Raw genomic sequence first — 138591 nt, forward strand, 5'->3', positions numbered from 1 at the left:
TTGCATAGCTGTAAATGACTTCATAATGACTGACTAGATGTTGTACTTGCAACTGAAAATTATAAAATTATAGTCATTGCCTGGAAAAGAACATTTGTTCTTCAAATCAATCTTCTTTGCTATTTTTCCCTTTAATGTACTGCTCCAAAAATACTTGGGCAAACCTGACAAGCAATTTAATGCAATTTCACAGTTCAATCTTTTCAGTTATGATTTCTTTGTATATAAAATGACCAAGTATATAAAAAATGATCGGATCAACTTTAAAACATTACTTTAATTGGAAACAAAACTTAAATGTTTGCCTTAAAGGAAACATTTTCCCTTTTTTTTACTTAAACGTAAACATTGAAAAATCTTAATTGTTTAAGTTTTACCATTGAAATAATTTTTAAGTTAATCGAACTTTATAATTTTTACAGTGTAAGACTCGGACGAGCTTATCTTGAAAATTTCTAAGACAAGAAATAAGATTGTTAAAAGTATAAATAGCCTACTTTGTTTTTTGTGAATTTTGACAATCTGACATAAACATTGTTAAATGCATACAGATGAACCCATTCTCATGAGTATTATTGTCAGCAGTAGATTGGATGAGGTTTCATTTACTGAGAAGATGTTTGAATTATAACATGGTTGAGTTGTTTTGGTGGGAAACCCAAAACTGATGTTTGTTGTTGTTTTAAGACAAAGGGTAACTCGGCAATGGTTCAAGATTTGAATGAATCTTGTTTTAAGAATATATTTAAATTTTTATAGAAATGATGAAGAAAACTTTTGCTGTATTAGCAAGATTGAGGTCCCAATAAAAAAAACAAGATACAAGTTCAATACAAGTTCATGAAATGACTTTATACTGCATTGAGCAAGTAAACGTTGAACACACAACTGAGCTTTAATAATAGCCCATCAAATGATGCTCAGACCATCCTCCCCCTCACTTTCACCTGCATAGCTTATGAAAGAACGTCTCTCTGTTTGCATGACCTGAACCGGGTGAAGATGCGAGGAAAGGCCGGACAGGGAGCAGCTGCTGCCACAGACCGATCTGCGGAAGGTTCGTTCTGCTCTTCTGAATCAATTACCACAGCCATTTAGCAGCAGAGACCGAGTATAGGCTGAGCTAAAACTCAATGACGTCAAACCAGTGTCCCATAAGGCTCTGCAGGCGGAGGTGTGATAGCAGCAGGCATGTGAAAGTGAGGCAGGCTAGGGGGTTGACTGCTCAAATCAAAGCCTCTTGAAAGCCCTGAAAGCTGTTTTCCCCCTAAAATCTGTTTATACTACCATTTCAAAGTATGACAGATAGACGCATTGTCGTCATGAGCCCTATGAGTGTTTATAGAGGTCACATGGAAGCTGCTGATGGGTGTTGTTTTGCAAAGACTCTGCCCCAAATTTCTTTGAATTGAATACACACAAGGGAATGCTTCCTTAAACGACTTTTATGAAATAAGCAAAGCAGAGAAGAGCGGTACCTCTGGGTGCAATTTAAAAGCCTCTTTTGGTTTTAGGTCTTTCACAGTTTCTTTATTACTCGTGCTTAGGAAAACATCTTTTATTTGCTCAGTTAGAGTTACAAAATGATAGCTAAATTAAACTAATTCAAAATGTCTGTGTACACTATACTATACACCAGTGGTTCTCAAACTTTTTCAGCGTGCAGCCCCCTTTATGTACGTTGCATTCCTTTGCGGCCCCCCAAAGAAAATTTATGACAAAAAAACAGTTCTAAAACTTCACATTTTAATTAAACAAAACATTAAATTATACAGAGTAGTGCTGCCTTATTCAAAGAATTCATGATAAATTAATGTATTTATAAAAATGTCATAAAACTGGGGCCCCGCTGGCATCATCTCGCGGCACCCCTGGGGGCCCCGGACCCCAGTTTGAGAACCAGTGCTATACACTACACACTCTGCCATCTCATGTATGAGTGCAAGGGTATTGCCATCATGCATCAAGCTAAAAAATTTTATATTTACAAACATTGCAAAAAAAATCCTTTTTGTACTTAAAATGTTACTTATGCGCTACAGTATAATCTACACTATAATTCATATTTTTAAAGAACTGGGCAGGCCTTAATTTAAAGAGTCATCTACCTATATACTTTGGAATAAATTTAGTTTCTATAAAAGAAAATTGTGGTTTTAATCAACTTGAACTTACAATTTATTTCTTGACTAAAAAGTTGCTTTAAGTTATAAAAATAAAGTTATATTAGCTTCTGTTATTTCAACTTAATTTTTAATGCATTTGTTATTAACACATTTACCCCTTTTACAATAATCAAAGCTATAACTGATGTGCTCCTGTTACTTTTAAAATGAATTATTTTTTAAACATTCTGTATTGATGACAACAAACTATTTTTAACATTGATTTCCATCTTTGACATGACCTTACTCAGTCAAGGTTATATTTTCACAGTATGTTCTTTACATTATGTTGGATGATTTTACAAAACAGTAAATCACAAAAAAGACGACTTTAGTTGTGACTGGGTCACATATATAAGAATTAAAGCATTAAATGATTGTCATGGAGTAACATTTCATGTGTTTGGTACTCAAGATGTATTTCTCCATGATTTTTTAAAGATGAACCCTTTCTCTTTGTTCTAGTTAGTGTTTAAAACATAACCAGTTTTTGAAAACTGTTTAAATGAAAATCAACCTTGCTTTTGTAAAAATACAGCACAGCTTTTGCTGTCGTCAAGAACCCAAATCTTTTACGTCAGGTTGCCATAGCAACAGCAGCATATTGACCCATGATTCACTTGGTGGCTAATTGAAATGAAAGGTATAGGAAGGTCAGTCTGGATGCTGATTTTAAGAGCAATGGGGAAACAGTGCCTGTTCAGAGATGTCTGCTAACCTTGAAAGATGCTCAATGGAGGACACATTAGTGATCTCTAAACAAAATCTTGCATTAAACCAAACCAAAGTGTTTTTGGTTTCACCTTGAAAACCGTTATGCTGTTCCTGCTGTGCACTATTCTGTAATTCTGCAGCACTACTAATATTAAGATGCATAAATGACATTTGCTAAATCAAACTCTGATTCTTCTAATCTCATAATCAGATTATGAGACTTTAATGGAATTCACAGACAGGGAATAAGTAACAAATGCTTGCAATTGTTTTCTGTTGGAGTAAGAAAGTGAAAGTGAAACAAAATGCAGGACTGACCACATAGCAGATACAATAACTGACTCATAATGAAACATTCTAATGTGAAACTTCATATATTCAGTAGCAGAATTAGGGATTTAACACACTTCCTCTATTACGCCCATTGTGGTGTTCTTCGGGATGATTTTTTTTATGGTAATGATGTTTACCAACCGTCTCCAAAAACAAACCTAGCAGGGTTTTTTATGAAAATGTACAGAATTAGATACCTTGCTCAAATTAAAGCATGAATTTAAATTAGATGGCTGATTTTAAGTATTAGTAAATATCAGATCCCCAGTAAATCAATGAGCTATGGCATAAAGACAATCCCTGTATGACCTGAAAAGTTAATATTATCAAAAAAGTTTACATTTCTGTTAAACCCTATAATGTATATGTATAGCATAGCATAGCATAGCTCTGTACGCAGTTACAACATGACGTAAATCTGATGTCCCCTGTGAGCAGAACTCAATAAAGAAGGATTATTGGATTGACCTGCATGACTAAGACAGATCTGACATCACTCACTTGACCAAGGAAAATGCCCAGTGTGGGCAGGTTGGCCAGATTCAAAATCTTTTGAAGCCCTTTCCTGAAAAACAAACTGAAAATTTATGTTATTACTAATCTGCCCCTTCAGTTATTACAAGTTGTAATAAGAAAATGTAAGAACTCTCAGTTTTTTTATTTGTGAATAATTTAGACCAGCTTTGCGAGAAAGGTATCAGAAGGCCTGGAATATAGCAAACACACCATAGACTGGGGAAATAATACCCTTAAATAATGTCTTAATATGTACTATTTACGCACACATTTATGTATGTTTGCTACCAATATGTACATTTGAGTGACTAATATGCATTGTTTATGTGTAAAGGTGTCCTCTATTAAAAGAATACCACCCCAGATACAGATTTTGTTCTGAGTGCATGCCATGTGTGCTACGGTAAGCTTGAAAGCTCCAGTTCTCATTCAACTGTCTATATTTACAAGCAAACACAGCCAGGTGCACTTTTTGGGACATTTTGGGTGCACTTTTCCTTTAAAAGGTAGATGTTCTTCCTTCAGAGCAAAAGTCATCGTCTATAAAGCTCTTCCTCAACTGTCAAGACTTTTATGAGCAAACGCAAGTTCAAACATTTGGATTTGTGACATTATAACCGTGAAAGCTACAAAGATCACAGCATTTGACAGATGAGCCTCAGCAAAACAAGATCCGTACGGTCTGTTCTTCTCGAGCCGCGTGTTAATGACTTTTATTGAAGGCACAGAACAGTTCAATCAGGGCTGATGAAAACTGGCCACATTTAATTTGACTCAATTATGAAGCTTGACAGCTTGAAAGCGTTTGATAATTTTCAGAGTTGTTTGGAGTCCCTGTGCCAGGGTGTTAGGAAAGGCCAGTATTCATTACCAAAGTGACACAATGTTCTTTACGCTGACTGCTTCGCGTTTACATGATGGACAATGAGCAGTCATCACACACGGTTTACAATGCAAAAAAAATTAAATAATAATGTGAAAATTAAACACTTTACGATAAGGTTGAATTTGTTAACATTTAGTATGAACTAACAATGAAAAATAGTTTTCAATACAGCATTTATTATCTTAGTTTATTTCAGCATTTATTGTTATATTGACCATTATCTATGGATGCCAGGAAGAGAAGATAACGTTAACTGTATGTGTTTACCTGCAGACGTACAAAACATTTGATTTAAAAACAATAGAAACAGTCTGACCTTTCTGAGGTTGTCATCTCATAGTGCAATAGTGCCACCTCCTGGATAATCGCCATAAAATATATATCACAATGCCATGAAAAACAGTGCACCTAAAAATGTTTCAACTCACCCTTGTGTCTTTTGAAAATCCTTACAAAAGTAGACATTAATAGCTGAATGTTCAAGCTGCTCTTTCTTCACACAATTTAAGTGAATTAAATAGTGACCTGCCAATCAATAACCAAAACCATTGTGCTTTTTTTGTTATATTTGGGCAGTCCAACTCCAATAACATTCACTGGAAAACAACAGCTTGTATATTCCTCAAAATGTTTCTTTTTTTCAAGATTAAAATCAAATCAATTGGGTATGAAATGATCACAGCAATGGGTGCACTATTCCTCAATACACTCACAAAAGCTATTTGGCAAATATACAACAAATACTCATCTAGAAAGTTCAAGTATGAAAGTATAATCAAATATGTCTGATGTTTTTATATACCTGAGCCTTAAAGTCATATAAAGATAAGAAATGTTCAATCTTACAAAATATTTCCAAAGATATCTAAAAGATTTAAAAAACCGCTTTGTTGGCAAATAAGTTTTTGCTGGGTAAGGTAATTGATAAATATAAATGAACTGATGTCAATAAAGCAATTGAAAATGTTTCTACAGTATCTGGTGTCAGTGTAGCAGCTCATCCATCTGAGCTCTCCTCTGATCTCTCATCTTTTCCCGCTCTCCAGTTCTTTCGTTTTTTCCTTTGAGGCTCAGTAAAAGTGTCTGATTCAAGGCTGTCTCTTTTCCTGTGTGTTTTTGTTCTCGAACGGCTGTCCTCTGAGCTGCTGTCCTCTTCTGTTGTTCCTTTACTTTTGTGCTCCTTTTTCTTACGTTTGTTTTTTCCTGCCTTCCTCCTCTGCTTCCTTCTCCTGCTGTCCTCTGCATCGCTGCAGGACTCAGAGACCGATCCCGCAGTTCTCCTTCTCTTCTTCTCTTTCTTCCTTTTCTTCTTCTTGGATGACTTCTTGGAGTTTTTCTCTATGTCAGCTTCTGACATCTTGTGTTTTTTCCGTTTGCGTTTACCATCACCGCTGTCTTTTTCACTGGGATAAAAAAAGATTAAAGCAAAATTAAATTCTAGAATATTTTGTAAATGATCAAATGAAAAAATGCACACATACCTATTAGGGTTAGAAAAGTAAACTTACTGTTGACATAAATATCATTGCTTTATGGCACTGTTAAAAATTCGACAAGAAACCTGGTTGTTTGTAGTCATCAAATTTGATTTGTGAAATTGGTTTTCATCCTGAACAATCAAATTTAAGAGTATATTTTCAATGTTATTCATGATAGAAAATGTAATAATGGACATAAAAATTGTAAAGTTTCTTCTTTCTCATTACATGTATGCATTTGGCAGACAATTTAATTCAAAGCGATTTACAGTGCATGCAGGATATGCATTTGGCATCAATATGTGTGTGGGAATCAAAACCGACAACAACCCTTGCATTGCTTACACAATGCTTTTCAGTTGCTTATGTCTTTTCTATAGATAAGAATACAAATATACCAGATACTGGCTAAACAAACACATTACATATTCAAACAAATGCAAAACAACATTTCAGACAGACAACTCCCAAGGATCCTATTTGAAAAACAAATCAGTGCACAACATGCTGAATATCCAAGAATAACCGCATCTTACCCATCAGACTTAAATTCTTCTGGATAAAGCTCCTTAAAACCACTGTGACCCCACCTGAGAAACCAAAACATTGCTTAAGGCCTCATGAGAAACAAACATACGAAATGATTATACAATGAATATGTCAGATAATACCTGTCAGGATCATTAGCTTCAAACTCGTACAGTTTTCTTGTCCAGTATTTGGCCTCCTTCTCGTCTCTCTCAGACAACCTGTCCCCAATCCTGCCCTGCATGGACCCCTTTGAATCATCCAAATAGCGGTCACAGTGCATTTGGCCGCTAAGTTAGAAATTTGGATGAAATTAAACAGATTAAGATATTAAGTAACAACAGACTAATGCTTTCTTATCTCAGCTGTATAAGTCACCTTTGCTTTGAGAAATTGGTTGATGTGGTTTGTTTCTCAAGATCCCTTAATTTCCACATTTCTGACTCCTCCTGAATCTGTAGTTAGAAGAGAATATACATTTTGTATTTTGCGAAGAAGAAAAAAACAATACACATACATCAATCATAAAAAAGGTCAATAAATATAAACATGCCTTGTTGTGGGCATCTGTATGTCTGATGACATTTCGGAGAAGAACTTTACCCATAGGGACCCGCGACATGATGTCAAACCTTTAAATGCAACACAGTGTTAAATATCGCAAATTAATAATGCATTTGTTCAAATAAAGTTACCTAAACACGAACTTAAAATAGATATAAGATTATGGTAGCACTGAAACTATTTCCCTGTGTACATTTTCCACTACTACCTTGCACAAATATTCGGTTCAAATAAACGTCTGCCAATTTAAACCAGAGTCCCATAAATGAAAATAAAAGCAAACCATATCCCGACCTTTTATTTGTTTTAAATAAATTTAAAGTGTAGAGAACGACTTGAACGTGGCATCAACAGAACGTTTGGTGTCTCCATTCAACTTCCTGTAGTACTCACATTTCAAAATAAAAGTCATGAACTAGCGCTTTTTTCCATAAAATAAAAAGCGCATATTATAATCATTTGTACTCGTATATATGAAACAAAACAGGTTGTTTTTTCAAAATAATACCCAGCTAAACCCCAGAACTACCAGATAGACTATTATGACAGACTCAAAATTTTATTTTTGCCACTAGAATACACTGTGCTAGTATTTTTGAATATTATAATGCAAAGATCTGACATATTGTGCCCTTAGAACACAAGAATACTGGACAGTAGCATCTGGTCAACAAAAAAAAGAAAAAAAAGAAAAGCTATTCGTCCCCAACAGAGAATAGGTCTGTAAGCCTAGCACCGTGACAACATAGCTATACACATTTTTTTGTGTCCAAAAACTGACAGATCAACAAAATTTCATAAAGTAGCCTACATAATCTCGGCCTAATGTCAAGCTATTAGTCAGGTTGACATCAAAAATCAACTTCACATTTTTACAAAACTTATTAAAAGTTTAAAGTGCTTCGCCTGGCAGAATAAATAACAAAATCTAAAAATACAGTAAAAATTTTACACCCCAATAAAAATAACCATACACAATAAAACAGGTAAAGAATTAGTACAGAGATATACAAAGAAAAAATCTCTATATTAGGCTTGACATTCGCTCTAGTTCTAGGAGGTATTGCAAGCTGTTACATCAGGTTGACGTCAAAACCCAACGTCGGCCTGATGTCCAGATGTAATGTCTGTCATGCGTTCCGTTTTGGTTGGAAATAAAAATCGGACTGAAGTCAAGCTCCTCTAACATAAGTTTTATTTATTTATAAAAATTACAAATAGCTGTTTAAAGAACAAAGACAGCTGAAAGAAATGAAACTAAATCTTAAAATACCTATTTAGCCATGAACTCTAAACACTTATTAAGTGTTTTGTCTGATTTATGTCTTTGTCTTCATTCTAAAATCATTTATTACTTTGTTTTATACTGCGCAGAGATATTATATATTGTCTTTTTTGTATCAATAAAGTTAAATGTAGTTATTATTGCCTTTAAGATTAATTAATTTGTTGTTTATCATCAGTGTTGGGGAAGGTTACTTTTAAAAGTAATGCATTTCAATATTAAGTTACTCCCAAAAATGTCGAGCTTTTGGCCTGCCCTCTCAGTTTCTGACTCAAACTGTTCCCACACAGCCGTGTATGCATAGAGTGCATGTGTGACTTCTTTTAGATTAATTCAGTACATATTTTTTATCAAATTAATTAAACTAAAAAAGTAACTTGCATTACTTTTTAAAAAAAATAACTCAAATATTAATGTGTACATTTAAAAAGTAATGCGTTACTTTACTTGTTACTTCAGAAAAGTTATATTATTACGTAATGCACATTACTTGTAATGCGTTACCACCAACATTGATAATAGGTTGAGTGTCTGCTATTTGAATTAATATTTTAAGGGTTTTGACAAAATATTTAAACTTTTTTGCATTTCTTCATGACAAAATAAAATCCAGCAGCCATATCACCCTGTAGCCCAAGACAGCTTGCCCACTGAAGCTAAGCAGGGCTGAGCTTGGTCAGTACTTGGATGGGAGACCACCTGGGAAAACCAGGTTGCTGCTGGTAGAGGTGTTAGTGAGACCAGCAGGGGGAGCTCACCCTGTGGTCAGTGTGGGTCCTAACACCCCAGTGTAGTGATGGGGACACTATACTGTCAAAATGCACTGTCCTTCGGATGAGACGTTAAACCGAGGTCCTGACTCTCTGTGGTCATTAAAAATCCCAGGATGTCCTTTGAAAAATAGTAGGGGTGTGCCCTGGCATCCTGGCCAAACTTGCCCATTGGCCTACTAATCATCCCTCATACTAATTGGCTATATCACTCTGTCTCCTCTCTACTAATAAGCTGGTGTGTGGTGGGCGTTCTGATGCAATACACTCTAAAAACAAACAGTGCTATATAGCACCAATCATAGAAGCTCGTAATCATAGAAGAACCGTTTTTAGTGCCATATAGCACCAGTGAAGCACCTGTGTAGAACCATATGGGGTCCATATAGCACCACTATAGCACCAAATATGGTTCTACATGGCACTATGTGGTTCTACACAGGTGCTTCACTGGTGCTATGGCACTAAAAACGGTTCTTCTATGCTTACGAGCAAAGAACCACTTTTGGTGCTATATAGCACCATTTTTTTTAGAGTGTATGGCTGCCGTCGCATCATCCAGGTGGATGCTGCACATTGGTGGTGGTTGAGGAGATTCCCCCATTCAAAAAAAATAGCAGTGTCAACATTTTTCTCTGTAGCCACTTAAAACTGAAGCAATTTCTTAAGATTTAACTTCACTATTAACTATTGAATTATTAATATTTAGTTGCATAACCATTGTTGTTGATAACTGCTGCACAACTGTGTCAACCAACTTCTGGCACCCTGAAACAGGCATTTTAACGCAGGATCCACAGTTCCAGTCAATTTTTAGGTTTTGTGTCAGAAAAAAATGTCACCCCACAAGTTTTCAATAGGGTAGAGATCAGGGGATTGAGCTGGCCACTCTATAACCTCAATCCTTTTTTTTTGTCTATGAAAAACATCCCAATACCATGATTTTTTCACCACCATGTTTAACTGTCTTTACAATAATGTGGCTTGAATTCAGTACCCGGGAGTCGCCTGAGTTTCTGTTGATAACCACTTGACCCTTTTACTCTCATCAGGCCACAAAATGTTACGCCATTTTTCTTTGGGCCAGTTTATGTGTTGATGTGATTCTGCTCATGCCTTTTTATCAACAATGGTGCTTTACAGGGGCTTCTTGCAAACAGGTTAGCTTCAAACAGAAGTCTTGACTGTCATACTTACAGATCATTTTAGATCCTCTTTGATCTTTCCAGAGGTGATGAAAGGCTGAATCTTTTCATTCTTGACTATTCTTCAATCTGTATTAACCATAGTTGCTGGTTTTCTTCCATGTGCTTTGTTTTTTTTTTTTTGCCATTTTAAAGCATTTGAGATCATTTAAGCTGAGCGTCATAAACTTTGCTGCATTTCTTTATACGTTTTCCCCTCTCAAATCAACTTTTTAATCAAATTGCATTGTTCCTCTGAGCAATGATGGAACAGTCCATTTTACTTAGAAATTCAGCAGCAGATATATTTTATAAAAACGGGAGAAACTTTTGCTTCCACTCTTTCCTAATAAAGGACAAAAATTAGATGTTTGTTTTTCACAGAATGAACTTTCACAGAATTTTCTTTTCCGCTAATACTGGCAAAGATATGTATGCTTATTTTCGCGTGACATGGTGTGTGTGTGTGTGTGTGGGGGGGGGGGGTGATGAGCACCATTGACCAGAATCTGTGATGCTGACAGAAATACTGTGCTGGAGCTGACAAGTGCGCCAGGCTCCTCGTGCACGCAAACATGCAAAACAACAAATGCTCAACGTATCACCTGTGAAATATGAAACATGTGCGTTACATTTCAGATTTCAAGCAGTTTATTTATCACAGTAATAAATCATTGTATGGTACAATTATTCGGTTGAGATATCTTTGAACTCTGTACCATAATATGCTATTACTACATTATTGGAGGGCATCCTCGTGAATTATGAATCACGAACTGCACTGTTTCGGTTTCAATACCCTAAGCTATAAAAGAAACACTCAGATCACAGTGAGTTAAAGCATCAAGATCTCTGGTAAGTGATCAGCATCTTATTTGCCTATTTATTGACAGTATGGATTGGTATAACTTTTCAGTTAGCTAAAAAAGAAAAACAAGTAGGCTTAAATTTCAAACACATAGCCTAATTTTTTACAAAGAAAAGGCACCACTAGGCATACTATTTAGAAATGATTGATTTTGGCGAATATTGGGTATGTTAATGAAAACTAAGGCTCACTAATCTAATTTGTTCAGTATGGTTGAATCTTGAGTCTGTGTGGGAAAATATTTCTTGCTGAATAAAAGGAGACCACATGATTCACCACGAGAGAGACATTATAGCTAAAATAAAGGCAGGTTTAAGTCCTTTCCTTTTGACAAATCAGATAGGCCTACATGTAAGAATTGTAAGCTCCTATAATATATCTCAATTGATAGCCTTTTCATTATGAAGGTAAGCATCATTCGTTTGAGACATCTTTCATGATATTTATTAATTTGTGAAGGTTCTAGCCTAAACCAGAACATTTTATTTCAGAAAAATACAATGACATTCATATAACATGTATCATATCAAATAATTTCTGTTTGTTTATCTTTATTGTATATATTCACGCACGTACTCATCTTTTCCTCTAGGTTTCGGTTTCCTCTGTGCGCAAGAGAAACTGCACGAGACGCTCCGGCTTTTGGCGCGCTCGATTTAAAATGCTTAAAAACTTCACAATGTGTAAATACTGTAAGTGATAAAGTGACATGTCTTTTTTTTATTTTTCTAAATGTCTTGTCTGAATCAGCCTAAGACATAAACATCAGACACTCAGAGAAAGATGTTTCCTATTCATAAGAAAGTAAACCGAAAGTACCGTCATGTGAGGAGAATGTTCCTGTAAATGGGAAAATCCTTTTCTTCAAAAAAGAAAAAGAAAAACTAGCTCGTAAAAGAAGCATCTTTTGCTGCTATGTTGTTTCTTTATTTCCCGACTTCAGACTTCTTACAATTTATGTGAAATTATACTATTGTTCATTTATCCTTGAGTAAGTCCAAACTAATGATACATTGTATAAGAATTGTATAAGGAAAAACACCAAACAAAACTCAGAAATCTCTGAGGCTACTCTGCCATTGACTCTCATAATTTATAACTGCTTTAAAACTCTATTCTGTTGTTTTCTACAGTACCTGCAGTGATGACCCTGATATTGTTTTTTACATACCATGTCAGTGGAAATTCACTTGATCCCCTTATCAAATGTCTACAAGACATTGATTATGATGAACTTCTAAGGATAACGGAGGAAGGTTTGCATCCAACCAAATCTCCTAAACATGTGATTATTGTTGGAGGAGGAGCTGCTGGACTTACTGCTGCTAAGTTTCTAGAGGATGCGGGACACAAGGTTTCAGAAATCACCTGTCAATCATCCACTTAACATAACTGTTTCATCTTCTTGTCAATGTTCTCATTCTGTATTTAATAATTCTGCACAGACTTCATGGATATGAATCCCTAACTTTTTCCTAACCACTTCCACATAAGAGTTATTTTTTCTGCACACTGTAAAATATTCTTTGCTGCCTTAAATTTTTTTGTTTAATTAACTCAGATTTACAATTCATTTCAACATACTATTATTTATATTGACAAGAGATAAAACTTATAAAATAAAGTTGACTTATTTCAGCTCTATTTATAACTCATCTCTTGTCAAGATAATTAATAGTACATTGAAATGACTTGAAAATCTGAGTTGTTTTAAAGGAAAACACCACAGTTTTTCAATATTTTACTATGTTCTTATCTCAACTTAGATGTATTAATACATATCTATCTTTTTTAATGCGTGCACTTTTAATCTTTGTACAGCGCTTCTTGAATGTGTTAGCATTTAGCCTAGCCCATTCATTCCTATGGCTCCAAACAAAAGTTTTATTTTGTGCCACCATACTTACTCGTGTAACTACTCATGTAACAGTCTTTAAATAGGAAAAGCATGGAAGTGTTTGGTGGCTTCTAAGTTCATCCCTGTTTGGAACTATAGGAATGAATGGGGCTTGGCTAAATGCTAACACATTCACGAGGCGCTGTACAAAGATTAAAAGTGCACGCATTGGAAAAAGATAGGTATGTATTAATTTGTCTAAGTTGAGATAAGAACATAGTAAAATATTGAAAAACGGTGTGTTTTCCTTTAACAAAAAAAAGTAAGGCAGCAAAAAATATTTTACAGCGCACATAAATGTAAAGGTTATCAAAGAGATATTGTAACTTATACTTTATGCTAGTGCCAAATGACAACTTCCCAAATCTTGACATGGAAAAATGTTCCTGTATGTGTAAATTTATGGCTATTGTTGGTTATTTTTACTTTGCACTATTGCTAATAGCCTACTTCTTACTTTGCTGTAACAGGTGACAATTATTGAGGCGAGTAATCGAATAGGTGGAAGAATTCTGACACACAGGGATAAAAGAGAGGGCTGGTATGCAGAGCTTGGTGCCATGAGGATCCCAAGTTTTCACAAGTAAATGTTTTGTATATCAGTCCATGAGAGTCAAATATTTGTATTATATACTTATGAGGGCAACTGTATGATATACAGCTTCATGCACATGGCAGCCTCACACAAATGCAAAGATTTATTGATACAGAACAAAAATGAATAAAACTAGAATCCAGATGTCAATCACATTCATAAAGAAAATATAAAAGAATAAATTTAGAATCAGGAATATTATGCTCATATTTAGTTGAACCATTAAATAAAAAGAAAATACAGCAGGATCTTAAATTAGAGAGAAAATTGTGAATTGCTCAAAACAAAAAGGCTGACTGATTTCAATCATCTTTTCTTTGAAGGATTCTTTTGAAATTTGCAGAAAAGTTGGGCTTGAAGAAAGGAAAGTTTGTACAAGAAGACAATAACACTTACTATTTTCTTAATGGCTTGCGTCACAAAGCCTACGCTGTATGGCAGAACCCAGATATTCTCAACTACTCTGTAAGTGAACGGGAGAAGGGGAAAAGTGCCAGTCAACTGTTTAACATGACATTGAACAAGGTGAGTTTAGATGAAAAAGATTATGAAGCTGTATTCTCTATTTCCACTTTTGTTTGACATTTGTGTGTTTTTGGGGCCTGTATTAGTTAAGAGAAGATCTGAAGATAATGGACTGTGAGAAAATGCTGTATACCTATGATTCATATTCTCTTAAGGTAGGCTGCAACATCACTTGTCATCAGATTTACTTAAATGTAAAAGTTTGCTCAAGTATCATTACTGATGTTGTCATCTCTTTTCTAAAGGAGTATTTAGTAAATGTAGGAAATTTGAGTGGAGAAGCTTTACGAATGATTGGAGATATCCTGAATGAAGACAGCTTATTCTATTCAGCCTTCACCGAAATACTCTACATTTATAATGACATAAATGACAAGAACATGTAAGCTAATACAGTTACTAACTTAAAATATTTTCCTCAAAATTTTGCTTGAAATATTTACTTAGCTGAATGTACAAGCACAATTAATTCATGTTTATTTTTTCAGATATTACGAATTCAAAGGTGGCTTTGATTCATTCCCAAATGCATTTTACACTGTGCTAAATGCCACAATCCTTCTAAAATCAAAAGTCCAGGCCATCAGCCAAACAAAGAAAGATGTGACAGTTTTATATCAAGACTGGCGTAACCCCTCGGCTCTGACCAACATTACTGGTGATTATGTCTTAATGACAGCCACAGCCAAAGCAACACTCTTGATGGATTTCAAACCTCCTCTGACCACCAAGAAGATGACGGCGTTTCGATCTTTGCACTACGCCACCTCAACAAAAGTGGTGCTAAGTTTCAGCAAAAGGTTCTGGGAGGATGACGGCATTAAGGGTGGGAAAAGCATCACAGATCTGCCATCACGGTTCATATACTACCCCAGCCACAGCTTTGGGGTACAAGGTGGGGCTTTATTAGCATCATATACTTGTTCTGATGAGGCTGCGCTGCTCCAAACTTTACCAGATGATGAACTGAAAGCCCGGGTGTTGAATGACTTGGCGAAGATCCATGGAGAACACATCCGCCATCTCTGCACAGGGGGCGTAGTGAAAAAATGGGGATTGGATCCTTACAGCCACGGTGCCTTTGCTATCTTCACTCCATTTCAGATGAGAGATTATGAACGTTTTTTAGTTCAACCTGAAGGCAGGATTTACTTTGCAGGAGAGCACACAGGCAGACCTCATGGCTGGATTGAGACTGCCATGAAATCTGCACTGAGAGCTGCAAGAGATATAAATGACAATAAAACGTAGAAAACAAATAATGTTAAATCAACAATTTACTTGAATTCTAATAATAATATTGTTAAATGTCATATACATTATCATGCAACAATGTGTCTGATCACATTTTTTAAAAATATGTTTTATTAACTTTTACATTCTGAAAAGTGATTTCAGATCATTGCAAAAAAGCCTTATTGAAATATGACAGCATTAAATTAGTATTAGCACAGATTTTAGTGTTATGTTTTTGGAATAGTGTTTACGTCATTTTATGACATAAGTTGACTGAATATGGAATATGTAAATGTTAAAGATGTGTTTTTACATTAAGATGCTGTAAAAATTGACATTTGGATACATTTTTATATGTTGTGGAATAAATTATTTAAAGATTAAAATTCATGTTATTTTGTATTGTATATTTTAATTTATGTTTTTGTAAAGTGTGTCTATATCTTTTGCCCATGCATAAGAGTTTATATTTGCATTTATACAGCACAAGCTTTTTTCAAAAAATGAGAGAGCATTTAACATTTTGATCACGTCTCTCACTGCCTGGCATCACTAGTGATGGGAGAAACCAAACTTTTCGAAGCTTTATATCGGTTGAACCATATGCTTTGAGAGAGTTTTTAACATTTTCATCAGCTTGATCCTAAAAAACAAGATAAACCACAACACCAAAATCCCTGTGTAAGAGGAGCTACAGTATAGTCAACATGAAGATCAAATCTGCCTGCAGTGTACCATGACAAAAAACATGCAAACATAACATAACAAATTTCTTTCATTCTATTAGATTATTTAATGCGTTTATTTCTTTTTAACGGTATGCTTATGTGTAAATAATGTTACCAAGGTTCAGCAATGTAAAGCCACTTTTATAATACATGCAATAAAGCTAAGAAAACACGCTCAGACCTGGCTGGCATGTCTGGAATAACAATTTTTTTTTTATATAAAAATTGTATTTGTGTCCTCTGGTAACATAAAGCCACTATTTACAATGCATACAGCTTTTGAATCTTATTAAGACTACTTTTTGGAAAACAGATATAGATTTGGAGACAGGTTGTCATACCTGTCAGAACTAGTATTCATTATTGCTGCAATACACCTACAAAATGTAAAGATTAGAGACCATTAATGTAATTATGTTGGCTTGAGAAAGCCAACATACTGTTGTTGCACTTAAACTTATTATGTTGGCTTGAGAAAGCCAACATACTGTTGTTGCACTTAAACTTATTATTATTATTATTATTATTATGTTGGCTTTGAAAAAGCCAATATATTGTTATTGCTATTAAACTTATTTTTATTATTATTATTCCGCTTTCTTCTGAGACTAAATTTCCGACACTAACTCGTCCTAGGGCTTTCAAGCTACATGCACCAAATTTTCCACAGACCTTCAGACTGCTCTGACTTAGTGTGCTATATCTTTTCTAACTGATGGGACCTTCCGAATTCCTAAACGGGGGGCTCGAACACCCCAAAATTTCCATTGACTTAACATTGAGACAAACTTTGACGGGTCATAGCTGTGAGTAAGAAACTTGTAGAAACTTGTGGCTTACCACATTTAAGGAGGCTGACAGGCTCTGTAAGAACATACATCACAATGGGGTGTAAGCTATACCCCTGGGGTGTAAGAGGCCCCCAAAATTTCCCATTGACTTATAATGGGGCAGGGAACATGCCCATATAAGGGAATAAAAGCGTCCCAGATGGAATATCTTTACTTTAGAGTGTCGTAGAGACATGGGGGTGGGCTCATTTTACTCAGTCATCCAATCAGTCTCTTAGGATCGCCCCAAAGCTATTTAGCCACGCCCCTAGCAACAATTTTGGGTACCCTAGCAACATCTCCCATAGACTACCATTATAAAAAGCCCAGATGGATATCTTTACACCAGAGTGTCATAGAGACATAGGGGTGGGCTCATTTTACTCAGGCATCCAATCAGTCTTAATAGGATTCTTATTGAGGCATTAAGCCACGCCCCTAGCAACCAAATTTGAGCACCCTAGCAACATAATAAACAAAGCCTTATATCTCTTGGTCTGAACATCATAGAGACATGGGGGTTGGGTCTTTGGGTCATGTTAGCTTCATGCTAGCTCCATGCTAAGTCATACTAGCTTCATGCTAGTTTCATGCTAGCTTTATGCTAATTTCATAATAAATCTTGCTAACTTCATGCTAAATCATGCTAACTTCATGTTAAATCTTGTTAGCTGCACGCTAAATAGTGCTAGCTTAATGCTAATCATGCTAGCATCATGCTAATCATGCTAGCTTCACGTTAAATCATGCTAGCTTCATGCTAATCATGCTATTCTCATGCTAACTTCATGTTAATCATGCAAGCCTCGTGCTAGCTTCATGCTAGCTTCATGCTAATCTTGCTAGTTTCATGCTAGCTTCATGCTAATCATGCTAACATCATGCTAGCTTCATGCTAATCATGCTAGCATCATGCTAGCTTCATGCTAATCATGCTAGAATCATGCTAGTTTCATGCTAATCATGCTAGCTTTATGCTAGCTTCATGCTAATCATGCTAGCATCATGCTAGCTTCATGCTAATCATGCTAGCATCATGCTAGCTTCATGCTAATCATGCTAGTTTCATGCTAGCTTCATGTTAATCATGCTAGCATCATGCTAGCTTCATGCTAATCATGCTAGCATCATGCTAGCTTCATGCTAATCATGCTAGAATCATGCTAGCTTCATGCTAATCATGCTAGTTTCATGCTAGCTTCATGTTAATCATGCTAGCATCATGCTAGCTTCATGCTAATCATGCTAGCATCATGCTAGCTTCATGCTAATCATGCTAGAATCATGCTAGTTTCATGCTAATCATGCTAGCTTTATGCTAGCTTCATGCTAATCATGCTAGCATCATGCTAGCTTCATGCTAATCATGCTAGCATCATGCTAGCTTCATGCTAATCATGCTAGCTACATGCTAATCATGCTAGCATCATGCTAGCTTCATGCTAATCATGCTAGCATCATGCTAGCTTCATGCTAACTTCATGCTAGCTACATGCTAATCATGCTAGCATCATGCTAGCTTCATGCTAATCATGCTAGCTTCATGCTAATCATGCTAGCATCATGCTAGCTTCATGCTAATCATGCTAACATCATGCTAGCTTCATGCTAATCATGCTAGCATCATGCTAGCTTCATGCTAATCATGCTAGCATCATGCTAGCTTCATGCTAATCATGCTAGCATCATGCTAGCTTCATGCTAATCATGCTAGTATCATGCTAGCTTCATGCTAGCTTCATGCTAGCTTCATGCTAGCTACATGCTAATCATGCTAGCATCATGCTAGCTTCATGCTAATCATGCTAGCATCATGCTAGATTCATGCTAATCATGCTAGCTTCATGCTAGCTTCATGTTAATCATGCTAGCATCATGCTAGCTTCATGCTAATCATGCTAGCATAATGCTAGCTTCATGCTAATCATGCTAGCATCATGCTAGCTTCATGCTAATCATGCTAGCATCATGTTAGCTTCATGCTAGCTTCATGCTAATCATGCTAACATCATGCTAATCATGCTAGCATCATGCTAGCTTCATGCTAGCTTCATGCTAATCATGCTAGCATCATGCTAGCTTCATGCTAATCATGCTAGCATCATGCTAGATTCATGCTAATCATGCTAGCATCATGCTAGCTTCATGCTAGCTTCATGCTAATCATGCTAGCATCATGCTAGCTTCATGCTAATCATGCTAGCATCATGCTAGCTTCATGCTAATCATGCTAGCATCATGCTAGCTTCATGCTAATCATGCTAGCATCATGTTAGCTTCATGCTAGCTTCATGCTAATCATGCTAACATCATGCTAGCTTCATGCTAATCATGCTAGCATCATGCTAGCTTCATGCTAATCATGCTAGCATCATGCTAGCTTCATGCTAATCATGCTAGCATCATGCTAGCTTCATGCTAGCTTCATGCTAGCTACATGCTAATCATGCTAGCATCATGCTAGCTACATGCTAATCATGCTAGCTTCATGCTAATCATGTTAGCATCATGCTTAGCTACATGCTAATCATGCTAACATCATGCTAGCTACATGCTAATCATGCTAACATCATGCTAGCTACATGCTAATCATGCTAGCATCATGCTAGCTTCATGCTAATCATGCTAGCATCATGCTAGCTTCATGCTAATCATGCTAGCATCATGCTAGCTTCATGCTAATCATGCTAGCTTCATGCTAGCATCATGCTAGCTTCATGCTAATCATGCTAGCATCATGTTAGCTTCATACTTAAACATACTAACTGCCAGATAGCCTACTAAACTAAACTTCTGTCAATCTTTTTTAAACGTTCAGGCTACGCTTTTTCAAGCCAACATAAAGTTTGTCTTCAAACTTTAATATCTAGTTATTATTATTATTCTTTTTCTTCTGAGACTAAAATTTCTAACTCTAACTCGTCCTAGAGCTTTCAAGCTACAGCCATCAAACTTTGGACAGACTTTCGGTCTGATCTGACGAGGTGTGCTATATCTTTTCTAACTGATGGGACCTTCCGAATTCCTAAACGGGGCGCTGAAACACCCCAAAATTTCCATTGACTTAACATTGAGACAAACTTTGACGGGTCAAAGCTGCGAGTGAGAAACTTGTAGAAACTTGTGGCTTACCACATTTAAGGAGGCTGACAGGCTGTGTAAGAACATACCTCACAATGGGGTGTAAGCTGTACCCCTGGGGTGTAAGAGGCCCCCAAATTTTCCCATTGACTTATAATGGGGCAGGAAACATGCCCATAAAAGGGAAAAAAAGCGTCCCAGATGGAATATCTTCACTTTAGAGTGTCTTAGAGACATGGGGGTGGGCTCATTTTACTCAAGCATCCAATCAGTCTCTTAGGATCACCCCAGAGATATTAAGCCACGCCCCTAGCAACAATTTTGGGTACCCTAGCAACATCTCCCATAGACTACCATTATAAAAAGCCCAGATGGATATCTTTGCACCAGAGTGTCATAGAGACATAGGGGTGGGCTCATTTTACTCAGGCATCCAATCAGTCTCTTAGGATTCTTATTGAGGTATTAAGCCACGCCCCTAGCAACAAAATATGAAGACCCTAGCAACATAATAAACAAAGCCTTATATCTCTGGATCTGAACATCGTAGAGACACAGGGGTTGGACCGTTTTTCTTGTGGCTTGAAGTGTAATCATTATGGGATGCCATTTTTTTCCCTAGCAACCAAACTTAGTACCCTAGCAACGGAATAAACAAAGCCTTATATCTCCGCTTCAGAACATCATAGAGACACGGGGGTTGGACCGTTTTACTTGTGGCTTGAAGTGTGATCATTATGGGATGCCAATTTTCTCCCTAGCAACCAAACTTAGTACCCTAGCAACGGAATAAACAAAGCCTTATATCTCCGCATCAGAACATTGTAGAGACACGGGGGTTGGACCGTTTAACTTGTGGCTTGAAGGGTGATCATTATGGGATGCCAATTTTCTCCCTAGCAACCAAACTTAGTACCCTAGCAACGCAATAAATGTTAGCTTCATGCTAGCTTCTTGTTAATCATGCTAGCTTCATGCTAGCTTCATGCTAATCATGCTAACATCATGCTAGCTTCATGCTAATCATGCTAACTTCATGCTAGCTTCATGCTAATCATGCTAACTTCATGCTAGCTTCATGCTAATCATGCTAACATCATGCTAGCTTCATGCTAATCATGCTAGCATCATGCTAGCTTCATGCTAATCATACTAGCATCATGCTAGCTTCATGCTAATCATGCTAGCTTCATGCTAGCTTCATGCTAATCATGCTAGCATCATGCTAGCTTCATGCTAATCATGCTAGCATCATGCTAGCTTCATGCTAATCATGCTAGCATCATGCTAGCTTCATGCTAATCATGCTAGCATCATGCTAGCTTCATGCAAATCATGCTAGCATCATGCTAGCTTCATGCTAATCATGCTAGCATCATGCTAGCTTCATGCTAATCATGCTAGCATCATGCTAGCTTCATGCTAATCATGCTAGCATCATGCTAGCTTCATGCTAATCATGCTATCATCATGCTAGCTTCATGCTAATCATGCTAACATCATGTTAGCATCATACTAGCTTCATGCTAATCATGCTAGCTTCATGCTAATCATGCTAGCATCATGCTAGCTTCATGCTAATCATGCTAGCATCATGCTAGCTTCATGCTTATCATGCTAGCTTCATGCTAATCATGCTAGCATCAAGCTAGCTTCATTCTAATCATGCTAGCATCATGCTAGCTTCATGCTAATCATGCTAACATCATGCTAGCTTCATGCTAATCATGCTATCATCATGCTAGCTTCATGCTAATCATGCTAACATCATGTTAGCATCATACTAGCTTCATGCTAATCATGCTAGCTTCATGCTAATCATGCTAGCATCATGCTAGCTTCATGCTAATCATGCTAGCATCATGCTAGCTTCATGCTTATCATGCTAGCTTCATGATAATCATGCTAGCATCAAGCTAGCTTCATTCTAATCATGCTAGCATCATGCTAGCTTCATGCTAATCATGCTAACATCATGCTAGCTTCATGGTAAATCATGCTACCTTCATACTTAAACATACTAACAGCCAGATAGCCTACTAAACTAAACTTATGTCAAACCGTTTTAAACGTTCAGGCTACGCTTTCTCAAGCCAACATAAAGTTTGTCTTCAAACTTTACTATCTAGTTATGTTGGCTTTGAAAAAGCCAATATATTGTTATTGCTATTAAACTTATTATTATTATTATTATTATTCTTTTTCTCCCCCCAAAATTATAAACACTAACTCGTCCTAGGGCTTTCAAGCTACATGCACCAAATTTTCCACAGACCTTCAGACTGGTCTGACTTAGTGTGCTATATCTTTTCTAACTGATGGGACCTTCCGAATTCCTAAACGGGGGTCTCGAACACCCCAAAATTTCCATTGACTTAACATTGAGACAAACTTTGACGGGTCATAGCTGTGAGTGAGAAACTTGTAGAAACTTGTGGCTTACCACATTTAAGGTGGCTGACAGGCTCTGTAAGAACATACATCACAATGGGGTGTAAGCTATACCCCTGGGGTGTAAGAGGCCCCCAAAATTTCCCATTGACTTATAATGGGGCAGGGAACATGCCCATATAAGGGAATAAAAGCGTCCCAGATGGAATATCTTTACTTTAGAGTGTCGTAGAGACATGGGGGTGGGCTCATTTTACTCAGTCATCCAATCAGTCTCTTAGGATCGCCCCAAAGCTATTTAGCCACGCCCCTAGCAACAATTTTGGGTACCCTAGCAACATCTCCCATAGACTACCATTATAAAAAGCCCAGATGGATATCTTTACACCAGAGTGTCATAGAGACATAGGGGTGGGCTCATTTTACTCAGGCATCCAATCAGTCTTAATAGGATTCTTATTGAGGCATTAAGCCACGCCCCTAGCAACCAAATTTGAGCACCCTAGCAACATAATAAACAAAGCCTTATATCTCTTGGTCTGAACATCATAGAGACATGGGGGTTGGGTCTTTGGGTCATGTTAGCTTCATGCTAGCTCCATGCTAAGTCATACTAGCTTCATGCTAGTTTCATGCTAGCTTTATGCTAATTTCATAATAAATCTTGCTAACTTCATGATAAATCATGCTAACTTCATGTTAAATCTTGTTAGCTGCACGCTAAATAGTGCTAGCTTAATGCTAATCATGCTAGCATCATGCTAATCATGCTAGCTTCACGTTAAATCATGCTAGCTTCATGCTAATCATGCTATTCTCATGCTAACTTCATGTTAATCATGCAAGCCTCGTGCTAGCTTCATGCTAGCTTCATGCTAATCTTGCTAGTTTCATGCTAGCTTCATGCTAATCATGCTAACATCATGCTAGCTTCATGCTAATCATGCTAGCATCATGCTAGCTTCATGCTAATCATGCTAGAATCATGCTAGTTTCATGCTAATCATGCTAGCTTTATGCTAGCTTCATGCTAATCATGCTAGCATCATGCTAGCTTCATGCTAATCATGCTAGCATCATGCTAGTTTCATGCTAGCTTCATGTTAATCATGCTAACATCATGCTAGCTTCATGCTAATCATGCTAGCATCATGCTAGCTTCATGCTAATCATGCTAGAATCATGCTAGTTTCATGCTAATCATGCTAGCTTTATGTTAGCTTCATGCTAATCATGCTAGCATCATGCTAGCTTCATGCTAATCATGCTAGCTTCATGCTAGCTACATGCTAATCATGCTAGCATCATGCTAGCTTCATGCTAATCATGCTAGCATCATGCTAGCTTCATGCTAATCATGCTAGCATCATGCTAGCTTCATGCTAATCATGCTAGCATCATGCTAGCTTCCTGCTAGCTTCATGCTAATCATGCTAGCATCATGCTAGCTTCATGTTAATCATGCTAGCATCATGCTAGCTTCATGGTAATCATGCTAGCATCATGCTAGCTTCATGCTAGCTACATGCTAATCATGCTAGCATCATGCTAGCTACATGTAATTCATGCTAGCTTCATGCTAATCATGCTAGCATCATGCTAACTTCATGCTAATTATGCTAGCATCATGCTAGCTTCATGCTAATCATGCTAGCATCATGCTAGCTACATGCTAATCATGTTAGCTTCATGCTAGCTTCATGCTAATCATGTTAGCTTCATACTTAAACATACTAACTGCCAGATAGCCTACTAAACTAAACTTCTGTCAATCCGTTTTAAACGTTCAGGCTACGCTTTTTCAAGCCAACATAAAGTTTGTCTTCAAACTTTAATATCTAGTTATTATTCCCTCTTCTTTTCTTCTGAGACTAAAATTTCTAACTCTAACTCGTCCTAGAGCTTTCAAGCTACAGCCATCAAACTTTGGACAGACTTTCGGTCTGATCTGACGAGGTGTGCTATATCTTTTCTAACTGATGGGACCTTCCGAATTCCTAAACGGGGCGCTGAAACACCCCAAAATTTCCATTGACTTAACATTGAGACAAACTTTGACGGGTCAAAGCTGCGAGTGAGAAACTTGTAGAAACTTGTGGCTTACCACATTTAAGGAGGCTGACAGGCTGTGTAAGAACATACCTCACAATGGGGTGTAAGCTGTACCCCTGGGGTGTAAGAGGCCCCCAAAATTTCCCATTGACTTATAATGGGGCAGGAAACATGCCCATAAAAGGGAATAAAAGCGTCCCAGATGGAATATCTTCACTTTAGAGGGTCTTAGAGACATGGGGGTGGGCTCATTTTACTCAAGCATCCAATCAGTCTCTTAGGATCACCCCAGAGCTATTAAGCCACGCCCCTAGCAACAATTTTGGGTACCCTAGCAACATCTCCCATAGACTACCATTATAAAAAGCCCAGATGGATATCTTTGCACCAGAGTGTCATAGAGACATAGGGGTGGGCTCATTTTACTCAGGCATCCAATCAGTCTCTTAGGATTCTTATTGAGGTATTAAGCCACGCCCCTAGCAACAAAATATGAAGACCCTAGCAACATAATAAACAAAGCCTTATATCTCTGGATCTGAACATCGTAGAGACACAGGGGTTGGACCGTTTTTCTTGTGGTTTGACGTGTAATCATTATGGGATGCCAATTTTCTCCCTAGCAACCAAACTTAGTACCCTAGCAACGGAATAAACAAAGCCTTATATCTCCGCTTCAGAACATCATAGAGACACGGGGGTTGGACCGTTTTACTTGTGGCTTGAAGTGTGATCATTATGGGATGCCAATTTTCTCCCTAGCAACCAAACTTAGTACCCTAGCAACGGAATAAACAAAGCCTTATATCTCCGCATCAGAACATTGTAGAGACACGGGGGTTGGACCGTTTTACTTGTGGCTTGAAGGGTGATCATTATGGGATGCCAATTTTCTCCCTAGCAACCAAACTTAGTACCCTAGCAACGGAATAAACAAAGCCTTATATCTCCGCATCAGAACATTGTAGAGACACGGGGGTTGGACCGTTTTACTTGTGGCTTGAAGGGTGATCATTATGGGATGCCAATTTTCTCCCTAGCAACCAAACTTAGTACCCTAGCAACGGAATAAACAAAGCCTTATATCTCCGCATCAGAACATTGTAGAGACACGGGGGTTGGACCGTTTTACTTGTGGCTTGAAGGGTGATCATTATGGGATGCCAATTTTCTCCCTAGCAACCAAACTTAGTACCCTAGCAACGCAATAAATGTTAGCTTCATGCTAGCTTCCTGCTAATAATGCTAGCTTCATGCTAGCTTCATGTTAATCATGCTAACATCATGCTAGCTTCATGCTAATCATGCTAACTTCATGCTAGCTTCATGCTAATTATGCTAACTTCATGCTAGCTTCATGCTAATCATGCTAACATCATGCTAGCTTCATGCTTATCATGCTAGCATCATGCTAGCTTCATGCTAATCATGTTAGCATCATGCTAGCTTCATGCTAATCATGCTAGCTTCATGCTAGCTTCATGCTAATCATGCTAACATCATGCTAGCTTCATGCTAATCATGCTAGCATCATGCTAGCTTCATGCTAATCAGGCTAGCATCATGCTAGCTTCATGCTAATCATGCTAGCATCATACTAGCTTCATGCTAATCATGCTAGCTTCATGCTAATCATGCTAGCTTCATGCTAATCATGCTAGCATTATGCTAGCTTCATGCTAGCATCATGCTAGCTTCATGCTAATCATGCTAGCATCATGCTAGCTTCATGCTAATCATGCTAGCATCATGCTAGCTTCATGCTAATCATGCTAACATCATGCTAGCTTCATGGTAAATCATGCTAGCATCATGCTAGCTTCATGCTAATCATGCTAACATCATGCTAGCTTCATGGTAAATCATGCTACCTTCATACTTAAACATACTAACAGCCAGATAGCCTACTAAACTAAACTTATGTCAAACCGTTTTAAACGTTCAGGCTACGCTTTCTCAAGCCAACATAAAGTTTGTCTTCAAACTTTACTATCTAGTTTATTGTGACAGGGGAAAATAATTTAATGTAGAAAATTTTTTTTATAGTTATTTTTGTGACCAGTCTAAAGTAGACAGTACAATTAAAAAATTTATTACGAGTAAAGAAGTTGTATGTCCAAATAAATACAGTTGATAAATGTATACTTTTTAATGTTATCTTTATCTTCAATAAAGATCAAGTTGTCTCATTCACTATTTCGGTTTCATATACTATAAAATGCAAAACCCCAAGCAAAACAACGGTGACTCACATCATCAGGCGTCTGAAAAGGGAAAACAATTAGGTTTTAGTAGCCTAAATGTATTTGTTTATGAAAAAAGGCAAATTTCTAGGACATTGACTGAGTGATTAGAAATGATTGATTCTGTCGGAAATTGGGTATTTTAATAAATACTAAAGCTCCCTAATCTAATTTGTTCAGTATGGTTGAATTTTGAGTCTGTGTGGGAAAATATTCTTGCAGAATTAAAGGAGACCACACATGATTCACCATGAGAGACAGAAACGTTTTTTTAAGCATGTTTTTGGCATATTCATTACCATTGACAAAACCATGTTTGTACTACAGTAAACATGTAAAGGAGACCACACATGATTCACCATGAGAGAGACAGAAACGTTTTTTTTAAGCATGTTTTTGGCATATTCATTACCATTGACAAAACCATGTTTGTACTACAGTAAACATGTAAAGGAGACCACACATGATTCACCATGAGAGAGACAGAAACGTTTTTTTTTAAGCATGTTTTTGGCATATTCATTACCATTGACAAAACCATGTTTGTACTACAGTAAACATGTAACAAATTGATTTGAGACACTGGCAAAGTATCTTTTAAATTTATTTGTGAATCTTATAACCAAATAATTAGCATTTTAGTATTAAATTAATACCATGTGATATGTAATTTCCAATCAAAAATAAAAACATTTATTTTTTCATTTATTTGTTTGTTTGTTTTATTTATTATTCGTTTTTCTTATTTTTGCTCAGTTGGAAATACCCAACTAGTTTTATCATGTGCCCATCATCTTCCTTAGGTTTATTTTTTGTCCAAGAGAACCAGCATGATGAGATGCTCCTGATTTTGGCATGCTCAATAAAAAAGGTTTAAAAACTTCACCATGTGTAAATACTGGAAATGTCAACATGTTATTTTCTCATTTGTCTAAATGTTTTGTCTAAAAGTATACTGTATAAATCCTTTCCTAATTTATAAAAAACTGGGAAAAAGTGCATCGACATATAAAAAGAAACCTTCCTCGACTGAGTAAATTTAAAGAGTGTCTAAGTGTAAATAGCGTCCATTGTTGGCATTTTCTTTTTACACTATAGTTTGGCCCACCAATGTCTTGGAAAAGTAAAGTTCTTGAAAAAGATCTGCTGACATCAACAACTTCAGTGGCAGAGGCAGTAAAGCTTAGGCCTGGATTGGCTAATCGGGAGTACCAGGGGAATTCCCCGTGTGTCACCCGTGGGCTGGTGTTGTCATGCCAGTGGGTTAAGGGTTGCTTTGCCTAGGCTGTCTGCGTAATTTTCAGGGGGTAGATGCCAAGCTGATTTATGCCCTGAAACAATTCTTGCATTAGGATTTTGACATCAGAGCGAAGTTGGGTTTTGAATTCAGATCAACGTTGGATCATGACGTTGGACCGACATTGGATCCTGATGTCAGACTGACGTTGGATCCTGATGTCGGATCTTGACGTCGGATCAAAGTTGGATCACCTTAAATCAGCTTTCGATTTTGACGTCAGATCAGTGTTGGATCTTGACATCGGATCAAAGTTGGATTTTGACGACGGATCAACGTTAAATCAATGTTCGATTTTAATGTCGGATAAATTTCTGATTTTCCAAACTCATTTTACACTGTGCTAAATGCCACAATCCTTCTTAAATCAAAAGTCCAGGCCATCAGCAAAACAGAGAAAGATGTGACATATCAAGACTGCTGTAACCCCTCGGCTCTGACCTACATTAATGCTGATTATATCTTGATGACAGCCAAAGCAACACGCTTTATGGATTTAAAACCTCCTCTGACCTCCAAAAAGATGAAGGCGTTGTGATCTTTGCAAACAAAGTCTTAACACTTAACAAAAGTGGTGTTAAAGGCAGGGTCCATGATCTCTGAAAGACAATGTTGACATTTGAAATCACCTAAACAAACACGCCCCTACCCCAATAGAATCTGGACCTTCTTTTGATAAACCCGCCCCACACATATGCAACCCAGGCAACGATGTCATTAAGTAGACACGCACCTTACTGCTGATTGGCTACAAGTGTGTTTTGGTAGTCGGCCCGACTCCCTTTTCCAAAGCTTTTTTCAGAAATCGTCCACTCCTTTACCAGACGTTGAACTGAAAGCCAAGGTGTTGAGTGACTTTGTGAAGATCCATGAAGAACACATCTGTCATCTCTGCACAGGGGGCGTAGTGAAAAAATGGGGATTGGATCCTTACAGCCACGGTGCCTTTGCTATCTTCACTCCATTTCAGATGAGAGGTTATGAAGGTTTTCTAGTTCAACCTGAAGGCAGGATTTACTTTGCAGGAGAGCACAGACAGAGAAGACCTCATGCCTGGATTGAGACTGCCATGAAATCTGCTCTGAGAGCTGCAAAAGATATAAATGACAATAAAAAGTAGAAAACAAATGTGCTATTAAAAACTGTCAACATATATCATCATGAAACAACGCACCTGACCAAGTTTATGAGGATTTGATCTTTATTTGAAATATTTTGCTGATAACTTACATTTTGAAAGGGGATTTTAAATACTTAAATGTTAAAATTATGTTTCATCTTGATAAATGATCTAATAAGATTTTTTTGTTATAGCCTAATAAACTAAAGTACAGTGATGCATACAGTCACCTAACATTATAGATTGGCTTTTTTATTGAACATTTATAACATTACAACCAAAACTTAACAATATTCAGAAGTAAAATCAAAAGAAAAACAAAGGAAAAAAGAACAAAACAAAAATGATCTCGGGTTAAGTCAAACAAAATAATAGGTATGCAATTAAAAGGAGTAGGGTAAAATAAAAAAAATTTGAAAGGGAAAAAATAATGTAATTTCTTATATATTTAAGTAATAAAACACATACTTATTATTAAATTGATCTATTATTTATTTTGAATGACCTCATTATGATTTATTTCATCACATCGGTCACTGGCAGAAGTAGTACATCCGGGTACTTTCACTGACCTTGGGTTGTTTGTGAGAATCATGGCGTCTCTTGTCAGGATAACTTCTGTTTGTCACAGAGGTGTCAGCCGTAAGTTTAACATTTTTAATGCCTTTGCATTCGTGACCATTCACATCACGCTTTATCGCATCTATTTAGCCGTCTTTTTTGGTGTTTAAGGTGGTAGATAAAAGAAAGTATTCTGATGCGACACTGCATGTTCAACACTGTTAGCATACAGGCTAGCATGCTAACCTCACTTTGCAAACAGTTTTTCCGCTTGGTGTCTCTTTTCTGTTTTTATTAATTAGTCTCTTCTGTCCTTGTGACTATTTTTAGGTGACATTTGATCGTGTTATTTACTGAGCTTAATATGAAAAGGGTTTTAGTCAGGACTTGCTCATTTCTAATGGGACATTTTCAATGACTGTAACCAGTTACCGTTTATTCCCGATCAATACACATCATCAATGACACCACTCATTACAGATTGTAAACACTACGGGGCAGTTTTCCGATGCAAGTTTGAGCTGCCATACTTTAAAAAACACCTTGTACTGACACCTTAAAATATATCAGTGCCAGTGTTTTGTCTCAAGATGCACACCAGTGGTGTTTTTGTAAGGCATGTTTGTAAAAACTACTTAAATGTCCTAATATAACTAAGGCTTAGTCCTGGATTAATCTAAACCCTGTCTGGGAAACTTCCCCTACATGTTTTAAATCAGTTGTTGTGTTGTGTAAATGTGGTTATGTGGTGATGTCAAAATATAAAGAAATTGCTGATCATATATTTAGAGATTACGACATGCTGCCTTGCTAAATAAGATTGTTGTATAATTATTTGTATTACTTCTTTTGCACCCTTTGTAATCATTTATATGAATTTCCCTAGCTCTGTTATTTCGCTCTTCATTGCTGATCAGACCTTTGGCTGTACAGAAGAAGGATCGTGACTGCCCATACTTAATATCTGCAAAAATACATGCATCTCCATCTAATTATGGTAAGTGGTTTATATTGTATCTATTTTCTTTCTGTATATTATGAGTGCTTTTGCTCTACCACGCCTTTAAACCTTTACCCTGGTGTTAAAGTCTAGATTAGCATCATATTTTATTAGCTTAATTGACTGCTCAGTCTACAGACAGAAGCAATATGTCTACACATTTCCATGTTCACTGCATTCCAAATTATTATGCACATGCCATTTTTGTTTATTTTTCCAATACAGTCAGTAACTTACTTTAGAAATTTTATTTTATCCTCAACACTTATATGACAGCGTGGATGTTATTCTATTTAAATGAAATAAATATGTCGAAAGATACTTTAAAAAATATGCTGTTCCAAATTATTAAGCAAGTTGTAGTTCTCCTACAATATGGGTATGGCAAACTTCAGACGCTGGGGAGAAAAAAACCTACCAAGTGCAGAACTTCAAACACGTCACGTGTCTATCCAGGATATTTATGGTATGTGTGTGAATGCATGCACAGATTCCGGAAAATCATTGGCAGTGTGAATGATCCAAAAATGAAACAATCCCGGACAAATCCTTTATGGATTTTCCATAATGTCTGTGTGAAAAGGGCTCATTAGAGCAAAAGGAATTTATTGACCCTGATAATTTATGTAAGATCAACTTTGCAAATGATTTACACATGAGTTTTTCATAAATGAGACCCATTGCATTCAAATACATTAGACTTCAATATGAAATTTGTAGCCCCTTTGCAGCTATAACAGTTTCCACTCTTCTCGGAAGGCTTTTCTCAAAATTTCTGTGGAAATTTGTGTGCATTCATTCTGTAGTGCATTTTTGAGGTGAAGCACGGATGTTGGATGTGCTGTTTGGCTGAATCTCTGTTTCAGTTTGTTTTAAAGGTGTTTGCTTCATGGCGGAGTTGCTCTTATACCTAAACACTTTCCAATAATACCACTTACAGTTGACCGTGAAATATCCAGCAGGATTGAAATTACTTTGTCTTATTGGGAAGGTGCCATCCTATTACAGTACATCGCTTGAAATCATGTGGGTGACTAGATGCTTGATTTTTACACCTGCGGCAATGGGTCAGACTGAATTAAGCGATGTGTCTCAATACTTTTGTCTGTATACTGTACGCAAGAAAAAACTAATTATTTGTTCATGACCATTGGGTTTATTTTTCTAGCAGGTTCTGGGTCCAAATCTGCTTCCCTGCACTGGACAGGTGAGCGTGTCTTGAGTGCAGCTCTTCTGGGGTTGATTCCAGTTGCGTATTGTTACCCAGGCCCGGCTGTTGACTACTCCTTAGCTGCCGCACTCACTCTGCATGGGCACTGGTAGGACAATTTCTGGTTGTTATTATTGTTTGAAAGTATTTATTTTATCTATTCTGTATCAGAATAATTAGAAAATGCTCTAACCTTGACTGAAGGTTAGTTAGCCACAGTCAGCTGTTTTATTATTTATTAGTGCCACATGTAAATCTATATAGGTGGTGTCCCCTAATTTTGTAGTTCACTGGCCAGATGTGTTATAGCTTAACATTATATTGTTCCTTAAAATCAATTCAATTTCTGACACTGACACTAAATTAAAGAATTTGCTTAAGTCTAAAGCCAAGTCATGGGTGGCTTTAATACCCTTTATGCAAATATTACCCTCCTAGAGAGTTCAGGACTGCACTGCTCATTTTAGCAAGGCCATTAGTGAATTAGGGTACACATAATGGATTCATAAATTAATTTATCCTATAAGGTTATTTATTTATTTTAGCCAGATGTACAGTACTGTGCAAATGTCTCAGGCCACCATACCACCTGTAGATTTGTAGTTTTTGCAATGTTTTTTTTTTTCAAATTGTGTGTACATAATTCCTGTATTTTCTTTTTGTATCTTAATGAAAAGAGTAAAAATGGACATTAAAACGTTGCTAAAACAACTAAGCTGGTGTTGGTGGCCTAAGACTTTTGCATAGTACTGTACATGTGGTACTGCCATAGATGTTAAAATAAATGCTTGAATAATCAATAATAATCTCCACTTATGTATGTAGTCTATTTTTGTAACTACAGTTTAAACAAACAGACCTAATAAAAATTCAGACAAAAATCTAATCATTGATGAAATTGAAACATTAATAGGATAACATTATACAGTAAGCACATTCACTGAGCAACTGTTTATGATAAATATAACTTCTTTTTTTTTTTTGATGATTCAACTATCTTAATACATACATTCTGCTGTTTGTCTTCTAGGGGTCTTGGTCAAGTTGCGACAGACTACGTTCATGGAGACTTAAAAGAAAAGATGGCTAAGGCCGGCATCTTCGTTCTGTCGACCGTCACCTTCGCTGGCCTTTGCTACTTTAACTACCATGACGTGGGGATTTGTAAAGCTGTGGCCCTATTGTGGAGTAAATAACTGGACTAAAATGGGCAGTGGGGTATTTTGGGATCTGCTTTCATCATCGGTTCTTTTCTGCTTTATAAATTTGTCACCTTATATGTAAATTATATAAATATATAATTTTTTGACAACACACAATGTTGATTCACAAGCGTTTTTAATTGTAAATGCTGTGAGTTGTTCAGAACATAAGTTGTGCTTTTGCTTAATGTGGAAATCTCTGCATATAAAATCAGTGTTGCAAATGCATTTAACTGAGCAAAATGTCGGGGTTAAAAGAGATCTGCGGTTCATAACCCTAAATGGCACCTTCTGTAGTAGACAATGATTTGGACCATGAGCAGATTATGTTGTACTGTGTTTCTCAGATTTTGATTGATGTTATTGCAAATATCACAGGTATTCACTCTTATGACTGCTCATAACATCTTGCGAATTGTAACATTGACAGTATTTCAGCTTTGTGTCATAATAACTTTGCATGGCTGTATTTCTTTGAAAATGCGATACATTATTGGCCATCTGTAATGGGAGTGATGTACATTAACCACAGTTTATGTAAAATGCTCAAAAAACAGACTTGCGACACTCTGATCAGTATAACTGATAACTCATGTGGGTCATAAAGTTATTCTAAAATTGAGTCTATAAATAAAAAAATAGTTTTGAATAGCTTTGGATGGGAGATTTATTTTTTTTATCCAAAGCATAAGAAAAGGGCAAGATTCGTTTAGGTTTACATGCATGGAGGTCAAATATGATTTTATTGAATCTCTATTAACGTCAAGCAAATATAAACTGTATTTTACAGCTTGTAAAATCAGTGGGATAATACTATAGACACCCTAGAAAGACAGATGTTGTCCAACATGCAACACAATGTACAGTTTATTTTATCAGTTACACTTTGGTGTTATGTTTTCCATTACAAACAAAGCATTTAAGCTTCACAATCTCATTTTAGGGTCACTGAATTGCCATTAAATAATTAAAATATTCTTATATACTATTGTTAATAGTAGATAAAATGTGCTACATATTACAAGTCATTGGACATTAGCATTTGTATACACATACAACCTTACACTGTCTGTGGAAAAACTGAATTAGCATTTGGCGATATCAATAGCATCAATTTAGTTTTTGGGAGGACAAATGGATTGTTTCTATGTGGATCATGGGACCTTTAAAAGAAAACTACTCTGCTTTTATATTGCTGATATTATGTGCTTTTCAAACCCAGACTAATATAAAAGGGTTACGTCCTTGCAAAAAGACAGGCAACATTACACTCTTTTTGCCCTCAGGGAGTGGGATATATTTAATACTACCACCACTTAACACTGTTATGAACAGGATCTTAAAAGAGTGTGTGTGTTCTGTTATAACCCTAAATGACTCATGGGGAAAATGATGGATACGTTCAATTTCTTAACATCACTGGAAATCCCCATGCCGAAACTTAAAGACATGCTACTTTTGTTTAGTAGATTTCACACTGTTTATTTATTTTAGTTCAAAAATAGACACTAATTCAACAACAGCCAGAGGACTTGCTTATATTAAGTCAAAAGCACATACTACATCTTATTCTACTCATTGTGGGTCACCTGGATTTGTAAAATTTTTGTGTCAACAATATTGCATCAAAAATCTTACTATAACCAATGAGTTTTCTTATCCCTACATAAGTAATCATATTTCTACAAGGCACAAATTACATTTTAGGTACAGTAACAACCCAATTCTCATCATTGTATACCCTCAAAACATATTGCATATTAAACTTCTTTTCAACTCAGGACAGTACCTACATCTTATACTGATTTCAATATAAGACCAATAACAATTGGGGTTTTATTGGTACCAGAAATCCTCTGCAATATTGAGAAATATGACAAATATTTTAAAGTTAATTACTGTCAGTAGTAAGGTCAAAGCTTGAAATAGGTTCAAACACTGTAAAAATGATGTGATCAATAAGTCACATCAACATACTGTAAGTTCTGTCCTGCCTGGTGAGGATATTCTGCCTCGCTCTTGAACTTTACTTGAGTTTTCCTGTATAATATATATGAATATTCAACAATATACAGTTAGTTCTTAAATCACTTGAATTAATATTCCATTCACTGTAAAAAAAAATTGCTGTAATTATGCAGCTGGTTGCCAGTAACTTACTGTAGAAGATAAAGATTGGAAATGTTTGTGTCACGACTAGTTTTAGGAAGTAGGACACAATAGCACAAAAAGGATAACATTTATTAAAACAAATATAAACATTAATCCAAACTCACGCGATAAACCGAGAACAAGAACAACAAAAGACAATGATTCATCAAAAGGAGACAAGAGACATTGCATTAAGTAGGCAGGATCAAAATGGAGAACAGCTGTGACAGTGCTGATGAGGTAATGAGAGGTAAGTGAGTCCAGGTGAGTACAATCAGCACAAAATACAAACACATACACAGATCACGGTTGACAACCGTGACAGTTTCATGTTCATTACTTTGAACAAACTGTTGCCAGTAAATAACATAAATGTGAAATCTACAGTAAGTTACTGGCAGCTATTTGCCAGTAATTTCTACAGATTTTTTTTACAGTGTTATTTCTTAGTCCGTAACAGAAGGATTTCAGAGGCATAACCCCTGTATTTTCCCTCTTTAAGGAAAAGTTACATCATTTGTTGCTGACTTCTGGAAATTCCCAAAGAAATTGGATGATTTCATAGAGGAAGCAGATGTTCATGACAACTTTAAATAGCCTTAACTGCCTGTTGTTGTTTTTTTAAGTATTTCCACAAAATGTATTTAAACTTTGTAGTGACTATAGTGTTCAATGGTTTCTGTAGGTTTAGCAGCAATCAGAAATAAATTATTAGATTAAATGTGTTAAATCAGTAACACTTTACAGTAAGGGTTTATTTTCAAACATTACTTAATAATACATTAGCTAACATCAACAAACAATGAACATTAATCAACAAACATGAACAATTGTATTACCATTAACATTAACAAACATTAAATGCTGATAAACTATATTGCTTATTGTTTGTTCATGTTAGCGGATAACAAATACGATTTTATTGTGAAGTCGTTAATTCATAACAAAGCTCATCATTCTTATCAATCTGAACCTTACATGAACTGGGCAAGATGCAACCGAATTGTTGGGGTCTGTGATTTTAAATTGCATAAGCACCATGTGACCCAAAAAGACCTCTTTATAAGACAGTGGCAGCAGAAGAAGACAAGGCAACCTCTGAAGTACATCCCGCTCCACTTCAACTAAGGAAGCCAACACAAATGTCCACCATGGACCATCTGAACAGTAGCACTCCTGGTAGGTTAACACACATTTCATAGACGTGCACATATTTGTTTTGTGGTAGCCATGCATTAAGTGCAATAAGTATGTATAACAAATCTTTTTTCTTACATGCAGGTTGGAAGACAAAGTCAAGAAGAAAAGATCAGAATTTCACAGATGTACATGGTCTGCCATGCATTGAGAAGCTGGTGCTTTCTGCAAACGAAATACCAGAGCCCATTTCAACCAAAATCACAGGTAATATTCCCTCATGGATTAAAGGCAATTTTCTCAGGAACGGACCTGGAAAGTTTGAGATTGGCAGAAGTAGGTGAGTACAATTTTTGTTCCTTCTTTAGCGTACTGACATACGATCTGTGTAAAAGTTTTAGGCCAAAAGCCACTATTAGATACAACCAGAGAATATAGAAAATGTGTTTACAGTATTAATAAAAAAATAAAATAAGCTTAAGTATCAAGTATTTAGTGTGATCTCCCCTTCCACTTGAGCGTCACACTAAATACTGACTTTTGTCATCATTTTGTTCTGAAAATTATGTTTAATCCTTTTTTGTACATATTTCCTGTATTTTCTGTTTGTATATTAATAAATAGATCAAAAATAAATATGAATGTTTATTAAAACTTTGCTAAAACAAAAAAGCTGCTGGTTCCCTAAGACGTTTGCACAAATGTGTATACCAACAGACTTATCAAAAAAAAAAATGAATAAGCTGTTGTGTTTGCTCCTCAGTTTCAACCACTGGTTTGATGGGATGGCACTTTTGCACCAATTTCATATTGAGGATGGAAAGGTGACATACATGAGCCGCTTCCTGAACAGCGATAGCTACAAGGAAAACACTGAGCATAACCGCATTGTGGTGTCTGAATTTGGTACGATTGCAATGCCGGATCCATGCAAAAACTTCTTCCAGCGCTTCCTGTCCCGCTTTGAGTTTTATAGTAAGTATGAAGACATCACTCTCGGCAAACTGGTGCTAATTTGTCATATGTGAATTTGTCATTGTTCTCTTCCTACATAGAGCCGTCTGACAACGCAAATGTGAGCTTTGTCCAGTATAAAGGAGACTACTATGTCAGTACAGAGACCAACTTTATACACAAAATAGATCCAAAGACACTTGAAACAAAAGAAAAGGTGCCTGCAAATAATATAGGTAATCAAAATTATTGACATATTGTTGTGAGCAATCCACCTGAAATGTATTGTTGTTAGGTGGACTGGAGTAAATTCATTGCAGTTAATGGAGCCACAGCTCACCCCCATATGGATCCTGATGGGACCACGTACAACATGGGCAACTCTTACACTTCTAAAGGTTTGTATCACTGACAATGTCAGATTCATTAAAGCATCTTAAGATCCTGCATATTTCTCAAACAAATAGAAACATAACTGAATTTCGTCTCCGCTGTATAAACTAAAGTACTTTAATTCCTAGGTGCTTTCTACAATATCATAAAAGTCCCCCCACAAAAGAGGATTCCAGATGATACATTGGAAGGAGCCACAGTTGTTTGCTCCATCCCCTCTGAGGACAAATCCAAACCATCCTACTACCATAGCTTTGGTAAATGAGCTGTCAAAGTGTCAATAACAAATAATCATCAGCAATTCAAACTAATAAACAAAATATATAGGTTTTTATATAATTTCATGTACATTTGGTGTCCAAAGTCAATGGGTCTCATTCACTAAGCATGTGTACGCACCAATATTTTTGTAAAATATGAGTACGTTTTAACTAACAAATTATGATTTTAATTACTGTTTGTAACTGATTTTTACAGTAACAGAATTCACAAATTCAGAAAATCATGATTTTCAGCTAACAGTTTACAGAAAATTTATATTAATATAGCCTGTAACATCTTGTGATAATAACAATGAATACCAAGTTATTACAATGAGTAATAACTTGGAAAAAGCTAAAAAAAGTATTGTAAACCAAATGTACCTGAAATAATATAATCACACTGACAATTATCAGTCTTTAATGCCAAATCAGTTTTGTTTGAAGTTGTATATTGTAATTGCAGCAATGTCAGAAAATTACGTGGTATTCATCGAGCAGCCAATCAAAATGGATCTCCTGAAGATTGTGACATGCAAACTGCGTGGAAAGGGGATTAGTGATTGTGTATACTGGGACCCTTCGCGGAAAACCGTTTTCCACGTCATTAATAAGAAGACTGGAAAGGTAAAACCTGCCAGCTATCTCTAATCCATAGCATACACATGTTTTAAAAAAAGAGGAATGATTTTAAATTGTTTAGATTGGTATAGATATTAAAATGCTTTAAAAATGAACTCCCTCTTCACATGAATGTCGGTGGTTTCTTTTTCTACAGATCAGCTTAATCAAATATTATGCAAAGCCATTGTCAACCTTCCATCAGATAAATTGTTTTGAAGAAAATAATTTCCTGATTATGGACCTATGCTGTTCTGATGATGGACAAGCAATTAATAACTACTTGATTCAGAACCTTAAAAAGTCTGGAAATGCTCTAGATGAGGTAAGGCGAAGTATATGTGACCCTACCTGTGAAATCCAGGCTAAAGTCTCAATCTAATTATGAGATTAGGAGCATTAAAGTTGGATTTTAATAATTTATTTCAATCTTTGACATGATCTTACTCATTCAATATTAAACATATCAAGGTTATTTTCCACAGAATGTTCTTTACATTATGTAAGATAATTTTATATATAATTTTATCATTTTCTAGGTATACAACACCATGTGCAGAGTATTCCCTCGCCGATATGTCCTACCCTTAAATGTGGACAATAACACACCTTGTGGACAAAATCTAAACACACGATTAAACCGCACTGCAACAGCCATTAAGACAGACAAGAACCAGGTTTGTTTATATGGTTCACTTGCTAACATTTTTAAATAAAACCTGGGTGTGTCTGCTGTAACAGATGCAATAAAATATTCATTTACACAGGTGTTCTGCACACATGAAGATCTTCATGGTGAAGATCTCCATCAATATGGAGGTCTAGAATTCCCACAAATCAACTATTCAAAGTACAATACCCGGGCCTACCGCTACTTTTACGGATGTGGCTTAAGACACCTGGTTGGAGATTCGCTTATTAAGATGGACCTTCAAGACAAACGAATGAAGGTTAGTTGTCGTCTTAAGTTTTATTTTCAGATTTCCTAGTGTAAGCCCATTAAGCTACATGTAGTTTTTAACAGGTGTGGCAACATGCAGGCCTGTATCCGTCAGAACCGATTTTTGTCCCTTCACCTGGGGCTGTAGAAGAGGACGATGGAGTCATTTTGTCTGTGGTCATCACCCCTAATCAGGTATGGCATGCCACATATAAAAATACTAGCCTTTCAGAACAAAGACATATATATGCATATTAATGAGTAATGTGTCTTCTTAGGATAAGAGCACATTCCTTCTGGTGCTGGATGCAAAAACTTTTGAAGAACTGGGACGTGCTGAAATACCTATCAACATTCCATATGGTTTTCATGGGACTTTCCAAACTAGTAGTTACTGAGTGACAAGTTTAAGAAGTCCAAATCTGTCATCTGTGATAGACAACACTGCAAGAAGACAGTGTTGCGGCTTAGCGTAAATAGAAAATGTTACAACTTTTAAAAGTATGAATAACCTGTATTGAACTCGTACTATTATAGTTCTGCACCTATAATAATGAAAGCACTATACTTGGGTTTGTTTTCTTGTATTGTTTTGCAGCAGATTAATTGCTTAAGCCTATATTATTTATTATTTTGGATAAAAGCATCTGCTAAATTAATAAATGTGAATAATGAATGCAGGTTTACATTTCCATTTATTACATATCATTCCAGATCACCACAAAATATCTAGCTATATTTTAAACGAAAAACCTAATATAGTATTTTATTGTATAAGTATATTATGAACATTTACAATCAGTGTTTTAACAGTATTTCATATGAATGGCTGCTTGTTGAACATCTTGAATTGCATTAGATAATCACTTAACATGGCAATATTAGAAAAAACTATCACAGTAGTTTGTCAGAGATCAAAGCCAAACATCGTCTCAAGTGCTCTTTCTTCTCTTTAAGATGAGATTCCAAGCTTCGAGCTTCAATAAGAATATCTTCAAGCTCTCTAAGCTGTGAAGCATCCACGTCGGCTCTTTCTCTTAAATGGGAACGTATGAAGTTAACTACTGAGTGCAAACATTACGGAAAAGACACAAAGGATGAAAATCCATTCGGTTACCTCAAGACCTCTGAGTAGTTTGAAAAGAGGACACAGACCTCTCTGTGAGCCTCTAATAGATAGAATGAGTCAAATCAGAAAAAATACAAGACCTCATAAGGTTAAAATCTCCACAAATATTATATAGCTTTGGTAAAACGAATGTCATAGAGAGTTACCTGCCAGTACTGTTTCAAACCCATAAGACTTCTCCACAGCTGCTGACCTGGAGATGTTGGTTTTAGTTTTTTTTGCTGGAGATGTTTCCGAAAATGTAGGTGCATTATCAGCCTAAGCATATAAAATAACATTAGTACAACGTAAACTAGCTGTCAGGTAAATTTGACTAAAATATCAAACACTGGCTGGTTGATTTGGTGCCAGCTGTTGTAAGTTCACGAAATCAAAGTGATAAACTGATATCCTTACCTCATGTAGTTTTGACTGAGATCTCTTCATTTCTGCTTCTCTGACTGCCATAGATGCCTCTTTACTGCTCAAGAAGTTTTTGCGAAAACTGGGATCTGTCTTTACTCGTCACAGAACAAGACAGGAGAGTATTTTGTCATTTTTCTTTAAAATAATAATATTAAACATTAGGTGTATATACTGTTTTTTTGGTTGACAGTTTTGGTTTATTCACATAATGTTTATCTAGTCTTGTGTGTCTCCTGCACAGAAATGTAGTAAGCCAGTGCTTTTCAAACTTTTTCACGGTGCGGCCCCTCTCGTGTACGATGCATTTACCGTGCCCCCTCAAAGAAAATTTGTGACAAATTTGTTCTAAAACAGAACATTTTAATTAGACAAAACGTATTAAATTATGCAAAGTAGTGCTGTTGGTTAGTAGCCTTTTTTAAGGTTTTATTACACATAAATGAATGTATTTTATAAAATGTCACAAAACTGGGGCCCCCTGGCAAAATCTTGCGGACCCCCTGGGGGCCCTGGCCCTCAGTTTGAGAACTACTGTAGTAGGCTACCAACTGGGAGATTTATTTAATCTTTGCATTGCCCTCCTAAAAATACAGCTAAAACCAGCGTATGCTGGTAGTTGGGTTTAGCTTGTTTAAGCTGGTCCTCCCAGCCTGGCAAAAAGTGACCAAAACACAGCTAACGTTAGACTAGCTTGCTACACCAGCAAAATTAGCTGTTTTTTTTTCAGTAGGTGAGCATCTGTTAACCTAAAACTAATGTATCCTTTACATTCTCTTCTACTTGTTATACAAAATATTTGTTTGTTTTGTCTAGACTTTACTATGTTCGTAATATGAGAAAATATCGAAATTAATCTTAAAACTGACAATGGAATATCATTAATTGAGGAGAGTAAATGAGGTAAATACCAGAAATTGATTCCTTATAACTTTTGAGGTCGCTCGGTCTTCTGTTTGCCACAGTTTATCTAATCAACTGACACGACAATGACCGTTACTTTAAAACCTGACTATAATCACGTGCCCGCAGAAACGCGCGTGCCCACACGCGAAGCCTCCTGATTAATATTTAAAATATTTTACAATTTAAAAGGTAAACCACGATTCTAATGGGCAGATTGACTGCAAAATCACTTAAAAACCCTATATATATATATATATATAAATATATTTGATAAAGTTAATATTGTTCGACTTGAGTAGCAGTGCTCGTCTGTGTGTAGGAGTGTTTGGTCAGTAAATTTTTTTTATAAAACTAAATCTTTAAAACCTTTATTATACAATTCAATCTAAAGTGAAATGTATTGTAATAAACGAATTAAAAACCGTCAGTTTAAGTTAAATGGGAAAGCAACCGCGTTTGCGAAGTTTAAACAGTAGATGGTGGTATTGACCGTCTTTGTACCAATAATTTCATTTATTGAAGGTACATTGTGATGAAAACATCCTGTGATTCGTGTCTTGTGTGATCACTGTGAATATTTCATAAGACATGCTTGTTTAATTTAAAGCAATGGTTAAAATTAGTTTTAAGCAGCAAATATGCATTCAGTAATAGAGATAACCATTCTTATCATTCTCGTTTTTAGTTTTATAATTTGCTTATATCACACAAAATGCGAGTCATGGTGACATTTTATCGTATGGGACATTGCTAAATGGAAATGATGGCATGCCAAAAACTACAAATAGGATAATGGTTGCTTGTTAGGATGGACAATTAAACATATAGTGCATATTAAATGATTACATTATCAATACAATTGTATATTAAGAGTGGACGGATAAGCCCTTTTTTTTTTTTTATTACTGTCCTACAATATTCATCGTACCATATCCATGGGAATGAGCGTTAATGTAGTTGACCGCTAGAGGCGCTCGTTCACATTTCACAGTTAAACATACACAAATATGGCGTCAGGGCAGACACGCAAGATGCTGGTGCTCAGTCTCTGTGCCATATATCTGTTATTGTTACTTATTCCTTGCTCGATCTCCTCCACGCTTCGACTTCACCATGACCAGAGGTTCATGCTGCCACAGGATAGGGGTTTTTCTCAAGTGAGTGCACACCTGGACCGTGCAGAAAGTCGCGTCGTGCGTCTGGAGCGAGAAGTCAGAGACGCTTCAGTCGCGCATCAGCATCGCGCACGGCGGAATGCTGCTGGATCACCCGTGCCAAAGGTTTATGCGAGGGTAAGCGAGCCTTGCGTTAATTTATGAGGAATTGCATTGGGATAACGGCAAGAACGTCAGCTTTTGCACAGCCTTGTAAAACACTGCATTCATATTCAAGCTGTAGTTTGTGTGCTGTTCACCTTTGGAGGCGTAATGTACCTGTTTGTCACAGTAAAAAAAAAAATTCACAGAAAGATCCTCGTCACGATTATAATGCAAGTATATGAATATTAAATATCAGTAGTCATTTTTAGATGTAGTAATATAAAAAGGACTTGATATGTGTGTGAAAACTTACTGTGGACAGGTCAGCTCACATCCTTTGCATTTTCGTCTAAATAATAACAACCGTCACCTTGTCTAGTATATTATACTAAGGAATTTGATAGGATAATTTTTTTTATACATATATATATACTATAGAAAGCGTAAATTTTTTCCTTCATCACACTTTCATTTTCATTAGGCACATGTATACATAGGAAGGCATTATGTATCCCAGAACAGTTGGTACAAGTAGATGGAAATTATGTTATGCCAAATTACTTGCTGATAACATACACATCCATATATTGAATGTTTATTTATTTTCTCTTTAACACACTCCTACATTATGTAGTGATGATATGTAATGGATTCTCCTTCAAGAATATAAACAAGGAAGCATTTATTTGACATCTAATAATTATTGAGTGCTGTTATATAAATATTTATATGTAAACATACATGCATCTTGTTAAGGTGATAAGCGTTTGGATATCACGGTTAAATGTTCCTGGATGAAACACAGTCTTTTCATCTATGTTACTATAAAATGCATGACATATTGCCTGTTTATGGGAAGCAGCTTTGTTATGCAAGCACTGACAAGCCAGAGAGGCATAACTAGTCTTGCTTTGAAATAAACCTCTTAAACATTTTTAACTTGCTCAAGACTTGTTGGTTTAGTCTGACATGCAACCGTGTCTGGCTCTGCCTTGAATTTACATCCTTTATGTTTTTGACACCTTGATGAAGTGTGTAACCACTGAATGGTCACTGCACCGATTAGTGATAACTTATTGTGATTGGTAACATACAGGTGTTTGTGGTTTTTGTAGGAGTTGGTTAACCTCTTTTAAAGAGTTTAAATCATAACATCATTATAGTGAGTTTGAACTACTTGTTTGATCTAAGGCTTTGATATCCTTTTTGGAATGAAAGTATCACTACGTGTGGAATAGACATTCAGTAGTTTATTAATTTGAGGCTAAAAATAATAATGCAGTACAGTACCATTAGATCAATTTGGAATTTTTTCATTTGTATGATTGTTCTGTTTTTTGTGCTATTGCACATACTTTTATTATTTTGATACTCACTGTTTACTTGTCTTATATAATATTTGAAATTTATGATGTAGGATAGTATTTTTTTAATGTTATAACCTTATTTGTTACATGGTCAAAAGCCATAATGACTAGTCGGTGATAATTTTGGCAGGGCCAGTAAAAATCTGAACCAAAGTTACATCTCTTACCCTACATTTTGAATTAGTGACCTGAGATGTCAAATGCCTGCCCTGTTTTATAACGGAGAAATGTTTTTATAACAAAAGAAATATTGTGTCCTTGTTTAAAATCAAGCAGGACGTAATACCATTGTAAACAGTAACTCTCTCTTCTCTATTTCATGTGTAGTTACAGCGGTGGGCGACAGCTAAGATTAGTGACTTTTTTGGCCTGTAGCGTGTACAGGAAATCCTCTATGAACTGTTTTTAGTGTCTTGGATGGAGTCCATTCAGTTGCTATGAGGAGAATAACCCCCTCAGATGATCCAATTAAGATTTCCCATCCTGACCCCCCTTCCTTCCTTCTCTCTTTCAAACCTTTTGGTTTATGTGTTGTTTTTGGCACATACAGAGAAGCAGTGTTAGGTAAACAAATAGACATCAGATGACTTTTTGTCTGTCAGGTGACAAAGCAAAAGGCTTCCATACTCTTGAGGGCATTTGTTGATGTTGTCTTCGTTGTTGTGACAAGCAAGTCATGGGCATGAATATGCAGTTCATTAAAAGCCTTATACTGGAAATGATTTTATACTAAAAAACAATAAAAACCTTTTAATTTTTCACAATTTTAATACTTATGGAGAATTCTTGTTCTTCTTTAACAGTTGCATTGTAAATGTTTCACCGTGTGACTCAGCAGCTCCAGGCAATAACTCTTTAATAGAAGAATGTTGTGCTTTCATTTTCAACAAAACTCCAAGTAAATTTTGTTCATTTTTTCGGCCTAGATCTTGAACCCTTTGTTCCCTGATATATAAAGCTGTGTATATGTAAACTGTGTAGACAGTTGGCAAGCAAATACAGATTTGTTTATGTAACGATGCTGAATAGAAAGGTACAATAACACTCTTTTCTTAATATGAGCTTGACATTACCTCATATTAAGCAGGATAAGTTTGAGCTCAATAAGCCTTTATGTGAGTCATGTGAAGTCATTATGTAAGTATGGGATAATGGACAGCCATGGATCTTGTACACTCTTAAAGGGGCAATATTTAGTGCCTAAAAAGCACATTACTTTGCGTATATAGTTTAATGCAATGTGTTTGGGTGGTTTATGGTTCAAAAACACATTATTTTGCACATACCGTATATTATTGTAACATATCTTTCTGTAACGTATTGATTTGTACAAAGCTCATCGTTCTGAGAACGCACGGTGTGATCTGATTGGCCAGTTATCCAGTGCATTGTAATTTGCTGAATACCTTAAATTGCGTCAACGGAAATGTGACGCTCCTTAACATTTTTGAAAGATGAGCTCCCAAAGCAATAGTGAAATGAGATAATATCATCTTTACTACCTTATTAATACGAGCCTGAATCTAAAAACGAAAATGACCAAGCTGATCGATTAACTTTACAAGCGTGACTTGAGCAGAACGTTACAGATTGGTAAGGTAAGGATACTTAAACATTAAAACCATGTCTGCATTTGCAATCGTAGAAATGACAAACACCAAGCGCTAATCTACCCTTCTGGAAAATCCAACTAAGACCAGCATAAGCATAAGTCTTCCAGCTTGGTTTTAGCTGGTTTTGCTGGTGTAGCAAGCTGGTTTAACTGTGTTTTGGTCACTTTAAGCTGGTCTAGCTGGACTTAGCTGGTCAGGCTGGAAGACCAGCTGACCCACCAGCTCGACCGGTTTTCCAGGCTGTGAGGACCTGCTTTAACCAGCTACTGCCACCTTAAACCAGCTAAAACCAGCTACCAGCTTTTGCTGGATTTTTCAGTAGGGTACACTGCTTAAAACTCAAGTTTGAATCGTCAGTAGGAAATTCTTTAATATGAAAACATAGGCGACTTACAGGTTGTGAAATAAGAGCCAGACTGTACTTGCCAAGTTGGAATGGCTCCAGTTTTTAAACGAAGCCTTTTTGCACATCCAGTGTACTCTCCCATGTTCAGGAAACAAGTAAATGCCCAGCATACAATCTGATATTTGAGCTGTACTGTTCTGGAACAATGTTGTAACTAAAACTTAACGATTGATATCTTATTATTTTCTCTATTGGAAGGCCAAACAAAGTAGTTTGCCTTTTGCAAGGAAAAACACAGCGTGTCCACGACATGGCGTTGGCAACAATACTACAGTGCAAATGTAAGTTACACCTCTGGTTCTTTGATCTTTACTTTCATTTAAAACATTTCACAAAGTAGTGTTTTCAGCACTAACAGCCACTAAAAATAAGTGATGGAGCAGGTATCTGCAAAACGCGAATCTCACTCGCACAACACACTCCAGTCCACTACAAAAAATGTCAAGCTGAAACTGGTCTGCGATGTAAAAAAGGTTGGCGGGACCCCTGTTCTACAGCATCGCTTTGAATAATCTTTTAGGCAGCTTTATTTGTATCACCCTTTAGGTATTTAATTGCGATAACAACCGGTTGGATGTACATTATCCCACTTTTTACACATAGAGTTGGATACCAAAGTCTGTACTTTTAAGAGCACCGACCGATTTATGTCAGTCGCATTCACATTATAAACGACTTTGTCGCTGTGTGTCGCTCGTCTCTTTCAAAAGAGGCGTTTCTATATCTAGTTGTTATAAACAAAAGAGTAACGTCCACTCCAGTAACTGATGAGAGACGGATGACGTGAACTCCCCTGCTTCGTTCTCATTGGTAGGTGCTCCCGAATGTCACTCATAATTTGCATAAAGTTAAACATTTCTCAACTTTGTCGCGCGACTGGACACGCCCATCAAGCCGTCAACAGTTACTGTCGCTCGTGTTGCCGGATGCCGCCGGGCTTCTATTGAAATCAATGAGATCGCGTCGCTCTGCTACTGCTAGTCACTTATAATGTGAATGTACCTTTACAGATTACCGATTCACATTAACACAATTGGTACCAAATGTTGGTACCTGAGAATGCATCTGGGTGCTGTGAGAGAGAAAAAAGGGCACTCCATAAGTAAATATATGGACACAAAATACTGATTTGATTTATTTTATCAGGCTATTTCTAAGAAATGCGAACCTTCAATGAGGGAAACCTGTTTCCTAGCAGCTGTAGGGCCAAGACACGTTCAAACAAGTTGGTTTATTTGGTTTTATCATTTGTAAGTAGTTTTGGGTATCGAGAACCGTTTAAAAAAATAAAAATAAATAAACGGGGATTCAATAGGACGTGCGCATGTCGATTCTGTTTATCGATTCCTGACTTTTTTCAATCATTCTTGCACAATAAACAGCAGTGAGCATTTTACAGTTGTATCTGTCTGCCAAGACCTGCAACAAGGACCTTTATTACAGTTTATTATAATCGGCACTGTAAAGCAAACCTTCAAGTTTGGTTGTGAAAAAAGATGATCGCATTGGCAAATGCAATACATGTGGTATGTAAAGTTATTTCATGCAAGGGAGAAAGTACCTCTAATATGTTGAAACATTTGCTTTAACACGAGTCCTGCTACAACGCACCAAATACAGCTATTAGCAATTGATCGTTTTCATGAGGCGTCAATTAGTTAGGGGTATGGCCCGCTGGAGGGCAAGAGAGCACTAATGTTGTCCGCAGGTTAAGAAGTAAGTGATTTCTTTAGGTTAGCCTAAATACTAAATAGTTGTTGTGCAAAAAAAGGCACAAACTGTCTTAACAATCCTGTGCTATGCTTCTACAGAATGCCTAAATGCCTGAAAAGAGGAATTTGTGGACTTTGTGCCAGAAACGTATGTGCCGCAGTCCCCAGTGAGGGGAAACAATGGCAGCCATCAATATGCACTCATATTTACAGTAATCACTACATAAAAGATAACCTTACGTAACATTGGATGTATTAATCATTGTATTTTTTGCCATTAATCATGTAGTTGTCATGTGAAAATCTATGTGCACTGTAACACCAGATATGATCCAGAACTCACTGTAAGAGGGAGAAGTGTTGTGATTTAGTGCTTTACTGAATTAACAATTACAATACAGTAAATATTACATAAGAAATAATGAATTAGGGAAAAGCTGAAATGCCTCCATTATGCATTACCTATGTCCTGGTATTTGTACCCTCTTTTTATACATTGTAAATTGTATATACTTTCCCATTGCAAAGCAGTTCATTCTTTTAGGGTATAGTAAAATTAGTCAAATTAGGACGCAGCATGTGTTATTAATCTTAATCTGCATGCACACTGCCAGCAATTAGCAACGGCAGAGGATCATTATTTCATTCATTTTATTGAAAGCTTGGTGACTTTAGGTGACACAAGCACCGTGACCGTTGCTGACAAGAAGTGGGCGTGTCCAGCTACAACAAAGTTGAAAAAATTCAACTTTATGCAAATGATAAACGACTTTCTGGAGCTCACGTTTAAAAATTAACACCTCCTTTTTTTAGAGTGTTGTATTGTTGTGGATTAAACGTTGAAACCCTGGGGATGGACAGAATCATACATGCGGATGTGTGGAAACAATTCCCGGTAGCATTACTGGAACTTGTTGGAACAGCTTACCGGTTTAGTTTCGGTTTTTCTGAAGCTGCCTAATCTTGTATTATTATCACTTTGTGTTCAAGGTGAAACCAAACCAACACAGACGAATCACATCGTCTTCATAATGCTTTATTTCCTGATCCCACAACAAATATCAAAGTATATCCGGGTGAAAATCATAAGTCAACCCAATGTTAGTCTTATATGTTAATATGCATTTTTTGATGGTTGATATATGATTTGTTTAAATAGCATTCATAGATGGATATTTATATCTGACTTTCACATAGTAGCACAACACAACCCTGTAATGGTCCCATATGCTACTTATCCATATTGCAGTAATGAAACAGGGCTTTAACTGTACATTAGGGCTTTAACAAGATAATGACTCTTTGGTTTTCCTTTGGTTACGGACACAGAAATATTAAGTGTGTGGTTAACCCATATTTAATTCATGGTGAAACATGTATGGTCATCTGCCAGAAGTAAACTGGTAGGTTGCAGGAAAACAGCACTGTTGGCTCAAACATTAGTGCTGCAGCGATGATGTCATTGTTTCAAGCAGTGAAATGCTTGCTTGAAAGCGCTTATACTTTCTTGCTCTGGCTCTCTCACTTCCATGCTCAATTATATATAAGAAAATTAACATTTTGAAGTGATTTCATTTGTACAGTCTCTCATTTCGTTCATCGCTTTTTTTAAGAAGACAAGCCAGAATTGACATTTCCCTGGATCGAACCCATGACCTTTGCGGTCCTAATGATTTAAATTTATTCGGCATGGTCTTATTGTCCGTGCGTTTGAAAGATTGCTGTGTTGGGAGACAAGGGTGCTGTTAGATTAGCAGTTCTATTTGAAGAATAGCGAGAGGTTGCAGACGACCCTCTAAACCGCATTAAATAAACAGAGTCAAGAGTTTGGCAGGGTTAGGTGGATCAGGTTGCAACCATTTGCTCTGTGATTGTTGGCACGCTTGTGGGAAAAGCTCTTATATGCATTCTGGTGACATGTTGTGGGACGTATAACTTTTGAAAGGGCGAATTGGATCAGTCAGCAAGAAGCATTTGATAAATACTTTGGTGTTTATTTAATAACATCTTCCCATGTTATACACATAATTGTCAGAACTGTGGAATACTAGTAGGTTCTATAGCAATGCAAATGTTATGGGTTAAATCTCAGGCAACACATACTGATTAACACATGTATTAAATAAGGCTGTGTAAAATTGAAGAAAAAATGCGATATGCTATACCATGCTTGATAAAACGGTATTTGGTTGTGCGGTGCGGTATTTCTTTAGCGCTAACCAGTTTTAACTACTTTAACATGTACTTTAGAAACAATACAACATACAGTATGTTTCATATTTTAAGGAAAAGCCTCACAACAAAGTGAACAAGTGTGTTTTAGTGTTGCATAAAAACAAACGGACAAAAATTAAATAAATTTCACTGCATGCACATTTCGGACGCATATCTCAACTAAAATGCGCCTGCCATATATTATGTTATCTGCATTGACCTAAAACTTTGACCATACATTACTTTTTGCAGAATTAAGCTGCTCAATTATTGCAAACCATTGCGATATGCATATTGCACTATGCACATTTGTGCTATTTCAATAATTTGTGCGCCCCTATCGTAATATATTGTTGCTTTAAAGGTGTCTGCCAAGTGTTTCAGGACCATAGACTGTAAAAAAGATGGACGACGCAAAGACACCTTCTTCCATTGCGCACCCAGTTCAACCACGCCAATCATAAAGACACGTCCCATTTCTATAGCATCAAATTACTAGCTAAACTAAAACGTATCACAAAAAAGCTTTACTTTTGACTTATGAGGCACACCCGTTCAGGACTAAACTACTGCTATATGTTTCCCTAATGGCTTAAAATGCTACAGTTGTGTCCTGTTTGTCAAACAGGCCTAAAAGGCAGAGATATTTACTGCTGTGTCTTATCGAATTAACATATGTCTGTATATTAATTTTGAGGTAGTTGAGTCACTGTTCATTTGCCTAAAACAAGAAGCTACTTAGCCAAAGCAATATCAATACTTTTCTCTGTCTGACTGAGCACATGAATCTGTTGAAGTAGTAACATATGGAAATGTTTTCCTAGCGAACTGACAAAACACACATTAAGTGTTTACTTCAAGTCTGTCATCTGGTATTTACCTTTCAAACAGTGAGTGCTAATGTTGAATAAGTAAACCCATTGTTTGCTAATGAGTTTAAGCAGTCTTCCTTAGACTGAAAGAAACAAGAGGCGGTGTTTGAGTTTACATTGGTTTACATTACCGAGTTGCTACATTACAAAGACAACGTTGTGCTTGTTCTCAATTATGTCTGACAGGAGACATTTGAGATGTCATTTGTGGATCCCGTGGTCCTACTGCAGACTTCTGAATTAAAGATGACACTTTGTAGCAGGGAGGTGGGGGGAGGACATGAAAAGATGACACACATTTCTTTGTTCCGCAGTTCAAATTGGGGCACCGCAGCCTGCCCAAAGTTTTTATTTTCCTGCCTTTGTGGTTTAGTTCAGCTTGTTTCTGCCTATTGTTTGTGTGTGTGTGTGTGTCTGTCTGTCAGTCTGTTTGTTTTCATTTTTTCAAAAGTCTACACGTGCACATGCTATAGACAATGTCAAATACAAAATTATTTTAGTTATCACTGCGAAATGACCTAGTAGGAACAGAAATGGTCAAACCTCTTTGAAATCAAGCATTGTTATCGCATAGAAATTAATTTGTTTTGTAAATCTTGTAATTTTAGTGTGGAGTGAAAAGGTTCAGTTTGTGATTGTGCGTCACACTGTTTTGTATTCACAGGCCAACCTGAATGACTCTCATAATCAGATGGTCGTCCACTGGGCCGGGGAAAAGAGCGATGTTATAGTAGCGTTGGCGAGAGACAGCGTTGGTGCCACAGACCCCAAAACAAGCTCTGTAAGTATACGCATACTTTGTCTTTATTTTTAAAACCCTGCTGTCTACACTAAATAATACAATTTAGGACATGAGTCCAGGTCTCTTATGGTCATGTAAAGCATACGAATGACATTTTAAAATTAGCATTAAGGTTTAGGTAAATTGAAAGTAGTAAATAGGGCTGCATGATATTGAATGGGAAACGATATGCAATTACTTGCTAAATGATGCAATTAACGATGCAATGTGACAATGCTTTAAGTTTGTAAAATCAATTTGATGTAATTAAAATATGTCTAAATACTGAATTCTGTACACAAGCACTCATTCGTGTTACAGACTGTTTGCTAAGACTTACTATTTTTTACCCTTTTGAAGAATTAAAGTTATTTAGTTATTGCAAACTATTACAATATGCATATTGCCATATCACATTTGCGATATATTGCGCAGCCCTAGTAGTGACTAAAGCTTTTAATTTTCTGTGTTCCTGTAGCTCTATTGGTGTAGAGCATTGTGTTAGCAAAGCAAAAGGTCACAGGTTTGATTCCCACGGAGCACGCATGATGATAAAATGCATATGTAATATATAGTAAAATCCTTTATTGAAGAAATACTTCATGGACATTTATTGATCTTAAAGGGAGACTCCACCTTTAAAAAAACAAATATGCTAATTTTCCAGCTCCCCTAGCGTTAAACATTTGATTTTTACTATTTTGGAATCCATTCAGCTGATCTCCGGATCTGGCGGTACCACTTTTAGCATAGCTTAGAATAATCTATTGATTCTGATTAGACCGATAGCATCGTGCTCAAAGATAACCAAAAAGTTTCGATATTTGTCCTATTTAAAACTCGACTCTTCTGTAGTGACATCGTGTACTAAGACCGACGGAAAATTAAAAGTTGTGATTTTCTAAGCCGATATGGCTAGGAACTATACTCTTTTACTGCTTAACCATGGCTGCAGGAGGCGCGATGATAATATGCAATGCCCGGAAATAGTCCCCTGCTATTGAAATTTACCAAGGGGACTACTTTCGGGTGCTGTGTAATATCATTGCGCCTCCTGCAGCCAACTTTTAATTTTCCGTCGGTCTTAGTACACGATGTAACTATAGAAGAGTCAAGTTTTAAATAGGAAAAATATTAAAACTCTTTGGTTATTTTCAAGTGCGATGCTGATGGTCTAATCAGATTCAATGGATTGTGCTAAACTAAGCTAAAAGTGGTACCGCCAGACCCGGAGATCAGCTGAATGAATTCCAAAACATTAAAAATACAAATGTTTAACTCTAGGGGAGCTGGACAATGAGCATATTTTAAAAAAAGCGGAGTCTCCATTTAGTTGTGGAAACTAGAATTGTGCTGATATTCGATAGACAATACTATCATCTTTGTGCATTAACACTCCTGCATAACATGCACTTGCGACACCAACGCACATTGCATGCTTATCCTCACTCCAAAAGCCTTGTGGGCTTTTCCTTGCCCAAGAGAGCTTATGATTCGCTCATGCTCTGACTTTTCCTTGTACATGCGCTACTAATGTGCACGGTTCAGACTTTTTCTCACACGTGAGTTTGAAATGTGTGCAGACTAGGGAGGTTGTTATGTGCACGGGTTTTAAACCAGCGAGTGAGTTGTTGCCATTCCCTGGCTCGTAAGTAATTTACAGCATCCCCGGGCATCAATGATGTACTCTGATGAATGGCATCATGTATACTTTTGTGTACCAATGAGTTCACAGGCAGACGATATGACAATCTCACTATAAAGACAGTAGGCCAACACTGGTGGTAACCATGGCAGGCACAGATAGCATCAGTTTCCATTGAGCAGTGGCTATACCTCATTTTTTTATATACTTAACCTTGCCCTGTAAGATACTGATCACATTTAATCTTAAACTGCAGTTTTGAGAAGATCTCAACTAACAAGTTTTTCAGTGCTCTCTGAGTTATACAGATTGAAGGGTTACCTCCATTCTCAAGTGCTCAGTTAAAATCTGTTCTCCTTTCATTTTATTTGTAGGCGACATTTTGCAAATTCTTACATATGTTTACATATTTTTTTATTTAGTTACAAAAGTTGTCCCAATTTGAAACTTTGTGTCATCTGTTAAACAGGTGTATGTATCCTATGACTATGGCGCCACCTTCATCCACATATCAGAGAAATTTCAACTGTCTGCAGACAAAGAGGACAAGAAACAGGTCATCTCCCAGTTCTACCACAGCCCTGCCGACAATAAGCGTGTAAGTACGGAAGAAAAATTAGCTCAGCTGTAGGTGCAAATATCTCTGGGTCTTTTTGTTTTTGTCTTTAATCCAAGCTTCCAACCAGTCCAGTCCAGTCACTTATACACACTCCCACAGATCACATTATTATCTAAAATACCAAATCAAAAGGCTGGGAAAAAATACAAGTTATTTCCTTAATCTCAGTCCCTGGTGTGCACCTGCTGCAGTCGACTGATATAAGTTGCTGCAAGGTGCAAAGGCTCATGGGAGTTGAAGTGCAGAGCTGCAGATGTGGCCGCATCGCTGTGGGACCCTGCATTGCGTCTTTGCAGGGGCTGATGGCAGCAGACGGTGACCATTCGTCTGGAGTCGATGATGTGGCCAGCTCTGCAGCTGCTGCTTACTGCTAAAGGACTGATCCTAAAGCATTACCAGTGCCATTTGTAAAGCATACGACCTCTTCGCAGGAGCACGGAGTTTCTTAATTACATTTTGAGTGATAGGATTTATGCGCACTGTTGATCCGCATGCGGAGAGGAATTTTGAATCGGGGTTGTCACAGATGGGATAATTAACAGAGATATTGGCAGGGTGCTTGAGCTTTTTAATGCCTTTTGATGGAGTAATAAAATGACATACAAATAGTTGTGTAAAGACTGTGATAGGCACTCATGATTGATCCCAGAGTACTTAAAATCATACTGTGCCTGTTTGTTCAACAATTCAGCTTTTTCTACTGGATTTATTACTATTGCTCAATTCAAGGATCATAATTTATACTCCTTATTTAATTTGGCTGAATTAATCTGGTGTACGTTGCTACTTAGTAATCAGACTTGCTTTCTGCCTTGCTTTGAAGGATGGACCAGAATGTTATAAACACTTAAAGTAGTTTTTTTATGTGAACCAGACCGCAAACACTTAGCAATGCAATAAAAACGCACTAACAGCCAATCAAAACATCTTGGTTACTACTTGGCAACCAAGGTCATGCGTGAGAATACTTTTCCCTCACTCACTTTTATTTCATTTCTCCGTTCAGCGTTAAGTTTCTTTTTAAGTCATTTATTTTTCATTGGATCTGGAGAGAGAGGCGTCCTGCTTCCATAATCAGGCCAGCGAGAGGATAAAAAGTTTATTGGGAAGGCTTTTAAAAGATGAACCAAAAAAGAAAAGAGGCAAATTTTACAATATGTATTTTATTAACTTTTATTAACTTAAACCCTCTGAACAGAGCCTGCACTATGTATTTGGTTTACAGAAGCTTTAAAGTCCCAGTGAACCGGAAGTTGTGATCGACTTTACTTCCGTGTTGTGAGGGAATTCCGATTGAAGAATATCACGCAAGGAAAATAGTGGACGTGGCTTGTGTTTTCCACTGTGCTCTGATTGGATATAGAAAAGTAGGCGTTTCATTCAGAAATGGAAGTGGCAGTAGATTGACAGTCGGAGGGGGCGGAGTTAATTGATGTTCCCACCCAAGTATATAGATGACGTCATTGTAGAATGATTGGCACAAGAGGGTGGAAGTACATTTTTAGATTAAAGTTTGCTGAGGGCACATAAATAAAAAAACTTGCACGGATAAATTGTTTATAATAAACACTACAATATTACATAAATAAAAAATAGTCAGTTTTCATTTCATTGGGATTTTAAGACCTTCTGTAAAAGCTGTCACCTATTTCAGAAGTTCAAGTTTTGCTTGATCAGTGAATTTGCTATTTATTTGTCTTTATTTTTCTCTTCCAGTACCTGTTTACTGACACCACCAACAGTTACCTGTGGAACACCTTTGACTTCTGTAAAAGCATCCAGGGCTTCTCCATCCCCTTCAAGCCCATAGATCTGCTTTTGCACAGTAAGAGGCCTAACCTGGTCCTCGGCTATGACAGCTCACACCCAAATAAACAGGTAATTCTATGCAATTGTTAACCATCCTTTTGACAAACCAAGGAACAAAACTGATGTTCGTTCTGGATTCTTAAAGGGACATATCATGAAAATCTGACTTTTCCATGTGTAAGTGCTATAATTGGGCCCCCAGTGCTTCTGTCAACCTAAAAAAAAGTGTAAAAGATCAACCCATTAACTTAGTTTTAGTATACTATTCTCTGCAAGCATGTGGAAGAACAGGTCATTAAAATTTGGTCCCCTTGTGATGTCAGAAGGGGATAATACCACCCCTTATTCTGCACTATCCAACCACCACACTGCCATTTAGTGCAGAGATCAGCTCATTTGCATTTAAAAGTACACACTCAAAAACAGCACATTTTTGCTCACACCTACAAAGTACTACAAATAAATTATCTATAGGGTATTTTGAGCTAAATCTTCACACACATGGACACCAAATATTTATTTGACATCTTAAAAAAGTTATTATGCCTTCCAGAAAATGTTCTTCTTTAAGTATATAAACCTACAATATATCAAATAAAAGAAAAGATCCTCTGCTTTCAAAAAAAAAGTTTTATCTTACCTTTATTTGTTACCTTTATCACCTCTCAAATATGGGTAGGTTTCTTCAAACATACCAAATTTTGAGCAAAAATCTTAGGGAATTGTGTTTTTGTGAAGGATTTTTGATAGAGATCAGATTCAGAGCAAGGATCAAAACATAAACAGAGTTTGAACTGTTTGTCCTAAGGCGATACTTCCAGGTTTTATAAATTGGGTAATATTTTTTATAACACCAGCAATCAAATAAATGGTTGACAACAGGCTTGTTAAAAACTTTCTGAACAGACCTAGGCCTCAGTCACAGCTGTAAAGTACTCAAGTATACAAGTGTACATCAAGTATCTGTTTTTTATCAGGGTGTTTTTTTACATCAATACATTTTGAAGCATAATATCATATTTTTTATTCCACTACATTTCATATTAAATTTATTTTAATACTTAATTAGTTATATAAAAAATCTAGTTCTTCTGTGTTTTTACTCATGTAAAAGTTTATATAAAGTAAAAGTATACATAAAATAGTACTAGATTTGAATGTATTTAAAGGAACATGCCCACATTTTGGGAATTTAGCTTATTCACCGTATCCCCCAGAGTTAGATAAGTCCATTAATACCTTTCTCATTTCCGTGAGTGCTGTAACTCTGTCTGACTCAGCCCCCACTAGCTTAGCTTAGCACAAAGACTGGAAGTGAATGGCTCCTGCTAGCATACTGCTCCCAATAAGTGACAAAAAAAGGCAAAAATTTTCCTATTTATGTGTTGTGATTTGTATAGTCACACCATGTACAAATAACAAGGTCATATGAGTTACAGACATCTTTTAACAGTATACATACTGGGAACTATATTCTCAGAAGACGAAGCACTGCTTCTGGGCGGAGTGATTTGCACAACTCTGACCGAACTTTCTGCACCTCACCAGGGGGCTTCTTGGATGCTGCTAAAAATCACTCCGCCCACATAGCAGTGCTTTGCCTTCTGAGAATATAGTTCACGTTATTTTGTCACTTATTGGGAGCAGTATGCTAGCTGGAGCCATTTACTTCCAGTCTTTGTGCTAAGCTAAGCTAGCGGGGGCTGCGTCAGACAGAGTTACAGCACGCACATGGATGAGAAAGTTATTTATGGACTTATCTATCTCTGGGGGATATGGGAATAAGCTAAATTCCCAAAATGTGGGCGTGTTCCTTAAAGTAGTAAAGGTAAAAAACTTGTTTTGATGAAATGTAGTTGAGAAAAAGTACAATGTTATGCGTTGAAATGTATTGAGGTAAAAATTTGCCAAAAAAAAAAAACACTGTGATAAAGTAAAGATACTTAAATAAGTAATTTAAAGGAAAAATACTTCAGTACTTTACACTTCTGCTCGATGCAGTGTTTTTCCTAACTTTTCGTATGAAATGCTGATTTCGTCACAAATGTGAATCATGTTAAATGTTACGAAAGGAACAACTTTAACCTCACAAAACTCATTCCTCTTTCTGCTGTTTTTCTTTCATTTCTCTTTCTGCAGCTCTGGAAATCAGATGACTTTGGTGTGACGTGGGTGTTGATTCAGGAGCATGTGAAGTCCTACTTCTGGTAAGTTGTGTAAGATTAAGCCCCTAAACAGAGTAGATGCAGGTTTCTCTGTTCCAAAACTTTCTCTTATCTGTTTATGTATTACTGACACCATAAACGGTTACCAGTGGAGCACTTTTGGCAGTCATGGAGCTAAAGTCCTGGATATAGTCTGTTTTTTACGCATATGTGAGAGTACGCCCACAGTTGAACGCATTGCAAAGCATAGTTCATTTGACCTATACACGTGTACTAATGTAAATACAGTTTTTATTCTATGGCACATTTAAAGCCCCATTGTTCATCCTTCCTAGAAAGGTTAAATGTTGATGTATTTTTTATTTGCAGACTCACTTGTTTGCTTTTGTAATTCTCTGCAAATAAACTCTGCATAAAGGTTATCAAATTTTTATTAATTCAGATGTTCTCACTAAGAAAAACAAATGACGTGAGTCAGTTAGTCTTCACATGACCCTCTGTGAAGTGAATTGTGCACTTCTGACACAGGTACACGCACAGACTGGTACCAGTCTGATAGACAACCAAATTCTTCAGTGTTTTGCATTTTCTCAGCACCATAACACTTGTGAAAATAGGCCATCCAATCAACATCATAAAATTAAAAGTGATATACCTTGTATAGTGTTTCAGTGCATTGGGGATTTAGGTAAAGGATGCAGTGTGAAAATGCATTTTTAAAATAGATGTGTTTTATTGTTAACTTTTCGCTCTGGTTTCAATTGCTGTTTAAAGGAACAGCTTGTAAATCCAATGTTTGCTCTCCATGCAGGATTTGTGACTCTGTGTATGTAATCTGGAGAGGTTTGATAGTCTTTCGCAATGTAAGAGTTTAGTAGGAATGTGAAACTCCTGCTTTGGGTTGCTGCCATTGCTTGGAGTTTGCATAAGAAGTTACTGGCTTCGAAAGCATGTAGGAACTAGAAATAACAGAGCGGGGCTTATTTCTCTCCAGGACCATTAACGTTATGCTCCAGGATGCAGTCCAACTGAAAGACCGGAGCTCATTTGAATGTTATGACTACAGCTCATTACGGAAATTTTTGCAGTATTTCAGTTTTAGCATCAATAACATCTCTGTGTCAGAACAAATTTGTAATGCATGTTTTTTATTGCAACTAAAAAGGCCAACTTCAATTCACGTTGTGGCTGATTTTTTTGGAGGTAAATATTAAGACGGGCGGGTCCTGCGATCCAGGAAAGCTTCTTAAAATGGTCAGTCGTCGATGTTTGTCTGATAAGTCCAGACTTTACTTGTATTAACAGGGTTCCCGCGGGGTCTTAAAAAGCCTTAAAAGCATTGAATTTATGAATTTGGAAATAATACCTTAAAAAGACTTAAAAAAGTCTTAAATTTTGATGTCTGGGTCTTAAAAATTGTGCTGTATGTAACTTCTCCATATTGTATTTTTCCTTAAAAGTTTCTTTGTCAACCACATTTTGATTAAATCAGGGATGCAAACACATCGCTTTTAAGCGCCTGCGCCTTTTTATTATTAATGGCATTTTGGTTGCGAGCACATCGTTTCTCTCCCGATGAGTCTGCTGTACGTTCACATGCTCTCTGTTTCTCGATGAATTGGGTGCGACATGAAGCGAGTTCAGCGTAACATGTTTCTGAACTTGAGCAGAGTTGTATTCATAGAGGTTTTCACGGAGGACCGGGTCCGATTAACATTATGTGTAAAACCCGAGTCGATAGGAAAACGGCCGTGATCAAGGTCAGTCAGCGCTAATGTTCACGTGCAGTTTCAAGCTGCGTGCCTCCGTTTCTATTGCGATAACAACTGGCTTGGTTTGAAAGTCACGACCACGCGCTGCACTTTCTTTCTCCGTCCCTTTGTTTAATAATGTTATTATTAATGAACCATCTTTTTATATCTAAAAAGTTTGCTCAAAGATCACAAAGATGTTAGCAAAAAAGCAATGTGAATGTTAATTAAGCCCATTGCACGAGCAGGGGCGGGTCTAGAGAATTTTTCATGGGGGGGCCGGACTGGGGCACAGACTTAGAGAGGGGTGGCACATTTAAATACATATAAACAGTGAATTAGTGTAACTTGCCCTACATTGAAGGTAATAATACTGTATACTGTATCCTGATACATTCAGTACATTTAAACCTCCTGATGTGTTTTTGTTTTAACCTCCCTCTGGTCTCTGCATGTAATACAAATACCTTGGTTTGCAGAAAAGTCAGTGGACTACTGCTGCATCTTCCTCTCTTCCCTCTACTCATGCCTTTCTGCTTCGATCTCTCTTTTTTTCTTCAAAATGAAGAAATTCTGAATTTTTTGAGACCTTTTCATTGGTCCTATTGCCTGTATCTGACTGTCTGTCTGTCCCTAAAGAAATAATAATGCATTTTTCTCAGTTAATTTGTCAAGTCATAAACTAATTTATTTCCTAAAGTTGAATGTTGTCCGCATATCATCTTAATAAAGATATTACATTTGGTAGGGATGTTAACCGATGACCGTTTGACCGATGGTTGACCGTATCAACGTTAACCTGTCAAAGTTGTCGGTTGTCGGTTAAAAAAAGGGATCTGTAAAGGGCTATTATAGACTAAACCCTACTACAGTTAGTCATCTCTTTCTTTCCAAGATCTTTTTGTGTGAAGTGAACAAATCCCTCACACTCAGTTTTTAACTGGTCTGTTTGTACTTTATAAACCAATAAAAAAACATTTGGCGTGAGGTCACTGCTTTTGGTTTCGCATGTTCACAAGGTTTGCGAAAAGTAAATGCTACAGGCTATTTTTTGATAAATTCCTTTATTCGAATAGTAAATAAAATACAGTAATACAATAATTAAAATTAAAGTCTCTCCTGGTTGTGTTCCAAATTATTAACATTTATGTCTTTTAGGCTAACAGTAAAGTGCAGAGTAAGTTTTGTTTCTGTAAATCCTCAGCCATGATTTTTACCACTTTATTAAGTTTTGCTTTGTAGAAAGCATTTCTTTGAAGTGAATTTCGTTTTGTATAAATTGTATCCTAATTTTAATAAATGTTTAATCAACAAAATGCATGTATTTATTAAATAAAAAGCAAATATAGCAGAGTATATAATTACCGGTCCGTGCATGAAGGCGCCGGCACTGCGCGTTCACTTGCATTGCATTGTTAATTAGAACGCACCTCATCACAAATAAATAAAACTCAGCGTAGGCCTATATGCCTCATACAAGCATTAAATATCTTTGCTGCATTTGTTCTAGAACAAAAACAGTGCGAGACCTGCTTTGGTCGGTGCTTTTACACATTCTGAAGGTGCCCGTTTAATCCATTGGTTTTATCGTGTTGCAGTCTATTAGGCAACATTCCGCATAAGATGGGTTTAGATTTGGAAATACATTACATCTATATTTCAGTGGTAACAGAAAAGGTGATGATGATCATCCTATGTCTTTAATATTACTACCCCAAACTAAAGCGCAGTCTCTCTTCTGAGCTGTCATTTTATTAAATGAGCCGCGGCAATTTTCAAATGAGCTTCACGAACGCCTTTATTTTCAAGTTCAACGCGATCACCTAGTACCTAAACTATTTCAAAACTAAGCACGGCGCCGCGTTTGCGGGACTCATGTTTGGCGCTGTAGGGGATTTAAAAAGTATTGTGAGGTCTGTGTGTGTGTGTGAGCCGGAGGCAGAGCGCAGAGAGATGCGAGTTGCGAAATTGCAGGCGCGGCTCGAAATGGCTGTTTATTTTAAATAGCATAGCATATTTTAAACTAATAGGCCTATCAGTTAACCGGTTTCAACCGGCCAATGAGGCTCGGTGGCCGGTCAAGAACATTTTTCGTTTTCGCCATCCCTAACATTTGGTTGTATTAAATGGCATATTGCACAGAGCCCCAGTGAGTTAATGTATAGAAAGAAATAATGTTTATGTTGTTTTCTTTAAATATGCTTCTGAGGCTGTGGTCTGTTGCATGAAGCTATTTGAACAACAAACTCTTAATTTTCAAAATTCAGAGTAAGTTTGGAGTCGACAAATCCAGATAAATCCAAACTGGTTTAGATCAGGATCAGATGTTGGACAGTGCTTGGTTTAAACTTTGTGTTTTATCTAGAGTTTGCAAAGCCTGTGCACCTGAAAGTGAAACCTGCTTCATGCAACAGAAAATGTACTTAACAAAAGGGAAAACAGTTAATAGCAATGAAAGTTTAGAGGCTGAGGAAATTCTAGACGTTTATTCATAGTCGTATGACATGTTAATGTTTTTGCATGCGCCGAATCAACGCAAAGCTCTCTCCGTGTGTCGACTATTGAGGGCACTTGTTTGTCGTCTTAAATAAACCCATGCACACACAGACGGCGCAGCTTAAACAGTCACTCCACATAAAAACGTTACGTTGTTTTTCATTGATCTATTCCATACACTATGAGATACAATAGCGCAACTCTCCCTAAAGTTTACACATCAATATTTGAAGGATATAGGGAGGATTACGTCTGATTGGAACGGGACCGGACACATTCAACCTGTCTTTGCATACAGCTACTCACTTAGTGCCTTTTTAGTGTTAAATTGCTTAAAAGCACTTGAAGGTTAACATTTTAAAACACGTGTAAATTATAAACTATCCCTGTTTAATCCGCGATCGAATCGCATGCGGGTTGAAACGTGGGTTCTGATCCGTATGGATAAACTGCGATCTAACACACCACTATTTATTACAAACGCAAAGGCAAACGTGACTTTATATATTCTTTTAATGTACCGTTAGGTTGTCTTCAACTTTAGTAATGAGCATTCTCGACAGTAACAGAGAGGAGCTAGCTCTAACTTCCTAATCGCAGGTTTCCACATTTAAGGAAACATATCAAAACTCAGCTCACTCACCTATGACTTTGTTGTCCTTTTTCACTATCTGCATAAAACTCCTTTCTCCGTCCTCTGTGTTTTTCCTTGTTTTTCCTTGCTTTTTATTGGTGCCACCACCGTTCGTTACTATAAGTGTGCGCCTACTAATTGACTCCGATAACAACATGTCACGGTAGAGTGGTTCCTCGGGTCTAGACAATTTTTCATAGGCGGAGCCTCCACAAAAAATTTTATTTTAATATTTTAAGCTAATAAAAAAATGTAATATAAATAAATCAAAGCCCTGTAAAATATGAAGTTTTATTTTAAGAAAAGCAAAACCACTAGTACATAATTAATACTGACGAGACTGATGGTGTGAGAGGGGGGGCACTTGGGGTGGCCAATCAAATTGTGGGGGTGGCCCGTGCCCCCCCTGGCCCCCCCCTGGCCCCGCCCCTGTGCACGAGCAAAGCTCAAGCTGACTCTAGATATAAAAAACGCAAAGCTCTAATATAAAGTCACCAGTCACTGGGACAGCAAGTAGACTTTTGAATCTAAAATAATAAGTGGATTAAGCTCTTTTAATCTGCAAGAGAGGAATTAAAAGAGGCACTTTTACTGCTTCTGCTCTATCTAAAAAAGGAAAGAAAACTACATAAACCATAACACACCGATTACATTTATAATCTCTAGACCTGCACTTTCTATCATTAATATACTATACATATTATTGTATTCAAAAGAGTTTGATAAAAGGGGTCATCTACACAAGTATTGCTTCATATGTCAGTGCAAAAACAGTAAAGTGTTTTGTGATGCTTTGACAAACATTGTCAGCTTTGTTCATTTATGGTTGGATTTATGAAATATAATGTGAAATTAATATAAATGAATGCAGCCAGATGGAAGGCCCTGGATACGTTGCAGGAGGTGGCCAGGAAGAAGAGGAAGAAGGAGTAAAGCAAGAAGAAGTGCTAGATAGTTCAATAAGAGTTTTGGTTTAACATAAAAAATGAAATTGAATATTCCAAATTAATGTCGGCGTCTTTTGGTTTTCGAATTTCATTTTTCTCTATATACCTAGGTTGGTAGGGATGGCAGGGGTCTGTGGCAATGTAGCCTAAGTATCTGGATATTTGCCTGGGTGTGAGGGCTTAGATTACCTTTCTCTTTTTTGAACATACATGTGTTTGCATCTCTGTTTGTTTAATAAAGTAGTATAAATAAAGAGTGGCGGATCCAATAATTGAGAACGCAACACAGTCCCGGGTCACAGTACAAAATACTGCGAACACGTGATGCCTTCAGTAAATGAAGATCACCACAATCATAGACTGCAACACAACACAGCAACAGGCAAAGGAGAAGTGGGAAAAATCAAAGAAAATCTCAGAAATTCCTTAACAACTTAACATTGTTTGGCAAACTTTCTTGTGGCCTACTGAAAAAAAATTTTCACACTTGCTTGGCTTATAATCTTTTTACCCATTTCACATTTTGGAAAAATAAATGAACACAAGTTTAAGTATTTTAGTTTTTCTTTGCTGGTAGGGACGTGAAATGGGTATTAATTTTTTATATAAATGGTCTTAAAAAGGTCTTAAAAAGACTTGAATTTAACTTGAAGAAACCTGTAGGAACCCTGTATTAATAATTGATTAAGTCTGTCCGGCCTTGGCCCATTTCTTTTGGTAAAGTGGCAGTCAGTGCTTGTGGAGATAAAATCGGAAGCATTGGCTCAGTATAAATAACTTAAGGGTTTGAAAGTGACGCAGTGATAACCCTTTATGCTTTCGCATTTTTTTCCTAGGTTTTACGCAGTTGGCAGATGTCTGCCAAGTTGTCATTTAATGTGTACAGATTATCAGTTGTGTATGCCTCCTCAATGTCACTTTTTGTTCAGCTGTCCAATGACAGTGGAGGAGAGGCGGGACAAATATCACAACAACCAACCGACGTATCGTACAATGACATAAACAATACAAAAGTATCATAGCAACAAAAGTGCTTAGCTTTACAAACGCTGGCAAGCGCCCACAGTTGGCATCCGCCTGGCGTTTCAGATGCGGTTACACGCTTTGGTGCACACGCCCCTAATGTCATTCCAAACCTGTATGACTGCATAGAAAGTAATGTTAAAAAGTGCCATTTATGACCAATAACATTATGTTATCAGACTCCGAAAATGATAAAAAAGCACTATAAAACTATATAACTTATTTCTGAACAATGATATTATGCTATCAGACTCCAAAAAAGATTAAAAAAACACTACACAAATATATAACTTATTTCTGAACAATTACATTATGCTATCAGACTCCATGAAGGACAAAAAAAGCATTAAAACTATATAACAATCCAAATTACTTGAGCTTTACATAATGGTTTCTGAGAAACAAGGCGCCACAGGGAAGTTTCAATATGAAAAGGCAGGAATAACATTTGGAAGATGTGGCGGAGGGGAAATCTTCTCGTTTTGTTTTTAGTTGAAGAAAGAAAATGTAACCTATTTGGAATGACATTTAATAATTTTCAGTTTTTTATTACGTTTGAATTTCACATCTCTTTATTTTATACCGATGCAACCATCTATTTAATTAACATATCTGACTGTAAACAATTTCGCCCTTAAATCAAATAGGAGGTTAATGATGAAGTGACTCATGTTAAACAGGTTGAGTTCTGTTTTTTATAGGCAAAGCAAAACATCTCAATCCTTGTATGTGAATTGGGCATGAAGTTGCCTGTTCCTACTCGAACCTCAGTATGTTTTTTTAGCTTTAATCTAAACAAACTAAAGGCGGAGCTGCAGGACTAGTTGAATGTGTATTAAGCCTTTTTCTTTCATCCGTCTCTCATCCTATTGCTGGTTGTGTTGATCTCCCATTCGTGAATAAGAGGGCAGCCGAGGTCTACGTGTTTGTTCGCCTGCTTGATAATCCCTTTATCCATTAGCTCTGAGTTTTAAGAGTCAGTCCCAACAATCAACCCTGTGTGTTTACAGAGGAAGTGAGTGAAGTCAGGCCTTTGGTCTGAAGCTGAAAGCAGTGACACGTAAAAACCGCTGCCCATTCCTATTCTTCCCAGTCTTGATTTGGACACCTGAATAATTTATTTGTAACGTTTTTAAAATAAGAAATACCCTTATTCAAGGTTGCAAATCAAATAAGCAAATTATTGACACTTGCATGTTTAAGCTGTGTATGAAAGGTCAGATTAGTCCTTTTTCATTGAAGCACACAAAATGCTCTTTTGATAGTTCTCAAACTGAGAGAACGTGAATCATCTGGTTTTGTCCATGCCAGCTGGAATACATGATAGGATTATGACATGATATGTTTCTAAACACATTATAAATGTTAGAAATGTATTGCTGAAACACGCCACAAAAACTGTAAACTATGTAGTAATGAATTGCAGAGTTCAGGGTCCCATGGGTCCTTGAAATCCTTGTAAGTTTGTGAATCTGGGGGAAAAAATTCAAGGCCCTGGGAAGTTTTTGAAAATATACCTACATAGTTACAGGTCATTGAAAGTGCTTGAATCTGTTTTATGCAAGAAGTTTTCTGGAAAAAAATCCATATTATTCCCTGTTTAGTGTAAGATAATGTCATAACATTTCTAGCCTAGCATTTCTAGCTTTAAATGCTTATATCTTCTGTATGCATATGTTGATTCATACTAACATGCTTTTTTGCATAGTTGTGTTTGACACATGAAAACTTCTCCGGTTACGTATGTAACGGTTGTTTCCTGAGAAGGGAATGAGATGCTGCGTCTCCCTTGCCATACTTCCTGCGTCCCTATAACGCCGTCTTTGGCAATATTTCAGATAGCGATATACTTCCTGGCTCTCGCATCACCATGTCTTTGTCATTAAGCCTCACCATTGGTTGAATTTGATATACACATTCAGACGCACTTACCCCTGGAGGCGTCCCCAAAGTGTCACCGCAGTGACGCAGCGGGAGTTCCTTCGAAACTGTATCTTAATGTGTCCCCACATTTAGTCCTTGAATTTGAGGGTATTGGACCTGGAAAGTCCTTGAAAGGTCCTTGAATTTAAAGTTATCTAAGGTGTGGGAACCCTGAGAGTTAGATTATTAAACAGTTTTATGCCATTTCTGAGTTCAGGTTTTAAGGCAGGCTTACAACGATGGCTCGATGATGCACTTGAGCCACCGAGCATGGTTCCCTCCTAACACAATCGCGAGCATCCATTCAGGTTATAGTGGAATTTGAAAGTTGAGAGAGAGACAGAAGTTTTCCTGCAAGTGGGCGGAGTTTCAATGCAGACAGCGGACACACCCCCACCACTTGAGAAAAGACAATTCTGCCTATTTTTCCAAGATTTGGAATAAATATTTATTATTTTTCCATGATTCAAATTTGGTTGGGTAGTTAATCACACATTTTTATGTGGTGTGACTCAAACCACATTTAATATCTGACTTAAACTATACAGCCACAAACCAAATGTTCCTAAATTCTGAAATTGCATGAAATATTCAGTTCCAATTTTTCATAAAACCACAGTGTCAGGAAATCAGGAATTAGAAAATGCCCTTGCTAAATGAAAAGTGAGACCATTTTTCACAAGTGGCCTTCATTGTTTTTTTTGTGTGTCTTTGCATCTCCGCAGGGGCGTAGAGCCATACGACAACCCCACCACAGTGTTCGTCCAGCGACACGAGCCTCAGGGCGACTCCAGTATCCTCAGCAGCACTGATTTCTTCCAGACCGAGCAGGGCCGCCGTGCTATCCTGGAAAAGGTGGACAGCTTCCAGCTACGGGACAAGTACATGTTTGCCACCACCACCAGGGTAAGGACTCGCCGGGGAGAGCTGCTGACTTTCAGCAAATAATTTATAGCTTCGGGTGTCTTTTATCTAGCAAAGAAAGGAATGTGACCAGCACTGGAATAGTAAAACGAAACATGTCGAGAGCGCCCAGAATCAGATTGGTGCCAACCCTGGCTGAATGGCTCTCCTGTGGGTATAATGTGTAAACACTCTTCAGCTGGAACTGAAGGAACGAAACCACTCAAGATGAACAGGCAGGGATAACAGGCTTATTTAAAGCCTGAGAATTGGATGAGGAGGATTCCTGATGCGTGAACGTCTAACCTCATTTGTAGGAGGATAATTCAGATCGGTGACCCTGTGTGAATTCGTGAAGGGTCAGGTATAGGATGAACTCAACGCAGTTGCTATTTCTCCCTTGTATTGAGTTTGATCTGTTATTAGACGTTGGTGTGACCCTACACTACACCACACCACACACCATCAGTCTAAATATAGCAAAAGAGGCATCAAATTCTCATTTTTGCATCCCATTCAAAATGTAAATGCAATGTGGTTCGAGCTACTATTTGTTTTCCATTAATATGCCTCCATAGTTTTGCATAGTTCTTGGTTGACGAAAACAATGACAGCCAAGAGAGACCAAGCGTCTGTGCTGACCGCAGCTAGCATTAGATGTCACTACTGTAGCATATTTAGCGGTAAATCATTTCCACCCCACAAAAACTGGCATCTCGAAAAGCCGCATCCCACAGCAAATGCTGCCTGGAACTGGATAAAGCATCTGTCAGGTTACACATGGCAATGCCAAGTTCCATAAAGTGTTAGCTGACCCAAGTGGTAAAATTTGGATGGTTCAGAAAACCATCTCTCAGACTCTGTGGGAGTTTGAGGGCTGCGTGTGTTCGACACTTTGTGGATGGGGTGCCTGCTTGACGGGTCTGATGTATGTTCTGGTAATGAAGTTGTGGCTTGCTTTCCCTGGGGTGTGTTTAACCGCTTATATGCGTTCTGCTGCCCAGCGCCGCCATATGGTCTTGTGTTCAGCACGCCGCTGTACTGATGCCAGCTAAATGCTGCTGCAGTACACACAAATGCTTTCATGATCACTTTAATTGTTCTTGTTCATGAAAGGTGTAGTTTTAAAGGAATAGTTCACCTGAAAATTGAAGCCTTATGTACTTGTACAAGTTCTTCAATCAATATGACCTTATTCTTTCATTAAACACAATGAGAAGTTTTGAAATGTTGAAAGGTGTTGAAGAAAGTGCTTCTTATAATGAAGGTGAATTGTGACTGAGCCTGTCAATCATTAAACATTCGGCTTAATCTTAATATGTGCGTTTCAGGAAGAGAGGGAAATCTAGAGCTACAAAAATGTACCGTATGTGGAAAATAATGTGTTTTTAACCATAAACCACGCAAACACATTGTATTAAACCAAATACACCAAATAATATTATTCTTTAGCAATGAAATATGTGCTCTTTAAACATGAGAACAAGTGAGAGTCGAGTTGTTGTCCATGTAAAGGTCCATTTCAGTCAATGGCTCATTAGGTAGCTCACTAAGGTTTTGCAACATAGCCAAAGCCGTTGCTGACGTCACAAAACACACGTGCCTCCCTTTATTGTCTTTCATCATCTTTTCTTTCATTTGCCGTCTTTCTTTCTGACTCCCTCGCTCGCTCGCTCTCATTGTGATCAGTCTCTCTATCCTTTGCCCGGCTAACAGGATTACCATAATGAATATCACAAAAGCCTTTGGCAGCAAAAAGCTTCTTAGACTAATTAAAGCTGAGGAAACCAAGATCTTCCTTTCTGAGGGATTTAGCCATAATTTCATAGAGATCCATGATAATTATTAATCCTCTTATTCCGCGTCCTCACCTTCCCATACCCCTGCAAGCTCTTTCTAGCAATAACCTGATTATACATTGTAATGTGAACCTTTATAGGAGGATGATATTGAATTAAAACAGAGTGTGAATTTAAAGGTCACATCAGTCTGCGTAAAATGAGTCTAAACTACTAATAAAATTGGTACAGGGAGCTATTTGTGCGGCACGTGATGTTGTTGACTGTGTCGAGCATTTTAAAAATATCTTCTTTGGTTTCTTGAACAGTGTGTCCACGGCTTTACAGCCGGAGCGATGCAAGAACTTCTCGTACCGTGAATCTTCAACACGCTACATCTACTCATTCTCACTCATGCTTAAAAGTCTGCTCTCTGTTGCCAGCACAGTAAGGCTGTTGTTTCAGAGATAAATGCTTCTTCCACAAAGACAGCAGAGTGACTCCACAGCCAAATATTCATTAGATGCACTGTGCCAGCAACTATTCCATTCATGTTGGCATGGAAGACTAGAAGAAATGGAAAGGCGATTTTGCTGTCAAGTTTGTTGTCAGGGACATTCAGATGCTATGGTAGAAGAATTAGAGAAGGCTGGTTGCTCAGAGAGCCTGTTTGTGGGTAACCGGCTATAAATGCTTGATGATACTTTGAGTGCTAAATTGGAGGTTGCCTGTAGATGTCAGGTGCAAATGGAACCTTGGTGGAAAATTTCCAAACTCCTGACAGAATTGGTAATGGCTTGATCACAGAGAAACCTTGTGCATCCACCCATGCCACTGGGCTGTCTAAAAGGTGGCGTTTTTTGTTGAAATCCACAACAGTGAGCTCTAAACTTTTAAGCTACCTTAAAGCAACACTATGTAGTTTTTTACCTTTAAATAATGTCTCTAAAATTATTTCAGTGATAGCACAACTTTTAACTGGACAAATTGTACTGTTGCTGCAACCTGAGCAACCTCCTAGCTGCTACAAGCACACTCTGAAAGTGGTGGTGTAGGGTAGGAAACACAGCCCCGCCCCTCCCCCTGCCTGCAGAAGAGTGTCTGATACCAGGCGCTGTTGCGGTTTTCAACCACATGGGGGAGCTGTAAGTCATTTTTACATGGAAACTACATAGTGTTGCTTTAAATGTTGTGTTTGTGTTTCACAGATTTGATTATAAACCGCCTGAATCAAGAATATCTGTAAATCTTTTTTGTGAATTTGAAAAGTTCTGTCCAAAAGGGAATGTTTGTGATTGCCTTTTTTTAGGGGTGTAACGATACATCGCTATATGTGACCAGTCACGGAAAGTAGGGACACAAGTCGGATCTGGGCATTTTGAGTTATTCACAGATTCTGAAAGTGCAGTTTCTAAGCTTTCCAACGATGTGTAACACATGGAAATCTGATAAGATTTGGAGAAGTTGTGGCCATTTGAATATAGGAACTCAGAAATACTCAAACCGAGAAAATCGAGACGAAAGGGACTCTTCTTTTCAGCTGGGGGAGACAATAGGGCTCATTTACATCTCATTTAGCTAAGCCATGCCCCCTGTAAAACCCTTTTTGAGATGTTCTAGCATCATATGTAGTATTTTATGACCAAATGACAACCCGCAAAAATAAACATGACTCTTTTACCTTTGTGGGGATCACAAGTCGAATCCAGTCTGTTTCAGATTATCCAATGACCATATTTGTCCACAAATGCGTATAATCCGTGAAATATAGATTGTTTACATCAGATTTCGCATGAATATCTGGTAATACAATATAATATATAATCTGAAGACTATTTAAATCGTAACATGTACACTCCGTTAAACACATGAACCCGCCTTCAAAGTTTGTATTTAAAATAGGGAAGTAGTATAATAGATCATCCAAACAGCGCCGTCGAAAACGTGACATCCTTTAGAGAGGTTACCAATGGCTCGCTCGTTCCTCCATCAGCCAATGACTTCATGGAAAATATTGATAGACAAAACATGTAGCCAATTATATGAAGAATACAACTATATCTGTGTAACTTCTGTGTGTTTGGACTCATGCTGCGCTGCAAGAACTGACATACAGATGACGTCAAAGTACCGCGAGAGCGAGTCGAAATTAAACTACTCCGTAAGATTTCATGAAGAGCTCTCGCGGTACTTTGACGTCATCCGACTGCGGCGCCGCATAAAGTCAGTGACGCGGCTGACGTACGATGTGGCTGACTGTTATTTGTTCCGCCCCAGCTTCTTTTATTTTTCTTTTGTTTTGTGCGCCCGAGCTTTACAGTCTGGGGAGACGCAGGCTATAAGTTTGAAAAAAAAAAACTTAGCAAACATGTCTGAGGAACAGGGCAGCGCGTCACTACAGTCACGTGACTTCACGCTCGAGCCGGAAGAGAAGACAATGCTGAATAAAGTCGTAATTCTGCTATTTTTGGACCAAACTGTATTTTCGATGCATCAACACAATCTTACTGACCCACTGATGTCACATGGACTACTTTGATGATGTTTTTATTAACTTTCTGGACATGGAAACCATACATAGATTTTCAATGAAGGGGAAAGCTCTCGGACTAAATCTAACGATAAAACATCTTAACCTGTGTTCCGAAGATGAACAGAGGTCTTCCGAGTTTAGAACGACATAAGGGTGAGTCGTTAATTACATTATTTTCATTTTTGGGCGAACTATCCTTATTTAGTAGTCACGCTGTTCCCTTTGGGGGCGGAGGCGAAAACACAAGCTAAAATATACAATGTAAATATACACACAGACAATGACGCCCCCCGCTGCACGCTAGAATCTCCGGAAAAACAAGCCTATTTTAACCGCAAAATGTACGCTTTTAAATATACAAAAACTGCTATCTCAAACATGGAGAGGCTTCTTCGTGATCTCAACTAACAGATTCTGCAATAAAACGAAAATCACAAATTTCGAAAAAAAAACTTTGTTTCTCATTTTCTCGAAACTTGTGCTGCCGACTTGAGTCCCTGTTTTCCGTGACGGGTCACATATGCATCAATCAAATGTCTAACGATATGATGCATTGATGCTACGTAGGGATGGTACGGTAAGAAAATTTCATTATTTTGATTATAGTGACCAAAGTTATCACGGTAATCAATTTTATCATGGTTTTGTTAAAATGAGATGGAAATGTTCAAAAAGAACTGATACACATTTGAACAAGTTTTATTTTTGAAAATCACAATTTAATATTTCATGTCCCTGAAATAATTTCTGTGGTAAAAAAAAAAAATCTGTCTAATAAGTTTACCGTGAATGAATACAATACATTATTCCTTAAATGCCTTCTTGTGCAAAAAACTATGTTGCATGTGCACGCCTGTGTCAAACTGATTTTGGCTGAACAGGATTTACCACAAATTTTTAAAATCACGGTAATCAAACACGGTTATAATGATAATTAAATTTTAAACGACAATACTAACCGTCAGGACATTTTATTGTGGTTAATTGTGAAACCGGTAATCGTCCCATCCCTAATTGCTACGGCTGTTGAATATAATAGTTTTTTGATGCATGTCGATGCTAATGTTAACGATTACTGCACCGATGTTTAAAAACAAATAATCGATTATTAAAAAGCAGTGTTTGCGCACATCTCTCTCTCACACAAGTCTCTCTTGAGGGTGTCTCTCTTTTTCACGTGCACATACAGGAGACTGTCTAAATGAAGCGCATTTTATATTGTTGAACTTGGACTGTTAAAAGTTCTTTAGGATGTAAATTGCTCAGTCAACATGTTAAAAATGCCACATTGCGTTGAGTTTTAATGTTTTCACACCCCTATCTGATGCCACAAGTAAAATATACACTCCCCACATGTTCAAGTAACGTCCATCTATGCATTACCACCAAAGGGCGCATTTTGGTTAACTGACATTGCTGTCCGCCTATGTGTCAGGTTGAGATGCAACAACAAAGCCGCAAAAACACACGCTATTCGCCTCAAACGAGTCTTCGCCCAAGTTGAAAATATTGAACTCGAGCGAAAAATTAGCATGACACGAAGTTAAATCCCGCGAGTAATCTAGAGCGAGTAACGCGATGCCTCGTGTTTGGTGTGTACTTAGCATTAGAGCTATAGATGGTTTCATCGGACGGACCTGCGTTGTCACAGTTATGCGTCTGGTCGGAAATTTAATTCTGGTCCTGTTTGTTTAATGGTCTGTTGTCTAAACTGAACTCTGAAACAAATACTTTGTACATACCAAATGTTTTGGTTTCCTAAAGATGGGGAGATGGGGATCACTGCTATGAGAATAGAGGTTTTGCAGCCAGTTTGTAGTTAACATGGTATACATTATAGTACACATTTTACACAGAAACTTTAGCTCAGTGTCGGGTTTTATACGCTTTAGCTGTAAAATATGAACTACGGTAATCTACTTGTTATTTATTTTGCTTGTTAATAGAAATAAAGGACTCTTAAAGGACTATTGTTATTGATTATTTGCGGAGTTTACAGGAAGTTACGTTTTTTCCACAAAAGCAGTTTGTTTATGTTGTTACTGCTGAAACCGTCTATAGTCCACCAACAAGCTAGGCAATATTGCTGATAAATCGCCTGCGCTTATTATTTGTGTAGTAAATGCCGCTTCATCTAAAAGCAGGTGATGTTGATTTACTACTAATTATGGAAATGGCTTTACTAATGAGATGCGCATGACAAACCCACACGAAATATTGCCCAGGCCTACACAGGTTTTAGTTTTTTTAGTTTTTATTTTGAGGTATTGGCAAACATTGTATCGCTAATAGAATGAATATTGTATCGTGACGAGATATCATATCATATTAACACCTCTTTTATATTTAACTAAGTATATCATTTGTTTGATCTATAGCAGGGATTCCCAAAGTGTGGTACGCGCACCCCCAGGGGTACGTGAGCTGCCACCAGGGGGTGCGCGAGAGGAAAAATGTAATGGCGGTCTGTTTCTTTAAGTGGGATTTTTCCATACAATAAATAAATAAAAAAATGAACAGTAAACATTTCCTTTGTAATCGCTTTTATTTTAAATAAAAAACTATAATTTATTAGTTTTTGATAGAAACGTAGAAGACAGCTGCTGTCTTTTTCTACGCACTGCTCTTCTGTTATGCACTGCAGCCGCTATATGCGTGCCAACTCGTTTCATTCATTCCATATATATTATAAATATGCTTAACTGACTGAAATCAGGGAAACTGTCATGTGGGACGTCTTATGATAAAGTTGTTAGTCACGAAGGAGGAGAGGGACCAAGAGAGAGAGACTTTTTTATGGCAAAAATAGAAATAATGAAATGTGACGAGACATGGGCACAGGATACGCGAGCAATGTGTTTTCATGCATGGTAAAGAGACCGCCAATGAATTATATAATAAAATACATAAATACTTACTGTAGAGAACTTATTAAAAGCTTTCATTTAATTTTGTTTGAAACTTGAGCTGTTATAATGAATCTGCAAACTATTATACACCTTTTGTGCGAACAGTAAAGGCTTTCGTTAATGTGTTTGATGGGTCTGCACGTGACGCACTGGTAAACATGAGGAAACCTCTCATATGTCATCTATTAGCTGACGGCAGTAAGTGTACGTTTTTTACCATAGTAAACTCGAATGGCGTCTAAATATCACAGTGGTTAAACGCATACACGGGGGCGCGCATCATCTACGTTGAGCGTAGTTTCAGATGGTGCAATAGGCGTAAATATTTTTCACAATGTTGGACGTAGCTAAGCCCGACGTAGGACTATTACACCCAACTTCTTAACGTCCGGCTAGTGCAACCGGCCCTTGGTTATTTGCGCATGATTAAACATGAGTATTTATGGTGAGAAAACAAAGCTTTTTTGGATTTTTTTTTAAATGGGGATTGGGGGTGCGCCAACCAGGTTGGGACATAGAAGGGGGTGCGCAGGAAAAAAGTTTGGGAACCCCTGCTCTATAGATTTTGTCATTTTGCCAACTTTCCAAGAATAATAATAGGGATTCAAGTATGTTTATGACATGAAACACCATGAAACAGAGCTTAGATAATAATTGCAGTAGGAGCATCCGGTATAGTCCTTCAAGAGTCCTTACATTCTTAACAGTGTTATCAGTATATCAAATGTTGTTTGGTTTTATAATGGGCACACCCTTTCGTAACGCCTATCCAAATCAACAGACAACCTATGATAATACTAATATAACTTAATTTAGTTGCAGTATATACAATAATTCTCATAGAAAAAGCGAATCTCATCCAAGTAGTTCTCATTTGCATATTCAAAAGCCCTTTCATTCCCTTGTCTTTGGATCTGCTCCTTGCTTGTTTTGTATTTGATTGTTGTTACAACACTTTATGCTCTCTTAAGCTCTCCCAGCAACAGCGTCTGTTTCACGATATCTGCCTCCTCTCTGCTCTCTAAAGCCAGATTGTGTGTTTGGCAGCTTTCACAGGACTGCAGTCTGTTCCTGGAGACAGCCGTTAACAGCCAGATAAATCAATAGAGGAATGAAAAACCAGACAGCGAAGATCTTAGAAAACACAGCGTCTTTGTATCTTTAAACAAGGAAGTAGTTAAACTTGTTAGTCAGGAAGATCGTGCCCATATAAGAACACACTTATCTATCTGTCGAGGCTTTCTTCCTGTTCTTACACTGACCCAGTAAATCTCTGTTTGCATGACTGTGTTTGTTTGTATTTGTACCCATTACCACTCCCATCTCAAATCTGGGCACCGGAACATAAAGTAGGAAAATGCAATAAAGCCGATTAAGTGTGGACAGAAAGATGAAGCTGTGTTTGCCTTTTTATTGGGTGCTGTTTATCACCTCTAATAGCATATTTGTTTTCGTCGGTGTCAAATATCTTTTATTTGGTTATGGATAATCTTTGTTTATTCCAGTGAGGGAAAGGCTCCGTTCCAAAATTCTGTGAGCTGCCTACATGGAAAGCATCTCTACTGAAATTATTTATAAGTGACTGATTTAGAAGAGAGCAAAATAGTCTGTTGTTGACTGTGACCTTTTATACCAATTGGCAATATACCAAATCTTTCTGTGATGAATGAATTATTCAATTCAAATTTATTTTATAGCGCTTATTAAAATTTTGCATTGTTGCAACTTGCAAGCAGCTTTATGGTAAATACATGTTAGTACAGATAGTAGGGACATAATGAAAAACAAAATTATAAAATATAAAGAATGCATGGTATTATTGCAAATATTTCTTTTTCCATGAGATGTGTCTTGGTGGTACAAACCATGTGACAATGATTGTCTGTAGGTTTGTAATCGGGCCGTTATATTCATAGTGATATTAAAGCTTTATGTTTAACTGAAATGTACTGTACTGTATATTAGCGATACCACCTGTTAAAATGATTGTCTATAATCAGTTTCTATAAACAGAAAGATCATTAAAATAATGACAACTACTTAGGGGTGTGACGAGACACTTAATCCATGAGACGAGACGAAACACGAGATTGGGTTCACGAGACGAGACGATATTTTTACACTTTTTAAGAAACCCTCAATGATAAAATAAATGAATAAGAAACTGAAATCACATTATTTTTAAATGTTTTAACTAATCAAGGACTGGCCCTAACAATTATTTTGCTAACTGATAATGAAGTAATTTGTTATTTTGAGGTAATAAAAATTGACCCAAGTGAGCAGTAGCATTTAAAATTAAATAATAATGAAGATGCAATAATAATTGGTTCAAATAAAGTATTAAAACCAAGTTACATTAAACAACATTTTGTGGCCTATAAATAAAAAGCATTATGTATGTATTATAACAAATGCCAGCAGGGGTCGATAGAGGGCTCGTCTCGCGGACGCTGTCTTCACTTTCACTTTCACTTTAGACGGAGAGAAACGCTTATTTTTAGTCAAACAATGTTTAAATCCATAATAATATTTAATATATGTCCATTTCTTTACACTAGAAATGATACAGTCACTGTCATTTTTTGAGCAAGAACATGCAGACATTAAATGATGATCTCTAAATGAGGGTTTAGACTTTGTCAGACTTCACATCTGACACTTATCAACAGACAAACACAACGCGTCTCAGACTTCACACGAGCTCCCAAACGAACATTATTGGAAACCTAAACAAAAAAGCAAATGCAGTAAAAGACAAATATAATGCATGCACTGTAGAAAGCTGCATCCTCCGGAGGTCGCATATGCAGGCTGCATACATCATCAAGGTTTATTTCAGATCATTAACTGAGCATTACATTCGCAGGTCGTGAGCATATTACAACAATTTGCGATTAACTAAATAATTAGTAAACTTTGTAATTGTTAATCGTCTCTAATAAGATAGTGATGAAGTAAATGCAGTTTAAAAATGCGACCTCCGAAGGATGCAGTCTTTTATTTGAGAAACGGCCAGCACCTCCAAAAGAAATCTTGCGAGACGAGATCTCGTCACACCCCTACAACTACTGTATATCAAATTTAAACCATTTCAAGAAATGGAAAGGCATCAGAAATATCTGTAATTTCACCTGAAGGCTCATACCTACCTCAATGCTTTATGTAAGGGATTATGTATAAGCAGCAAAAAAAAAAAGGATTTAAATAGTTTTTTAATATTCAAATTGATTTTACAAAATTAAAGCATTATTGTATCACATTTCGGAAGCCGCATTAAGTAAGTTATCGCAGTTGTCTTCAATACCGTGCAGCCCTACTTTGGGTGAAGGCGTCTGATGAAATATTTAAAACTCTGAATTTTATGATTTTTTTTTTAAAACTATGTCATTAGGTTATATTTATGTCATTTTTAGAGAAATCTCAGATATGCCACCAATTGTTTACTCACATTTTTCATTGCATTCTTTAAATGTATTGTTCCATTATTTAGTGTGTCAGACTGACCCATTTAGTAAGAATGTCAAGGGAAATAAACATTCACACCTATTCAGACAAATTATGGCCATCTATCATACTAGTGTTTTTTTTTCGTAATGAAATATTGTTGTACAACGTTGTCTCAGACAAGAAGATATTTATTTACAGTTGCAAGACCTTCAGCTGCTCTGCTGTGGTTTGACTGACAGTTTGAGCGGATCCAAAAATAAGTTTTTTTAATACCTTTTAATTTGCTAAATATATTTGTAAAACAGACAGACAGATGTAAAGGGTGGCCAACAGCATTGATTTATTGAAAAAAAAACACCTTCAAGGCACTTCAGAGTGAAAGGACAAAAAGGACTCTGTATAGGTTAAGCCCGTGACTGGTCTCACTTCACCTTCTTTGACTTTGTTAGAAATGCCTTTCTTCCAAAATAAAACATTTCAATGAGCTTTACATTCAAAATCTTTCCTAACACAAGGTGTGGGCCAATATTCAGTATCAATATTAGTCCAATATTGGCGAAAATGGCCGTATCGAATGTTGTAGAAGTCTGGGAGTACAATCTGATCCAATACCAACACAGACCTTATCATGGCAACTTGGGGGTAAAGTTACACCTTAAATTTCATTTTGAATTTTTGTGCTGACTGACTAAAATGTTGCTTCTAGTCTGTTTGAAACATTTAAAGAAAAATTAAGCAGCAGTATTGCACAATGTTCCATATCAAAACTCACTTTATAACAGAAGTCGAGTGTTTTAAATAACCATAATATTTTTGTGTAATATTAAACTGTACCTGTCAGAATGATTCGCAACATCTGGGTTACTGTGTGCTTTTAGCTTTGAGAGGTTGGTATCTATATGATTTTCTAGTTGATTTTTTCCAAAAACTCAGTGCACTGCATTGTGGGATTGCAGCTTATGACATCACGATTTTGATCTTAAATTAAAATCGATCGAAATTAAGTCACAACCTCGAATAAAAATGTCATCGTCGATGCTGCCACGCCCCCATGTCACGTCCGGTCGGCTTGCTTTTGTAGTGTAAACTCGCATTTGGTTGAATGTGCCACAGGAGGCCGGTACTGAACACAATGTTTTACGTCTTTTCTGACTTCTGGCACAAACACACGGTTAAATGACAAAAAGGGAAAAGTACTGAGAGGAACGTTCATCTAACAGGAAGTTTTGTTTTATCAGGTATGTGCGTGTACCATATTTTACCACTGGCAGCATAAGTAACATGGCAGGGCATCTCCGTGTTTCAGATATTACATTTCATAAAAGTCTAGTCTAAAAATTGCTTAGCATTTTTTGTGCTTTCAAAAAAAGGTAAAAATCGAGAATCGAATCGTGACTTTAGAATCGAAAATGTAAAGGATTTGGAGAATCGTGACACCCGTAATTGCAGCACATTTGCAGGGATTTCAATGGATTGTAGGATTGCAGTGTTCACGACAGCACTGCTACATGCACTGGTTCCTTAAAATATGGCCAGCGAGAGTTATCCCTGGTGGAACATCTTTCTTGTGTCAGCAATGCCAATAAATGCTGCCTATGTAGACAGCTTACTAGGTTTTGGGACATAACACGCATAGCAGATGCTTATTTTACTGCTAATGATGTTTCAAGGGGTTTGTGAACCTAATGCAGGTCTCTGTTACTCCCTCACGGCATGATTAAATGTGACAACCTGCCGTACAGGGAAAAGACCTGGATCAACCTGAACTAAGATTGATTAGAGCTTTGTGTTCTTAAGATGAGAAAGTGGAAGAAAGATTATAAAACGGGAGGAGAGAGTCACACCGCCCATCCCTCAGTGATAAATTGTTCATTTTACATGCTGCAAGACGGAGAAACATCTAGACTGCTGAGGCACCGACTAGACAGAAGCGGTATCTTATAACCAGTCTTTCATCTTTATAAAACCAAATCACAAATTAGACTGGCTGTTTTTGCTGTATGTATCCCTTACATTACTTATGAAGCTGGATGAGGTCCAGGACCTGAGTGAATACAACGATGGCTTGGCAAATCTCCTTACCCTGATATTGGCTGCCATTCTGACCTCATTTATAGTGATGGAAGGCCATGGTTTGTTGTAAATGAATGTGTCGGATTATCAGATTAAACCGGTTCTATTTCATCCCTACTGACCGCCAGAGGCGGTGCTTAAGCACTGAATGATCCATCTCGCGCATGCGCAGGTCGAGTGTTTATACCAACAAAGTCACCCGTGACCCCTGATGCCTACGGAGAGTCTATAACTTCCGGTGACATCAGAGGATCTGTTCCTTTTCATCTTCTCGCTTCGCAGGTTGTTTTTTCCGCGCTAGCAAAAGACTAGGATATTGTGTTTCATTCGTTGCTGGTGGCCTTGTGGCATTGTATTGTCGGAGCAGCGAGTTGCTCGCCCTCCAAAGGCCGCAACGGAATCCACCGACAGGTGAGTTACAAACTTTTTACATAACTGCTCGTTTGGTGCATTTGTTGGTGACGGCTGTGTTTTCGCTCCCTCTCCCGACATTTGTAATCTAACGTTAACAGTTACCTTTATATTGTTGATTCATCTGCGATTTATTGTTGTAACACGGACGCGTTTTTGGTTGATTGTTCAGCTGCGCTCGTGTAGTTACTTCGTGCCAACTCGGTTGTGCCGGTTTATTTTGTTAAACGTCTTTTTGCGCTTTAACTGCGCTTTGTGTATTTAGTACCAACTCTGTTGTGTCGGTTTTTTCGTTTAAACGTTCGGCGCTTAACTGCGCTTGTGTATTCGTGCCAACTCGGTTGTGCCAGTTTTTTGTTAATCGTTCGGCGCTTAACTGCGCTTTGTGTATTTTGCAACAACTCGGTTGTGCCAGTTTTTTGTTAATCGTTTCGGCGCTTAACTGCGCTTTGTGTATTCGTGCCAACTCGGTTGTGCCGGTTTTTGTTAATAGCGCTTACCCTTAACTGGCTTCACAACGTTTGCGGTGACGGTTGTGCTTTCGCTCCCGGTACTGCGTTTAGTGTCTTATTTTTTCGTTGCCCTAAGCTGGTGGAGGCAGTGCTTTCGCTCCCGTTCCCAGCATATTTGTGCCTCAGGGACTAGATTGGTGGCAGTGTTCCCGCTGAAGCTAATCTTTTTTCTTTTTTGCTACATTTGTTGGTGAAGGTTGTGCTTTCGCTCCCTCTCCCGGCATCTGTACTGCATTCTGTGTCTATTTTTTCGTTGGGATAGTTTACCCTTAGCTGGTGAAGGCAGTGTTTTCGCTCCCGCTCCCAGCATAGGTGTGCCCCTGTGACTAATTGGTGGCAGCGTTTCCGCCGAGGCTACCTTTTTTTCTCAGTTGCCAGCATGGTTGGCAACCACTCCTGCTCGGCCTGTATGGCTCCTCTGCAGCTTGAGGATGGCCATGATTTATGTCCCTCATGTCTTGGCTTTGAACATTTAAAGGAGGGTCTTTCTGACGACCCCTGCATGAACTGTGGTATCATGCCTCGGGCAGTGAGGGCAGCTAGACTGGCTGAGGTGGAGCAACTGTCGGGCTCTACTTCGTCGATTGGACATTTGACCCCAGCCCAGCGACTGGTTCCAGATCAGACTGGGCAGTCTAAACGTCAGGCTGCTGAGGCCGCAGGCCCCACTCCTGCAAAAAAGGCCAAGGGACCCCGGCTTGCCTCTAAAGTGGACCAACTAACAGCGGAGCTCAATACTATGAAGTCCCTCTTCCTGGCTTTCCAGTCCGGGACTGGAGCAGAGCCGCCAGATGATTTTGTCCCTTCGGCAGCCTCCTTGGAGTCGGAGGACGATGTGCTTTCCATGGCAGCTTCAGCTGGCCAGTTTAATGAATATGAGCCAGAGGTACTTCCACAGATGGGAGCCTCCCAACCTTCTGCGGCCGGCTCCCGGTCTTCAACCCATAGCTCTACTGGTGGTGTTGAGGACTGCTCTATGGGAGCCATCATTCGTATGGCTCTTGCTCGTCTCCAGTTGGACGTCCCGCAAACTCAGCCGGCTCCGGCCAGTGCTTTTTTCAGGCGTGTCCCAGCCTCCGTCAGCTTTACTGCGCCCCCATCGGAGGAGTATTTGAGGGAGTTGCAGGCATGTTGGAGGGATTCTAAGGCCCTCTCTCATGCAACGTCCGATGGCCGGACCCTGGCAGCCATGCAGGACGCACAGAAGTTCGGATTGGACCGCATGCCAGCAGTTGAGCCGACAATAGCGGCTCTTATCATCTCACCTGATGAGGCTTTGAGGCCGGATGCTAGGTGCCCTCGTCCCCAGTGCCGGGTTACAGATGACCTGCTCTGTAAGGCCTATGATGCAGCGGCTCGCATGGGACGCATCGGTAACTCCATGTCCCACCTGATGCTCGCTTTGTCAACTTCCCTGCAGGAGACTGAGTTGGATGCCTCTGTCCACAGCTTTAGCGATGCTTCACTACAAGCATTCGCATTGATGTCTAGGGAATTGGGGCGGTTGATGTCTACTCTTGTGCAGGCTCGCCGCCAGGTATGGTTGGCACAATCTCCTCTCACTGAGGCCTGTAGGAGAACCCTCCGCAGTGTTCCGGTGGAACCAGGGGAGCTGTTTGGTTCCGCAGCTCTGGAAGCGCTTGAGCGCACGGTCCAAGCCGGACGGACTCGACAGCAGCTGTCCGGGCTTCAGAGAAGCGTTCCGCCTCCTAGCAGGCCTAGAGGTCCTCCAGCTGTCCCACAGCGCAGCTCTCGTCCACAGGCTCACCCCAGGGGCTACCTAAGGTCTCTGCGCCCACGTCCACAGCCTGCTCAGCAGCAGGCACCGACCTTTCGGGTGCCTGACCGGCTGCCCTCAGGACAACCTCAGTCCTTTCCGACCCGTCGTGCCTCTGGAACCTTTAGAGGCCGGGGACCCCGGCGCTGAAGCCCGGGGGTCGGCCGTCGGCTGTTTTTCCCAGCAGCAGCTCAGCTATTGGGCTGCCTCCACCAGGGACCCATGGGTGCTCTCAACCTTAACCCACGGGTACAAACTTCAGTTCCGACGCCGGCCCCCAGCCCATGGCCGGGTCAAGATGACCATCATAAACGACCCGGCAAAAGCCCAAGCCCTCACCCAGGAGTTGTCCGCCCTCCTGGACAAGGGTGCCATCGAGCCAGTAGATCCCCTATTGCACCCCGGGGGGTTCTACTCAACTTACTTTCTGGTAGCAAAGAAAGATGGCGGACTCCGTCCTATCCTCGACCTGAGGGGTCTCAACAGGTTCCTGAAGGTTCTGAGGTTCCACATGCTGACCACTGCAGAGGTTCTACGTACAATTGCCAAAGGAGAGTGGTTTACGTCAGTAGACCTGAAGGATGCCTACTTCCACATCCCTATAGCTCCACACCATCGGCAGTTTCTGCGGTTTGCCTTTCAAGGGCGCCATTTCCAGTTCCGAGTGCTCCCATTCGGTCTCTCCCTCTCCCCTCGGGTGTTCACCAGGTGTGTGACCGCAGCCCTTTCGCACTTGCAGTCGCGGGGCATGAAGATTCTCCCATATCTGGACGACTGGCTCATCTGTGCGCCATCCCAGTCTCAAGTGGCACTGGACACGTCGTGTCTTCTCTCCCATGTGGCCCGCCTGGGCCTCCGGGTGAATTTTACAAAGAGTTGCCTGGTTCCATCGCAGGGCACGCTTTTTCTCGGTATGACTCTAGATGCAGTCACCATGAAGGCTCGCCCATCACCACAGCGGGTGGACGACATCCTCCACCTCCTCCTCCTGTTTCGAGAGGGCAGGCAGTTACGCTATGTGGAGTTTTTGCGCCTCCTAGGGAAGCTGACGGCTGCCGCTACCGTGATTCCTCTAGGACTGCTGTCGCTGCGTCCCCTCCAGAGGTGGTTGCACGGCTTTCATCTAGATGTCCAGTGGCACCGACACAGGAAACTCAAGGTGTCACGTCGTTGCCTTCTTGCTCTGGCCCCATGGAGAGTAAGGTCATTTCTCCTGCAGGGCATGCCCTTGGGTTCCATTGCATCTCGTCGGGAAATCCTCACAACAGATGCTTCTCTCTCGGGGTGGGGTGCTGTGTGGCAGAATCGAACAACTCAGGGGCTGTGGTCTGTCCGGGAGCGCTCACAGCACATCAATGTTCTGGAACTGCGGGCTGTGCACAGGGCATTGCAGGCCTTTCTTCCCTTCCTGGGAGGCCGGCATGTGCTTGTGCGATCAGACAATGTCTCAACTGTGTCTCACATAAACCACCAAGGAGGCACCAGGTCTGCACCGCTGCTGCAGGCGTCCCAGGACCTCCTGCTGTGGGCAGGGCCACACCTGGCCAGCCTGAGGGCGATGTATTTGCCTGGGGAGCAGAATCAGGCGGCAGACTTACTCTCCCGTTGCAAGCCTCCGCCGGGAGAGTGGCGGCTTCATCCGGATGTGGTCCTCAGCATCTGGGACATCTTCGGCAGGGCAGGGGTGGATCTCTTTGCCTCAGAGGAATCGACCCATTGCCCCCTCTGGTTCTCCTGGACGGAGAAGAGCAGCCCTCTGGGCCAGGATGCTCTCGCACACGATTGGCCAGAGGGTCTCCTCTATGCTTTTCCACCAATCCCTCTGATTCTTCCAACACTGCAGAGAGTCCTCCAGCAGGGTCACAGGCTACTGTTGGTAGCCCCCTTCTGGCCGGGAAGAACATGGTTTCCACTGTTGTACAGTCTCTGCAACGGTTCACCGTGGCGCCTCCCAGACAGGAGGGATCTCCTGTCTCAGTTACAGGGCCGAATCTGGCATCCCGATCCTCATCGCCTGCAGCTGTGGGTCTGGTCACTGCAGGGCCCGACCCGCTGCTGACGGAGTGTTCAGATGGCGTCTGCAATACCATATTGAATGCAAGGGCGCCTTCTACCCGGGCGCAGTATGAGAACAGGTGGCAGCTGTTTACTACATGGTGCTCAGACAGGGATGTGGACCCTGTGCACTGTTCAGTTCCAAAGATTCTAGAGTTCCTCCAGTCACTCTTGGATGGCGGCCGGTCCCCGGCTACCTTGAGGGTATATGTGGCAGCTATTTCCTCTCGACATGCTCGGGTGGACAACGACACTGTGGGGTGTCACAGATTGGTGTCTCTTTTTCTGAAGGGTGCATGGCGGTTACGCCCCCCACGAGCACAGCGCGCCCCAGCCTGGGATCTGCACCTGGTGCTCGATTCTCTATGCTCACCTCCCTTTGAACCCCTGGCTCAGGCAGAGCTGAAGTGGGTCTCTATTAAGACTGCCTTTCTCCTTGCTATCACGTCAGCGAAGCGTGTTGGGGAACTTCATGCGCTCTCTGTGAGTAACTCATGTTTGCGGTGGAACTCCGATGGCTCAGGGGTTACCCTGTGGCCGAATACAGCTTTTCTTCCGAAGGTTTTGTCTTCATCCAACCTTAACCAACCTATCCACCTGGCGCAATTTACTCCCCCAGAAGGGGAGGATAGATTACAGCGGCTGTGTCCCGTACGGGCTCTCAAAACCTACGTGGTCGCGACTGCGAGTATAAGGCAGTCAGACCAGCTCTTCCTCTGCTATGGTGGTCCTAGAAGGGGCTGTGCTCTCTCCAGACAGCGGTTGTCTCATTGGGTGGTGGATGTAATCACCCAGGCATATAAACGAGGTGGTCACCCCCTGCCATCCGGGGTGAGGTGCCACTCTACCAGGGCGGTCTCAACTTCATGGGCGGCCCTGCGCGGCGTGCCCCTGGAGCGCATCTGTGAGGCGGCATCATGGGCATCCCCAAGTACCTTCTCCAGGTTCTACCGGGTGAATGTCGCCACCCCCCATCCACTGGAGGTGGTCCTGTTGCCGGACTCTGTGCTCTCCTCTCAATAAGGTATGTGCTAAATTCCTCGTGACTTTTTTGGTATATGTCATCCAGTGCTTAAGCACCGCCTCTGGCGGTCAGTAGGGATGAAATAGAACGAGAGTTACGTATGTAACTACGGTTCTATGAATCCCGGATGACCGCCAGAGCGTTCTGTCACTCAGAATCACTGTGTACTCGCGAGAAGATTCTGTAGGAACAGATCCTCTGATGTCACCGGAAGTTATAGACTCTCCGTAGGCATCAGGGGTCACGGGTGACTTTGTTGGTATAAACACTCGACCTGCGCATGCGCGAGATGGATCATTCAGTGCTTAAGCACCGCCTCTGGCGGTCATCCGGGATTCATAGAACCGTAGTTACATACGTAACTCTCGTTTGATGCTATACTGCCTCATTTAAATAGTTTTCTCCGGTTATGAGTTAAAGAAAAAGTAGTAAAGGTTTGCTATAATTTTAAAGTTGAAGAGAAAATGGGACAAATTGTGAAAGATTGTGATTTATTTTGTTTTTACAGACATTGTTTGGGAGCCGTGAACCTCAGTCTGTTCAGCTGTGGGTTTCCTACAACCGCCAACCAATGAGAGCAGCTCAGTTTAACACCCGACACCCTATTACAGTGAGTAAAGCTTGAATATAGCACTGAATGGATTCATGGCCATGACTTTTGATGCATTTTTTTGTCATTCCCTCTGCAGGAATACTACATAGCAGATGCTTCAGAGGACCAGGTGTTTGTGTGCGTAAACCACAATAACAACGTCACACACCTGTACATTTCCGACACACAAGGTCTGGCCTTTTCTTTGTCCCTGGAGAACGTGTTGTACTACAGCCCCGAAGGCTCCGGGAGCAACACTCTTATCAGGTAACTTGAAATCACTGTTTGTGAGACCTTTCTGCTCCGGAGATTCTGTATCCAATAACATGATTTAACAAAGTACAAGATGTTCCCAGATCAGCAAACTTTGTTGAGCTTGTGGCCTCATCACCTTTACGTGAACCACCATGCTTCAACTGACAAGCAAGTTAGCAAGAGCCGTCTTCACACACCGGTCCCTCAGCTCAGACTATCGGTGGAAAGCAATCCATCATTCTTACACGGTTTTCCAAGGACACGCTAGTGTTTTACTCTGCGGCAAAGCGGGATCTCGCCCACAGCCAAACCACTGAGCTCAGCACGGCCGTCTGGGAGCTCAGACGCAATTACTGCAGTGCAGAATGCAGATGAGATGTGCTAGGCTTCTCGTGCCATTGGCATTTTCGAACGGCACCTCTCTTGCCAGATATGAATGTCACGTCGAAGCAAATTATAGTGTGTTTGTGTGTTTGAAGGTACTTTGCCAATGAGCCATTTGCGGACCTCCACCGGGTAGAGGGACTGAGGGGGGTGTTCGTGGCCACGCTGATCAATGGCACAGTCACAGAGGACAACATGCGGTCCGTCATCACGTTCGATAAAGGAGGAACCTGGGAACTTTTGCAGCCGCCTGCAGCAGACAGCCTGGGGGGAACCATAGACTGTAAGGTACTGAAGGTGTCCATTACTTTACAGTCTAGTCAATACATAAATACGTTAGTAAAATTATGCCACGTTTGTGGATTATTATTATGAAATATGAATATATTTTCTCGTAAACTACAAACAAACAGCTTTTTAATAGACATTTCTGTATACACTCACCTAAAGGATTATTAGGAACACCTGTTCAATTTCTTATTTATGCAATTATCTAATCAACCAATCACATGGCAGTTGCTTCAATGCATTTAGGAGTGTGGTCCTGGTCAAGATAATCTCCTGAACTCCAAACTGAATGTCAGAATGGGGAAGAAATGTGATTTAAGCAATGGTTGTTCGTGCCAGACGGGCCGGTCTGAGTATTTCACAATCTGCTCAGTTACTGGGATTTTCATGCACAACCATTTCTAGGGTTTACAAAGAATGGTGTGAAAAGGGAAAAACATCCAGTATGCGGCAGTACTGTGGGCGAAAATGCCTTGTTGATGCTAGAGGTCAGAGGAGAATGGGGGCCGACTGATTCAAGCTGATAGAAGAGCAACTTTGACTGAAATAACCACTCGTTACAACCAAGGTATGCAGCAAAGCATTTGTGAAGCCACATAACGCACAACCTTGAGGCGGATCGGCTACAACAGCAGAAGACCCCACCGGGTACCACTCATCTCCACTACAAATAGGAAAAAGAGGCTACAATTGGCACAAGCTCACCAAAATTGGACAGTTAAAGACTGGAAAAATGTTGCCTGGTCTGATGAGTCTTGATTTATATTGAGACATTTAGATGGTAGAGTCAGAATTTGGCGTAAACAGAATGAGAACATGGATCCATCGTAACCTTGTAACCATTGTGCAGGCTGCTGCTGGTGGTGTAATGGTGTGGGGGATGTTTTCTTGGCCTACTTTAGGCCCCTTAGTGCCAATTGGGCATCGTTTAAATGCCACAGCCTACCTGAGCATTGTTTCTGACCATGTCCATCCCTTTATGACCACCATGTACCCATCCTCTGTTGGCTACTTCCAGCAGGATAATGCACCATGTCACAAAGCTTGAATCATTTCACATTGGTTTCTTGAACATGACAATGAGTTCACTGTACTAAAATGGCCCCCACAGTCACCAGATCTCAACCCAATAGAGCATCTTTGGGATGTGGTGGATCGGGAGCTTCGGGCCCTGGATGTGCATCCCACCAATCTCCATCAACTGCAAGATGCTATATTATCAATATGGGCCAACATTTCTAAAGAATGCTTTCAGCACCTTGTTAAATCAATGCCACGTAGAATTAAGACAGTTCTGAAGGCGAAAGGGGGTCAAACACAGTATTAGTATGGCGTTCCTAATAATCCTTTAGGTGAGTGTATATTAAGTATGCAATTTAGTTGCTGCTAAAAAGGTTCAGCAGCCATTGTGTGTGTGTGTGTGTGTTTTCTGATGAACTTATCAGATACGTTAGATCAAGTTTTTGCTGACTTTTATGATGCTGTGGTTTTGTGTTCATGAGTGTGTTGGAGTTGAACTGTTGCAGATGTGGTAAGAGGTGTTTTATTTTTTCCCCTTTGTTGTTAGATGTATATCTAAAAACAACAGCATCTTCGCAGTCTCTTACCTCACTTTCTCTCTCTCTCTCGGTCTCTGTCGCAGCTGGAAAATGGATGTTCCCTGCACTTGGCCCAGCGGTGGAGTCAACTACTGAATATTCAGCTGCGTAGGATTCCTATTCTATCTAAAGAGTCTGCACCTGGCCTCATCATGGCAACAGGTGAGCCACATGCTGTGTGATCTGTGGTTAAACACTATCGTGTTTACGCGAGCAACAGAGGAAATACGAGCAGGCTTGCAATCGTGCTGCTAGCCCTGGTTCTTCCTGTTTTCATTTCTCTGCTCTTATCAAGAATTAGTTCACAGTATCTGTCAATATTTAATCATACTAATGTCACTCCAAAACTAAATGATAAAATAAAATCACAAAGTATGTCCCAAATTTGAAAATTAAATGCTAAAATAACAATTTAAACATTAAATATTTTTTTTTACCTATCTGTACAGATGTGAAGCTAAGATTCATCCAAACAGTTTCTAGGTTTACTTTGGCTTATGAAAGAGGCTAAAGTGCGCTTTGTTTTGCGCCATTCAAGTAGCCTATCATCGGCACCTAAATAGGCTATGGAATCTGATAACTATACACAAATAGACCTATTAATGAAATAAAGCACAAGAAAAAATACAACCTACTTACACAACCCCTGCTGTGCTCCTACAAGTGTCATCTCTTAATGCTTTCTAAAAGAAGATGTTTCCAGCTTCCGGCTATCAATGGCAAAAATTTATGCAACTCCTGCAACGCTCGCTCCAACTTGGCCATGAGAAGCATCAACAAATGTCGCAGTGGTGGTGATGTGATGGGTCAAATATCATATATTGCGCGTGTAATGGTTATTTAGACCAGTGGTTCTTAACGTTATTCCTCGAGGCCCACTGCTCTGCACATTTTCTATGTCTCTTTTATCTCACAGACTCAGTTCAGTTCATTGAGATCTCTTCTAATAAGCTGATGATTTGAATCAGGTGTGTTAAAGGGAGACATACAAAATGTGCAGGGCAGTGGGCCTCGAGGCTAACGTTAAGAACCACTGATTTAGACATACAAATATTGCACATATTTTCATTCGCGCTAATGCCCGCCCGCACGGAGTTAATTATCCGCCCGCATCCCGCCCGTGAATTTTAGGAATGTCACAATCCACCCATTTTTTTGCGGGTATCCGCGGGTACCCGACCCGTTGCAGGACTCTGGCTAGGTTTGTCGAAATTGGTCTAAAAGTCGCTAAATGTAGCAATAAAGTCGCTAAGTTGGCAACACTGCTTCAGCCAATCCTCATTTCTTGAGCAAGTAATACCCCACCCACTGATTAACATAGAATTTGCATACAAGTAGAAAATGAAAAAAGAAAATGAAAGCTATTAAATAAAAGAGAACATAAAATTAAACTGAATTTACATTATAATTTTATCACTATTATTGCTTGAGCATGAAAAAAAAGCCTTTTTAAAAATGTATTGCCTCGAGATTGTATTGAAAATGAAAAGTCAAACCATCAATAAAAGATCAAGGAAAGATGCATTATCACCTTGAAAATGTAATAATTTAATGTTTTAATTTTTTATTTAGAGTTTCATTTTCAAATTTGGAAAATATTTAGCGATTGTATTTTTATTTGATCTTTTAATTAATTTAGTTTTAAATTGGCAGAAAAAACCTTCCATACGAATAAAGTCAAACAGTGGAATGCCATGAGAATAATGACAAAAGTGTCATCCTTTTTAACTCTTTCCCCGCCAGCATTTTTCATGATTTTCACAAAAGTAATGCCTCCCATAAAAACCTCTTCTTTAAATATATAAACATTCAATATATTAAATGAAATTTAATAATAGCGCTATTGTGGATTGACGAGATCACTTGTCAGTGGCGGGGAAAGTGTTAAAACCCTTACAGGTTCTGCAGGGGTAGACATATAAAACAAATGTAATTCGCTTTCAAAATACTTGAAAAAGAAATGGCTAAAAGGTAATAATGATGTGCCTTGCCATGCAGAGGTCATGAGTTTGATCCAAGTGAACACAAAATGCACTGTAAGTCACTTTGGACAATAGTTTTTGCCAAAAGCATACATGTAAATATTTCTTAAACGTCTGGTGAAATGATTGGAAGCAATTGGTGTAAAGCATTTATTTTGCAGCTTGAAAGGCACTCCCTCCATTTTGAATCTCTCTCTTTCTCTGTCTCTCTCTTTCTCTCTCTCCTCCCTGCCAGACGAAGGCAGATCTTTAATTAAATGATTATTAGATAATACGCATGCAGCTAAGGCCGAGAAGTGGAGGCTTGTGAAAATGTCTGCCCACTCCGGCTGCTATCGCTTCAACGCAGATGTGCTAATTATTTGTACTTCTCCCACTGGCTAATTATCACATACAAACACATCCTCACTCTCATCGAATTATCCAGCCGAGAGCGACCACACCACCCCAACATTGTTCTCATTGAAAAATATGTGTTAAGTGCTTTCTTCCAGCGCATATCTCTGTTAAGGACATTAATGTAAATGAAGTTCATTACCACTAGAATTAATAAATGAGAATACTACCTGCGGTAATGGAGCGGTAAATGTTTCAGGAAAGTAATATGAGAGTTTAAGATCCGTGCGGCGAGATGCAAAAGAGGCTGAGAAAAGACTTAAGTGACGTGCAGGATACTTTTATTCTTCTCTTGGTCACATGTGGTCACATCCATTTGGGACTAGCTATGAATGTGATTTGAGTGATTGGATAACAAATCCTTTAAGACCCAATGTGCACATTGGTTTGGCGCTGTCCACTTGTTTTCGGATCAATCACTTAGACAAGAGTAAACAGGCCTGTGATATATGATATGAGATATGCAGTGTGATTATTGACCATCCATTCTCTCTTTATCTCTCCCTTTACTCTACACAGGATCCGTGGGAAAAAATCTGGCCAATAAGCCCAATGTGTATGTATCGAGCAGCGCAGGGGTCAGGTGGAAAGAGGTGAAGACCTGCTTTATTCTGCACATTAGAAATCTGACATCTACTACTATATTTACTAATCATTTGCCATCACATTGTACTTCAGGCCTTGGCTGGTCCTCATTTCTATACCTGGGGAGACCATGGAGGAATCCTAATGGCTATAGCACAGGGCGGATCCACCAAAACTCTCAAGTGAGTATCATCCTTTAAAGATCATTTCATTTTTATCAAAAGACCTCAGAGGATTATCCGGCTTTAGGATATTACTGATAGCTGTCTTATCTTTGCTGGCTCAGGTTCAGTACCAACGAGGGGGAAACCTGGAAAGATTTTCAGTTCTCCGATCAGGAGGTGCACGTTTACCAGCTGCTGACGGAGCCGGGTGAGAAGAGCACCATCTTCACCATCTTCGGCTCCTATGCTGACCAGAAACACAGCTGGCTAATCGTGCAGGTCAACGCCAGCGATGTGCTTGGTAAGAATTCAATGCAGTAATAACATAAATGAGACATGGTAGAGAATTGACAATATTTGTTTGCTGAAAGTTAAATATAATACTGATACTAAATACTAATACAGAATACTAAGGATGGTTTGTATGTTATTTGAGTCTGAATCCATGTAAACACCCAGGACATCTCAGCAACTGTGTAGCAACATCCTGCAATACTTTATCAACCATTTAGCAAAGCCCTAATAATCAGTTTTTTAAGGGCCCATTATATTTCCGTGTAGGACTTACGCCATAGGCTACACGTCAGTTTTCATTCATACTTCTGTGTCGCATAGCTTGCGGTGTATATCCTATGCAGGACTATAATTAGGATTTAGTAACCACTTCTCAGGATACCATGGCAACACCCATATTATTCATTCAAGCCTGAACAGATATTGAAATACTTAAAGTTGCCATGAAAATAAAAAACTGTCATTTGTTTTGGAATATTGTGGTATTTTTTACAAATTACTTATCTGTGAGTTTTATTATTTTTATTATTCATGTGCCCTCATAATCTTTAAAGCTCCTCCCCTTGTAAAAACGATCTCTCTTTACTTCCGGTCATATGGTATGGCAGGAGGCTGAGTCCGGGAGAAGATCGCAGCGATTAGCAATTAGCAACACTACCCAACTTCAAATGATCCAATCAAATCGCGATGGACAAATTTAAATCCAACCCTACTTTATTTCATTTCAGAAGCCGCTTTCACTCAGATGTACGTCACTGCGTGGAAAATAAGCCAATTGTTATTTCCGTTTCATGGCAACTTTAAAGTATTTCAGGCCTACATGTGACCCTGGACCACAAAACAAGTCATTAGTAGCATGGGTGTATTTGTAACAATAGCCAAAAATAAATTGTATGGGTTAAAATGATTGATTTTATTTTTTATTTTTGGTCAAAAATCATTAGGATATTAAAGGTATAGCGGAGGATTTTCTTTTTCTGGGTGGATAATCAAGGCTATTGGTCATCCTCATTGTCAATTATATGTTTACGTAAGGCCTTCATCCGTGCTCGTTCCTAGGCTCACTTTCTTCACATGCGCACTTTCAGGTGTATATTTGTGGTGAGCTACGGTTTCAGCCATTCATTGAAGCTCGCGTTCTCATTGTGTTTTTTCAAAATGTTTGATGGTCGCAAGAGAAAAGGTGTTTACGAATTGTATGACCAGAAGAGAAAGGCCTCTGAAGAAACAAACATTTTAGAAGAATATTTCACACGCTGGTGTGCGCTAAAAGCACAGGTTGGGCTTCCCACTGATGCCTCAGTCGCAAAGTTTCTACTCGACAGGTAAAGTTTGTCATGCTATTTGGAGAAATCCATTTACAATCACTGCTGGTAAAAGTCGATGTAAGCTATGATTAGCGATTCTAGCTCTGGCACAAGTCACGAAACGTACAGACACGGTAAACATCTAAATGTATGAGCCATGCCGACAGCAACTTGTAAACAGAGCGTGCATGAGAAGAACTAGGCTCGTGCATGCTCTCTCTCGTGCACACATTTATTAGGCGTTCCCTCTCGGGAGCAGGTAGAGTGTTGCGCAAATGCATTTTTTTTTTTTTAAGTGGAGAAGGCGGTTCTTTCTGATCTACTGGCCGTCCTTCAACGTGATGCCCAGCTGATGCCTGACCAACGATCACCGGCAGAACCCGCTTAATCTCTGCTAAATCTCCTTATCCGTTCTCCCAAGGGTTTTTCCCTCCTAGGACTTATTTTTCCTCGGATAAAAGCACAGGGGTTTTTTTCTCCTAGGGGGTTTTTCACCCCGGGGAGGCAGCCTTTTTGGGCTTTACTTAGCCTCCTCTTCTAGACGTTGCTTTAGTAATACGTGCACTTATAATATTGAGTCATAGCCGCAGCAAATTTATTTTGTATTTTGTTGTGCTATCTGTCGTTTTTCTGTGCTTTTCACTGCTTCTATTTATGTAAAGCTGCTTTGAAACAATTGACTTTTGTGAAAAGCGCTATATAAATAAAATTGAATTGAATTGAATTAAAATTCTGGAAAATCTTCCGCTATACCTTTAAGTGAAGATCATGTTCCATGAAGGTATTTTGCAAATTTCCTACCGTACATATATAAATATATATTTTTTTAATAATAGGTGTTGCTTAAGACCTCATTTTGGACCAATGGCTTTAGGCTTTTGGATTTAGAATTTAAGACCCTTATTCAGATTCCAGATTTTCCAATAGTTGTATCTCGATCAAATATTTTCTTATCCTAACAAAAAAGCGTAGTTATTCAATTTACAAATGATGTTTAAATCTCAGTTTTAAAAAAATGTCCAGGGTAACATATATCCTTTAAAGTTCATTAAAAGTTTATCAAACAATTTCTTTATGATGCTTTATATGCACAGGCGTGCCGTGCGCCGAGGGCGACTACAAACTTTGGTCTCCGTCTGATGAGAGGGGAAATGACTGTCTGCTTGGCAGAGAGATAGTGTACAAGCGCCGTTCCCCTCATGCCACCTGCTTTAATGGAGAGGACTTTGACAGACCTGTGACTCTGTCAAACTGCTCCTGCACCCGACAGGACTATGAGTGGTATGAGCTAAAATTATCTTCAGCCCCAAACACTGAACACATTCTCGATGAATTCTCAGTAGATTATTGTTTCTGATTTCCAGTGACTACGGGTTCAAGCCGAGTGAGGATCTGTCTCTTGAGGTCTGCGTGCCTGATCCAGAGTTTTCCGGCAGCCCATACACCCCACCGGTACCCTGTCCGGTGAGCACCACTTATCGTCGCAGCAAAGGGTAAGAACCCAGTTATTTTTTATTATATATATGTATATATATGAGATGTGAATATTCAGGATATTTTCTCAGGAGTCATTTATGTTGGGGTCAATGTCTTGCTTGAAAACAAATTCCTAGCTGTTTTGCCCTTCACATAAGATTTGTTTGTGTCGGGCCAACAAGTTTAATGCTCATTGTTTCAGACAAACAAAAGCCGAGATATCATATAATGTTTTTTATCAGTGACTTTCTTTGTCCAGAAGATGTACAGTACCAGGGCAACCAGTGGTTGTAATCTCAACCTCTAAAGTTTCTGAAATCTGACCCGTGTTGTTTTTGCTTTGCCACTTGTGACACTTTTATATGTGTCTTGTGTTTGTCAATTACTCCTTATGAATTAGCTTGTATTGTTCTTCCTTTTATTGGGTTAAGTTGACTCAGCAGATGTTGGGCCATCCAGATGTATTTATATTGCAGTCTGTTGAGACCTCTTGAGTACACACTGCTAATATCCCCTTTATTTGACTAAAAGTATTCAGTACATAATTAAATTTCACATTGTTGACTAGTCTCCATAGAGCAAAATAATTATTCCCACCGTGATTCAGTACCGTGAAACAAAAAATGATCAACTAGCAGGGTGATTTTTTTTTAATGGCATCATTTTGTGCTGGATACAGATCATCAGCTGCCTGAGAGCTTTATTAGATGTGCCACTGCTGTGTCATCACACATCTCTCCTCTCATTATCTGCATTCAGGAGGAGAGGATTTATTTAGAACACAGACAGCAGAACTGAATTTAGCTGGATAAGTTTAGATGCCTCGCTCATTTAGTTGAGATGTGATTACTAGGAGGAAATGAGGTTAATCTCTATTACTGGAGAAATGGAGAAGTGATGTTAATTACTATAATTATACGGTTATCTAGATTACTTGTTTATGAGTGTTCAGTCATGATGACATTGAACTATCAAATATTTGACCCTACGTGTGAAAACCCAGCTAAAGGCTTTTAACATAAAAATAATCTGTGATTATAAGTTTAATATCTTTAATATTGACTGAGTAAGGCTATGTCAAAGATTAAAATTAATGTGAAATCAATGGGTGATATTAAACTTTGATGCTCATAAAATCATAATTAGATTATAAGAATTATAACCAACAGAGCAATATCTGTTATAACCATGGTATAAGCAGAATAGAAGGAATAATTGACGGCAGGCCGTTGAATTATTCAGAAATAATGCACACCCAAGGTGGTAATGCGGCATGATGCGAAGCAGCTAGCGTGCATTGTTTTCAAATAATTCAATGGACCATAGTCAATTATTAACATTTGACAGTAGAGCTGTGACGATGCATCGCGTTCCCCATTTAAAATACCTGTCTGAAATCAATTCTGAATCGCAAAGCTCCGATTCTGTGTTTTATGCACAGCTTGTGCGTGTACTACGGCTCTGTGATCAGTAGGAAGTCCTTATCAATCTAAAATCACTATGAGTCTAAGTCGTTTATAATGTGCATTAAAAAAGCAACACTCGTCAAACACAACCATTTAAAATATTTCTTTATTATCATGAAATACCTAAAACAATCTGAACAACAGCGATATAAATATGCCTCTAGTCATTTCCTGGAATAGCGTTTGTAATGCTACTTCTTTTGTGACACAAATGGCGTTTCTACGCGAGAGCGCCCTCTGGCTTTTGGATGTGCCGGCATTTCACCGTAATTCATTCAGATTTATTAATTGAGAAAACGCGCATTTGCACGATTAATAAGTCGTCACAGCCCTATTTGACAGGTTAGGTGTGTGTTTTACAGAAAAATAATCAAGACCAGTGGAACATTTCTCGGCCAATCAGAATAAAGCTTTCAACAGCCCTGTGGTACAAGTAAGGGATAATGTAGAGGCAGCCGGTAGTTATCGGGAAATGAGCCCCGACAGTGTGATCAGGACCCGACGCGAAGTGCTTATTACACAGCTACTTGCCACATAAGAAAAAAAAAACTGGACATTAATATGAATTTGAAACATTTTATTGGCATATTTGTTTTAAATTAACATTTTTATCCTTCCGCGAAACTTTGCACAGATGCATAAAATGATCGTAATACCTTATTAAGATCCTCTGCTTCATACTTGTCTGTCTCCATTTTTTTCTCTTTTAGCCAGTCTTTGAGAAGTTTTAATGCCCATTCTGTATTTTTTTGTGTGTTGGCTTCGTAGCTGTCATGCTCTAGTTTGTCAAGTTCAGTCTCAGTAAGCTCTCTGTGTCTTGTCGTTGTTCGTTCTTCTATCCACTGTTTAAACGTTTTGTTTTTTCAGTAATATCCTAAATTTTATTGTTAAAATTATGGTTGTCCAGTGTTTTTCACAAGATGCCGCCAAACAGCTAGTAATCTTTATTGTCGCGGAGCGATTTTAATCGTAAAAGTAGTACCGGCTATGCGTTATTACTTTGGAGCGGTTATTATTTGAAAAGAACGAACCTGCAAATGTCTCAACTGACCAATCAGAATCCAGCATTCCAGAGAGCCGTGTAATAATTAAAAATAATGCACACTCCGTTTCAAATCGTGCTGCACTACCACTTTGGGTGTGCATTATTTTTGAATAATTCAACTGCCCGTCATCAATTATTCCTTAAATGTTTTTATATAAGGTTTGCTTATGTATATTTTGCTATTGTCCATCACAACATACTATTGCATATGTAGCTAAGTGGATAACAACTGGCCCTGTCTTGCCATAAATAATTCCATAAATGTAAGGAAAGCAAGAACATTTACTGAAGCTTGCAATTAGCTTCCGCAAGATTCAACTTTTACAACAAAGATTCTCAAGACGAGAAAATTGCTGAAGTGTTAAAGCTGTGTGCTTTGATGATTTAGATATAGGAAGGTATCTGGAGACACCTGCAGTGGAGGAGATGTCGAAGCTCGACTTGATGGAGAAATGCTGCCCTGTCCTGTGGGAGGTAAGATTTTCCTCGGATTACACTACGGTCTTCCTCTTAAAGGTCTCTCAGCGTGAGCACACAATCCTATGGGATGCAACATGAAGTTAAAGTGACACAGTTAATTCCTTTGCCAAATTATAAACAAAGACCTTCAAAAGTCAAAGCTTTGTAGGGTGAAAATCACACAATTAATTTTGTGTATGAAGGTAATTGTTGTTCGACTGACTTGACCTACCTGTCAGTGATGATGTTGCTGGCAATATAAAAATAATGCATCATCCTTATGTTATGAATCAGGGCCATGACAGTGTTAAGACTTCTGTAAATCACTTTAGACTTTCTATGCCAAAAAAACTCTTTATTCAGTGATTTATTTGCACCATTATAAAGATAAAATCTTAATAACAAATTGTGTGTAGTTAGAATAAAATGGTCTGTTTCAACGAGCCGTCACTGTCTAGACTGCCTCTTCTCTCTGGCGCTGAGGCTATTGACCACTCGACTGCTGTGATTGGAGAAGTCTGAGAGGCGATGGAGAGTTTGAATAGCTCTTTCATAAAACTCAATGGGAAAGGAAGTGATGTCACATGTCACTCTTAACATTTCTTTCGTCTTGTATGACTTTCAGTGAAACAGAAGTGATCTCAATTGTTTAGGTTAGTGCTGCAAACAGAAACCTCTTAACTGAGATGTATTTATAGGTTTTGTCCTGTTTTGTTTTCCCCATATAGAGAGTAATGAGTTTATCCTGTATGCGGTGAGGAACTCCATCCATCGCTATGATCTGGCCACAGGCACAGATCAGCCATTGCCTCTATCTGGTCTCCGTGAGGCCGTGGCCCTGGATTTTGATTATGAGAAGAATTGCATATACTGGGCTGATATTTCACTAGATACCATACAGGTGAATAAACACATTTTACGTACATCCCTAATGTGCCTTAATGTCTTTCTATATATAAATGATGAATATAAAAATGTTTATTTATAGGTTCATTCCTTTTGCATAATCTCCTGTGTTGTATTTTCTTTTTTGGTGTCATAGAGACTATGTTTAAATGGGAGCACAGGACAGGAAGTAATTATCAAAAAGGACCTACAAAACGTAGAGGCGCTGGCATTTGACCCCATCAGTAGGTTGTTGTACTGGGTGGATGCTGATGCTCAGAAAATCGAGGTAATGAGAGGTAGTAACAATTGCACCAATTTCAACAAAATAGATGTTTTAAGTCATTCTTACACCATCTGACTTCCAGGTGTCCAACTCGGATGGAGACCTGAGACACACTCTTGTCAACTCCTCAGTGCTGGAGCATCCCAGAGCCCTGACACTTATGCCTCAAGAGAGGTACGATGTCCCGACATCCCCATGTTTTCCTTTTGGACAGTAGCTAGCTCCGGTGTAGCTAGGCATTGTCTGGCTAAATGGCAAAAAAGCCTAGTGCACATTACATTTTATTCTGGCCAAGAACCACCCACTTATGGGTGCCATTGAAGATAAACAGATTGGCACTAAATGCTGCACAAAACGCTTCCACTACACGAGAAAAGCTGTAGCCACACGGCGATTTCGCCGCTTGCCGCGTACCGTGTGTAACGGCCTTTAGACAGGAAGAGACAATCTGATGGTAAATCAAAAAATAATAGGTGCTGATTAATTTATTTACAAAAGCTTATATTCACTTATATACTCTGAAATCTTTCAGATTTGATGCCTCTAACCTGGGAAATGTTTGCGAATCCATTTTTTTGTTCATCTTCTAAGCTGTACATGCTGTGTTTCTTAGCTTGATGTTTTGGACTGACTGGGGCGATAGCGCAGCAGGCATCTACCGCAGCTGGATGGACGGTTCTAACATCTCCCGTATCGTGTCAGAGGCAGTCCGCTGGCCCAACGGCATCACGGCCGACGAATCATGGCTGTACTGGACAGAGGCGTCTGGAGACCGCATTGAAAGAGCAGACTTTAATGGAGCCCACCGTACCGTGTTGATGGAGGATCTGCCTCACCCTTATGCTATTGCTGTTTTTAAGGTAGACTGCGTTATATGGCTTGGGCTATTGCAGATTGAAAAAACATTTGTGTGACTCTGTCTTTTAACACCCAGCTAGTATTTTTTTTGTGTGATTTACTGCTTCACTGCCAAAAATGCATTTCTTACTTAGTATTTTGTCTTGTTTTTAGTAAAAAAATCTAAAAATTCTTAAATTAAGACATAATTTTTTGATGGGCAAAATGACCTATGCTCTTAATCTCTTATAATTGTTAGATAATGAGACTGTAGTCTAAATTTCACAGTTAGACTCATATAGTTTGTCTTTATTAAACTGGTCTTTGGTTTGAATAGAATGATCTGTACTGGGATGACTGGTCTAGAATGGGCATCTTCAAAGCACCAAAATCAGGCTCACCAGACAGTGAGCTGTTAGTAGGCAGGTTGACAGGAGTGATGGATCTTAAGATCTTCTACAAGGGAAAAACCAAAGGTCAGTCTTTCAGGAGAGGACCACTTTCAATACACATAATTGTTTTTAAAATATAAAATTCCCAGTAAAATCAGCCTTAAGGATCTCTGTTTCCTGCAGGTCTAAATGCTTGTGCAGAGCAGCCCTGCAGTCTGCTGTGCCTTCCCCAGCCTGGCAACAAGCGTCATTGTGTGTGCCCAGATGGTGTTCCCAGCACCACCCTGCCCTCAGGAGAACTTCAGTGCCAGTGTCCCATTGGATACGAACAACGCAATAATACATGCATTAAAACAGGTTTGACAGACTAACTATGCCGGGCAAAAAGTTTGTTTTTATGTTATTTTATGTTTAGGTAATATGCAAAACATACTTAAAGTACTACTCGTTTCTAAAAGGATAACACCACAGTTTTTCAATATTTTACTATGTTCTTACCTCAACTTAGACAATTTAATACATACCTATCTTTGTTCAATGCGTGCACTTAATCTTTTTACAGCGCATTGTGAATGTGTTAGCATTTAGCCTAGCCCCATTCATTCCTTAGGATCCAAACAGGCATGAATTTAGAAGCCAGAATTCAGATAAAAATGAGAACTATATTGTATGGCGGAAGAGCACTTAGTTTGCAGCACTTCGACCTCTGGCGTAGTAACACTTAAAATATCGTCACGTTTTATTTTGTGCCACCATACTTACTCATGTAACTACTCATGTAACAGTCTTTAAATAGGGAAAAAATGGAAGTGTTTGGTGGCTGCTAAATTCATCCCTGAATGAATGGGCTAGGCTAAATGCTAACACATTCATGACTCGCTATAAGTGCATGCATTGAAAAAAGATAGGCGTATTTTTATTCGTTAAGGGAAGAACATAGTAAAATATTGAAAAACGGGGGCGTTTTCCTTTAATGTGTAAAACCTGAATTTTAATGAGTCTCTCTATAAAATGCTTGACATTTCGCTATACCCATTGCCTATCAGAACACACCTGCCAGCCGAACCAGTACCGCTGCTCCAGTGGCAAGTGCATTAGCAGCATCTGGAAATGTGACAGCGATAATGACTGTGGCGACATGAGCGATGAGCAGGAGTGCCGTGAGTGATGTTACAAGCCCCACCCCTTCTATTTTGTGTGCGACTGCATAAATGTGTGTTTAATTAATCATTCTCGTTCTCCACAGCGACCACTTCCTGTGACTCCTCTGTACAATTTCGTTGTGTGGCCTCTGGCTCCTGCATCCCTTTGGCCTTCAAGTGCGACCATGAGGATGACTGCGGCGATAACAGCGATGAAGACCACTGTGGTATGCGTGTGTGGATGACAGACACAAAAAAAAGACATCACATAGTTACTAAATCCATAAAATTAGCATGTTGTAAAAGTAACATTAAAATACACTTTGATTTGAAGTGTAGTAGATGTGTCAGTTATAAAGAACAGGCTGCTACTTTTTATTTACAGCGTCTCACCAGTGTGGTCCGGGAGAGTTCACCTGTGCGAGAGGTGTGTGTATCCGAGATGCCTGGCGCTGTGATGGAGACAACGATTGCAGGGATTGGTCAGATGAGGCTAACTGTACTGGTGAGATAAACAGACTCATTTACATATAGATAGCAAAGATATGCATTACATTTACATTCTGGCATTGGCCAGATGCTTCGACTTCAACTGTGGGAATTGAATCTGTGACCTTTGTGATTTTAAGGCCGTGGATGCAAGTACAGGATGCATATAAATCCTAATTCTCTCTTGTTTCTCATAGTGGCCCACCACACGTGTGAAAGCAGTAGTTTCCAGTGTCACACCGGTCATTGCATTCCTCAGCGCTGGGTGTGTGACGGGGATGATGACTGTCAAGATGGCTCTGATGAGGACCCTACTCACTGTGGTCAGTTTACAAACACTGCTCTATTAACACTTCATCTCCTGTGTACACAGTTATGTAAACATACAAATCATCACTGGTTTGTTGTGCAGGGGGTGAAAAATGCAACGGCTTTCTGTGTTCCAACGGCACCTGCTTGCCTGCTAGTGCTCACTGCAACGGTGTGGAGGACTGTCCGGGCGGATCCGATGAGCAGCGCTGCGGTATATATATTGGTTGTTAATGTAGGGTTTAACTGCTAATATGGGAGTGCTGCAGAATAATAAGTGCCTGTTCTTGCAGATCCTCTCTGCACACGGTATATGGAGTTTGTGTGCAAGAATCGAGCTCAGTGTTTGTTCCAGTCTCTGGTGTGTGACGGCACGCGGCACTGCGCAGACGGATCTGATGAGGATGCGGCGTATGCTGGCTGCTGTGAGAGCAATGCTTTGCTAATAGATACGTGTGACCAGAATGAAACTAAAGGGCCGTTCAAACTGTGGATGATAGTGATAAAATTAAAACATTTTTTTTAATCGTTTTACATTTTAGGGAATACCGCAACTAATTGGGATGCACTGCTTTCACCATTTACGCCCATTTTAAGCTTACAATGTCTAAGATGCTTCACAATTGGTACTGGCATACAGATACAGTAAAAAAAATCTCATCTTTTAAATATTTAATATATTCATGTGTTCAACGTAATGCAACAGCAGGTTGTCTATGTCTGTCTTTATGACTGTAACACTGCAGCATGAAAACTTCGAGTGAACATAACATTATTGTTTGCCGGTGTGCACTAATATAGTGATCTTTATAGCTTTTGGCCATAGTGTGAACGACCCTTAAAGGGACACTCCACTTTTTTTTAAAATAGGCGTCCCCTAGTTTGAAAAATTAGTTTTTTATCATTTTGGAATCCATTCAGCCGATCTCCGGGTCTAGCAGTACCACTTTAAGCATAGCTTAGCATAATCCATTGAATCTGATTAGACCATTAGCATTGCGCTTAAAAATTACCAAAGATAATGATTATGCAGCACCCGAAAAAGTCCCCTTGGTTACTTTCAATAGCAGGGGACTATTTTCGGGCACTGCATAATATCATTGCGCCTCCTGCAGCCACGGCACGGCAGCAAAGTCCTTGATTATTACGGAATGAGAGTATAGTTCTTAGCCATATCTGCCTAGAAAATCACAACTTTTAATTTTCCGTTGGTCTTAGTACACAATGTAACTACGAAGAGTCAAGTTTTAAATAGGAAAAATATTGAAACTCTTTGGTTATTTTTGAGTGCAATGCTAATGGTCTAATCGGATACAATGGATTATGCTAAGCTATGCTAAAAGTGGTACCGCCAGACTCGGAGATCGGCTGAATGGATTTCAAAACGGTAAAAATCTAATGTTTACCTCTAGGGGAGCTGGTAAATGAGCATATTATTTGCAAAAAAAGTAGTGTGTCCCTTTAAGACTATGAAAGTTAACACTCCTACAGTGATTAATTATATATGTTTAACAGTTAATTGTAATGCAAATGCCTATAATTGATTTTTCCACAGCAACTACTCCTGAGTTTGGGAAAACATGTGACGGCTACAGCTTCCAGTGTGCCAACGGCATGTGTGTGACATTGGAATGGAAATGTGATGGCATGGACGACTGTGGCGACTACTCGGATGAGGCCAACTGTGGTGAGCAGCACAGGAATCAATCTTTTTTTGGGTTTTATATTATAAACTGGTTTGTCGCTATATGTCACACAATATTTTTATTTCCAAGTGGGCAATTTTTGGCCAGAATAAGCAAAATGCTACAAAGTGGACCTGATTTTATACTGATATTCGAAAGACAAATGTGTACCTAATATATGGTCCAGTTCAACCACACCAGACATTATACAGACTGTTGCAGATCTTATTTTTAGGGAATGTTTCTTCAAGATCTGACTTGAAATGTCTATACTTCCTGTTTTAGCTTCTCCAACCGAGGAGCCAGGCTGCTCACATTATTTCCAATTTGGGTGTAAGAATGGCCGCTGTGTGCCGGCGTGGTGGAAGTGTGATGGAGAGAACGACTGTGGGGATTGGTCTGATGAGGCTCAATGCTCAGGTATGGGTTTTGTTAACCAGTAATTTTTATCGTTGAATAATTGCAAACACGAGACTCATGCTCAGTGGATTAACGACAGTATGTTGTTAACAGGTGGTGGAGCTCCTCATACACCCGCCCCCGGTCCATCTACCTGTGCTGCCAACCGTTTCCACTGTGGTTCTGGCGCATGTATTGTGAACACTTGGGTGTGTGACGGCTACGCTGATTGTCCTGATGGCAGCGATGAAGTGGGATGCCCTACAGGTACTCTCTTTACTGTATACAAGTCGTGGGCCAATTTGCTTGATATAGTGCATACTACATTGCTTCCCTTATCATTTTTTTGGTTCATCCACCTCTCCTGTGTTACTGTCTGTCTCTCAGCCAACATCTCTGTGACCCCAGCGGCGACTCAAGCTCCGCCTCCATCAGGCCGCTGCACTAAAGATCAGTTCCTCTGCTTAAAATCCCGAGCATGTATTGCTTACTGGAAGCGCTGTGATGGACACCTACACTGCCAGGACGGATCTGATGAGGCCAACTGTCGTAAGTGTTTTTGAAAAAGGTGCACACCTATACGAGAAGGCAATATCTCACACAACTTAACACATTGCCACCTTTTTGCAGCCACCAGCGGGTCATTGGTTTGTGTGAATGCGACCCTCTGTGCTGATGGCGAGACCTGTGTGCGAAACACAGATAGGTGCGATGGCTTTTTAGACTGTTCTGACCACAGCGATGAGATGAACTGCACTGGTGAGAAACCCACAGCTGTTTACTAAGAATTTGACCGCAAAAAGTAACATGTTGTACCAGATTTGATTTTGACATACTGTTCATACTGAATGAAACTGTTTATCCATCTCTCAGGCGATTTGCTTTCCTACAAGGTTCAGAATCTGCAATGGAGCTCTAACTTCTCGGGTGCTGTGACGCTCATGTGGTCAAGACCCAAAAACATGCCCGCCTCCTGCTCTTTCATCATATACTACAGGTGCGTAACACATTACTGCAGCTTATTAAACAGTGAAAGGGTTAACATGCATGTTGTATGTGTTGTCCAGGCAAGTGGGCATCCAGCAGTGGACTGCGATGGACACAAACAGCAATAAAGCCAGCGCCACCCTTACCGTATTGATGCCAGATACAACATACCAGGTGAAAGTTCAGATTCAGTGCCTCAGCAAGCAGTACAGGCCAAGTGAAGTGCTCGGATTACGAACGCCAGAGGGATGTAAGTCCTCATTAATATATGACAGTCGCTCCAATATGACCAATACATTTCAATTAAATGTTGTTATTACATTAAAATCAAAATGTGTGTTTGTGCGGCAGTGCCGGACCCTCCACAGTCCCTGCAGGTGACCAGTGATATCGCAGAATACGGGACAGTGTTGTGCACCTGGAACCGGCCAAATAAAGCAAATGGATTCATCAGAGAATATATCGTGAGTGTGAAGGCTTATTACAGGTCCTTGTACAATTCGTTTACACATACTTTTATCTCGTTGGCTTCTTGATGTGTATTGTGCAGGTGGAGTACAGTGAGGACAATACAGAGTGGTATTCCCAGCGTAGCACCAGCACTAATGCAAAAGTTAGGAACCTGCAGAACAGTTCACTCTACAGATTCAGGGTGAGACAACTCTTTATTTGTATCCATTTTGTTCTCTTGTTGTGCACGATTTATCTGTCAACTCAGTTATTTATTGTATTGTTTAAAAAACTTTTGATTCCGTCCTTGATTCTGATTAGTCAATAGCTGTGTTTTGTTTATAGTAAATAAAGCGAGTACTAATTCTTTGGAGGTCACAGCCTCTAATGAGAATGTGAATGTGGCTCACACCAAAGGCGTGTGTCTTATCCACTGCACCATCACCACCAGCCTACACTAGCAGCACGAAGAAATAAGGACTTCATTTAAAAAAAAAGGGCTTATTTTCCAGCTCCCCTAGAGTTAAACATTATGCTGAGTTTACACCAACCGCGTTTCGGGCGTCAAAATCGCGTCTACCGCGCGTGGTTTGCTGCTTGAACAATTTTGATGCATTCGCACGTGTAGAGCGGAGTAGACGTGCGGAAAAACAAGCATTTGACGCGCTTCAGAGGCAAACTCTGCTTCTTGTGGGAGGTGCAAGTGCTATGTGGTTGTCTGTTTGCAAGATGACTGATGTTGATTGTGCATTTATCAAGAGAGTTACCAGTTTGTATTTGGTAACCTTACTATAGGGGGAAAATAAACGACCCTGGTCGATAAACGTCCCCTGACTCAAAAGTGAAGTGTGTATTACAATTACAATTTAATTACCCAATTACCCAATGGTTGCCCAATGTCCTCACTGACACTCTTCCAAGCGAGGTCCTTTTTATTCCTGTCTCCTCTATAGAAATAAGAACTTGTGTGGTATAGCTCCGGGTGACTGCTTACGGACATCAAGCGTTGGTTGAATGAGTGACTCCGGGCGGGGCTGCCACCACAGCAGCAAGCAGGCTCCTGATTGGTTAACGTGGCGCGAAATTCCGCCAAAGTTCAAATTTTTTAACTCGTGCGTCAGCCGCAAATTTGCGTGAACCGCAAAATGCACAAAAAGCACCATTCGCGCGCACCGCGCACAACGCTCAATTAACGCCTTTTGCGCGAGCTTCACACGCGAAAGAGGCGGAAACGCGTCTTCTGCGCCGCGCCGAACGCCTCTTCAGCGCCGCGGCACCTCTTGACGCGCGTCAACGCGTCTTCACATTGACTTAACATTGAAATCACTCACGCTTCACGCCATTACCGCGGTTGGTGTAAACGCAGCATTAGATTTTTACCATTTTGGAATCCATTCAGCCGATCTTCGAGTCTGGGGTTACCACTTTAAGCATAGTTCAGCACAATCCATTGAATCTGATTCATTAGCATTGCGCTAAAAATAACCAAAAAGTTTTGATATTTTGGCGCAATTATATTACGCAGTAGCTGAAGATAGTACCCTGCTATTGAAAGTTACCAAGGGGACTATTTTCAGGCACTGTGTAATATCATTGCGCCTCCTGCAGCCATGTAATGGCAGCAAAATCCTTGATTATTACGCCAGTTTGAGAGTATAGTTCATAGTCATATATGTCTTAGTACACAATGTTATTACAGAAGAGTCAACTTTTAAATTGGAAAAATATCGAAACTCTTTGGTTTATTTTGTAGCGCGGTGTTAATGATCTAATCAGATTCAATGGATTATGCTAAGCTAAGCTATGCTAAAATTGGTACCACCAGCCTTCGAATTGGGATGGCCTTACTGTACATTTACACGGGGTGTAAGCGATAAGGCGCTTTGTTTACTTTTAGTGGGTGACGTCATGCGTTGCCGAACTGAATTGTGGAATTGCGGCGTCACGTTACTGCCGTTGCTTGTGGCAGAAGTTGAAAATTTCTCAACTTTTCAAGCGCCAATACGTACGCATGCCAATCAGATTGTCTTATGCAAATAACTAAGTGCCAGCCAATTACGTTTATGCAAGGAGAACAGGGCTGTGTTCAGCCCCGATAAAAGTTGCACAACGTTTTTTAAACGGAAACAGTGATGCGTTGAACACCCTGTTCTGATGATGCAAGAGTTCTTACTACGGTAGCTGAGAAGGCTGTTCTTTGTGTTCTTTTTTATGTTTCTTGAGCCTAATGAAATCGTTAAAAATATGTGTTTAAAACTGTAAAATACAATCGATGTTACAGTCACTCCCCTTGCTGTCCAGAATGAAAGAGAACATTCCAACTTGGACCCATTGTGCGAGGTGTCTCTTCAGTACCCCATGGTTTATTTACATCAGGGGTAGGCAACGTCGGTCCTGGAGTGCTGATGTCCTACAGATTTTAGCTCCAACCCTGATGAAACCTTGCCTACCTGTAGTCCTCAAGTGACTCTTCAGACCTTGATTAGTTGTCCAAGAGCTAAACTCTGCAGGACATCGGCACTCCAGGACAGACATTGCCTACCCCTGATTTGCATGTTGCTGCTGATTGAACTGAAGTTCCAGGAAACATGTCGTCCAACCAGGAACCGTAGCAAAACGTTGCGCACCTGTTTGAACTTGAACGTGCCCCAAAGGAGCCTTTGTTTTGGCCACAGTTCAGACACGACTTTCGTCAAGTGTTAACACTTATGCCGTGTGAAATGTACTGTTACTGGCCTTCAGTCGCACTGAATAATGATAATAAATGCGAGACAATTAGACAATAAAGTAATAATTTATATCAGAGCAAAAAATCCACTGAATGTTGTACATTGAATAGTCCCGCTTTATTCACCCAGTTTGTTATTTAATAGCCCTTTAATGTGTTTCCCAGGTGGCTGCTGTCACAAGCAGAGGAGTGGGAAACTGGACTGAAATTAAATCCATTGTTCCCAAAAGAGGTAAAGAATGACTTCACAGATCACAAGAAGGGCACTGGCTCCCCCTGCTGGACTTTTAAACTCAAATCTTTTATCATGGATGGTGTAAACCAATTATATTAATCCACATCTCTTTCAGCTTTATCTCCACCTTCTGTCATGATCACCAACTTCACAGAGGACTCGATGAGCTTGTCCATTACTTACATTACTAACTATAAGGTAAAGCCAGAGCTGTGTATTTAATGGTGGGTTGCATACATTTGTCCATCTTTCCATATAAATTGGCTCTTCATCTCTGTCTATGTTAGGTGAAACACTTTGTTGTCGTCATTTCATGGGAGTTTGATGAACATGTGAAGGAAAGCAGGAATTACACAGTTACAGAAACACTGACAGGTAAAAATGCATCGCAGTTAGCAAGCGTCCGATCAGCATTTTGGTGCATTACAGATGTGTGTGATATTTCTTCTCTTTTTCGGCAGCCACTAACTTGACCGCTGGGACGATGTATGAGGTGGCTGTGTGGGCTCACACAGAAGATGGAGACAGTCCCACCGCTTTCTCTCGCCAACAGACCAAGGGCATTTTACCTGCCCAGCCCTCACTGAAGGCCCGTCCGCTCAACCAGACTGCTGTGGACTGCAGCTGGACCGGACCTACAGCTCAGGTGGGAATATTCATAAATGGAAATGTTTAAAATTTAACAGGGTCTGCTTACAGATATAGTTGGGTAAGATGTGTCAGCTGTAGGGTAAAGCGTGTCAAATGCTTTGTTAAAAGCATGCAAAAATTCATGTAAAAAAATTTATTTGTTAATTCATCCTCAGGTCATTTAAGATGTAGGTGGTGACATTCTTTACAGATTTAGCTAAAACCAAAAGTCCTTTTTTTTACAACATTACAAAATCCTTTAACGCTTTACTTAAAGGGGTTTTCATTAGGGATGTGCATTTATGTCATTTTTTCATTTCGATTAATCCATAGGTCTGAAGAACGAGTACTCGATTAACTGGGGGCGGGGCAATCAAAGGGGCGGGGCATACACGTCATGGTGAAAATGAAAATATTTTCATTAAAACACTCAAATAAAACTTAATTTTGAAGAAACTTTGACAGAACAATGAACACATACTAGATTCCTAATTAATCAAATGTTTTTAACAGAAACCTCTAACAGGAAAAGCTGCGTGATGTGAAACTAAAGGGTTAATAAACACAAACCGATGCCCTTTCTATTTGACGCACTCTGCATAATATTAAGCCTTTATACAACATAAATGTACAACGTGCATCTATCTGCATAAAATGCAAGACTTCAACTAAGGTTTCAACTAAGTTATCTAAAAAAAAGAAAGTTTAACTCCCTTTGTGGATGTGCATCAAAAACAGCGCACTTTTAAACACGTCCAGTCAAAGCTCAAGCTTCATAACATTATGCAGCTTTAAGTGTTTTGCTATCATTTTAGCGTTTAGCTGTGTCGTGTCGTCCTCTTACCTCAGTCAAGATGTAATGGTAATGCTCGTATGGCTCTCTGGTATCTCTTGACATTTGATGTTTAAATATGAGATGATAATCCATTGAACTTTTGACGGCGCTGTACATTTTGCACCTGACTGACTGTATTTCCGAAAATCACGACATCCTTTTAAACCATAGTGCCTCAGTGATGTGAGTTGTGACTGGCTTCACGGGATCGGGGGGCTGGCGGGCTGCAGCGCATTGCGCGGATCGGCGGGTTTCTGCGGTGCGGTCGCGCGGAATTATCTGTTTGTTTTTGAATCACGCATGGTAATGTTACTGATGTCATACGTCGGTCTGCGTAGCTTGACATGACGTCAGACACGCATCTCCAGACCCAGTCTTTACTACCATATGGGCTTGTAATGCTAACCAGACATCCAAATGCCGCCATATCCACAATAAATAAATAAATAAACCCACATGATCATCGTTTTCGTGATCGATCATTGATGCCACGTTCGAGTACTCGAGCAATCGAGTACTCGTGCCCATCCCTAGTTTTCATAAAACTGATGTGACGTGTCATGAACATGAAGGAGATTTTATGCACGTTTATGACAACTGTTATTACGTGTCATTTGCTCATTTATGTCATTTTTAATGCAAAGACAACTTGACATAAACTAGTAGATTATAATTTGTCATAAATCTGTTGGAAACATGACATAGCAGAATAATTATCAAAAGAAACTACTTTTCTTTTTTGGTTTAATCATTTAATAATATATCAAATAATTTTAAATACATTTACAAAATGCAACAGACCCGTCAAAATATTATACTTAACTTTATGTATGTGCACAATACATAAAAAAACTTGTTCTTTCTCACATTGAGGGTTCTGAAATTTTCTGACATAGAAGAGAAAAACAAACAAAACATTTAATTAATTTAATTATTTAAATTAATGTAATTAACTGTTTGTCCAGAGATATGGACCCAATGCTGCATGGCTTAACCCATTATTTTACTGTTTTCATTTAATTTTAGGTGAATCTGTCTCCAAATGCAATAAAATATAATTTTATTATTATTATTATTATTATTATTATTATTATTATTGAATGCTTGATTTTATTTCTTAAACACCTGGAGGAAAGTTAAAAAACCATTATGAATTGAAGAATATTCATGACGTAGAAATGAAAATATTTGACAGAGTAATAACAACTAATTACATATTAATGACTTAAAAATGTAATTTGTATCACTGTAGTTGAGGTCAAGAAAAATATTCATGACACTGTTATAAAACTTAATGACAGTGTATAAACACTTAATGACATTTTAATGACAAATTCAATTTGTATCACTGGTAAAAAAGTGGTCAGTTATTTTAATCAAGTTGTCATGACAAGTTATGATGTACTGGTTAATGTCAAGTTGTCATAACAAAGACATCTGAAAACATCCGAAAAGGTGTAAACGTGCATAAAATCTCTTTCATGTTCATAGGACGTGTCATGTCATGATTATGAAGTTGTCATGTAAATCTTATGCACACCCCTTCAAGTAAAGTGTTACCCAATATTCTTTGTATTAAACATTTTCCTGGCTCGTATGTGAAAATTAAGATGCAAATGGTACAATTTATCCCAATTTATCCCAAAATTATTAATGTGTATGTTTTTATAGATTTATGGAGTCTTCTATGCAACGTCTTTCCTGGAGCTTTACCGCAGACCTCACAGACTGAACACAACTTCCAACAGCCTGACTGTTATTGTAGATAGTGACGAGCAGTATCTCTTCCTGGTCAGTGTTTACCTTTGTCTTCATTTTTTACTAACCAAAATTCATGAAAGCTCTGCACGTGCAATGTGACTTCTGGATATGGTCTGCAGGTGAGAGTGATCTCTCCGTACCTGGGTCCCCCGTCTGCGTATGCAGTAGTTAAGATGGTCCCCAGCGAGCGACTGCCACCTCGAAACCTGCATAAAGTGCGAGTGGATAAAACACAGGCCACTGTGAAATGGCAGCCGCCGTATGATTCTCCAAGCAGTCCTCTGGTACGACATTTTTGTGCATTTATACATTAACAGATGCATTTATCCAACTAAAACATGTGTTTGTGTGTCAGATGTATGCAGTGCACGTAAGAGACATGGTTCGTAAGACGGAAAGAGACTACAAGGTGAACACTCAGAATAACACTGTGGAGTACACGCTGAAGGGTTTGGAGCCTGGAGGACGCTACAGCATTACCATCAGACTACTCAACATGAGCAAAGAGGCCAGCTACACACTCAACACTGGTACATTCATTTCTTTATTACTTAACTAAAACAATATTAGATTATTAGACCGAATAGAAGACAATTCGATGACAAAATCCCGCAAGGAAAAAAAATACTGATATATTGACAAAATTCGATATACCGCTGAGCCCACTGCACCATGTATGCTATGATAAATCAAATCTTGTGGCTTGTGGTGGAGAGGTGTGCTGCTATTCATATTTAAGTAGTCAGATTTACAATTTTTGTCTGGTAGAAGATAAAACAGATGTCAAATTCAATAGACTTGCTTTGAAAGTTAGAAGTAGGCGGAATAGGAAACTACCTGGCAACCATCTAAAACACACACACTGTTGGCATGCACAAAAACTTAAAGGGATAGTTCACCCAAAAATGAAAATAATGTCATTAATGACTCACCCTCATGTCGTTCTAAACTCGTAAGATTTCCATTCATCTTCGGAACACAGTTTCAGATGTTTTAGATTTAGTCCGAGAGCTTGTTGACCCTACATTGAAAATCTACGTACGGTATACTGTCCATGTCCAGAAAGGTAATAAAACATCATCAAAGTAGTCCATGTGACATCATGGATGTGTTGAAGCATCGAAAATACATTTTGGTCAAAAAATGACAAAAATTACGACTTTATTCAGCATTGTCTTCTCTTCCGCGAAGCGCATGCGCGAGACTAAAGTGACGTGACTGCAGTGACGTGGATAACGTGTTATCCTCAGACATGTTTGCAAAGTTCAGCTCAGACTGTTGGGCGCACAAAAAAAAACAGCTGGGGCGCACCAGATAACACGTCAGCCGTGTCAATGCAGTCACGTGATATAAAACATCTTAAACTGTGTTCCGAAGATGAACTTGAGTTCTTACGAGTTTGTAACGACATGAGGGTGAGTCATTAATGACATTATTTTCATTTTTGGGTGAACTATCCCTTTAATAGAAAACACTTCAGCATTGTTGAGGTTACATGCAGAATATTTGTATTCCTCTAAACCTATTAATATTATTCACACAGTTCCTCTACCTGCCCCTGATGCCCTCAAGATCATAGAAGAACAAGACCACGTGTTTCTTTTCTGGAAGAGTCTAGCTGTGAAAGAACGGACCTTCAACGAGAGCAGGGTTAGACACCAGCGCCTTTCAAAATACTACTTAATCTCTCAACACTCTTTGACATTACAACAGTACAGCAATGTTAACACTTCCTGTATGACCCCTCAGGGCTATGAAGTTTACATGCATGACAGCGTGACCAACTCCACAACAAGTCTGGGCAATACCACAGAGACATTCTTCAGGATCAGCAGCCTGTTGGTGGGTCATAACTACACATTCTCGGTGCGGGCACGCTGCCTGCTCAACAACCAGCTGTGCGGAGATCCCGCTGTGCTGCTATATGATGAATTGGCCAAAGGAGAAGGTATAAGAGATTGTGAAAACTAAACTGAGAAAATTGTATTTTACATCTTAAACTGCTGACATACTGTTTTGGTCATCCTTTAGTGCCGAGTGATTCTGCATCTCAGTCGGGTAAATCTGGAGACATGGCAGCCGTGGTTGTCCCAGTGCTGTTTCTGCTGCTGGTGGGTGTGTGTGGAGGTCTGGGGATCCTTTATTTTAGACACCGGCGGCTACAGCACAGCTTCACGGCCTTCGCTAACAGCCACTACAACTCTCGGCTGGGCTCTGCCATTTTCTCATCGGGAGATGATCTGGGTAAGACCAGGGTGACCTTGAACCTATAAATCTCAAGTGCATCTTTGCATCCCATTTAGAAAAATGATTTCATACAATTTAATTTAAAGATGCATTGTGTAACTTTTAGAAGGATCTATTGACAGAAATGCAATTTAATATACGTAATATATACTATATTATCAGTAGTGTATAAAAGACCTTACAAAGTGAATTGTATTGTTTTATTACCTTAGAACGAGACGTTTTTATCCACATACACCTCGGGTCTCCTTACGTGGAAGTCGCCACTTAGCGCCGCCATGTTTCTACAGTATCCCTAAACAGTCACATGTGTTTTCTGTGATCGGATAGATATCTGATTTGTTAAAACGGTTCCATTTATATTGTGAAAACGGATATGAATCCGATCTTCTACTTCCACGCATATACACTATTCATTACTCTGCCTTAAAAAACTTAAGACAACGTTTATGCAAGAAAAGACGGCACTTACTGTATGTTGTACTGCATGTTGGGCAGGGGATGCACATCTCCTTGCTGCGCATGAGCTTGAGCACGCAGTACAGAGCATAAGGAGAGTGACGGCGCAGTGATTTAACGCTCAGGTCCCTAACGGGAAATGCGTTCACAAAACTGTCTTTAAAAGTTTTATTTCTTTGTTTAAAATAATCGAGTTTGTCATTGGACTTTTTATTGGTTCTAGAAAGTTTTTTTTACCCGCTGTCGTCACTCTATAAAGCAATATGCATGTTGTCTTTGTTTGTTTGACTATTTGCCGGCTAACTTTGTCTTCCGTTTCGACTGAAATGCGTCCTAGACTAACTCCTGAAGTGGTCTCGAAAACGTTTCGAAGGGCATTTACACCTGGTCTTTTTACGATCGGATAACTATCAGTTCAGAGAAAATGCATGAAGTGACCAGATGTAAATAGCCTGTATGTCGTCTCAGACAATTACGTGTTTGTCCTGTGGCGGCTACCGTAGCTTCACTATGCATTTCAAAAGTGAGGCTGAGCTTGAATTGTAGGTTGCAATTCACATTCTCACCACTAGATGTTGCAAAAATTTACAAACTGGACCTTTAATTCTAATGTATTTAAAAAAACACACAATAAAATTGGAAATTATTTAATATAGTGTAAATTAAATAGAATATATGGGATTATTGTGAATTTTATTGTCTTCATAAAAAGATTACAATCTAATAAAATATATACGGTATATACTTAAAATATATGCAGTATATAAAGTATAAGGTATATACTTTTTAGTTAGTCACTTAATATGATAAATATCAAGTGTCATATTAAACTTGACATGCATTTCCATCCTTTCCTTGGAAATTGCTCGTTAACTCTTTCCCCGCCATTGACAAGTTAACTCGCCAATTAAGAGAAAACGCTTCCCTGCCAATGACAAGTTTTTCTGGCAATTCGTATTTCCGCTATTTTTCACTAGGTGGCTTATAAAACCTGTAAGTGTAACCCCTTAGGTCAAACAGTTTAATTCAAAGTCTGTGTATGTTTTGAACATCGCTCTGAATCTGATCTTTATCAAAAGTCCTTTACAAAAACAATTATTTCAGCCTTTGCTCAAAATTTTGTATTTTTGAAGAAACCTAGTAACCTACCCATATGTGAGAGGTGATAAAATAGAACAGATGAAGGTAGGATGAAACGTATCAAATGAATGAACAGAGGGTCTGTTCATTAATTTAATATAATGTATGTTTATATATATTTATGGAAGAACATTTTATGGAAGGCATTAAACTTTTGTGAAAATCATAAATAATGCTGCCGCTGGCTGGCATCTTTTTTTTTAAAGCATTGGCGGGGAAAGAGTTAAAAAAGAAAAAATATATAAGAGCATAATTGTTATATTACATAAGGGAACTTGCAATAATACCAAAACAGCAGTGTAAAAGGCAATATTGTATTTTCTGTTCACTTGACTTGACTTCACTTAAAGTGACTTAACAACTTGCCATGATACAGTTTTACTTGATGTTGTATGTTTATTTTAGCATTTATTTTAGTTCCCTTAAGTATACTTTAGTTAGTTCATTTCAGTTGAGAATAATTCAATCCAGTTTTCACATCTGTTTAGTTCAGTCCATTTAGGTTTCCTGTAGTTCACATCATTCATTTCCAAATCAAAAATATCTGCTTCTCTCTTCTGAAGGTGATGACGATGATGAAGATTCTCCCATGATCAGTGGTTTTTCAGATGATGTTCCCATGGTGATTGCATAGCTGGACAACTTCTCTCTCCTTCACTTTCCTCCCACTCATCATGTTTTCATACGCCCCTTCTTCTTGATACCCTGTCACTTAGAAACGATGGATTTGGGTCTCGGGACCCCACAGAAGAAAAGAAAGCATGAAGCGAAAGAGATATTTTTGAATATAAGATGCACTTTTTTCAGATTCGCAATAACTTATTTTTTTATATATAATATATGTGGGTGTTGGACTTTGTAGGCATTAACTGAAGCAAACTGTGAAGAAGTTTGTCAATGGATCTGCAGACTCACCGGACAGGGAAAAGACCCTATAATTGTAAACTCTCACACGAGCAGTACATTTGCTTAAAGCCAAAATAAGCACCTAGCTATGGGTACCGTACAAAAGACACACAACAAGAAAAAGTCAACAAAAAAGCTAACCTCATATAAGTGTACAGATGAAAAAAGGACCAATGAATGCTGTTGAAAAGGGAAGGAGGTTCGTAGGCTGTTGACAGTAAATTGCACAGGATGTGATTAATTTTTTTTTTTTTGTCGCATACAAATCTCAACATGCCAGCATTCGTCTATAATACCTTGTTTACACTTTGTATCCATTTATTACTTGTAAGCAATAGGTTTCCTTCCCTCTGCTTTTTGAAAATGTGAAATTTTTATAACTTCTCTTGGTTGTTTTATCAGTTACTTTCTGATGTGAATTACCAAAAGAAGTCTCTTTAACAGTTGTCCACATTTAAGTCACATACTCATCACATCTGTTTTCCTTTGATTGATCTCATGCATTTTTATCCAGCGGTTAACATTTTTGCTTGATGCCGCCATCGGTTTTAGTCCTTTAGTGTTCTCAGGGAACTGGGTTAATGTAGATTGTACCAGCGTTATGAGTCACACTGCCACAGGCAGCGCAGTGTGTTCATTTCTCAGACAATTGTGCTGTGCAGTACTTCAATATTGCAGTGAAGCCTGTGCAGAGCATTGGGCCTCATTCAAGTCTCTTGTGCCAAGCTAAAAGTAAAGCAGAGGGCAGTGCAGACGTCTTGCCTTCCCTTACCATTGTGCAAAGGTACGTGTTAAATCCATGTTTCGTTTTCAACTGGATAGCGGGTGTTGATTATAATATTTGTTCATGAATGTATTTTTTGTTGATCTTATTTGTAACATGTTTTAAGGTGACCAGAAAAAATATGAATAATGAAAAAGTTATGATATCTCCCATTCTGTAATGCTAAAGCTTTAATAATGGGGTTTATGGCCAGTTTACATTCAACTGCTTGTGGTCATTATTAATAATATTCCTCCATTGTTTATTGGCGTTGAACAAAACTATTAGATTGATAAAAAAAATTTCATTCACTACCACATAGCCTTATTACACAAAGTAAAGTACATAGTAATATTTCAATGCGTGCACACAAGCGTACGCGCTTACAAAAATCCCAATTGTATAAAGATTGAATAATGTGATGTGCATATCGAATACCACTGTATGATGTTTTAAACTGTTCGAGTGCAGCACTTGTGTGAGTCCTGAGCCATCGTTTTTATTTTTTTCATGTGTATTTTTTCACTCATGACCATTTGTGGCGACGTCTGTCGTGCTCGGTTTCTGGGTTCTATAAGATGTAAAATTTTTACATGGCAGTGACTGACACTGCCGTGTTTAAATCTTTGCCTGCCTACTGAGGGTTTTAAAGATATGAATCTTTTAAGTGGTACAGTGTGAGATGTTTTATGAACCACTTATGCTGAAATAAATGTGGAAAATGTTGAATCGGGCTTAGTGCTGTGATTGACTTCTCATACGCTGTACTTTACACAGCATTCATTAAGTGCTGGTTAACACCAGTAACACTTTCTGAGGTTGAAAACCATAAGTGGACTTTAATCTGTGTTAGTGTGTGTAAATGAATATAATGAATGATTTATTAGGAATCAATCTCTCTCATCGTAAACACTTCACAACTCTAAATCCAAACAAACAGATCTAGTCATACTTTACCAGGGTAATTCTGTAAACATGTCCCTTTTCCAGAGTAAAATATTTTTATAAAGTTTATTTCTTTTAGATTTTAAACATAAGCAGAGAAATAAAGTATTTAAAAAAAAATGCAATATGTATAAGGAATGCACAATATTATCATCACACCAATCAGGGCCGGCTCTAGATATTTGGGGCCCTAGGCAAATATGTTGGAGTCCCCTCACCCCCTTTAATTTTCAAAACAAATGTGAGAAGTTTTCATAGTGTTTTTTACTCTTTAAGAAATAATTTAAACACTACAGTTAACAAGTATTTTTTTCATTACTTATCTGTTTTTATAAAGTTGATTAAAAGGCAGTTTATTAAAATTTTATTAGAAATTATTCCAAACGTTAAACACTTTAAGGCATGCATGTAAAATTTGTTGTTGTTGCAGTGTTTAAAAAAACTACACAGTTTTTGGGATAACAGTTTTGCTTTCTTCATACAGTAAAATTAAAGGGACAACACTACATTGCAAAAAACAAAAAGGCCTACATGGATCAATGGATTAAAGGGGGTGCATTTTATTAAGATGTAAAATAAATCTCTGGTGTCCCCAGAGTATATATATGTGACGTTTTAGCTCAAAATATCATATAGAAAATGTATTATAGCATGTTAAAATTGCCACTTTATAGGTGTGAGCAAAAATGTGTCGTTTTTGGGTGTCCTTTAAAATGCGAATGAGCTGATCTCTGCACTAAATGGCAGTGCCGTGGTTGGATAGTGCAGATTAAGGGGCGGTATTATCCCCTTCTGACCTCACAAGGGGAGCCAAATTTCAATGAGCTATTTTTTCACATGCATGCAGAGAATGGTCTACCAAAACTTAGTTACTGGGCTGTTCATTTTCACATTTTCTAGGTTGATATAAGCACTGGGGACCCAATTGTAGCATTTAAACATGGAAAAAGACATATTTTTATTCTATGTCCCCACCTGCTGCTGTTGTTATATAATAGTAATAAAACAACAAAAGACAATGAAACATTCACTCCTGTTTGCAGAGGTTTGTAGCCTTTTTTATATTTTTATATTTAATTCTTACAGAGAATTGTTTTGTTTTACTTATTTCTTGATTGAATATGATTTATAATGAAAGCATTACTGAAATCCAGGAAACCTAAAACAAACAGTTGGCTTCACTTCCATGCTTCCTGCTTTTATCCCTTATGCCTTGTGTTTATTGATGCGTGGGCTTTATTTGTACCACAGTTAGACATGTTTATTGAGAAAAGACGTCTTTACGTACAGCTTGTTCCTGTCTATGTTTATTTGAACTTGTCGTACTTGACGTATCTTCACAATCAGACTTCTCCAACACAGATGGGGACATGCTGAGGTTTCACAGCTGAACACTTGAGACTTGTTTTCAGGCCATCTATTTCAGTGAATCTCCACCTCTTGCCCTTCACATTGTCCAAAATAATACATTTTCCACAGTAAATAAAAAAAATTCTAGAGTTTGGCCAAACTAGATACAAACTTATTATAACAATAACAATCTTGATTTCTAAAATGTTTGCGTTGTTTTAATGCTAGAAAACAAAGTTTTTAGGAAAAGGTATACACGTTTTGGAAATATTTTTCAAAACGTTTTGCGTTCGACTTCATGCAGCGTTGCGCAGATCCATCAGCCTATGACAGCAAAATATCGCGAGCGTCTGCAAGAAGTTCTTTTCCTCATTGACCAGCAGAGGTCTCTCACGTCTTACTGTCTGTTTCCTTCAATCACATTTCAGCCCGTCCTTTTATTTGTTCTGTGTGGCGGGAAGAAGAAATAAGGTAACAGTTCTCAAAACAGTATGAAATACTGAAATACTTTTTTGGTTTTAGTGTGCAGATATGTGCTTATCGCTTCAAAACAGTTTGCATTCTTTGCTTTCTTAGAGAAGTATTCAGTGTTTAAAGCTAGACAATTACGTCGAACTTGAATGGAATGCTTTGAAATGTTTAGCTGTGATGATACCTAAAACCAGGTTTAATAACACGCTAATGAACAACTACAAAACCATATTTTTTATATATAAACCATTACCAGGATAGAGAATATTTATGAATGATGTTACATAGTTTTTCTCATTCATTAGAGTTTTGTCCCAGTGTGTTCAGGTAATCTGCTGTCTCTTAGTTCACCCAAAACTGAAACTTCTCATAATTTACTTGTCCTAATGCCATCCTAGATTTGTGACACTCTTTCCTCAGTTGAACAAATAATTTTACATTCAAATGCTGTCATGTTATCTTATATGGGTGTAAACATAATAAAGATCCAAAAAGCATATCCAACATTAAAGTAATCCACATGAGTCCAGTTGGTTAGTTAATGTCTAAGTATATAAAAATATATTTATTTGATTTGTTTTAAATGCATATGCAATGTATCATCGAATAAGATGTTCAGCATGTTTCTCACAAATATATTGGAGTCATTTGGATTAATTTAATAATGGATGTATGTGCTTTTTGGAGCTTTGCCATCTTAAGCCCCATATAAGATAACATGATGGCATTTTAATACGAACTTGTTTATGTAGCTATACAGGATTACTCCACTTTTATTAAAAAGAAATCCTGATAATTTGAGATGGTCCTCACTGCGGAACACAACATCCAGGGGGCGGGGTTGGATCCAGATCCAACTCCTCCCACTTTATATACTGTGTTCCGCCAAATGAACCAGTATATTTGCGTTGTTGCAGCCCGCAATTAGTTGCAACCTGTGGTCGCCAACGTTTGCTGTTATCCATTTAAGTGTACGTTTGATTAATAATATAGTTGAGAAAGATTCATAATTTAGAAAGTATCACAGTTAGGTGTAAGGGGAGGTAAGGACACGTTCCCGACAGTTTGATATCACTGAAGAGATTTATTTGTACATGAGTAAATATAAAAACAAATTTATTTGATATCTTTTATTAGGACATTTTTACAAAAGTAAACCATCTACGAGGGAAACCTGTTTCCTAATGGCTGTAAGCAAAGCGCGTTAAAACAAGTTCAAAGTCCCTAAGATAAACATTCAATTTATTAATTTCTAAATAACATGCCATAGCCTATATATTTTAATAATTATGCATATTTATACTGTATCCATTAATAGGTCTGAAACTGCATGTGTTTAGATTACTCGTAGTAGGCTTACCCGAAATGTTTTACTCCAAAACATTATAGCAAAAAACTTACATTTCACCCTAAAGGCACTACTTTTATTGTAGTCATAAGTAAAGTTTTTTTGTCAAAATAATAACTTAATTTAGTTAGGACATAATGCGGAAATGGTAACGCAGCAACACGTTTATTACGTGTCTTGTGGTAAAACTGCCGACCAATGGGATCTCTGGATCGGGATCCAGCTCCGCCCCTGTATCTAAATCCAACCCCGCCCCCTGGATGTCGTGTTCTGCAGTGAGGCGCTACTGGATAATTTACTCACCTCCATGTCATCCAAAATGTTGATGTCTGTCTTTGTTCAGTTAAAAAAGAAATAAGTCTTGCTTGAGCAAATACATACCGGTGCAAGACGAGAAGTTGTGGTTTAATAGTAGGGCTGGGTATCGATTCAGATGTTACAGATCAATTCGACTTCGATTCGCAAGCTATCGAATCGATTCAATTTCGATTCCGATTCTCGGATAGATTTTTATACTCGATTCAACTCAATGAATATAGATTTAATACAAATACTATATTTATAAAAAAGACCAGTGAACAGCAGTTTACAAGGGTAATCAATAAAAAGGAATTCAAAGCCACAAACCTGTATATTAAACTCTTTTATTTTAGGTACACTTGGGTACATTAAAAAAGAACCCATCTCTAATTTTCAAATGCATTCAATTATGTTATAATACAATTTTGATCCAAGATGAAAAATGTATGCTAAAAAAGTCAGAACAGTCGAGTGGAGAAGACTAGTAATTAGATTAACGTTAATCTTATGTTCAATGTTTGCGGAATTACATATGAAAAAAAAACAACGATTTGTGGCCTTTGAGAATCGATTTTGAATCGACCACATAAAAAAAAACGATTAATCGGAAAATCTATTTTTTTGACCAGCTCTATTTAATAGTACATTTTTTTTCTCGTTTTCTAGATAAGACCCTTATGCCTTGGTTGGTATTGTTTAGACCCCGTTTGTAGCTGCGTTAAAACTGCTATTTTAAATTGCATTGAAATTGTAAACTGTTGGGGTCCAAGTAAGTCTATTAAATTGAGAAAAACACTGAAATGTTTTCCTAAAAAAAAAATTATAATTTCTCGACTAAACAAAAAAAGACATAAACAAATTGAGGGTGAGTAAATTATAGGGCTGCACGATTTGGGTAATTTTTCCCATTGCGGTTATTGATGCTAAAATTGCGATGTGCGATTGCGATTATACTAAATGGTATCATGAGTCAACATGATGGGTTTTAAAGAAAATCCACACACAGTTTAGCTAAAATTTGTATTTTTAAAACTAGAATTTTTTTCGTATTGCCACGTGATGTAGCAACTGCTTAGTTTCAGTAATCCTAAATCCAAAATACCGCCATACAACAGACATAGAGTTTTTTTTAAACTACCAGATCACTGTCAACCTCCTCTGCATCCATCTTCGCTCTGGTATAAGTGACGAAGCACACCACACACGTGCATGCCACACGTGCATTGCTGTTTTTGTTCATTTTTCTTTCTTTTTTTTAAACAGCAAGGAAAATCATCAAACTGTTATCAGAAAGTTTGTGTTAACAAGTCCACACATTTATTTATTTAATATAATTGCAACATTCTGCTGTCATATAATTGCACAGGCTGACATCGCGATTGCGATTGCGATGCGATTAATTGTGCAGCACTAGTAAATTATCAGGTTTTTTATGAAAGTGAAATATTCCTTTAATTGAAGAAAGCAAGTAATTTACATCTGGATGGATGGATGGCATGACGGTGAGTATATTATTATTTTTTTAAAATCATATAGGTGAACTCTTTCTTTTACATTTGTTTAAAAAAATTAAACTCTTGTGTAGGTTAATAAAACATTCATGATGGTTCTTGACAGAGTCCCAATGTACTGTATGTCACCCTAATGTAATGGTCCCTGTGATGTTTGTAATGGTTAGGTAATTGATGTTAGCTGTCCAGTGTGTACAGATAAGGGCTGTTAAGTTTTACAACGCCAAAGCAGCGCTGGGACAAACAATTACATGAGGTCAATGTGAAATGGGTCTGTGTCTGTACTAGACAAAAGGTCAGAAAGAAAGGTCCATGTTTAAAATGCAGTATCTTGTACCCCTGACACAATAGTTTATGAAAATAAAAATAGTTTTTATCAGTTTGCTGATATACTGTAAGGGTTTAATAGTTTATTATTTATAAATAAATCAACCTTTAACAATGCAGACACAACTTAATAAGACTAAACTGTTTTAATAGAAACACCAGCACAAATACCCATTTTTTTCCACAAATGAACCTTATGTTCAAGTGTCTTACATGATATCCTATTTTTATTTATTGTCCTGTCTTCTCCAATACAATACTCTCATCTTATTCATTTCTAGTGTTTCTGACAACCATGACTGCAATGGGGAAATAGCTAAATGTTTATAGACGTTAAGATTGTATACTCTAAATCGCTAAAGGGATATTTTTATTAAAAATGAAACTTTTATTTATAATTTACTCACCCACACCAAACCCATATGAATTCGTTCTGTGTATTTACAACGTACAGTACAGAATGCACCAGCTGCTTTTTTAATTCAATTAGCCTAAATTTATTTAAAAAACATGACGGTAAGTACAGGATTTGTTTTTATAAAGTTTGAAGAATCATTTAATAAGAGAAAGTTTTAAAGCAAAGTTTCTGACCTGAAAATAAACCAACTCATGGTTAAAAATAAAATGTTCAATTAATGAGAATTTATGAAGAGCTCTAAGTGTGTCCGACATGTTTATTTTGTAAATTACAAAAAATCCCAGGATTTGTGATGGGCTGAGGTTAATATCATTATCACATTTTTTGACAGGTGGCGTTTAAACGCTTTTGTCTCCGGTGTTTGTCACCATGCAGTCCGACTGGGTCAGCCACCATACATCAAGAGTCTGCTGAAACTCACACTCCTAAAGTTGAAAGGTCACCTGGTATGTGATAGAAAAGGTCAAGGGCACAAGAACTTAACAAATAAGTCTGATTAGTAACCATTTGTAGGAGAACTTTTTAACACAGTGTAAATGGACGTGAAAAAGTATTTTTCTTTTACATCTATGAATCTTAATATGAATTACCTTCAGTGTTTCTGACAGCAATCTGGCCTTTTATCCACATGGGTCATGACTTCCTTCTGTTGCTAACGCTGAAGGCAGTTTAGAGTGATATAACTTCTTTGACCCTTTCTTATAAATCCATGTGATGGAGAGCTCTGCATAAGATCAACTTTGGGGCATTAAGTGCAAATCTAAAAGGATTTGGCATTGTGTTTAAAATTATAAAAAATGGAGAATAATCTTTTTTTAATAGATTTGTTTTGACATAACCCTGGTTTTACAAGAAAAAAGAAACAGATACATCTTACATACGTATTATATTGGGAGATTATATATAGCATTGAAATCTGTGGCAAGCTACTTCATAGCCCTTACCTACTGTATGACCAATATATATATATATATATATATATATATATATATATATATATATATATATACAAATATATATATGTATATAAACACATTAGTGTCTATTTGCTAGTGTGGTCCATGTCTAATGCTGATTTTTATTGGACAATTGTGCATGTCCTTTTAGCCAATGAAAGAGATTGGGGCTCTTCCTCTCCTAGCAACAGGACTCCTTAGTAGTGCTATCTGACAAATATAACATCACAAATAAAAAAAAACATAACGCTTCCAAACAAAGAGGGTGCCACACACACACCCTGTTTAATTCTCCTTTAACTCCCAACACTCCTCTTGATTTGCTAAATGCTTGCCAGGACAAAGCTCAGCAACATGGAAACCAGCTGTGTTGGAATAGTTTATTCCTCCCCACTGCGGAGTGAACGTGGTCACCCCCTTCACAAATTCTGCCCGAAGACAGTTTTGATCAGTTTGTTGTCGATATAAACCTTTTGCTTGAATTCAGAATTCCCCTCATTTGGGCCTCTCGAACTTGTTGAAGCTTTGAAGTGTACACAGTAATGCACTGTCTCCTGTTACACGTGGCTGCGCTCAGGTTGCTATGTTTAGCTTAGAAGAGATGTCACCAAGTCTCCATCAGCACCAGCCAAATCTCCACAAACACTGGACACAGTTGAGCTGGCTTACCACCTCCAGCCCAGCTGCTGATTCAGATCCAGGGGCAAAGTTGTGCAACTTTGAAGAAGCTGTGGCATCGTCCCAACATCCTGCTCGGACAGGAAGCACAGACAGGCAGTCTCGGCTCTGCAAGTTAACGAGCAGCGGTAGCTGATCCTTGCAGATGTAGACGTGCCAGAATATGTTAAAAGCATCCTACCTGCTACTTCCAGAAATAACCTTTTACGAGTTAAGGATTTTCCAAGTGCAGACACAGTGGATGTTTTTTTGCCCTTTAACCCAATCTGAGTCCAGAATTTGGAGCATTAAAAGCTCGGCGATCAGCGTGAGAAAGACAAACAATGCCAGGCACACAGACTGTTCTCCTGATACGAGCGCCATTCTCTTTTTCTGGACCGTTGGCGTGACATCTCAAACAAACAGCCAAAAGAGACGTCTTTGCTATTTACACTTTTCAAAAGCACATTAATCTTCAGTAAGCTTTTCCCATCTTATGTTTACTGGTCTGGTTGCAGATTTTTTTATTAATTGTAAATATTTGCAGAGGACTTCTGGCAAATGAAAGCATAGTTAGCACCTCTTTAACACATAGTGTGTGCACAGAACTCGCTGCCAGAAATACCCCAAACCACTTTCAGCCTCTTATACCACATAACATTTAACAAAATCAACACTTATACTGGATGTCTGTCGGATTTGTGCAAGCTAGTGGTTAAAATTGCTCTCATTTGCTTTCTTGTGACACACTTTTGTCTTTGTTATGTATAAAATCATATCAGTTTGTACCATCATATTCATGTTTTATGACAACATGCTCTCACGGAAAGTTGTGTTATTTTCACAAAAAATTTGATTCATAAATTTGTGTCCATGGCAAGAAATTCAGCTTTTTTCATGCCTTGAGCAAGAATGTCTGTTTTGACACTCGCACAAATTTCTATAAATAGTTTTTCGTGTCCGTGGCACAACTTTCTTTTCATTTTATGTATTGTTTTCTATTTTTCCCCCCTATTTTTAAATCATTGTCGCTTGTGGTTGGGATTAGATTTGAGGTTTGGGTTAGGATGTATTGGTTTCTACATGTTTTTTATAACCATGAACATACCTGATAGCTCTTTGGGGGTAAATTCTGGTGAGCACGTCAAACGTCATTCAAATCCAAAGCGCACCTGTTCCTTATAAAATGTCTTCTAATTGCTTTTCTCCACAATAGGTACATGGTAAGAATGTTGTCCCGCCTACGTTTTGATTCCTGCTCACAATAATGAAGTAATATAACCGCAGTTACCAGTTACTGTTACTGTTAATCCTAACAGACAACTTTGAGCGGATTCACAGAAAATAAACAGGTGACCAATTAAAAGAAAGTTTACTCTCACATGACTTGTATTAACAAAGTCTGGTTCATTTGGAAATATTGACTTGGGAACGCAAACTGAACCAATATGAAATGACAAAATGGTAGCCATTTAACCCCCCCATTTAAACTCTTACTATGTTTCATTGGCGGCCGGTGACTTCTTTTATTGAGGGTGCACGATGCGAAGTTCGTCACAACATGTATGTAGCCCATCATGTGTGTGGTTCGTAATTTCAAAATATGTGTTCTGCGCTTCGAGTGATCCTGTGTGCATCACATGTTTTGTCAAAATAAGTGCCTGCTGCAGACGGGGCTAAAGGGTTTATGATAAAAAAGACACTTGCATTTGCCAGATACTCGCATTATCTCATGCTAATCTTTACTGTTAAGGGAGTATCTTGCGTGTATCGTGAGCGTCTCTTTTATCATAAACGGGTTTGACGCGTGTGCAGCAGGCACTCATTTTTACAAAACACGTGATGCACATGGTTCACATGATGCAACAAACACATATTTTGAAAACACGAGAAACACACATGACACCCCGAACACTTATTTTGAATATGCGCCCCTCGGAAGAGAGTAATTGCAAATCATTTCAAATTTGTGATATTCCATGTATTCTGGTATATATCTCGCAACCCTAACCCAAAGCAAGTTCCAGTACATGCATGATACAAAATACAGTATTGGATCAGTGTATCAAACCCATGGCACCGATGTTACTAGCTACCAGTTAAGCTACAAGAGCAGCTTTGAGTAAATGATTAATTGCTTCCTTCACCTTTCAGCAAATCATTATAAGCAACACATAGGAAACAATTATTTCCCCGTGCCCTGCAAACAGGGCTCTCTGTGCTTGTGAAGACAGACGCTTCCTCCGAGTCGGTGCTCTTCTGCTCTGTATGTGTGTTGGTGCCCAGCCATGGCGGCGCCTGGATCGCCACTGCTGCCACTGCGAGGGACAGTGTGGATATTGTCATTTCCACTGTGCCTGAGCTCCACCCCCCCAACCCCACTGTAGCAAACGACACCATCACTTCATAAAAGCCACATTTGTTTTGGCCCTCGTGGCGTGGTCTGCTATTGTTCTGCGGTCTGTGTTGCCTTTCCGTTGCAATTCTGCTTGTTTTAAGATTCCACTAATGCAGTGACACAAAGGCTTCTGCATTGAGCAGAACAAAAACGCAAGGAGGGAAAGGAGTCATGAGACAATGGGGATAGTGTGCGGCACAAGAATGATTGATTAATATTGTTTTCAGATGTCTGGCAGCAGATGCATCGTTCTAGAGCTGGTACAGAACGATCAAACCGCATCCTTGTATTGCTTTTCAGAAGGTGGTCATGCAATTTTAAATGAATTGGCAATTGAAATCACATTTGGAGTGTTTACATGGTGGTCACTTCCGACTGTCATCTTTAACGTGTATCCGTAGTAACAACACCTGCATCCACGGCCTCGTAGATCTCTGCCATTCTCACTCGTATCTCCAGCTCCCCACTTATCAGCTCCTGCGGCCAACTTCCGAGTTTTAGGAAAACACCAAATCACCTCCCCTGATCCCTAATTCCAGCAACTCACTGAAGCAGTGAACGGGTTAGGGAGGTGTATTGGGGGGGGCTGCTCAGTGTTTTGGGAGAGAGTGGATCTGGAATCTGTGCCATATGAGTGTGCGCCAGCTTCCGATGGCATTAATGCAGCAAATTGACCCTTTCGCTCAGGGCTGCCAACTCTGAGCTTGAGAGAGAGGAGACTGATAGCTGACATGTGTGCTCGCTCCGGCATTGTGATACAGACCGACACAGTCTGCTGGCTAGACTTTCGGTTGCCACATGAATGGGTGTACTGTGGTCCTGAGTAAAGCTCCAACTTTGACATGGCAAAGCTGGAAGGGAGCACTTTTCGATGGACTCTTGGCAGAGCTTGTGGGCTATTGGACAACACTGTATACAATAAATGAAAGAGGGATTATGTAACCCCAAAAAAAGTATTGACAAAAATATCTTGAGACCAAAAAAAGAATTTTTAGGGAAACTTCCAATGTGAAAATTAAACATTGTTTTACTATAGTAAAAAAAACATGAGGGCTTTTTACACTGGTTACTACAAAAAACCAATAGTTAAGATTTTAAATGTTTCTTATTCGCATTATTTATCCATTTTTGCAAGCTGACAAAATTGAACAAAATTTCATAGTAAAATATATATAGACAAAAAATTAATCAAAATCATATACCTCAAAAAATAACTGACATTCAACCTTTTTATTACTAAAAATTATTAATAAACACACTGTAAAAAAAATGAAATATTGAATACTTAAAAATTACTCTTAAAATTACTTACTTTACTTAGTTTTCAACATAAATTTGTCAGAAAGTATTTTTACTTAAAGTTGAAATAAAATGAAAAACTGTCATTTGTTTTGGAATTCTGTGTTATTTTTACAAATAATTTTTCTGTGAGCATTATTATTTTTTATAAATTATGTGGCCTCATAATCTTTAATCAAAAATGCAAATCTCCTCAAAACAATCTCTCTTTACTTCCGGTCATATGGTATGGCAGGTGGGTGGGATCTGGGAAAAATTGCAGCAATTAGCAACATGACCCAACTTCAAACGATCCAATCAATTCTTGATGGACGAATTCAAGTCCAGCCCTACCTTTATTTCATTTCAGAAGCCATTTCACTCAGATATACATCACCACAGGAAATAAAAGACAATCGCTACTTCCGTTTAATGGCAACTTTAAAAATACAAGTTGAAAAAACTCAATTTTTTAGGTATTTCAAATAGAAGTAATTATAAAGTTGATCTAGCTTTTCACTTTAGTGCATGCATCAAAAAAAAAATCAGTAAATGACTGATCAAAGTAAAACAGTAAATGACAAACCAACAAACACAAAACAAAAGAACATACAAATGTAAATTGCATTAGATATGTACTGTATATATGAGATCAAGGGCGTAAGTTTGATTTCGACATTAGTGAAGACCAATGTCAAGATTAATCTCATACAAAATAAAAGTATTTTTTGCTGTGTGAAAATATTATGTATATTTAAACACACACACATACATATATATACATTTAAGAAATGTTTTATTTATATATAGTTTTTTTATATATATATAATATTGAATATATAAAAATATAAATCAATATATACACATGTAAATGTTTCTTAAATACATACATGAATGTGTGTGTATTTATATATATATATATATAATAATTACACATAGCTCAAACTCATATATTATGCATAAAATTACTTTTATTTTGTATGAGATTAATCTAGATTATATGCCCAGCCCTAGTGAGGACATAAATAAAATTGGTCTGCAGAGCAGCATAGTCAGAAGAGTATTTTTTGGTGTCCTTATCAACCCCTTAAAAACAACAAATAAACAAAAGGTCTATTTTATTTGTTTTAAATTTTTTACTTTTTTGTGATGCCAGTAAAAATTCTGGCTGGGCTGAACGTAGTTCATTATTAATTCATGTGCGCAGACTACGTGATCCATGTTAAATATAACTTTAGTTACATGATGTAAATTCATATTGTAATTAAGTATACAGTTGATACTACCCACATTGCAGAGAGTCGGGTGGCCACCGGCAGACCGGTTTGCCGTCTCCTGCTCCCCCTGTGATTGGCTGACTCTTCAGCCAATATTGCCGGCTGCAGGCTCACCTCTAATCAGACTCTTCCTGTAGACAGACTCCAACAGCACTTCTGTTTCCTTTCATCTTTCCTCCTCTCCTTGTCGAACAGATCGGATTGCACAGCAAAACCGGCGGTTAACTCTCCTCTTTCCTCCTGCAGCCTTGATGAGGAAAAGAAAAACAAATCTTTTGAAGTGATTCTGTTTCCATCATTGCTATATGATTCATTTGATTTCACAAACAGTTTTTTTTTACGAAAAATGCCAGTGCAAGTTAAATTTTATTCCAAGATGTATTCAGGCTGCGTTCCAGTATTTCACTTGACTGTATACTAAATTAAATTAAATGTTGGATCAAGAGTGCAGGCGTTTCTTAAAATGGTACGTGCACAGTGATGCAACAGATTTAGAAATGAACATATGGCATTATACCACATTCCATTGTAATTCCTTACAAAGTTATTTTTGGAAACAGTAGAATTTTAAGCTGAAGTTTTCTGCACCCCTGTGTTTCATTTTGGGAAAAAGCTGATTTTTTATTTATGTCATATTTTTCTTGTTTGCAACCTTGGGCTGCAATATACAGTATTACGTGTGCTCGGCCTTGGTGTCGTAACCAAGCCTTTACAAAAACTTCTGTGAAAGCGCCACTACGATTAAAAGAAATTGAATTTCGTTTGTCCTTGGTCTTCTGCTGTTTTTATGAAGAAAAAATAATAATTCATAACTAGTATATGAAAGGGACAAACTATTTTACATCCAAGCACACTTTAATCTGTATGTGTCCCAGTGATTTTGCATACGAATATTTGATTTGGAATGGGACTCCCTAAAAATCCAGGAATCATATCTCTGAATAGTTTAAATAAAAGAGTCCTCATAAATTATGCAGCATATCCTGCTCTTAAGATGAGATATGTGAAGGAAAATGAGATTAGCGAATGTTTTTCCGAGAACTGACTTTTCCGTGTCCCATATCACAGCTGGTTAACAAAATAAAGTTCATACGTCCCATGAAGACATGAAGGTCTTGTTCAGCATGAAGCCAAAGTTGCGGCGGGGAGCGCGTTGGACTGCGTGCGCAACTGAGGCTGCGAGGGGCCAGGTGTTGCTAGATTTGGCTTCTCAATGTCACTGGCGATGTGAAAGGACAAAGGCAGTATTGAGAGCCCAGTCAGAGGCCTGGGAGGAGTGGGATAGTTTTACAGAAAAGTCACTGTTTGTGCCAAGCCTGCACTCGTATACAACAGACACTGTGTTCTGCTGCTCCGCTCCCAGCTTTGTCCTTGCGCTCTGCGTCTCCCCCCTTTTCCTTTTTTCTTGTTTTTGAACAGGTAGCAATGGTGCTCGCATCTAGGCCACAGATGAGAGTGACAGATAGCTGACTGTTAAGATCACAGTTTGGCATTCTAGACTCTGGCTCTTAACATCCCACACAAAGACCTGGAGCCGGAGAGAAATATGATAAAGCCGTGCGCCATCTCGCTCTCGGAGCGGACCGACCAGCAACCGCCCGCCCCGCCCAGACTAAAGACTGCTGGGACGTCTCGCTCCAATAGACATCTGCTGGCGTGCGTTTACCTGCTGTGAATACACATAATAGCGTTGATGTTTGTTTTAAGACCTTGCATTTGGAAAAATTCAGGTTCCGAAACCCATCCTGGTATATCCTGTGCCTATGAAAAAGAAAAGCAACACTCAATAAACAAAAATATTCAATAAACACATTCTCATGTCACATTTGGTCATCGTGCCTTTGCGTCAATTTTAAACGCACAGGCTACCAGTGGCGGCTCGTGACTGCTCATCTGAGGGGCGCAAATTCAAAATATGTATTCGGAGTGTCATGTGTGTTGCTCATGTTTTAAAGGGACACAAGGCAGCATTTTTATGTTAATAAATCATCTTCGTAAGTCGGTATATGGTTAAATGACTCATTACATGACGAATGAAGACTCTCTCGCCCGCCCCTACCATCTGTAGGAAGAATACCCCACTTGCAAGTTCGCTGTATCTGACCCGGTGTCCTTCAGTCTGTAAAGTCTCAGATATAGAAAGCATTTACTCCCAGACACTAGGGGGAGCTAGTAGAGAAATTATACTCAGACTTGCCTTGTGTGCCTTTAAAAATATGTGTTTGTTGCGTCATGTAAACCATGTGCATCAAGTGTTTTGTCAAAATAAGTGCCTGCTGCACACGCATCAAAACCGTTTATGATCAAAGAGACGCTCACGTTCACAAAATACACACAAGACACTCCCTTAACAGTTAACTCTGATTACGCATGAGATTATGTGAGTATCTGGCAAATGCGAGCGTCCTTTTATCATAAACCCTTTAGACGCATCTGCAGCAGGCACTTATTTTGACAAGACACGTAATGCACACAGGATCTCCAAATGCACAGAACACACATTTAGAAAAAAGAAACCACACACATGACGGGCTACATACATTGTACATGAAGTGAGAGGAAATGCATAAAGAAGAAATGAACAAGGAATTGGGAAACAAAAACAAAAAAAGGATTTTATTTATAGTGCTTTACAGAAAATCATCTTGCCTTAAAGTGATACTACATTACCCAATGATATATTCACCCTCAAACAATCAGAGATACATATGTCCATCATCTTTTAGACAAACACATTCGGAGTTATTTTAGAAAATGTCCTTCCAAGCTTTATAATGTTATAGAAAGCAGGGATCAGGGAACAACTTCTTACTTTAAACTTCCAAAAATTGCATTTATCTTTCACAGAGGTCCACACGGTTCCAGTGGGTTAAAGGTTTTCTGCGCATAAGAAAAATATAAATTTATAAACTTTATTAACTAGCTTTCTGTAATTGTGTTATCTTGGACTTACGCGATACACGTGAGAGTTTTAGCGTAGTAAGCATTTGTTGCCATGGAAATCTTGCAGTGACTCTTGAAAATCGCATCCAAGATGGCGTCATTACTGGAAGCTAGTATTAGGGGTTGTGTACACCAAAACTTTTAAACGCGGCTGAAAATGCCTTGAGGACGCCGAATGCCAGCTGTTTTTCAGCTGAGTGCCAGCTTTCTTCAGCTGAGCACTTTGGTAGCTGTGATACTTCAGCTGCGAGCCGGTTGGTTGCTGTGGTAATGTCCCGCCCCTCCTCCACTGTGATTGGGCGGCCGTGTGAGAACTGACATTGACGAGCGGAGCTTTTCTCCCAAAGTTGAATCTCTTTCAACTAGACTCTCAGCGCCGAGCACGTGAAAACCGCCGAGCGCCGGTTTTCAGCGCGGAAAAAACCCGCTAGCTGCTGGCTTATTTGAAAAACGCCGAGCTTCCATTGGAAACAATTGAAAACATGCGCCGGCCGCGGGCGTAAGAGTTTTGGTGTACACAACCCCTTATAGTTTATAAAGTTTAAAATTTAGATAATTTTCTTTCAATAAGGCATCAGTTACCTGCAAAAGACCCATTGGAGCCATGTGGATTTTTTCTGTGAAGTCCTTTTTGGGAGTTTAAACAGGGTTCTCACAGGTCCTTGAAATCCTTGAAAGTTTGTGAATCTGGGGGGGGGGATTCAAGGCCTTGAGAAGTTTTTGAAAATGTACATACATAGATACAGGTCATTGAAAGTGCTTGAATCTATTTTATGCAAGAAGTTTTCGGAAAAGTCCATATTCCCTGTGTGTAGTGTAGGATAATATTCCCTGTGTGTAGTGTAGGATAATAAAGTCTTGACTTTTTAAGCACACATGCTAAAATGTTTACTTTAAATGCTTATATCTTCTGTATGCGAATGTTGATTCATACCAAAAACGCTTTTCTGCATAGTTTTGTTTGACACATGAAAACGTCTCTGGTTACGTATGTAACTGTTGTTCCCTGAGAAGTCTCCCTTTCCACACATCCTGCGTCCCTGTAATGCCGTAATATTTCAGATAGCGGTATACTTCCTGGCTCCCGCGTCACCCTCTCTTTGTCGTTAAGCCTCACTATTAGTTGAATTTGATATACACATTCAGACACACTTACCCCTGGAGGCGTCCCCAAAGTGTCACCCCAGTGACGCAGCGCGAGTTCCCTCAAAAGGGAACTGTAACAATGTATCTTAAAAGTTAACATGATGTAACCTTGCTCTCACTTGAGATGTGTCCCCACATTTAGTCCTTGAATTTGAGGGTATTGGACCTGGAAAGTCCTTGAATTTGAAGTTAACTAAGGTGTGGGATCCTTGTTTTCTATAAAGCTTGAACGAGCAAGGACATTTACTAAAATAACCCCAAAAGTGTTTTTCTGAAAGATGATGGACGTATGTATCTCGGATTGCTTGAGGGTGAGTTAATCATGGGGTAATTTTGATATTTGGCTGAAGTATCGCTTTAAGAGTCCCTGTGCAGCAGTACAGAAAAATCTATCATAAACATTGCCTTGAAGAAAACATTAAGGCAATAAGTCAAAAGGATATTGGTTAAGATCTCAGATTAACGATCGAGTGTCTTTGAAGTCCAACCTGTGGCGCCATATGAAGGAAATGCACATGTATCAACAGACACAGTCATAAATAAAAGCCTCCGCTCGCACACGCTACCCTTGTAGGAGCGTGTGGCAGGTTTGATCCTGTCACTGGGGTGTGATCTGCCTGCTGGATGAAAACAGAGAAAGATGACACTCATGTGATAATGAGACCCACCCAACCACACAGACAACAAACAGCCTGTCCTTCCCAAACTGACAGGTCATTAGAAAACAGTCAGCGGCTGCCCGGCCACCATAACGGGCTTCATCTCTACCAACCTATCCGGCGAGATCACTTCTTTGCCCAGGTCTGCATCTTATTACCACCCCCCCACACAACCTGTCTGTGTCTAACTGACCACCCATTGTAAATCCTTTTATCATCCTTCCCACAGTCTCTCGATCAATCCACAGCCAACACAGATGAAATGTCAAGTCAGCTGCTTTCCAATAATCAATGTAAAGTAAGAATAGAGGGATGCTAAAATGTATAGCTTGAATGCACCGTAAATCACTTCGGATAAAAGTATATGTATAAATGTAAATGTAAACAATCCAGGTATATGGTATGAAATATAAGATGATAGGAATTGTGTGCACGCAGAATTGCACTGGAAGGTAACTGACGTTTTTAGAGATTCAGACACGGTGGGCGAGAGGGGAGGATGAGGCCAAGGGATGTGAGATAATCGGCCGTCCACAGAGCCGTGTCATTCGCCCATTGTCTGTTTTTTCAGGCTGAGGGGGCAGAGAGAAAAAAACGGAAATGCAGCTTTAATCTTGCGTCAGTCACTTTCTTCTCGCTTCGGAGCGAATCTCAGAGGACTCGAAGGTTCATCAATGTCCTCTCCTTCTCTACTGCAGTTGCTACAGATTCCGACGAAACCTCACTTATCTCTGATGCCACCAGCAGATAGTTGCCTTTCCGGAGGAATTCTGACGATGGTATTTAATATTCCACGCCGCTTTGCGCCTTCAGATTTTACGCGGCAACATTAACACGAGCTGACACTGGGGATTAGACACAGATAACTGGAATGCTCAGGCCTTTTGTGCAACGTGGATCTCTGCCAAAAGCCTTTGCTCTGAGGCCAAGAGGGACCTGGGAAAAAGACTGCTCCTTGGAAATAAACATAAGTTTGGCCAGGAGAAAGAAATGTGCCACTAGTGGACAAAAATGACTGAGCTGTGACCAGACAGTGTCTGGGATGCAGACGGTGCCTATGTATAAACCTGCAATCCGTGTAGTAGTCAGCCTGTCAACCGGCACTCTTCCTTTTTTGGTTGGCTCTCAAAGACAATGTCAAAGGCATCTTCAGTGTGCGGTTAACTGAATGTGATGGTTGTTTGAATAAATCTGAATGACACATACCTCCCACATAGTTTCACTTCCCTCAGTTCTGCCTATTCAGAGAGTACAGTTCAAGAAAGTATCATGGATATCAAGTGTTTGGTAAAGAATAAAGGTGTTTGGTAAATATAGTACATTTTAAAGACAGTCGATTTCTAAAATATTTCCTTTAACATTTGACATGTAAATTGTATTTTATTAGCAAATAAGCATTTACAAAATGTTAGGGAGACATAATAATTACTAAATGATATTAGGACAGTAAGGAAAGAAAGAATTGGTAAAAACCCAGCTAAAGTCGTCTTTAGTAATTTACCGTTGTGTACATAAAATCATCCTACATAATGTAAAGAACATTCTGTGAAATATAACCTTGATATCTTTAATATTCACTGAGTAAGATCATGTCAAAGACTGAAATGAATGATTGAAATCAAACGTTGATGAATTGATTTAGATTATGAGACTTAAGAGTGGTTTTACTGTAAAGACATTAATGTTAAAACATTTTAAACCAATATTTTATTATATGCTTTTTATAGAAATGTTTAAGATCAGCTTCTAATTGATAAAATTATTGGCCAAGTAAATATTTTTCTTAATTAATCTTAAAAAATTATCAAAAGATCTTCCAATTATCTATTTGATGAAACACTCAGAATTTGCTCCTTCATAGCTCAGGAGGTTCGAGATCTCAGTTGTATTTTTTATTTAAAGTCACCATAAACGGAAATAACGATTGTCTTCTTTTCC

General features: G+C 38.6%; 7 protein-coding genes across 10 annotated transcripts; 5 read left to right on the plus strand and 2 right to left on the minus strand.

Annotated features, from left to right (window-relative positions):
• Positions 1-4770: 4770 nt before the first annotated feature.
• nkapd1 (NKAP domain containing 1) lies at positions 4771-7567 on the minus strand. Of its 3 annotated transcripts, none has more exons than XM_065281233.1 (6): positions 7479-7567; positions 7174-7252; positions 6999-7075; positions 6764-6907; positions 6629-6682; positions 4771-6017 (listed from the first exon to the last, which is right to left on the minus strand). In XM_065281233.1, the coding sequence occupies exons 2-6, from the start codon at positions 7240-7242 to the stop codon at positions 5612-5614; spliced, it is 750 nt and encodes a 249-aa protein (XP_065137305.1). In that variant the 5' UTR covers positions 7243-7252; positions 7479-7567; the 3' UTR covers positions 4771-5611. The 3 variants fall into 3 exon arrangements, with proteins under 3 accessions (XP_065137305.1, XP_065137303.1, XP_065137304.1); XM_065281231.1 differs by having other exon boundaries at positions 6764-6910; XM_065281232.2 differs by having other exon boundaries at positions 6764-6910; positions 7393-7530.
• Positions 7568-11234: 3667 nt separating this feature from the next.
• Positions 11235-16218, plus strand: il4i1 (interleukin 4 induced 1). The gene is made up of 8 exons (XM_065281234.1): positions 11235-11278; positions 11884-11983; positions 12425-12645; positions 13659-13771; positions 14107-14308; positions 14395-14463; positions 14554-14690; positions 14797-16218. Exons 2-8 carry the CDS (start codon positions 11953-11955, stop codon positions 15557-15559), a joined length of 1536 nt encoding a protein of 511 aa, XP_065137306.1. The 5' UTR covers positions 11235-11278; positions 11884-11952; the 3' UTR covers positions 15560-16218.
• A 12106-nt stretch (positions 16219-28324) lies between these two features.
• LOC141282511 (L-amino-acid oxidase-like) lies at positions 28325-29286 on the plus strand. The gene is made up of 3 exons (XM_073815576.1): positions 28325-28419; positions 28515-28700; positions 28959-29286. The coding sequence occupies exons 1-3, from the start codon at positions 28325-28327 to the stop codon at positions 29284-29286; spliced, it is 609 nt and encodes a 202-aa protein (XP_073671677.1).
• Positions 29287-29826: 540 nt separating this feature from the next.
• On the plus strand, positions 29827-33910 carry sdhdb (succinate dehydrogenase complex, subunit D, integral membrane protein b). 2 transcript variants are annotated; one of them, XM_065281235.1, is made up of 4 exons: positions 29827-29928; positions 30734-30844; positions 32016-32166; positions 33088-33910. In XM_065281235.1, the coding sequence occupies exons 1-4, from the start codon at positions 29880-29882 to the stop codon at positions 33251-33253; spliced, it is 477 nt and encodes a 158-aa protein (XP_065137307.1). In that variant the 5' UTR covers positions 29827-29879; the 3' UTR covers positions 33254-33910. The 2 variants fall into 2 exon arrangements, with proteins under 2 accessions (XP_065137307.1, XP_065137308.1); XM_065281236.1 differs by having other exon boundaries at positions 32019-32166.
• A 2379-nt stretch (positions 33911-36289) lies between these two features.
• bco2b (beta-carotene oxygenase 2b) lies at positions 36290-40391 on the plus strand. Its single transcript, XM_065280146.2, has 12 exons — positions 36290-36589; positions 36692-36887; positions 37311-37522; positions 37603-37718; positions 37797-37899; positions 38023-38151; positions 38621-38781; positions 38933-39100; positions 39315-39452; positions 39543-39725; positions 39800-39910; positions 39994-40391. Exons 1-12 carry the CDS (start codon positions 36553-36555, stop codon positions 40111-40113), a joined length of 1674 nt encoding a protein of 557 aa, XP_065136218.1. The 5' UTR covers positions 36290-36552; the 3' UTR covers positions 40114-40391.
• A 180-nt stretch (positions 40392-40571) lies between these two features.
• LOC141282481 (testis-expressed protein 12) lies at positions 40572-41327 on the minus strand. Its single transcript, XM_073815472.1, has 4 exons — positions 41241-41327; positions 40991-41102; positions 40833-40884; positions 40572-40751 (listed from the first exon to the last, which is right to left on the minus strand). Exons 1-4 carry the CDS (start codon positions 41289-41291, stop codon positions 40610-40612), a joined length of 357 nt encoding a protein of 118 aa, XP_073671573.1. The 5' UTR covers positions 41292-41327; the 3' UTR covers positions 40572-40609.
• A 1824-nt stretch (positions 41328-43151) lies between these two features.
• On the plus strand, positions 43152-119398 carry sorl1 (sortilin-related receptor, L(DLR class) A repeats containing). The gene is made up of 48 exons (XM_065281237.1): positions 43152-43444; positions 52260-52376; positions 54491-54619; positions 56357-56518; positions 58589-58656; positions 68114-68294; positions 87322-87423; positions 87503-87672; positions 88140-88332; positions 89975-90092; positions 92828-92901; positions 92987-93075; positions 93180-93358; positions 95753-95939; positions 96023-96151; positions 99034-99119; positions 99833-100005; positions 100147-100278; positions 100358-100449; positions 100889-101135; positions 101450-101588; positions 101688-101861; positions 102551-102664; positions 102751-102873; positions 103032-103151; positions 103333-103458; positions 103548-103658; positions 103738-103869; positions 105000-105131; positions 105415-105549; positions 105643-105795; positions 105916-106077; positions 106159-106287; positions 106402-106525; positions 106596-106765; positions 106867-106979; positions 107066-107167; positions 109859-109925; positions 110044-110126; positions 110216-110303; positions 110390-110574; positions 113065-113184; positions 113274-113438; positions 113510-113684; positions 114698-114804; positions 114904-115102; positions 115186-115398; positions 117564-119398. The coding sequence occupies exons 1-48, from the start codon at positions 43160-43162 to the stop codon at positions 117632-117634; spliced, it is 6645 nt and encodes a 2214-aa protein (XP_065137309.1). The 5' UTR covers positions 43152-43159; the 3' UTR covers positions 117635-119398.
• The last annotated feature ends 19193 nt before the right edge of the window (positions 119399-138591 follow it).

The sequence above is a fragment of the Paramisgurnus dabryanus genome, chromosome 8 (assembly GCF_030506205.2).
Source record: "Paramisgurnus dabryanus chromosome 8, PD_genome_1.1, whole genome shotgun sequence".
Lineage (NCBI taxonomy): Eukaryota > Metazoa > Chordata > Actinopteri > Cypriniformes > Cobitidae > Paramisgurnus > Paramisgurnus dabryanus.

Coding starts and splice junctions, on each gene's coding strand:
- il4i1 (XM_065281234.1), top strand. CDS start 11,953: ATGCTTAAAAACTTCACAATGTGTAAATACT. Junction 13,772..14,106: donor AGGATCCCAAGTTTTCACAA/GTAAATGTTTTG, acceptor TTTTCTTTGAAG/GATTCTTTTGAAATTTGCAG. Junction 14,691..14,796: donor GACATAAATGACAAGAACAT/GTAAGCTAATAC, acceptor TTATTTTTTCAG/ATATTACGAATTCAAAGGTG.
- sorl1 (XM_065281237.1), top strand. CDS start 43,160: ATGGCGTCAGGGCAGACACGCAAGATGCTGGTGCTCAGTCTCTGTGCC. Junction 93,359..95,752: donor CAACGCCAGCGATGTGCTTG/GTAAGAATTCAA, acceptor TTATATGCACAG/GCGTGCCGTGCGCCGAGGGC. Junction 105,796..105,915: donor TGAAGTGGGATGCCCTACAG/GTACTCTCTTTA, acceptor TCTGTCTCTCAG/CCAACATCTCTGTGACCCCA.
- LOC141282481 (XM_073815472.1), bottom strand. CDS start 41,291: ATGGCAGTCAGAGAAGCAGAAATGAAGAGATCTCAGTCAAAACTACAT. Junction 40,885..40,990: donor GTTTGAAACAGTACTGGCAG/GTAACTCTCTAT, acceptor TCTATCTATTAG/AGGCTCACAGAGAGGTCTGT. Junction 40,752..40,832: donor AACTACTCAGAGGTCTTGAG/GTAACCGAATGG, acceptor TTCCCATTTAAG/AGAAAGAGCCGACGTGGATG.
- LOC141282511 (XM_073815576.1), top strand. CDS start 28,325: ATGTCGGATCTTGACGTCGGATCAAAGTTGGATCACCTTAAATCAGCT. Junction 28,420..28,514: donor GATCTTGACATCGGATCAAA/GTTGGATTTTGA, acceptor CACTGTGCTAAA/TGCCACAATCCTTCTTAAAT. Junction 28,701..28,958: donor TCCAAAAAGATGAAGGCGTT/GTGATCTTTGCA, acceptor CCTTTTCCAAAG/CTTTTTTCAGAAATCGTCCA.
- nkapd1 (XM_065281231.1), bottom strand. CDS start 7,242: ATGTCGCGGGTCCCTATGGGTAAAGTTCTTCTCCGAAATGTCATCAGA. Junction 7,076..7,173: donor ATACAGATGCCCACAACAAG/GCATGTTTATAT, acceptor TTCTAACTACAG/ATTCAGGAGGAGTCAGAAAT. Junction 6,018..6,628: donor GAAGAATTTAAGTCTGATGG/GTAAGATGCGGT, acceptor TTTTTATCCCAG/TGAAAAAGACAGCGGTGATG.
- bco2b (XM_065280146.2), top strand. CDS start 36,553: ATGTCCACCATGGACCATCTGAACAGTAGCACTCCTG. Junction 37,719..37,796: donor CACTTGAAACAAAAGAAAAG/GTGCCTGCAAAT, acceptor TATTGTTGTTAG/GTGGACTGGAGTAAATTCAT. Junction 39,726..39,799: donor TTCAAGACAAACGAATGAAG/GTTAGTTGTCGT, acceptor AGTTTTTAACAG/GTGTGGCAACATGCAGGCCT.
- sdhdb (XM_065281235.1), top strand. CDS start 29,880: ATGGCGTCTCTTGTCAGGATAACTTCTGTTTGTCACAGAGGTGTCAGC. Junction 29,929..30,733: donor TTGTCACAGAGGTGTCAGCC/GTAAGTTTAACA, acceptor GAATTTCCCTAG/CTCTGTTATTTCGCTCTTCA. Junction 30,845..32,015: donor TGCATCTCCATCTAATTATG/GTAAGTGGTTTA, acceptor TTATTTTTCTAG/CAGGTTCTGGGTCCAAATCT.